Genomic DNA, 144,179 nt, shown 5'->3' on the forward strand with positions numbered 1-144,179 from the left:
CCTCTGCCTTCGGCTCGGGTCGTGATCCCAGGGTCCTGGGATCGAGCCCCGCATCGGGCTCTCTCCTCAGCGGGAAGCCTGCTTCTCTCTCTCTCTCTGCCTGCCTCTCTGCCTACTTGTGATTTCTGTCTGTCAAATAAATAAATAAAATCTTAAAAAAAAATGAACTTTTTGTGAAGAGGTGGGGCATGATACTAATAATAGTTTGCCAATTTTTCTACTGTACACTTTGGATTCCAGTGAATCTCTTAATTATTAATACATGTTGAATGCCAGAATTTTTAAAATATTAGACTTCTAGTTGTGATTCTTATGATACCAGAACTGAACTAGATCAGCTGTTACAATCACTTGACACACACTTTTTGAATCTTCATAACACTACCTTGATGTAGTACTCCATTTTATTGCAGAGGAAATAGAACCATAGAAATGTTTAAGTAACTTGCCCAAAGTCAAACATTTAGCATTTGCTTAAACCTAAGTACAAACCCAGGTAGTACACAAAAAACAAGTACATTTCTGGGCTTAAGAATAAAAGCATCATGTGAATGATGAAATTAACATCGACTATGAAAAGAATTGGGACTTTGGGGTTTTTTGTTTTGTGTGTGTGTTTTTTTTTATCTTGGAAGACAGAAAACAGAAAAGAGATCTAAATAGCACTCTGTATTTGTAAGTTTTTCCTTTGTATTGATTTGACATTTTGCATATTAGGCCATGTTATGTACCTTTTCCTTACAAGATGATAACAAATGATGATGATGATGATGATGATGATGATGATGATGATGAAGAAAACTGAGCCTAATTTCCACAAGGGATGATTTCTAAATGTAGATAAATCACATTGACCAAATCACCTGGGGTCCTGAGCTAGGTGATTTACATTCAATAGCTGATTTAACACTGACCTGTCACAAGCTACTTTCTCTTCCCAATTATGTTGATTTAACTTATTTCATTAGATCAATGTCATTTATTTTTATTTTAAATTATCGCAATAGTAATAATAAAAACATTTATTTGATATTTATTACTTGTCAAGACTTGGATCAAGACTGTTACATCTATTAGCTCATTAACTGCATAAATAGCACACAGGCACAGACAGAATTTTTTAAATGGTGTAGAGTATAACACAGCAAGTAGATGGTGGAACCAGAATTTGAACTAAGGAAATCTGACATTGGAATCTTCACTCTGAAATGCAAAGCTCAGCTGTCTTGTCAAATATTCAAATATTCAAATGGTTTTACATTATTTATACACAGTAAAGATAAATAAAATAGATTCACAGGACCATGGATCCTTTGGTGATATTAACTTAATCATACTTACTAAATACAGTTTTTACTCTGCCATTTAACAACCCTAAAACCCTGAGAAAATCAGTTTCCTCTTTGAGAAATGACAAAGATAATTTCTGGCATATCTATTTCAGAAGGGTATTGTGTAACTAGAATAAAGTATGAAAGTGTTTTATAAACTGCCAGGTAGGAGGATATAAGTTAGTATTATATTTGTCATTTTCTTTACCTCTAAATATAAATATATAAATAAAAATAAAAACTATGCCACTAGACCCAGACAACTGCAACTTACGCCCAAATTTCTCTTTTTCTTAAGTTTATTTATATTTAGTCATTTCTACACCCAATGTGGGAGTCAAACTCATGACCCCAAGATCAAGAGTTGCATGGTCTACTGACTGAGCCAGCCAGGTACCCCAATCCCAAATTTCTACTGGGGAAAAATGTTTCATTTTGGCTTTAAAAAATAAATAAGTGCATTTAAGCATATATTTAAACTAAACAATCTACTCTTGAATTCTTTAAAGTTTTCTTATTTCATGTCTTTAAACTCAATAAATATATTTATTTAGTTCATTAAATGTATTTGTGTATAAGCAAAGCATCTGATTTAGGCTATGTTTTGCTGCTTTAGCAAGGTAGTCTGTCCTACATAGACAAACATTTTACCAAACTAAAACAAGCTTCCTAAAAATCAAGTATATAACTGATTTTTAGAAATGCATGCTTTTAAATGTAAAAATATAAATTGCCAATAATTAAATTATAATTTTTCATTTGTCCACTTGACAATGAAGAAAAAGATTTTGTAATATCCCCTAATGGGAAACTATGCATAAATAGACAATCAATATTTGACGAGGTTATAATTTTTTTCCTGCTTTATTTCTATCAATGTTATTTTGACAGTTTCAAATGTAAAGAATAATTACAAGAAGAGTGCAAAGAACTATCATGTACCTTCACCCAGTTAGCCCAGTTTTCTTAGTAAAGTTCTTTGCAGTCAAAGATCCAATCAGGAATTACCATTGCACCCCAAGGTGTGTTACTGTCATTCAAATGGGAACAGTCTGTCAGTTTCTCTTTGATTTTTCCAAATTTGGCAAGTTCATGTATTTTGTGTTGGTCATTTTTTAGACTGCCTTATATTAGTTCTTTGCTACTGTTGTAAATGACCACCGGCTTAGTGGCTTAAAACAATACAAACTTTATATTTCTGAAGGTCAGAACCAAATGAGTCTCATTGGATTAAAATCAAAGTGCCAATCTGACTGTTTCCTCCTAGAGGCTCAAGGAGAAATCTGTTCCCTTTTGTTTTTGATCTAAGAGCTACTCTCATTCCTAGGCTTGTGTTTCCATTCCTCCATCTTTGAAATCAGCAAACTTGCATGAAGTCTTACACTGCCACCTCTCTGGTTCTCTCTTCTGGCTCATTTTTTTCACTTATAAGGACACATATGATTACACTGGTACCACTGAAATAATTCAAGGTAATCTCTCCCTCTCAGGGTCAGTTGATTAACAGACTTAATTCCATTTGTAAACTTAATTCTCCTTTGCCACAGGTCATCAAACATAGCAACAGATTCTGGGATTAGGATATGGACATCTTTGGGGAGGCCATTATTCTGATTACCACAGCCTCTCATTTGGGGTTTTTCCAATCTTTCTTCAGTTATTTTTAGCAGGAATATCACAGGTGCTCTTTCTTTTCATTATATACCACTGGGTAGCACACAATGTCTACTTATCTCTTTATTGGTGGTAACATTAATCATTTGATGATAATAGATCAGCCAGGTTTTCTACTGTAATGTTTCTTATTACCATTTTGCAATTAATAACGATTTTTGTGGTGACACTCTTAGAATTATGTACATATTCCATCTCCATCCGGCTTTCATTCCCTACTTTTAGGATCCACTTATGTACCTTGCTTGAATCAATGATCATTCAGATAATTGCAAATGCTGATCTTCAACACCATCATTTCCTCCATATTTACTATTTGGTTTGCTAAGTAGCACTTTCTCTTCTTACTTATAAATTTGTATCACTGAGTACTTGTACTTTCTTATTTTATTCAGTAGGTTACAATGTACCACTGTCACTATTTTGATACTCTGATGTGTCAATTCGGCCCATGGGAGCATTTTTAGGCTATCTTTTTAACAATATTCCTATCAATTCTTGATCATCTTTTTACTTTCTTATAAAACAAGCTTTTTCAGGCTCATTTTACTCTTTTCTCTACCTCAGCCCCAGAAGCAACAATTTCTTCAAGGACCTGTTTCCTTAGTTGGAGAGTGATACATGAAAAGCACTTGGAGACTAGATAAGTTCATTGCTACTGGAGTCTCACCTGTCCCCGGCCATTTCAGTAGAAACAGTGAGAAAATACATGTATGTGTGTACATGCATACACACATCTCCATGTATTTCTACATCTATGCATGTGTGTTGATAACCATGAATATATACCAATATTTCCAATTCCACTGTTAAGTTACAGGGTTCACACTACTCCTACCCGCTTCCAAATTTTTGCCTCCCTTGGTGGAGTGTGAAATACTGCTCCAATCACCTCAAGCCTCTTGAATATAGCCAATCTCCGACCACTGCCAGGTTGCAGCATCTAGGGGCCCCTAGATTGACTTATGCAGATGGATTTTTACATTGGAAGGAAGGAAAAAGGAGAGCAGAAGATAGAGGGAGGAAGGCTACAAATACTGTTGAAAGAAAAGGGAAGGGGAAAAGAGAGGAAGAAACAGTCTTGTTTCTGTAAGAGCAATTTGTGAATATCTACTGATTTTTTTTCCTTAGAAATAATTTCACACAACAAAAAAGTTGCAACTATAATGGTAGTACAAAGAACGCATATAAATCCTTTACTAGGTTTACCTTTAACACTTTACCACACTTGCTTTTTTGATCTCTCTCTCATCTTTTCTCTGTTCTCTCTACGGCATGTGTCTGCATACATATGCATCTATGTAAGCACATTTGCATATACATCAGATCTGTGTATACACACTTTTTTTTTCCCCAGAATCATTTGAGAGTAAGTTTCATATGCCATATTGTTATGTATATTTTCTTAAAATAAGGGTATTGCCTTGCATAACCCCAGTAGGGGTTGTTATGTTTAATTGTTATTAAAACATGTATTTCTTTTGACACAGCTAATTACTTTCTTATAAGTTAATTTCAGGTGAAAGATATTTCCATATATATATATATATATATATATATATATACACACAATATGCTAACAGTGTCAATTTCAACATTTTATAAATAAAACGTCAGAAGCAATCTATGTACATATTGAGAGGAAATTAGTTACACACATGATTATGTGTCTAACAATAAAATTCTACATATTTACTAAAAAACATAATGGTTTTGTATAGAAAGATGTGCTTGATTTATCACTACTGAGAACAAACTAACTTACATAAAGGTGTGATTAGTAATCTAATCACATATATACCCTACTCACTTGACATGTAGGTATTGGTGCTTTTATAAATACTATGACTGAACTACATCTTGAAAACATTATATTAATATTACTTGTACAAAAATTATTTGATATCAAACACAAATTTAGAATATATCTAAATTATATTTTAGTGCTAATCCAAATAATTAAAATCTCTCCTATTAAAAAATTTTAGAATTTTTACTTTTCATCATGTTTCTGACATTAGATATCTATAAGACTTTTTTTAAAATTTTTTATTTCTTTTCAGCGTAACAGTATTCATTATTTTTGCACCACACCCAGTGCTCCATGCAATCCGTGTCCTCCCTAATACCCACCACCTGCTTCCCCCAACCTCTCACCCTCCGCCCCTTCAAAACCCTCAGGTTGTTTTTCAGAGTCCATAGTCTCTCATGGTTCACCTCTATAAGACTTTTAATGACATCTAAAAATATTGTTATAACCTCAAATATTTTATTCAGTATGGGACTTTTGATAGCAAATTCTCTTTATATAGTCAGAAAAGCATTATCCACTAGTGCTTTGGAATATGTAAGATTATTAATTTAACTGATAATTTTTGAGAATATATCCAGTATAAAGTCAAATACACATCGAAGATAAATGTATATTGTTCAAATAACCATCTAAATAATGTGCAGAAGCTACCTTTTGAATCAACTTACAGACATTCAGCAGAAAAAGTCCCATGTAGAAATGCCCTCCATATAATCAACAAGCATATCAATCCCCACGTTCCCCCCACCCCGATCATGCAATACACAGAAGAATATTGCTGCTAATTGGTATATGTTTTTCTTCTGGAAGTGAAAATTCTAACCTTTTACTTGACAGATGTTTGGGTAAAATGCCATGTAACATTTTGAGAGCTTATCTGTGCTCTTTAGAGTTCTGTTTGTGCTGCCACACATTCAGGTGCAAACAAATGAAAAAGTAAACAAAAGTAAAAATATGACCTAGTTAGGTATTTTCAGATAAATATATAAATCAAAAGTAGGTTAATTTCAAATAGGTAAAATACGTAATAGATTAATCAAATAAAATATCAACCTAGAAAGCACATCTCTAAACGTCTGGAATATTTGAGAGCAAATAACATATAGGATGGTCAAAAGATTAGTAATTATAAATAAGTGCAATTATGTATTTTTTAAAACAAATTTATAATTCTTAAAATTTTGTTATACTCATTTTTATCACAATTTAGCTACAAAATGAACTAATACTATAATAATATGGCAACTATTTTTTTAGAGGCAGCAGAATCTTTCCCAAATGTCCGCTCGTCCCTACAAATTTGGGAGAGAAGAACACCAAATACTTTATTAGTATTTTTGAGATGATAAAATTTAGTTACTGGGAGGTTAACCTACTTGCCTACTGGACCAGATGAAACCAGAGTCTGCCAGTAACATTTTCAACATTATTAATGAGATATCCTACCTTGAACAGACCACCCCTACCCCACATCATGACTGACATAAAATTTTAGGTGTAATTAAGACTGTTAATGATCCTATGTACTCTATTTTGTACAAGAATTGTATTTAAGTATGCTCTGTTGAATAAATGTATTTAATGCTTTTGTTGAACATACTAAGTCCACATAAACCAATTAGCTTTGTTCTTAAGTCATAAATATCTTAAACCCATCAGAAGGAATGATCAATGTATTTAATTGGACAGACATGAAGACAACTATAAGTTTCAAAGAATTAATCCATACTTTTATAAGAAAAATAGTATTTTATTAATATGGAGCTAATCTAATTGAATCACTATCAGATACTGGACTTGACATATATAGCAATATTGAAACATAACAACTTTATATACCTTATCTAAAGAGTATAATCACATAAAGTGAGAAGTACTAATAAATCTTTTCCTTTTGAAACATTATGTTAAGGTGTATCAAGTCTGACTGGTCTTTATTTCATTTACCTATAAATTAATTTCTCCCATTAACATTGTTTGGTTTCCCAACAATACACTAAAATAAAAAAGAATATTAGTTATGGACGTATACCAAGGATGCTGTTATTCTACTTGGGGAATAAATTATTTACAATTAATATAACAATGAAAAACAAGAGAAAGTAGTTATAAGCAATCAATTGTTTCTTGTGGAACTCTAGCATTTTAGAAAACTGAGTGATCTCTATGATAAAAGGACTTGCCTGGTGGGTAGAAGGACAAAAGCAAACATGGAAATTAATATTGTTTATATGAGAGATAGTGAAGTGATTGAAATTAAAGTGGTAGTGAGAGGAAATGGTACTATTAGTTTATGTATTTTAACGTAGATTATTATGTTTATAATTTATATTATACATTTATATATTTTTATAAATGTATAATATAAATTATAATATAATATTATATTCAGATATAATGTTATATAACATTAATATAAATTTATAGAATTGAGAAGTCACCCACCACCCTACCACCCAGATATAAATGCTTACAACATAGCCTTATAAATGCCTGATGTTCATGTCCCAGCTTATTTTTTATGTACAAATGTGTATACATAAATTTTAAGAAAATTCCAATAATGTATACCTGCTTTTATTAAATGCTGTTTATGTAAAATTTTAAGTGTTGCTCCATTTTATTAATTTTTCTTATATTAACATTTGGATAGAATACTGACAGCTGTTGGGTAATGTATTTATCCACATCCTCTGTGGTAGACAAAATGCTCCCTCCGAAGATGTCCACATTCTAATCTCTGGAAATCTGCAAATATGTTACAGAACATGAGAAAAAGAGACTTCACAGATGTAAATAAGGTTACAGACTTTAATTTAGAGAGATTGTCGGAGGTAACTGAATGGACCCAATCTAATAACATGAGCTCTTGAACCAGGGAATTTTCTCCAGCTGGAGTCAAAATAGATGCAGCAGAAGGAGAAGTCAGAGATTCGAAATTTGAAAAGACGTCGACTTTGCTAGTTTGAAGATGGAGAGGGCAATGCAGGACTGCAGATAGCCTTGTGGAGCTGAGACTGACAACCAGCAAGGAAATGGGAACCTTATTCCTATAATCACACATAACTGAATCTGGCCAACAATTCTGGATCAGGGACAAAGGACTTCCTCCCTTGTCTGCCTTGTTCATTTTAATTCCAGTACCTAAAAATGTATACCTCATTTGCTAAATCAAGAACGAATGAATTATATTTCTGATTTTGTAGATTGCTAATATCACTTTAACAGGTTTTTGTTGTTGTCGTTACATGAGAGATGATTCAATTTTTCTTGATTCGTAGGAGCTAGAAATTTTGTATTACATTTGTAGTACTGTTAGGATGAGAAAGTTGGAAGAGAAATCTATTTTATAGGAGGAAAGAAATGCAACAAAATTAGTCACTTTGGTAGAAATGACTCAATAAAATAGAAATAATTCAAGAAATCAGGAAAATACTATATTGTTCAGCTGTCTTATAGAAAGAGAAACAAAATAAGGAGAAGAAACATGCAGAACAATGGAAATTGCTTATTTATTTTGGTATAGGAGTGGAAAGAAGCAAAAATGCAGAAGGACTTTGAGTATATGGAGGCAAGGTTTTGTAGAAGACTGAAGCACCACTCCTGGTTTCAGGTAGGAGTGTAGAATGAGTTTGTGCAATAGATGAAGTCGTGAAGGGAAAAATGTGTATTATTTATAAAATCTGAAATCAAGTTCAAGTATTAAGGACCCTCTGTGTTCCGCAGCACTGAGGTTTCTTCCATGGTTTAGTTACAGTGGAGTGCCTCCAAGGCACATTGTCTTGTCCATTTTCCCATCAGCTTGTTCCCTGAAAATGTCACTCATCCTGGAAGCTGCATTCTGTGTTGACCTATGGGTTTGGGGCATGAACAAATGTGCCCGACTGCTGTTCATCTTGCTCTTTCTGGTGAAGGAGGGCTGGCCACCAGAACTTAGAATTAACAATGAATGAACAATATTTTTTTTTTCATTATCCTTGAAGTTCAAAAATCAAGAGACTATTTCTGTGTTGGTTTGTACATTTTGCGTGGTAGTCAATGAGCTATTTTAATTAACAAATCTGGGCCTCTTTTTTTTTTTTTAACCCCAAAACCCCTTTCATATTTTTATGGTAAGAGATTTTCCTTATTTTCTCCATTCTCTCTTATTTTCTCTTTTCTAAGTTCTGTTATTTATTATTGTGTTCTGTTAATTAATATCTAACTCCTGTCATTGTGTTTATTTTTCTCTGATTTTGTTGATCTCCTCATTAGCCTCTTCCTCTGAGTTACAGGAAAATAGCTGAACCTTTTCATATAATTTTCCACAGCCTATGTTTTTGGCTTCTTCTCTTTAGAGTACATGATATTTACATTTTTCCAGGTCTTTTCCTCTTTTTCCCAGAAAAGTGGCTATGGGGAGCTATAACTTAAGAAGTTCCCTTCAATCAAGTCCAATCTCAACTGTATGTATAAAACACCTTCAGTTATTCAAATATGTCATTACTGCCCTTTCCACAATGATGAATGATTTTCTATATTTTTGCTTTATTTTTCTAAGATATTTTTAATGGCAGTTTAACAAAGTTTGAGGCAAGAGAGGAATTAGTGACATCTACATGTCACCAATTCACTTGGAAATTAGGACAAGGTTTTAGACCTTGATTAATTGTAAATATTTCTTTCTTTTAATACATATAGATATTTAAAACCAAGTATTTCGGTTTTCTTTCCTTAAATGTTTTTATTCTTAATAGAAACTACTTGGAGTGATACCCTAAGTTACTCACAGTGCTCGAGATTTCTATAATCAGGAATCCATGGGGCATAAGGAATTCCATGGGTTGCTTCTTCACAAATCCTCCCTTAAAAATATGTAATGTTTTAAATCTATGTTTATAAATACAAATATATTGAAAATAAATTCCAAAGCATTCAGCAGATTCTTGGAAGTGTCCATGACTCAAGAATCTAGCTACCACGAGGCACCTATGTGGCTCAGTTGATTGAGCACCCAGCTCTTGATTTCAGCTCAGGTCACAATCTCACGGTCAAGGGATAGAGCCCGGTGGCAGCTTCCTAACTCAGCACGGAGTCTGCTTGAGATTCTCTCTCCCTCAACCCCTGCCCTCACTCTCTCCGCTGCTCCAAATATATATACATATATATATATATATATGTATTTTTTTTAAAGAGTCTAGCTATGACTTTTAGAATATTGTTCATTTATACTTGTTGAAATGGATTGTCATAAAATAAAATTTTAAATCCTCACCATTTTTATGCTCCTCTATGATTATTTTTGACTGCTCATATCAGCTGTTCCCTCTACCTCTAACCAGGCAGAATTATATGTCCATTGTTCATTAGTGAGAGTGAGAAAGATCTGTAATCTCATTAGACCCGTTGCTACCAAACCCGAAGGGTAAAGTGGAAGTGCTCCCCCACTGAACAATCTTTTCCTTTCCTGCTGGTTTGTGAGGTTCACTTGTATCACAATAGTTACGGTCAATTAAGCTTCCACTGCAAATGAAGCATCTGATCATAGTAAAGGAAGCTTCCACTTTTAAAAAATGGATCTTTTAATTATTAAAATATATCTCATACAGTGCAGTGCATCACACAAACTCATCTCGCCTCTCTTAAAAATTTAGTGTCAGCAGAGCAAAGCTACTTATTGATAATTTTCCAAAACAGTTACTTCAGTGTTTGTACCTGAGTCTGCTAATCAAGTATATACAATTCCTAAGAGTGTTCATGCAAATATTTATACAGACTGAATTTATAGATCACCATCAAATTTATTGGATAATCATTCTGTAGCATTCAGCAGATTCTTGAAAGGATCCTTGTCACAAAATGTTTTAATTACCACTATTTGTTATTAATAGACCTTCAGAATATTATTAATTCATATCTATATAAATGGCTGAGCAGACTGCAAATTACAAAATCTTTCTATTTAGTCTTTTCTCTGATTCCTGTGCCCCACTCAAATCATACAGAAGGGGAAAATGGTCCATCCCAATTCATCTAATTATTACAGCCAATGTATTTTGGGATTTATTTGTGTTTTTCTAAGATGAGCTGGCTGATATCTATCTATCTATCTATCTATCTATCTATTTATTTATTTTTAAGATTTATTTATTTATTTATTTATTTGAGAGAGAGAGAGAGAACAGGAGCAGGAGGGGCAGAGGGAGAGTGAGAAAGAATCTCAAGCAGACTTGGTGCTGAGCAGGGCTCCATCCCAGGACCCTGAGATCATGACCTGAGCTAAAACCAAGAGTTGGATGCTTAACTGTGCCATCCCAAAGCTGGCCAACATTTAAGTAAGTACTCAAGAATCTACATTCTTTGCATTTTCATAGTATATTTGTTGTTGTCACATAACAAGTTGATACTCCAATAACTAGTTTTTTTGTTGAATAAAGCTATCTCACTCATTTACTACCAAAGTTGAACTTAAGTTCTTCAGTGTTTAAAATATTATAAATCATTCTATTTCTTTTAGTATTGGCAACTTGTAAATGACCATGGCCTTTTTCTGCATATCTGGTTCTCCTCTTTTTGAGAAACAGATGACACTGACTCGGAAACCTGTGGTCCCTCTAAGAATCCGAGGTTAGAAATGAGGTTTCATAGCTCCACGAATCAATCCAGCCATGGTAATTTTAAGGATGATTCAGTCCAGTGATTTACCATTTAACGTGACTTTTAAAACATCATGTGAGTAAGAACAGAAATAATTTTATCAGGTATGCACTTGTTTATGTATGTTGTGGGGTAGGGGAGACTAAACAAAGGTGCTTTACCTAAAACAAAAGCCTGCGGCTTCCAGGGTGACTGACGATAGCTGTTTAATAGTGCTTGGTTTTCAACTGAACTGCTCTAAATTTTTAAAGATAAGAGGAAATAATATGCTTAGCTCACTGAAAAGAGGAATTTACATAAGTAGAACATAATTATCCAAGTAAGACCTTGTCACTGAGACTTGGGAGGGTTAATGATTATGATGATAATTAAAATGCAGAGGATTTGTAGAGCACTTATTTGCTTTCTGAAGAGCCCAGTGTACTTCCTGTATATTCTTCTCATACTTCTCTATGTGATAGCTATATAACAGGACATTTAAATATCTCAGAATAATAGACAGAAATGTGTGACCTGTTATACCAATAAGTGATTATAAGCTTTTGGGTTTTGCCTCACCTGAAAGGCAGGACCTCCAGTGACAAAGCTTTTTGAAACATTTCAGGTCATCACAGTAAAACTGACTCTGAGGAAAGAGTGCCACCTACTGAATCAAGTTGCCCAGGTTCCCACCAAGGGCTGGCCTTTCAGCTTTAGAATTGTCCTAACTTGCTTCCCTGTAGGAAGCAATGGGATTGCTGCACCATACATGAAATACTAATTATCTATGCTTCTCGCTTAAGCCGTTTTATTTTAACCATCCAGCAGTCACATATATGAATTAACTATTTCATTCATAAACTTTTTATTTCTTTTAAAAGGTTGTATACGAGTATTGAACAAGTCTAACTTTCTTAATGAAGGAAAATTTCAAAACAAATGCCTCAATGTAGCTCTTTATGGTCGAAATGACCACAAGGGGGAGCCAGCATGTAACTTCTCATGGGGCAGGAGCATTGAGGTTTCATAATTAATTGAACCTTTTTATTTCTGGCTAAGTCAGGAGACATGAGTATGACATTTGAAATTTATGAAGCTCCGGATAGGTTTTCTCAAAATTACATCTTGCACAATGTAATCCAACTCCCAGTTTTAATTATGTGCTAACTAATACATTAGATGTAACATATTTTCTTATCTGACGATTCTTGTTTGCGGCCCCTCAAGTATTCGACACACAACTTCACACACAATTTATTTACACTACACCAAATAACCTTAAATTGTCAAATTTAAATATAAAAATTTTAAATTAACTTTGAAATTTCTCTCAGTACTTAAAAATAAACGTCCTGAAATATGTCACTGTTCAAAATTTGATCATTTGTGACTAACGTATGACTATGTCCTTTTGACTAACATATTTAGAAATATATGTAAAATAAAATACATGAACACCAGTTGGGAATTTAGTTCATTTCTTGTGTGAGTTTTAAATTAATAGAACTTGTATGTTTTTGTAGGGTTAACCCTGTAACTGTATTTTTGACTTTCTCTAGGAATGCACTTTGTTTGTGTGGGAAGAAGTCACAAGTATACATATAGTATTTCATAACAACATATACATATAATAAAAAATAAATAGTTTATTTCCTTCTAAATATTTTTCTAATAGCAAGATTTTGTAGTTTTACTAAAAACTAAAAAAAAAATTCAATTTAAAATACTGTTTATTTGTGAAGATATTTTATATTTGTTTCTTATTTTGTTGTATAGGAGAGATTGAGTTCTCAAAAATTTTTAAAATTACAAAACATTTCTCCTGAAGCTTAAAAATTATAGTTCACTTGCAGCTTTATTGTAATTCATATTTATCATAAGAGAGAGATGTTTTAGTGATTGTCCTATTAGTAGCATAGATTTGTCAATTGTTAAAAGAGACGGCTTTGGTTAAAAGTCAGCAAAAGGCCAAGAACTGTGTGTTATAGCTGAGCCACAAGTATCTCTAAAAGACAATGGAAACTCAGAGAACTAGCTGTGAATGAAATACTATTACTCATTTTAGGATTCATATGTGATAGGGACACTTTTCATACTTACATCTAAAATAGTTAACTGTTAAAATTACTTTTGAAGATTTTCTATTAACAAATTAAAATATATGAAAGCAGGTAGTGAAATAATGGTAAGAAGGATAGAAAAGTAAACAGTAGAGAGGGAATTTTTATTCCTCTAAACAGTGGTTATGTTGAAAATATCAGCATCAAAATTTCTTCTAAGTACTGTATTGAACTCAAGAATACAGCAAACAGGACAAGTTTTGAAGAATGTTATACGTGCCGCCTTTATGGCTGCAAGCATAAATTCTTGGAACTACAAATACAGCTAGTACATAGCAAAATACAGACAGTCTCTCAAAGACATAATTAAATAACTTAAATAACATGAGATTTCATTAAAAAGCATCTTTAAGATTATGTATGAATAATGTTAACTAAGTTATTGATTTAATGTAGAATTATTAGTCAATCTTTCTTAGTGTATAAAATGGCCATAATGCTTCTGTCAGTAGCTATTCTAACATAACAATCAATTTATTTTAAAACTTACTTGGACTATCATATCTTATCAATTAAATAATTTTATGTTATATTTATATTAAATAATTTTATAATTATTGATTACATGGTTTTATATTTACATTTCATAATTATATTAATTACATAAGTTCCTTTTCTCAATAAGTGTGCATACATATTGTATTTTGATTAAATCAATGATATCTTTGGATGTTCAATATATGTTTAATGAAGAAGTAATAATACAGTTTTGGTTTAAGGTTGAGACTACCATCTGTAATCATAAATCATGATTATCAACCAGTCTCCTCTAGAGAAATGTGAGACTGTAGGTACTATTAGTTACGCATAACACTGTATTTTTCTAGATTCCTCAACCAGATCTCATATGCCATAGCCTACTATGGTATAGAATATAATAAAATCTTTGAACTATTTAATCACATATATATCAATTTTTTAAATGAACTTAATATTTTAAGTATACTTAAAAAGAACTTACTTAATAACTGTATATCAAACAAAATATTTGGGAAGAAAAAATAGAACTTATGAGATGTTAAAAAATTAGTAGTGATTATAGTTTTAAAAAGTGTGTCTTGTTAAGAGGAAGCAAAATAATTGAAAATACCAGTTGATTCCATTTCCTTTAAAAATAAAATAGGGATGAGGCATAAGGATAAAAATTAGTTAGTTTGAGTACATGTCAGTCTTTAATAACAGAACTCAGCACTACAACTTAAATAAAATATAAGTAGATATCTGATATAGTTCCATTTTGCTGCCTTTTGCAGATGCCCTGTGGCATGGTATTCTCTTTCTATACACTAGGGGGAAGTGTAACATAATTACTCTGGAAAGGGTGGTGGGCAAATTCTCTATGAGGATGTATTATCACTGGTCTCTTCCCAGGCACTGTATTTTCCCCCTCATTTGTGTAACAGCACATTTATTCAGGGCTAATCAATAAGACATGCTCCCCTTTCCTTGAATTTTTTCCTTCTGTTATTGTAAACCAAATAAAGATATTTTATGACTTTCCCTAAATAAGTATATAATGCAAAAAAGCCATAGGTTTGTCATATTTAAAAAAGTAATGATTAATAAAGGAGTGTGTAATTACTACTCTTTATTTAAGTTAGCTGCTGCTTTTAAAGCATCAAAGCCTCAGCTTCCAAGATACACGTATGGGTACAGAGATACCAAGCCAAAGAATATACAAAGGTGAGGTTTCACAAAGCAGCATGTTTAGGCACTCACTCAGCAAAACAACCCAGGTTTCTACAAAGCTCTAGCTTCTGTGTTTATCAAAGATATGTGCACAAACTACCTATTTAGAAAATACAAAGACATTTTAGGATTTGAAGGTCTGGCTATAAAGAGCTCCTCTTAGAATTTTTAAATTGTTAAAGATATCTCTTAAGAGAGTGGTGAATTTTGGATTCCCATCAGACTATAAACTCAGACTACAAGTTATCTCATTGAATCCTCCAGGAAATAAATAGCTCCTTTACTTGAATCTTTAAGCAATTATCCCAACAACAATCATCAGAACTTTCTGTAATTGGTCTGGATTTGATTTTCTTTGAATCCTGAATGATTCATGTTACAGACTTGTACGTTAGTCATTCACAATTTATAAATGGCAACTTAACTTTAGTATTTATGAATTGCGATCAATACTCTAGCAATCAAAACACTCACCTTTTCTATTTCAATACTTCAATTTTCTTTTTCCTTCTTAACTCTTTCCTAGAACCGCAGGATCGGGAACAAACCAGTCTTCACTCGTGGATGTTTGTGATAATAGTTTGGGAAAAAGGAATCTCTGAGATTAGAAACTGAAGTTGACAATGTAAATGAAGCAGGAGCCTGTGTGTGTGTGTGTGTGTGTGTGTGTGTGTGCGTGTGTGTGTGTGTTGGGTGTGTGTGTGAGTGAGAGAGAGAGAGAGAAAGGTGGTAGTAGTAGTGGTGGTGGTGGTGTTACTTAGAAAACATGAATCTTAACAGATGTCCCACTGATCTGCCTTTCACTTTCCGCTCAGCTTTTATGCATAGGAGCTTTGGCAAATGTGATTATCTACACTTACTTGGTTGAGATAAAATGGTTCAGATAGCCATATAGAACTTTAATAACAAGAGCGAGTAACAAAACCGGAAAACGTGTGTGTGTGTGTGCGCGCGCGCACGCGCACGCGCGCACATACTTTGTGAGGTGTCTGCTTTACCTTAAATCTGGACTGAGCTGAGGGTGACTGAGAAGCGTAGAGTCCTAAGTATTACTTAGCCAGATTTTAGCTTTAACAAACTACAAAGATTGAATCGACAGTGAGCCTTTCTCCTTAAAGGAGAGGAGTTTTCCCCTGGGGAGACACGGCCTCTCTTTCACTGGGCTTCTGCTTTTCTTCTGAAACACTTTCATAATCAAGTGACTTTCCTTGCATGGGTGCCTGGGGACAGCTGATTTTTCTCCGAGGATAAAGAAAGTTACATATTGATTGCTGTTGCTCCGGGTACGTTTGCACCAGCTCCGGCTGAAGCGGGCGCACGAGCGCCCTCGCATTCACACACACTCGCTGAAATACACATTACATCCCCCCAGAAACACACACACACACTCTCTCTCTCTCCACGCGCGCGAGTACACACACACACACGCACACACACGCACACACATCCCTCTGCACCACATTCAGACATATCCACAAGCAGCCAGAATATCTGCTCTTCTCTTGTTTGGTGCCAGTGTGTGTGTGTGTGTGTGTGTGTGTGTGTGTGTGTGTGTGTGTGTACAGAACCCATCGGGAAGACCGCAGCTACCTTATTCTGCAAGCACGCTGCGATTCAGGTTCCTGTGTACATGGAGAAAAAAAATAAATCGCCATCAAACTTTTTTTTCCTTTTAATTCTCCTTTTTCTGGAGGAAGACGGTGGAGGAGCTTCTCCCATTAGTTAAAGACTCGGGAGACCCGGCGACGAGGCCGTAGGTGCCGCCGCCAAGGCGGAGCGCGGGCCTCCGGTAGCCGAGCTGGTCTCCCATCTAACTGATCTAATCAATGACTCTGAAGAGCTGGGGCTCCTGGCTCCGCCCCCGCCAGTCTCTTTGACGCCTCCTATTGGGTATGGGTCGAGGAGGCAGGGCCTTATTCCTCACGCGGATTGGCTGGCAGGGAATCAGTATCAATGTTTAAGCGGCGGCGTGAGGTGAATAGAGTCAGTCAGCAAGAGGCGCTGGGGAGAGAGCTGGGACTGTGAGCCCGGCGGATGCGGCAGCGGCAGAGGGTGGCTGGGGAGACGCTACTCCAACTGTTGAATTTTCACCTTTCATTTCCTCCGATTCTTTGCTTGCGGAGATGGATTTATTTGCTTTGAAATCCTCACGTCTTTCGTAGGTTATGAGCTGATCCTGACAGGCACCAGATTAAAAGCGACCACCCGTGACAGAAAAGGAGGAAAAAAAAAAAAAAAACCCTCCACAACGGACTGCACAATTAACTATGCACACCGGTGCTGGACTTTGTGAATAGAGAACATTGAGAGGAAAATCATGAACTATGATGCGGGGCTAAGCTGTGAACAGTCACTGGAATCCTGATTTTTTTTTTCTTTTTCTTTTATTTTTGTCAAGACTCTGAAAGATTTGGGGTTTCCTCACGCCTCGTCAAAAAGAAAGGTGGTTTTTTTTTTCTTAAATAAATAAAAAAATAAATACACCTAGCAAAACAGACGCCTTGTTTTCCAGACCCTCGGACCCCGGCAGAAAGAGGTAGAGTAAAAGTGCTGCTGAATTCAGCTACACCTTCCTCCTTCCCTCCCTCCCTTTTCTCTCGCTTTTTCTTTTCCTCCAAGACATGAATCTGGCTTTTCTTTCTATAGAGTGAGTCAGAGAGAAAGCGTTAGGAAGAAGCCGCAACTAATGTCTGTGAAGGGAGGACCATGAGGCGAGAGTGAATTCGATTCGTTCCACTGCTTCTGACTCATCGGGCAGATCGGAACACCTGCATTTCTGGATGTGTCATTCCCGTATGTCGAGGCGCCTCGAGAACCCGAAATAATGTGTAGACAGACCTGTGCCTAACATCCCCTCGGAGGTCGCTCTCTGGGGGGGGGCGCCCCTGACTAGACCGCCGCGGCCGCAGCTCCTCACCCCTGCCCTCCTCGAGTCGCCCAGAGAGACTGTGTGAGAGCGAGACTGCAGAATGCATCACGCCAAACCTTGATGTGTTTCTTTCATCCAGCCCACTCCTACTATTAAAAAAAAAAAAAAAAATTTGACGGGAAAAAAAGAAACAAAACCCGCACTTTATTCGCTTCAGATATTCACCACTTCAGATATTCACTGAATATCTGAATATTCAGATATTCCTCGCCAAGGTTTTCCTTTCTAGATGAAGAGGACTGGGAGGCAGGGCCATTGGAAGGAGATGCTGAATAGAAAGAAAAGAGAGGCACTTGACAGCCCAGCCCTGTGAATGCAGAGACTGTTTCCCTTCTAGCGAGAGACAGGGAGAGTGTGTGTGCGAGGACTGGGAGGGTGGCTCCCCCTTCCTTTTTATTCCGCCTCCCCCTCCCCCCTTCAAATCTGCACATCCAACCATGAGTTGCCTGTTGATTTCCTTTCGCCTGGGAAGAAAAGCAAACTGGAATTAAACTGCATCGAGAGAAGTCCTTGCTCTCGCGGAGAGAATGGGATGGTAGCGGCGGCTACTGGCTTGGCATAGAGAAATCACACAGAGTGTGTGTTCTACGAACAGAGGCGGAGAGAGCTACATACGCCCCCCCCCCCCCCCCCCCATAGACTCACGCCGCAAACGCTGATCTGGCTGTGGCTTTCCTGACTTCGGGGGAGAGCCTTTTCCGAGGAAGAGAGGGAGGAGCCTGGTGGAGGGAGGAAACTACAAATCGGGACACTAGTTCTTTGCGCTGCATTTCCTCCCCTCCCTTTGACTGCTCGGAAAGGAGAGAGAGGAAAAAAATACGCTTGGCTGGGAGATGCAGTCCGCTGCCGCCTCTGCCTCAGCCAGCAATGCAAGATTAGATCTCTAAATGCAGCAGAACACTGCCTGAAAACCGAACAGCCCGCGAAGCCAGCAGACATTTCACCGGGCTCCGGCGAAGATTCAAAATATATCAGATTCTCTCTCCGTTGCTCCTCGTCCCCATCAATTTCATCACAGGAGACGGGAAACAAGTAAGGATTTCACTTTCCCATCTGCCTCAAGACACACCTCCCCGCTCCCTCCCCCACCCGATGTGAAGAGTATTCTGGTGGCTACCGCGGGAGTGGATTTGCAGCGCCCTAGCGGGAGCCAGGAAAATCTACCGATTCTTCACCACCCCTCCTAGACGCGATTTCCATCTTATCGCTGGCCTCATCGCTCAACTTTGAGTCGTCCCTAGTCCCGGCGGAAGAGACAAAGCCCCGGGCTCGCCCCCAGCCGCAGGGAGCCGCCGCCTTGCTCCGTGCTCCTGCAGCTTCGCTGCGCCGCCGCTTCTCGCCCAGTGCGGATGCTGTAGATCAACAGGTTCGGGGAACTTGAGCGGAATAAGGAGACCGCCGGGTGCCGCAGCCCAGGAGCAGAGGGAAGGAAGGACCCACAGACTTGTGGCTCGTGTCGCGCGCGCACGCTGCGCTCGAGCCCCAGGCTGGCGCGCTCCCACTCGCTCGCCCCTCCAGTCCGGCTGCTCCTGCCCCCACCCCACCGGTCTGGCATGTACCTTTCCATCTGTTGCTGTTTCCTCCTATGGGCCCCTGCCCTGACGCTCAAAAACCTCAACTACTCGGTGCCGGAGGAACAAGGGGCCGGCACGGTGATCGGCAACATCGGCAAGGATGCTCGACTGCAGCCGGGGCTTCCGCCCGCAGAGCGCGGTGGCGGTGGCGGCGGCGGGCGAAGCAAGTCGGGTAGCTACCGGGTGCTGGAGAACTCAGCGCCGCACCTGCTGGACGTGGACGCGGACAGCGGGCTCCTCTACACCAAGCAGCGCATCGACCGTGAGTCCCTGTGCCGCCACAACGCCAAGTGCCAGCTGTCCCTCGAGGTGTTCGCCAACGACAAGGAAATCTGCATGATCAAGGTGGAGATCCAGGACATCAACGACAATGCCCCCTCCTTCCCCTCGGACCAGATTGAGATGGACATCTCGGAGAACGCAGCGCCTGGCACCCGCTTCCCTCTCACCAGTGCACATGACCCGGACGCCGGCGAGAATGGGCTCCGCACCTATCTGCTGACGCGCGACGACCACGGGCTCTTCGCGCTGGACGTCAAGTCCCGCGGCGACGGCACCAAGTTCCCAGAGCTGGTAATCCAGAAGGCGCTGGACCGCGAGCAGCAGAACCACCACACGCTTGTACTGACCGCCCTAGACGGCGGCGATCCGCCGCGATCCGCCACTGTGCAAATCAACGTGAAGGTGATAGACTCTAACGACAACAGCCCGGTCTTCGAGGCGCCCTCCTACCTGGTGGAGCTGCCAGAGAATGCCCCACTGGGCACCGTGGTCATTGATCTGAACGCCACCGACGCCGACGAGGGTCCCAATGGTGAAGTACTTTATTCCTTCAGCAGCTATGTGCCTGACCGCGTAAGGGAGCTCTTCTCCATCGACCCCAAGACCGGCCTGATTCGTGTCAAGGGCAACCTGGACTATGAGGAGAATGGGATGCTGGAGATCGACGTACAGGCCCGAGACTTGGGGCCCAACCCCATCCCGGCCCACTGCAAGGTCACTGTCAAGCTCATCGACCGCAACGACAACGCGCCGTCCATCGGTTTCGTCTCCGTGCGCCAGGGGGCGCTGAGCGAGGCCGCCCCGCCCGGCACCGTCATAGCCCTAGTGCGGGTCACTGACCGGGACTCAGGCAAGAACGGGCAGCTGCAGTGCAGGGTGCTGGGCGGAGGGGGGACCGGCGGCGGCGGCGGCCTGGGCGGGCCCGGAGGTTCTGTGCCCTTCAAGCTTGAGGAGAACTATGACAACTTCTACACGGTGGTGACTGACCGCCCGCTGGACCGCGAGACCCAGGACGAGTACAACGTGACAATTGTGGCTCGGGACGGGGGCTCGCCTCCTCTCAACTCCACCAAGTCGTTCGCTGTCAAGATTCTGGACGAGAACGACAACCCTCCTCGTTTCACCAAGGGACTCTATGTGCTGCAGGTGCACGAAAACAACATCCCAGGAGAGTATCTGGGCTCCGTGCTTGCCCAGGATCCCGACCTGGGCCAAAACGGCACAGTATCCTACTCCATCCTGCCCTCGCACATCGGCGACGTGTCCATCTACACCTATGTGTCTGTGAATCCCACCAATGGGGCCATCTACGCCCTGCGCTCCTTTAACTACGAGCAGACCAAGGCTTTCGAGTTCAAGGTGCTTGCTAAGGACTCGGGGGCGCCCGCGCACTTGGAGAGCAACGCGACTGTGAGGGTGACAGTGCTAGACGTGAATGACAACGCGCCGGTGATCGTGCTGCCCACGCTGCAGAACGACACGGCCGAGCTGCAAGTCCCGCGCAACGCTGGCCTGGGCTACCTGGTGAGCACTGTACGCGCCCTAGACAGTGACTTCGGCGAGAGTGGGCGCCTCACCTACGAGATCGTAGACGGAAACGACGACCACCTGTTTGAAATCGATCCCTCCAGCGGCGAGATCCGCACGCTGCACCCCTTCTGGGAGGACGTGACGCCAGTGGTGGAGCTGGTAGTGAAGGTGACTGACCACGGGAAACCCACCTTGTCGGCGGTGGCCAAGCTCATCATCCGCTCGGTGAGCGGCTCCTTGCCCGAAGGCGTTCCCCGGGTAAACGGCGAGCAGCACCACTGGGACATGTCGCTGCCGCTCATCGTGACACTAAGCACTATCTCCATCATTCTCCTAGCGGCCATGATCACCATTGCCGTCAAGTGCAAGCGCGAGAACAAGGAGATTCGCACTTACAACTGCCGCATCGCCGAGTACAGCCACCCGCAGCTGGGCGGGGGCAAGGGCAAGAAGAAAAAGATCAACAAAAACGATATTATGCTGGTGCAGAGCGAGGTGGAAGAGAGGAACGCCATGAACGTCATGAATGTGGTGAGCAGCCCCTCCCTGGCCACCTCCCCTATGTACTTCGACTACCAGACCCGCCTGCCCCTTAGCTCGCCCCGGTCAGAGGTGATGTATCTCAAACCGGCCTCCAACAACCTGACTGTTCCTCAGGGGCACGCGGGCTGCCACACGAGCTTCACCGGACAAGGGACTAATGCGAGCGAGACCCCTGCCACTCGGATGTCCATAATTCAGGTAAGAGACTTTTAGCCTAACTGGGACTTGACTTTATTGCTGGTTTTTGGAGCTGTCCTGAAACCTTTGGAGCAGGACAAAGCCACACTGCCAGCAGCAGTGAGAGGGAGACATTTTTAAGTGAAAATGGTTTACACTTTTGCCACCACGTGTACAACATATTCTATACATAACCCCTCCCATGTAAATAGTCTAAAATCTAAAAGGTGTGAATGTCTTACTTTTGTTGTATTTTAAAGTTTATTTTTGTAGGCTTAAAATGTTAGCAGTGTTCACTATTTAGAGTTTATTTTACTTTAGTTTTATTCATGGGTCTACATTTTCTCCATAACAAAAGATTCCCAGAGTAGGAAAGAAAACATTTTAGTTAAATTTGCTTTTTAATTCTGTTTAAAAAATCTGATGCCAAAAAGGAAAGAAATGTATACTCAAATACTCAGAAGTTAACTTTTTCAAGAACAAAAACAGCAACTAGTCAGAATTCCAGAGCCTGAATCTGAGCTAAGTTTTCAGTCCTCCACCAGAAAAGTAAGTTTTATATTTTAAAAAGCGTTTTAAAGAATTTGAATCTGATTTATTCTTTACAGCAGAAACTGCATCATGAGGTCTTAGCATAGTTTAAACTTCTAATATGTGAATTATGCTCTGAAGCTCTTTCAAAAGTTTGAATGAATGTAGGCTCTGGATAATGACCATTACCTGTCTATGAAAAGTTTATATTTATTTTGTCCTGATCTGTTTCTTAGAGTCATTGAGGAAAGAAAAGAGTGCACCAGAAGGTCACAGACTCACTTTATATGGTTGAAAACAGGAGGCAAAGTTGGCAGTAAAGGCACTTGATGCACCAAAAAGAATTTCAGGATGCATTTAGTTTGTGTACTGTCTATTTCCAGTATCTCTACGTGGTATTTAATATATTTTAGATAGTATAATGCAAAGTTATTGATATATTTTCAAAAAAAATCCTAGATGACTGACCCATCATGGACATAGATTCTAACAATAGCTGGTGACTGTACTTTCTCTAGTCACTCCCTAGCTTCTTTTATCCACTATTAAGTTGTGTCACAGAAAAACTTAATTCTTGCTTATTATAAATGCATGTTGCTACAAATTACTCTGGATGAGCACTACTTGAAATTCAAAATTGAGTTTAACTAAAAGTGACACTTTGGGAGGAAGATTAGTTTGGGGCAAATGAAGATAATTGGTTCATAATTTTATGCTTTGAAAAGCAAATACCTTTTAATGACACATGACTCAGTAATGTTTTTATTATTAAAATGAATAGTAAAATTTCATAACCTTATCCTTTCTAACATAAGGATAGCAAATGCTAAAAAGTTAGTAAAATGTATTTTCTTATAATAGTATAATGTCCTTGTAAAACAGAGTCTTCTACTTGATGCTACTGAATACTTAAGTATCGATTGTAATATTAAATCCCACTTTTAATGGTGTCTACTGTATACCAGTAATCATGATTTTTTTGGTTGTCTATAAAAGATTGAGCAAGAAATATATCCCTTGAAAAATACTGTGGTCTCTATGAAAGTCTTTCTGTGACTGCGTACTGGAATTTATGATAATCTCTTTAGGGAGGTATGTTGAAGTATGTATTTATAGATCTTTTGCAGTCATTTTATATATATACATACGTTAAATACCTTTTTTCTATTTTCACCATTGACAGTTACAGACATATCACAGAGTTAATGTTTAATCTTCCATTTCAAGTGCTTTCAGTTGAATTCTTATTTAGGTTCCAGTAAAAATGAAGTAGGTACAGTAGAATGTCAGCAAGCCTGGTTCCTCGGTCAGATTAGTGAGGAACAAATTTGAATGGAAGTATCCAGAAGGTTTCAAGGGACAGGGGTGCCTATATTGTATTTACACCATGCTGTTCTTTAAGCTCTTCATTGCTTGAGGAACGGATGATGGTGTTGGTGATGATGGTGATGATGATGATAATGATGATGATGATGATGATTCCTCTCAGCAGTAAAACCTAAGCCAAAGCGAATCTTACACGTGCAGGGAAAGAGACAGAAAATTTTAAAAGAAAACAAGACAAACTTCCTTGTCATTCCCTTTTTTCTAGAATCTTAATCCATGCCATAAAAACACAGAAAAACTTTCAGTTTTAAGTTCTTGAAATTTTTCCAAGGTGACTCAATGTTGCATATTGTTCCTGCTCTAGAAATATCCTCGATTTAAACTGTCAAAACAGGCACTCCTCTTCCTCTTCTTCCCCCCACCCTCACTGGGTTTTTGCAGTCTTATAAAGAATGCTTTGTAAATTCCTAATATGTTAATTTTCTCTTAAATATATATCACGTTCTTCTCAGTACCCATTGTTGAGAACAGAGTAAATTAACTATAGTGACCCTCCTTTCCTCTTTTTCTTTAAACTAGCGTGCTGCAAACACTTTGTGCTCAAGTGACATGCTTAAATTCAAGTGCCCAGGTATCCATAACCTTGTTTTGAAGTGCATTTATTAGTGTGTATATTTAACACAGCCTGCTAAGAAAACACACTACTAATCTCACTTGTACTTCTGAAAGTAGTATTTTAATCCATGGAGTGCACTTGGACTAGCACCTACTAAGTCTGCTTTAGCTTTATTTTCCAGCATGTTTGTGCTGTTTAGAAGGTGCACAGTGTATTTCTATTGATGGAGTGAAACGTATTTCATCATTGTTTTGATATACACTGGTATGAAATTTAAGAATTTCAGGATGTAGAAAACTCATATTGCAGCTTAAATTAAGATTTTTCTTAAAGTATCAAATGATATTGTGTGAGTCACAGGGTCTAAATTTTAAGGTTAAGATCTAGTTTCTTGAGCATAAGAGTATTTTTATTAAGTGAATGCAGAACAATCATGTAAGCTGGTTACACATGTAATCAGTATGTAGAAATAGTGGTATGTGAGAAGAGATTTTATTTCAGGGTTTCTTCAAGTTTCTCAGATGACGTAAAGTCAGTCTGTGATGTGTTTAAATAATAGACTAGTGATTAAAATATCTTCAATAATGTGAGTCATAATACATTGTTATAATTAAACGTTTTATTCACTTTAAAGCTATAACATTGAAATTGAAAAGTAGGATCACAGATTTTGTGGTAGGTAAGGGAAATAGATAATTATACAAGTTTATAACAGCACTTTTCATGGGAGTAATTTTCATGTGAATTATTTTGTCTGTTAACATGAGAATCTAAAATCAAGTAGAGATCATTACTAATTGTCATGAGTTACTGCATATCAAGGCTTATCAAGAATTATTTGTTCAGTCTCGGAGTAACTTCTCAACAGGTGTTTTCAACGAAGGCCTGGCTGAGAAGAGGCTGGGGACTTCTTCACTGTTGGGAGAATTTCCAGTTTTGTTTGAACATCTGTGTTTTCAGATTTTTTTGTAGCATTACTGCAAGTCATTTTAATATGAACTCATAGAAGAAAATATATTGAGCCAGCAGAATAAGATCTACTAAAATAAATTTAAAAAAAGAACACATTCTCATGTGGTGTTTTATAGTTCAATTTCAAAAGATTCACATTAGGATTGACTTTAGACTTTTTATACTAGGAAGAGAAAATCCTTTTGATATATGTGCATGGCCTTTTCAATAAAAAGGAATTAAATGCATGATAAATACAGTCAATCCAAATATATAAAAATGAGATTGCAGCATAGAGGACTAAAGTAGCATAGCATAGAAAATAAACTCAGTATTTTAGAATGAAAAGGTGAAAGAAAAAGTATATCTTAACTAGTAACATTATTCGTTGTCTGTCTTTAGTCCTACATCTCTAACACAAGAGATTCTTGACGATAGGGACTCTGATGAGCTCCCAAGATCGTGAACTTTAAAACTTCATATTCTAGCATGTTAGGACTTCAGTAACAAACATAAAATGTGTGAACATTTTCTTTCTTCATATATAATTTTGAGGTTAATTTTCTGCCATGTTGTTCTAAGAGAGCACATTTTGATTAGTTACATGCTCTCATTTTCATAAACACTATATACATCTCTACTTATAAGGGGAATGATGGGCTAACTAATGAAGGGGATGTCTCCTGTAGCAGGCCTCCAAGAGTGTCTTCTCCACTTGTCTTTTTTTTAATTTTTAAAAGATGGAAAGTTTAATTTCTGCTTTAACATGAGTACATAATCATAGCACATTTTTTCTCTTTTATCATATATTAAAAATAGTATAAATAAGATACAATAAAGCTGAATTAAAAGATAATCAGCCTCAAGGTGTTTTGAGTGTCTTTGAAGAAGAGTTTAAAATTCAAATTATTATCATCATTTTTAATACATTGTTACTTTTATTCTTAGTTTTGTGTGCACCTATGAAAATCTCAGCTCCAATGTGAATTTGGATGCATTTGTTTATTTTGCAATAAATGAAAACACAAAAGTGTATATTTTTTAATTATATGAATTAGAAACCTGAGAACCTTATTTTTACGATTAGTTGATATACCTACTCAGAGGTAATAACCTCTACATCCATTAGTTTTTAGTTTTCAACAAAATTTCCAAAATACCAGCCAGGTAAAATATTTCATCATCCTTTCACCAAGATGATAATTCATCAGTCTTTTAAAAATGTAAGAGTAGGATAATTTAAAAAAATTTTCTGAGCATATGAGTGAGTTTATAATTTTACATAAGTTCTAGGAGTGAATTTTATAATTTCAGTAAATATTATCATATCCAAGTCTACATGGAGGATTTTGGAATTTTAATCTCGGCATCTTCATTTTATTTAAGGCTGTATGTGATCATGAAAACTATCACATCATAGAAAAGCATGTCCTAAAATTCCAATCTTAATTGCTTGAACATATTTTTTAGTCAAGAAAAAAATTTCCATGTTCTAAAACATTATCAATCACCTGTGACATATTGTTCAAAACACATTCAAAAAATTTAAAACAAACAAACATAATTTCCAGAAACTTTTCTTAATGAAGTTGAAGCTATATATTATTCACTTTTTTACAGTGCATATAGATTTATATATGAGGTTAAAATAAATTGGTTCCCTTAAAATAATCTCAAATACCTCATTAAAGTATTAAGAAATGCACATATTTTAAAATTTAAAAAAAACTTAAAAATCTACAGATAAGTATTTAATACTATTTACAAATATAATATTTATATTTTCTAATGTTTCATTACCACTATCAGGCTTCAAAGTTTTTACTGTCATTGCTGCTTATGTAATACAATGTAATAGAAATATATCTATAAAAATAAAAGTTATAAATTAAGAAAATACCTTGTTAAAATTATTAAAGGATTATATGTACTTATTGCAGTGAAAGTTGGCTCTGCATATATTTATGAAAATGTGAATCATAAAACTTCTTGGCAAAGTTAAAGTATGTGTATTTGTGTATCTATCTCTATATTTCCCATATCATGTATATAAATACTCAAGCACAGATATTAGCCCATTTTATACTTGTTTAGTTCCAAGGCAGCTCTCCTCTTTTCAAAGATGAAGTCACACCTTCCTTTTTTTCTCTGAAAATATGGTAAAACTTGATGATTGCGCTGTTTTCAAACTTCACACATTTTCAAATTCCTTGAAGTAGAGCCAGTCATTCTAGTCAGAGAAGAAGTTGAGCAACGACTGGCCTTCAGTGGACAATTGGCTGGAGTTTATGTAGATGAAGAGAAAAAAATTTTCATGCAAGTTTCTGATTCTTTTGGAAGGATGGTGGGATGGTTGGAGATCTTGATCCTGGTGACAAAACAACCTCAGGGGAAAGATGAGGCCGCTAGAACCGTGCTCATGCCAGGTTAGGAAGTAAAACTTAACTCCCTTATGCTGAGAAGCCTTGCAATATACTCAATAGTGGGTAAATTCTTACAAATGCACCTGCTAATTATGATATTAGTCATTGCTCCAGAATGTATTCCCCTCAGTGATACTTCTGTTTAATAAATCCCACAGGGCATTATCTTAAAGTCATATTTTAGTAAAGTCATTAGGGAAGGTTTTTTTTTTTTTCCCTGTACTGAATTCCTTTAACCAATGACTGTATATTTGTTAGAGAATGGCATGAAGTTCATTTTGCCCATCAATTTGAAGATACTGTGACTTCTGCCACCCACCTACAATACACTTTTAAAGTTCATCAGGCCTACACTAATCTATTGTCGACCTATGTTAGCAAAGGAGACGTGACAAGAGTTTCCTTCAGTGGCACACAGTATTTTACGGTTAGTCATAGCTTTCACCACCAGCTTTGACAGTGATATATTGCTATCCTCTGGTCTCCTGAAATAAATTATCTATAATAAAGAAGTCCTTAATGACATCAATATTCCCAGCTGTGACTAAGCAGAAGTTTGCTTGTGCTTCCTTGCTACTGTAGAAATTCAATATTTTTAAGGTAAAGCCAAAAAAGAAAAAAAAAAAAAAGACAAAAATACAGATGCAAAATTGTGGCTATGTGGGTGGCATCTTTCCCTTGTATGCACAAAGTTCTTCCAGTGATAGACTGTAAAATTGGTTTCAGACAGTGTTTGAGAAAATCTATTGATATACATGTGACACACTTCTATCCGTTCTGGTCTTAGTGACATTCTGATTACTGGTATTTCTAGGCCTTGCCCTGGATCTATTCCAGGCAGTTTTATTGTAGTGAAATGGCTCTTACAGTTCATTGAGCATCTAGCATAACTGTGCTGAATATGATTGGCGCGTTTGCATATATTTATTCAAAAAATAAGGCAGTTAAACAGCATAATTATGGGAAAATGAATCATAACAATAAAAGACCATTTAAGTTAACAAGCTTTGTGATCAAAGGATAAATACAGGTTGGATAAATGAGACTTTAGATGTAACTAATCTACATAAATAGACTTTGGTTTGATTAGAGGAATGGAATATATTAAAATAATTTAATGGTATTAGAAATGCATTTTGTTTTAGTCATTTTGAAATATTTAGAGACATGTTATTTTCTTTATATTTCTACTCAATAATATATTCAAGAACCATATCTATATTGGAAGCAAAATGGGCAAGGTACAGATTCAATATAATCATGTAAGCTTTTTTGGCTCTGGAATGCACCCTGTCTGAACAATATTTATTATTTTTTAAACTTATGTTTTTGATTGATTTTTAATTAGTGGAACACATTAAAAGAACCACATAAAGGACAATTCTTGTTTACTTTCCTTATCAGCTTAAAGCAGCCTTTGTAGAATTTGAAAGTGAGAACATTAAAACTCTATTCCAAGTTTTTGAAGCTATACCTTTATAATTGTTTTTGTAGATACATATTGTTTTTAAGAGACACTGGTTACATGTTTGTAAATTATATTAATACATTATGTAGATAATGACTTTATATTCAGAAAAAATTCATTGTTATTTTAGTGGCATATATATTTTTTTAAATAACATATTTAACTTATAAGGTGACTAAATAATTTCTTTCTAACAAGTATGGTTCTTTAGAGATGTTTTCTTCAGTTTCTTTTGGTGGTAACTTTTAAAAAATGTAATTTAGGCATAAGTCAGCAATTGATATACCTCTTACAGTATTTCTCCCTGAATCATTAATAAACCCTCTGAACAGTGACTGGATTACAATTACACCTAGGATTTTCATGCCATGAAATTCAATAAAACTCAAGTTGAAATATACACATATTTCCTAAATTCCAATAACTTCCTTTTATAAAGTGACAATGCAACAGGTATTTTATTATAGGCAGAAATGACCACAGTGGCTTAAATAGCTTTCTTATTTCTATTGCCTAATTTTATACTATCTGTGTCTTAGACAAATTCCTCAATATTTATTTGCAGGATGAACACTTTTATCAGTTTTGAAACCTAAAATGATAGTTTTTACCTTCAAGATATATTTCTTTTCTTTTCAATTCACAGACCCTAGTATAAATGACTTTGCTTAAAGCTGTTTATTTTATTTTTCACACAGCATAATTTATCAGAGTAAACTGAGATTGTTTTATGACTGAATATTCAATAGATTTTTTGCTATTTCACCAGAGCAATTCCTATATGCAGAACTGATACCTATAAAAGAAATTCACCTATGATTACCATGAGAAGCATTTTCTTACCAGAGTGTACAGTGGACAATATGTGCTTTTTTGCCAAAATCTCCATTTCAGTAGATGATATGACAATAAGAAATTAGAATGTTTGAGATAAAATGTACTTAAAGTCTCAGCAAAAATTACTAAGGAAAAAATATTACCATTTAGTATTGGGGAGGGGATAAAGAGAGTTAGTTCCAAAAGGGGTTATTTTCTATCTCAGACCTGATAATTGGTTAATGACATATCTTTGTATAAAGATGTGTCATAAAAACTTTCCAAACAACCTTAAAAATAACTTGCTTTGATTTCCATGGTTCTCTCAGCAAAAAATGGAATATTTTCTAAATATTGGTGAATTTATTGTGGTGTCTTCTTGGAACACAAAAATCTTGCTTTCTATTTTGTTTTTGCAGTTTTGCATCTATTTCAAAATAGTTCATCCCAATTCAACTTACTACATTAAGAATGTAAATAAGGGGAGTTATAAGTCAAGAAAAATAAAAGAGAAATCAATCATTTATCTTTATTATTATTATCATTAAGATGGAATTAAAGACTACATACAAACTTACCCTCATGTAATTTCAAGGCAAAACACTTGATTGATATATTTTTATTATTATTTTAAGCTTTGTGTGACCTCCTGTTACATTAATGAATTTTGTTTTGTTTTGTTTTGTTTTAAGCCAGTGCCTAATGTCTAATTTTAATCTTGGTTGATTAAATCCAAATTTCCTACTTAAGAAAGTTTGGAGACACACTTGACAATTGGAATCTTACTTGGCATGGTATGCCCGGAATACGTTTGCAGTTTTAAAAAACAATGATAATATGTTGATGCTAATGCATGAATCTAACTGTAGAGAAAGATAAAGGGTAATTGAAAGTGTGTGTGTGTGTGTGTGTGTGTGTGTGTGTGTGTGAGAAAAATAACAAACGTTTTAACACAACACATAGATTGAAATAAAAAGTTTATAACTTTGCACTTTTAGCATTGGCAGATACATGGATAATAGTAATTATTAGCTACATTTCCAGATCCTGACCTTCTAGGGAAGCTACTATTTATCTCTAGATGATAGTAAAGCAAGAAATAAGTGAATTATCCTATTACACAAATCCCACTCAGAGCAATTTCTAAGGGTTATTGGCAAAAGCCTATTCTATGGTGTGGCCCTGATATCAGATGGGCCAATACCAACAAATGAAGCTATATGCCTAAGTGGAGAGAAACTAAAAACTAAAAGACAAGGAATACATTTAAGGAGAATTTCTTTTTTCTGATTTTGAGCAATAGACTTTCTGCATTTTTTTTTTTATAATCAAGACAATTACATAGTAATTTGGGTTAGAATGCATGCCCAGTTCCCCATCTCAAAACCCAATTTGTTACCACCTGTGGCTATTTCTATTAAAAAAAAAAGAAACATAATTACTATGAGTCTCAGCAGTCTTAGAGTAAATTTTTGCAATTACAATACCTCCCTCGGGCAGATGTGTGAAAATGGCAGATTAATTCCTGCCAGGATCTTTCTGTTCCTCGTACATTTTTAGGTTTGGTGTTGCCTGCTTATTAGAGTGGCTCTGTTTGCTCTGGTTAAAGGTTATGTCAGTGTTTCCACAATAAATCTCTAGAAATGAAGATCCACAAGTCAGCCATTAAATTTTGCCTTAGGCGAAAGTTGACATGTAACGTTTTAGCAAAGGGGTAGATAATATTTTCTATCACACTCCTCTGTTGCCTGGTTAAGTTTGAAGTACATGGTAGTAGGAACACTTGGCAGTGTCGAAGAAAGCAGAACAGACTGGAAGTAAAAAGAAAAGTGCAGTCTTTTGAACTATAAAATAATATTTAATCAGCAGAAGTCAGTGCAAGTATTTTTTCTTCTATGCTTGATCCTAAAGCTACTTAATGCATAGGAATTTTAAAAAGCCATAATATAGATATTGAGACTGGATGACAGGAGATTTAACACCCATTTCCATTCATTCTTTCTTTGGTTGTGGTACATAGACTTTGTTCCCTTAAAGAACTAATTGATCTACACACAAAATAATGAATATTATTAAATCTCAACAGTTTTAAAACTCTGGATTAATGTTATAACTATCTGCAAAGCTAATTTGTCAATTAGCAACTTAAATAGCTGAATATTGGAAGACAGAGACCATATCCATCTTGTTTGTCACTGTAGTTAGGAGAACCTAGCATGTTTTCTAATATATAGTAAGGACCTAAAAATATGGATTCTTTGTAATCCTATGATCACCGATCGGATATGAGCTGGAGTTTAGATTCAAACCTAGAAATTACAGAGGTTAAAGTCTAAGATATTATTTATATATAAACATGCTGGTAAACAGTTTATTTGAAGGTGGCATGTTTTGATAATTTTTATTTATAATTGTTACCTTCTTAATAACTACAATGAAAATTCTTATACAATTCTGTTGATACTATTACAAATTCATGGGAAAAAAGTGATCAAAGTTCACAATTATAAGTATCAAGCTTTCAGTGAATTCGTTTATATATATATGTACACATGTATATGTACATATACATGTATGTATATATGTGTGTGCATGTGTATATTATATATACACACAGTATATTAAGAGCAAATGGTGTTGGTAAGAGTATTTGTCTTTTGTCCTGTTCCTTAATATGCTTTATAAAGTATTAAAACCATACAATTCAAACGTTATGTCTCTTTGTTAAGGTTTTAAGAATCATACAGTTCAGTTCTAGTAAATTATTACCAAAAAATGTGATTATTTTATCTATGGGACTTTTTTAATGAAATGAAATTACAGATAAACCATAAATAGTAATTATGGGATTATTTTTATTTGTATTTGATAATATATAATTTTATGATTTAATCACTTTCGTATCAACAATTCACCATCTGATAATGGGAAAAAGATGTCTCTAAGGGTAATTATCAATGTGTATAATAATAATAATCCAACCTACAAAATTTTTCTCAAAATTTCAGAATTTATTTCATTTATTTCATGGTAGGTGGTATGACATTTTTATGCACATATTGAGGAAACATAAGCTAAGCATTTACATAAGCAGTGTGTTGCCCATTTCAGTATTGTTATTTAAAACACATCTACAACCTGCAGGGTTGTTCAGTCCATAATCAATTCAGTTAATAAATAACAAAATAATTTAAAAAGCTCTTAATTGAAATAATTTACTACCTTTAAGCTGTTCTAGGACTTAATTACTATTTATCTGAATTTTAAACTTTAACTGCAAAATCCATATCAAACAATAAGGAGGTTTGATAAAGTTTCCAAGCAGAATGAACTTTCAAACCATATTAAAAATTTCATTATCTCCACTGCCAGATAGTTGAGATACAACGTGAAAGAAAAAATAATAGGAAGGAGCATTGAAATGCAAATTTAAGTTTAGGATTCATTGTCAGTTAACATTCAAAAATAAGAGAAAGGCTTTCTGAAAGATTATAGTGTTAAATATTATATAAGATAAACCAATAAATGGCAAGTTCTCAGAGGGGACATTTATACCCACATTTATCCAAACATTATAGTTTGAGCCCACCCATAAATTTACTATGGAATACTTGGCATTTTGGGGAAAGAAGGCATAGCAGCAATGGGTGCTGCTGTCTCCAGATGGGTCCTGCTTTCCTGTCACTAAGAAAAGCCTGAGTACTGGGAGCAGATACCCTCTCAGTAGATCAGAAACTGGGCCTATAATCGTCCATAATCTGTCTGAATTTTACTTATTTCTCTGAATGTGCTTTCCTTGACCTATCATACATGCTTTCTTTTAAAAGGATACAGCTTAGAAATCTATTGGAAATGTGACTTCTAAACAATGTTGGAAAAACTGTGAATGTCCTACAAATATACCAGATTTTGTGCATTTCTATTAGTCTTCACATAAAACCATAGAATCTGAAAATGTATTATTTGGTTAGAAATTTCAAAAAGCTGTTTAGATATTTAAAAATTATCAAAATACATAGTTTGAAGCAAAAGGAAGGGAATTATTATTTGTGTCTTATACTGACTTGTTCTACTTGTTTTCTTCTTATTCTTTTCATCTGGTCTCTTTTCTGTGATATCCATTCAGAAAATATATTTTTACAGGGATACCTTAAGAACGTTGTACATTTACATCTAATGTAAATGTTTTTAAAGAATGTAGATATATATATATATATAGATAGATAGATAGATATAGATATAGATATAGATATAGATATAGATGAGTCCATGGTGTTGTTTATCACCTTAAGCTATTTAACATATTTAACTATATATATGTACATTCAGACCTCAGATGCCTACAGTTGATTCCTATAGTGGAGTTATAGAGGGGTGAGTTGAATTTGAGAAGGGTTGGATTAAATAATATTATCTTTAGCATTATTAAAATGCATTTAATACATGAGAAACTTTTGTTTATTAGTTAAAATAAAAAGCTTTTTGGATTTTCTTTCATCTAGACTTTAAGAGATAACATTAATTTCTTTTATATAAAAGCAATGAAATAAACATTTTCATAATTCCTTACTTTTGTTCTTGGGACAAGAATGTGCTCTACTGAGATATGGTAGAGATAAAATCCTCCATCTGCCATTCCTGTACATAAAACATTTATTTATTTATTTTAAGTAAACTCTATGCCCAGTTTGGGCCTTGAACTCACGACCCTGAGATCAAGAGTCTAACACTCTACTAACTGAGCCAGCCCAGAGCTCCTAGAACATACTGTTTTTTTTAACTACTTGATAAACCCTCCTTATATATTAAGCTTATGCAGGTCAGAGAAATAGACTAATGTATCAGTTTATAACATAAGGAAAGGAAATTTATAGTTAAACTTATTCAACAAATACCTTCGAACTAACAAGTTTCTCAGTGAGCCTCAGTAAAGTTGGGCTTCATTTTAAGCACTCATCATTTAACTAGATATGTCAAATCTCCCAGGACACATCTGTTATTTAATGATATTAGAGTTTGGGTTTTGTTTGGTGTTAAGTGTAGGATGGTGATGGAAAGGCACTAAGGGTGGGAAAGGAAAGGAGCGCTGATTCAATATCCCCAGGTAATATGATATAAATAATTGGAAAATGGAGATATCATTTCAGTTGGTTAATTGTAATAAACCTATTATCTTGTTAGAGCATTAAGGTAGAATCAACATGTTGGGAAACAGATAAAAGATGCATGAAAGCATTTAAAATTCAATCATTAGGTTTCATTGCACCCATCTGCTCCCAGGAAATATAATTGGAAATTTGATTCATTGACATTTAGCTGCCATTTTGGACCACAGTTTCAAAATCTATGTTTTCAAGTTGGACATTTGAAGTTAATTTGATAAGAGCCATATTCGGCACATTTTTAACCCAATTACCTCTTTGAACAAAATTTAAAAACATAAAATCAGCCCTAATGGGCTGGTGTATATTTGACAAAGAGTCAGCATAGTTATTTAATCCTGGATCTGGTTAAACCAACTGATGTTCAAATTCATTAAGGTTTCGATTAACTAGAGGGACTGCTGAACTTTTTTACTGTTATTTTATGCACGAACTCCTGCCTCTCATTAATTATTCTCTGGGTCCATATTATACTACTTTATGCTTACAACATCCAATTACTCTAGAACTATATACCATGACCCAAGGAAAAAAAGCAATATTTAGTACTTCAGGTGGTTATCCTGAATTTAAAAAATTGTTGCACCTCTCTCAATCTCTTTTGCCAATATAAATGTGATGCCACAGAACCTTCCCAAAATATTTCTTATGTCTTAACTCAGATGAGTGATACATAATAAAATCATATGCCTAACATGAGAAATACATCATGTAAATTGATCATTATTTCTTGTCAGCATTTGTGTACTGCTCTGCTCGCTGAAGTTCATGTAACTTGGAAAAGAGTCATGATTAGACAGGTGTTTCTTCAGCCTATGGGATCAAATTTCCGAAATATTTATATAGTGATGAGCCAGATGTACACAGCTTAACCTTATAATCCCATTTCACAGTTTTTCCAAATACTTGGAAACTTGTTAAGTAGGGAGCTGATTATTTTGGCAGCATATCTCCATTAATAGGATATTCAGATCTTCCTTGTTTACAAGCCAGGGCTGCTAATATAATCTAGTATATTAAATCAACAGGGAAACTGAAAAAGTAGAATCCATCCAAGGGCTAATTGACAGGGAAGTCTTTTCTAAAGCTTGTTAATGTGTTTTTTATTGACTTTCTAATATCAGAACACACATAGCACAGGTGAATGATGTAACTGTTTGGGATACTGTGCTACTATCAGTTTGGATTGAAGTAGTTATATCTCCAACTCTCTGTGCTTTTAGTGTAATCTTGATATAAGCCACATAAGACCATGCATCTGCCCTTTACAAATATTCCTTTCAATATCATCTCAATTGGAAGGCTTAGTGTCATTTGACATGTGAAATTATTTTAAATGCACTCATCTTTTTTTTAATGAATAGAGGCAATACAGAGTAATGTAATAATGTGTCATGATTTTCATTATGCTTATTTATTGGTTCTGCAATAATAGACGGAGAGCTTATTGTTATGCTTTCAGCCTGAGCTATTTATGTACCATGCTACTAGGTGCACCATTTCATATTGTGATGTTCTGTCCTCTTAAGAAAAGGGGTATCGGGAACCTTAAATCAAATTAGACTACAGGAAGAGTTTTATACCTTACCTTTTTTATATTAAGTATATGGCTTTTATAAACTACCTAACTCTGCTTGATAAACTCATACTCCTTCGCAGACAGGAAAAACCTATTTTTCAAACTATATGTGACAACCTGATTCGGTTTTCAAAAGAAGGGAGGAGGAGGCAAGCTATCAGAAAAAAGAAAAATTCTTCCTTTTTTTCACTTCTTTTTTGGGAAAAATTATCTACATTGTGTTTTATATTAATACAAAAATGTGCCTAATGTACATAAAAGCAGGGCACATAATACTTTTTTCAAAAAACATAGAATTAAGTAATGTATAAAGAAGAGTTTCTCAAGGACAATTGAAAGGTAAATATATGAGATTTTTGGACACTTGGTTTTGTGCTCCATGACAGATATCCTAAAGATGAAGCTACTCCACTGAGACCTGTGTAGTTGAGATTCCAGCTCTGCTAGTCTATTGCCTTTTGGATTTCAGCTCCTCTAACATTGAACTGGGAATTTGTAGTCAGCCTCTAGGGATGAATTGGCTACATTTGATTGCAAGGCCAGTTACTTCTTTCCTATTTGATTTTCACCAAGTCAATAGTTTCCCTAGAAGAGTTTTACTCTCAGGAATAACAGCCACTATTATAAAACTCTTATATGCAAAAAATCAAATTTTTGCATTAAAATAACTTCAGATTTTTTGGTCCAGTATGTGTGTCTTTGAGTTTCTTTCTTTTTTTAAATTTTATTTCCCAAAATTAAATGATTATGTTTTTATTTATTTATAGTCACTATAGTCATTTATTATATTTTTAGCCATATTTTGCATTTTAATAATTTTTACTGCAAAACCTCTGCTAAAAAAACATACCTAAAACAGCACCTGGTGCATTGTAAGAACTCATTACATATCTGTGGTCTGAAAATAGAGAAAGTTACATTTATTTTTTTTATTTTTAAATTTTTTATTTTTTATTAACATATAATGTATTATTAGCCCCAGGGGTACAGGTTTGTGAATTGCCAGGTTTACACACAGAAAGTTGTGTTTAAAAAGTTATAATTGCTGGGCACCTGGGTGGCTCAGTTGGTTAAGCAACTGCCTTCCACTCAGGTCATGATCCGGGTCTGGGATGGTGTCCCACATGCAGCTCCCAGCTCCATGGGGAGTCTGCTTCTCCCTTTGACCTTCTCCCCTCTCATGCTCTCTCTCGCTGTCACTCTCTCAAATAAATAAATAAAATCTTTAAAAAGTTATAATTGCTTATGATTAAGTACTCAGAGGTAGCTATTGCTAACCTTTTGTTGTTCAGATCCACAGTCCCTTCTCTAAATACAAATCCAAAAGACTCAGACCTGACCTGATTTAAGACTATTTTAACCTTTACTAGTTCCACTTAGTGTTAATATGAACATTTTTTATTGAAGAAATATTAAAATGTTTAAATTTGAGGTATTGTACCATTCTCCGCTGGGATAGGTAATACATGACATGTACAACAAAATGTCATTCTGAAATATGAGAGTTAGGGATTACAAAACATGTCTTCTAAGTGCCAGGGTTTTGAATAAGTGTTCATAAACTGCTCTGTCTTCCCATGCTGTTAAGTATACACATAAACATGACACACAACTAGATTTTTTTACAGGTATATATTAAACATAATATATTAAGCTGCTTTTTGCCTAAAATTATATAAATATATCACAGATAGACATCATCCCATGCCAATGATGTCGTTTCATACTACCTTAACAATGCTGGAATTCTGGGCCAGTTAATGGGTAATTCATTTAATCAGTTACTCCCTGATTGACAGTTTCATGCTTTACACTAAGATTCAATTCCCAAGGTTCTTGGTTTAAAAAAAAAAATCTATCTATCTGTAGATATCTATCTATCTATCTATATCTATTTATCTATTTATAGATAGATAGCTTTTCTATATACCTATATCTATATCTATATCTATATCTATATATATCTACATATATATAGCTTTTCAGTCCAGAGCAGGTTGCTTAACTTTTTTTTTCTCTTTTCTTATTAAGTGTAATAATATTTGCTATTCATAGAGCTGTCATAATCAAAATTCAAGATGCAATATGACTATGCATAAAAAGGATATAATCAATACTAAATGTTGAATAAATATTAACACATGGTTATTGTTGTTGTTAATAGCAAATGACATAAAGCACTGAGGCAGTTAGGGTACTGATATGCAGGCATATTTTCCATAAAAACAATATTTCAGTTGGCCCGAATGTTAGCAATTGTTTAAGAGTACAATTTTATTCCGTAATACTTATGATATTAAAAATTAATTTTACTGGGATGCTAATTTATTTTATCGTAAATTTCCACTTTGACCTCTCTAAACCAGGACTGGTCACCTTTGCTTTAAATGTTAAGTAGACATTTCAAAAAATGACCAATTTTTGGTAGACTGTCTTCTTCTTTTTTTTTTTTTTTTGGTAGACTGTCTTCTGAAGAAATAATTTCCAGATATTTTAAACTTCTTACACTACCAAAGTAAACTCTGAAGTGGAAAGATGTTATTAAGTCTTACTTAAGAACTGTGCTTTTTATGCAGGGAGACCTTATGGGAAGAAAACTCACACCAGGTAGAAACTGAAGAAAAGTTTGCACAAAAGAACTGTTGTAATGAATGCCAGGAATTTAGAGACATATGATAACATCTGATTTCATTTACACTTCTTTTCATGTGAGAAAACTGAAGCACGGAAATGTTACTCATATATATACAGCTAGCTAGGAATAGAGAATTAGTGTCATCTGACTCAGAGTTTAGGGTTTCTGTTCCTATACCAGTTGGGATATCATGTTTGACATACATTTCTACTGAGGTTTCTATGGAGTATGAAAACATTGTATAGCATGAATAATTGCTACTCCGAGTTACTGCAACTTACTTCCTAGAATGCAGGTCAATTTAGAAAAGAATTCTTTAGGCCTCCATATACTAAGCTTCAGAAACTGTGCTGGGACCTATGTATGTATGACACATTGCCTCAGGGTCTTTCAAAGTGACAATCGGCAGAAGCTTCAAGAAGTTCTATAAGTTGATCCTATAGAGTGAAAATATTTCCAAATTTTGGAGACTCCAGAAGCAGCTCAGGATCATCAGATTTGATCATAGAACTGACTTTGATTCTTTTATTTAAATCAAAGTTGACCAGTAGACCTCATTGCTTTTATCTTTGTTTAAAATGATTCAGAGCTGAACAATTATAGGAACAAAGCCATTCAAGGGGGTGTGACCTGGTATCAGAACTCAGTAGGGAGCATTGATTAACAAGCAGTATTAGAATGAAAGTAATAAATCTGTAAAATGCATCAGACAGTGATAAATAGGCTAGAAAGCAAAGCATAATACATACAAAAGGAAGATGGATCATTACAGTACTTGCAGGTTTTTTATTTGAAATAGTGCAAAATTTTGAGTCAAAAGAAACTTCTTCCTCTTACTTACTCATATTGGGACCTCCGTCTAACCTTTCATGAATTCCACAGGCCTCAGTTTCTCCATCTGTAAAATAGAAATTACAATGGTTCTAGCTGGTGAGGTTGAAAGGAAGGAATAGATTTGGAGAGGTTGAGAAACAATGACAAAAATCACCCTGTAAAATACATAAGGAAGCACAGGAGATAAAGGACCAAGAACAAAAATGTTCTTTTTTTCTGGGAAGGAACAGGTTACTTACTCTTATTCTAAGTACACTCTAGAGGAACTTGTAATACACTTCAGGAAACTTAATGTGTTTAAGTGCATTTTGTTTTCAGGTGTTCCCGTGATGGTACTGTTTCCATAGTTTTAAGTAGTTTGGAATTGAATATAAACATGCTACAAATCACCTACACTGAAATCCACTTAAGAAAAAGATATAAACAGTTTTTCAATCAGGCACCTTCAAAATGCAAACTCTGTGAGAGAAGTCTGTCCCACAGAGGATGAAAATGAATTTTGGGTTTTGTTTTTTCCCCCTAAACTATGACCTAATTAAACAGAGTGTATATGTGAAAATGCCTCATTAGTATTTTATCTGTAGGAGTGAATAGAGTGAAAATTATAATTAAAAGGTTAAGAACTGAGACTTAGTTTTTCTAAGCCAGGAGCCTACAACTTTTTCTGTTAAGAGTCATATAGTAAATATTTTGGTGTTTATGGACCATACAGTCTCTGTCACAACTACTCAACTCTGCCATTGAAGCATGAAAGTGGCCATAGACAACATATAAATGAAAGGGCATGGCTGAATTCCACTACAGCTTGATTTTCAAAAACAGATAGCGGGCCAGAGGCCAGGGTTCACCAACTATTTTTGTAAGGCATTACTAACTGTTAACATTTCTTAATTTCTTTCCATTTGTGTATCTTTAAAAAAAAACTATACCATGTAAATATAAATAGTCTCTAACAGGATCAAGGTATTTGTCCGTTATTTCAAAATTAGATATGAAAGAATGAAAGCCTATTATCTCTGAAATGGTTGTGTAGGTAAGACTGCTGCTTTTACTCAAGGAGAAAAAATTCTTAGAATTGAAGTCTCCAAGCAAAGAAAGCTGGGGATACTAGAATTAGGTATTAAGTGTCAGTCTGATAAAGAGTAGAGATAGTTCATTTCATTTTGTGCTAATGTTTAATTAAAAATCTGTTAACATTAGTAAAGACATTTGGCTTTATTTTAATTTCAAGTATGAATGCCAACCTAAAATAGACTCTTCCCATTGAATCATACATTTTGAATGTGCTACTTCTTCCTATATTTCAGTAGGAAAATGATAAATATTCTAGTATTCTAATACTCAAAATTTGATTAATAATTAATTTTTTCTTCAAATTTAGGAATGCCTTTTACTTTGTAATAGTCATTTCTAGGACAGGTCTTCCAGATTCCTTGTATATTATCTCCTAAATTTTCATAATTGTATTCTCACATTACTCTTGTTTTTCAAACCAGAAATTCAAATACAATGGATATTTTTTTTGAAAATTTATAATTGTATATGATTTTTGTAATTTTGGAAAACAGTAAATTATCTTTGAAACCCATAGAAAAGACCGGGGGCTTCAAAATTCCTCCAAAGTATTTACTAATTACTGTAAAATATATTGGTTGGTTAGCTGGTTGCCTGCATTATTGTCCCTAAAGAGTTAAAAATTCTCTATCAGACTTGGAAGAAGGAAAAAAATGAGAAAGGTGTTGCATCACTCAATTTCACCTTGAATTCCTTCTATTTTTTAAATCCTGTTAGGACCTGGAATATACTTATACAGGTGATTATTTGAAAGGTAGATGCAAAATCAGACAGAAACCTCATCTTATTTATAATTTTTTCATTAGCAAAATGAGTTACCTGAATAATTGACTTTATCTTATGATTAAAAATTTAATATTTGGGGGAGCAAGACTGGTGAACTCTGTGTATCAATATCAATTCATTCATAATGTTTTTAATTTGAGTATATTTTGAAAAAATAAGCTGATGAAGTGGATAACAGGCATACAGTTTGGTTCACCTTTTAAATTAGTTCTTGTTTTTTGGTATTTACATAATGATAGACTATAAGTAATACCTTGAATTTCTTTTGCACTTTAAAAGTTAAGTGCTGAGAAGTGCCTATTTTGGCAATTTATATATGTCTGTCATGATGGTAAGTAATCATACAGTTAAGCCCACTGCATGCATTAGAATATTTGGTAATAAATGGCCATAATTACCTTTTTATGTTATTGGCCAAAGGAAAAGAAATCTGGTTATTGGAGTTATATAAAATGTTCAGCTATTCAAATAATTTAACATGCAAGTCTAGAAAATAGAAGTGCTGACTTTTCCAATGAGTTGTCTTATTATTAGGGGTGTTAGTAGCATTTTTTTTTTCTTTGTAACAGTAATTTTTAAAAGCACTTCAAGGAAAGTTACATTAATTTCTCATTAACAATTCTGAAAATGTTGGGATGGAGCCTTATTTTTCTCTGTTTTTAAGAGAGGCAGTACAGCAACTGACTGGTCCTAGCAGTCACTGGCAAGGGTTATTGTTCTGCAATGAATTGGTTATATGCTGGGTAACTTTATGAAAGTTAGTTAGCTGTAGTTTCTCTGTTAAAGAAACCATGTAGACAGTAACACTATTATGTCTTCTAGGTCAGTTGGGAAGAATGAATAATAAATATCACTAATACTGTTTTGTAGATCCTAATATAAGACAGAATACTCCAAGCCTTGTATCACAGAAAGTGCACAATGACACGAATTACATAAATTTAGATTCAGTGCAGTATGGTTGTCCATATTAGCTAAATGAATTAGACTGAAAACTGGTTTGAATCTAAATAAATCAATTTATGAAAACTTCCTTTTACTTGTTAGCAAGTTCTTTAACCCTAATAAGATTTTAAGGAAATGTATCTTGCAGAAGACTCAGCATTCATGGGGATAATAAGTAAAATCATGAATCACCAATCTGTCTCCCTCCCTTTCCTCTCTTTCTCTTCATATGTCAGAGTTCTAGAAGTTCAGACTTCTAATGAATGTTCATTCATTGGCTACATAGATCTTTGACTGTTCAGAGAATCCAGTTGTAGGTATTCCCTCCAGTGGGATAATCCTTCCATATTCTTTTTTTTTTTTTTAAGATTTTATTTATTTATGACAGAGAGATAGCAAGAGAGGGAACAGGTGAACTGGAGAGGGAGAAGCAGGCTTCCTGTGGAGCAGGGAGCCCTATATGGGGCTAGATCCCAGGACACTGGGCTCATGAGCTAAGCCAAAGGCAGACGCTTAACGACTGAGCCACCCAGGCACCCTTCCTTCCATATTCTTAATAGAGATAGAAAAAAAGCACGATAGGAGGAAAGCAGAGGAGAGTCTTCTAAGACAACATATCTGGCTGGGGACTAGCAAAAACCAACCAAACAAATAAGAAGCAGAGAGGAATTGAACTCCCGACCTCCCTCCCCGCTCCACCATTATGACCACTACCATCACTGGAAGAAAAAGAAAAAGATTGAGTATTAGTTAGGGTTGAGATGGAGAGGCTGACTGTACTGAAGAGAATGTGTTAATTGGAAATGTTGAAGTTAGCAACTCAAATTTTGGATTTTTTTCTCCCTAAGATATCAACTCATGGCATAACTCTATGCCATTGCCAGGGAGAAAGCATATCTAACATTCAGTGGCAACTTGGTGGCCTATGGCCTCCAGGCTTTAGCAAATATGAAAAAGAATGTACAGTATTCTTTATTTTGTGTGCTTTTGTAGATAACAAATAGCAACTCCTCTTACCTTTTGATTATCTCAATTTTCTTCTTTCTTGTCAAAGATGATTTTCTTTAAAATTCAAAATTACATAATTAAATTCTGGCACACAAGTTATTATTAAAGTTATCAGTATCCTTTACAAAAGAGTTAACATTTGCAAGAGCTTTTAATATGTAGCCACATAACTTTAAAAAAATCATCTCAGTCATCCTAATTGAGCTGTAGACTTAAAATGTTCTCTTTACAGGATGTGGCTGTTCTTGTTCTCTCATTTTTAATTTAAAGTAATGCTAGTTTTTGCTAAATGTGGTAAGAATTTCTCATGTTTTTATTATGCCTTTGGTTGCAAAATACAAATGTCGATCATACTATACTTATATAAAATGTATTATTTTGAAAATCATTGATAAATACAGTTATTGCCATACCTCATGCTCTTTGAAAATTCCAAAGCCATAGGTGCTGTCAGATAACTTTATAAGTGGTGGCTTAAAATGCTGTTGCCTACTTCAGCAATGTAGAAAGAACCACACCATATATTCTGTTGAAGGCAAAGCTATCAGAAGCAATGTCGGTATGAAAAGGCTTAAAGTGAATTATTCACCTCTTAACTCTCAGTTGTGTTTAGTGTGCTGCAAAGAGAATGCACCCTATCAATGTGAAAAGCAGTGCCTTTGAAATAAGGGAAAAGTTCAACTTGTTTGACTTTGTTTTCAACCCAATGGCATCAATATATGCAGTGAACTTTATGTGCCCAATTCAAAAGAATTTTGAAATTTCCACTCCCCTGTACTTCTGAAGCAGGATAACACAGATCATCTTAGTATAGCTGAAGCTATAATGATAAGATTTAACACCATACTACACATCCAAACCCAAATTTGTTTGTGAGAAGTAAACTCTCTCTTAATGACGACTTCAAAGAGTTAAGGACATACTTTCGTTTTTCTTTAACAATTCCTATTCTAAATCAACATTTCTAGAATTAAAACTTTCTTCATTTTTGTATTGCAAACTTTGGGAGATCCTTCTTGTATTTGACATACCTGTCTCTGCTTTCTAGTATATTACAAATTTAAAAATATAATGTTGACACAAATATGTAAAACTTGTAAAAACACAAAGTATAAATATAACATCATATATATTTATACTTTGTGTTTGTGTTTTTTTTTAAGATTTTATTTATTTATTTGAGAGAGAGAGAGAGATCACAAGTAGGCAGAGAGGTAGACAGAGAGGGGGAAGCAGGCTCCCTGCTGAGCAGAGAGCTTCATGTGGGGCTTGATCCCAGGCCCCTGAGATCATGACCCGAGCCGAATGCAGAGGCTTAACCCACTGAGCCACCCAGTGCTCCATGTGTTTGTTAAATATATGTATACATACACTCTGTCAGTAGAGTATGCAACTCTTGATTTCAGAGTCACAAGTTCAAGTTGTACATTGGGCATGGGGCCTACTTGAAAGAAGGAAAAAAAAAACTGTTCCTTTGCAATAAATGCAGTATGCAAACTTCATTTGAAGTATTTATGTTATGGCTGGGAATTGTGTGTGTGTGTGTGTGTATGTGTGTGTGTGTGTATGTGTGTGTGTGTGTGTGTATCTACATACACACACTCAATTATTGAGGTAAATGCTTTTAGAACCCGGTACAAAATGCTGCATCTTTTCTTCTTCAAGTGTCTAATCTGCTGTCAGTCCTATTTAATGTATTTTTCATCTCAAATATTGTAGTTTTCACTTTTAGAATTTCCATTTGGGTCTTTTTTTGTACCATCTATTTCTCTGCTTCAGGCCTAAGATGAAGATGATATAAAGGAAGGTACTGAGGGCTCAAAATTTAAGGAGACACTTACTCTCAGGTTCATGCTTTCATGTTCTTGACCATATTTTTAATATTCAAACAGATTTTTAAGATTCCTTTTGGTTAATTTCATCATATTTTTCATGCCTGGATCTGTTTTTATTGATGTTCCCCTAGCCATGGATTATATTTTCCTAGTTTATTGCATACCTTATAATTCCTGATCAGATGTCAGATGTTGTGAACTTTACATTGTTGAACGCTGGATTTTTAAAATATTGCTTAGGGTCCAAGCTAAATGTACATTTGTGGAGTGAATTCACCCACTGAGTCTCTGTCTCAAAGGTCTCATCTTTGATAAACGGACACAGAAAGGTGAAAGGATATCAAGGATACCAGCGTTTCCACGCCAAGGATTCTGGAAATACCAGAGCTGTTTGGTTTGTCAAGAATTGTTTTCTCCATAGGAAATTTCCTGACTGCCCCATAACTCTGTAATGGGAAATATAAGAGAATACTGGAAATTAGCACCAAGGTATTTTGTATGTATCTATCACAGTGATTGCCCTAATCACAGATTGAATTCTAGAATTTACTGAAATAGCATCTAGGATGCTGAAAACTAACCATACGATCCATTTTCCTAATGCTTGAATTTTTTTCCTCTCTTCCTTTTGTGGGAATACTTTGGGAAATAGCATTCTGGTATTTTTTTCTTTTAATTAGAAATGAGACTCAGAGTGATGAGGTCTTTATTTTTCTCATCCCACAGTTTTGTCATTTTTTAGAAATCCAAATATTGTTTTAAATTGCTCAGACTTAACACCCACTTATCATTATTTCATGATTATTACAGTGCTGCATGTAGGATTTTTTTAATGTAAAAGTTATAATAAGAATTGTATTTGATAACTGAAAAATTTTCATATATTGTCTCATATGAAATATAAAACCACACATTTTAAGTATTATATCCTAATTTTGCCACCAAAGTTGCAAAACCACTTTGAAGATATTTTGCATATACTTTGGTACATCTTAGACACTAACCATTTCATATTAAATGTCTTTAGAGTCTTTACAAAGATACTCTTCACTTCCAAATGCAGAATCAATTTACAAGGCATTTTCTGAATTTAGAAATCACGGTTTCTGAGGATGGATCCCAGTTCTTCACAATGTAGCCATGTTTCTTTCCTGCATTGAAATTTAAAACAACAACAACAACAACAACAACAACAACAACAACAACAAACTGTTCCTTTGTTGGGGTGCTTGGCTGGTTCTGTCGGTAGAGCATGCAACTCTTGATTTCAGGGTCACAAATTCAAGTTGCACATTGGGCATGGGGCCTACTTAAAAGAAGGAAAAAAAAAGCTGCTCCTTTGCAATAAATGCAGTCTGCAAACTTCATTTGAAGTATTTATGCTATGGTTGGGAAAATGGGAACTGCACACAAGAAAAACATCTTCAAAATAAATGAAAATTTAGCTAAATAATTCATATTAAGGTGGATGTCTTAGAGAACTTTTGCTTGAGTTTGCTAGTGTGGCTCAATAGATCTTTATATCTTGAATCCATTTGTAGTCTGTCCAAATTTCTACATAGATTTTAAAAGTTGGCTTTATATCATTTTAAAAGACAAAGTTCAGAAACAGTGTTTATTGAAGATACTTAATAAAAGAGCTTGTAGTTTTATAATCTTCTTTGAGATGGAAGAATCTTCAGTATATATGACACTCAGATATCACTTTAGTGTAATTTGCCATTACCTTTTATTAGCATATAGTAATGAAACTTTTTTTGAGTGTAGAGTTCTGTGTATTTTTAATCATGTACATATAAAAGCTTCATGAAACCACCACCATAATCAGGATATTAAACAGTTCTATCACCCCAAAAAACTTCCTTATGCTATATCTATAGTCAACCTTATTTTTTTTTAAAGATTTTATTTATTTATTTGACAGACAGAGATCACAAGTAGGCAGAGGCAGGCAGAGAGAGGAGGAAGCAGGCTCCCTGCTGAGCAGAGAGCCTGATGTGGGGCTTGATCCCAGGACCCTGGGATCATGACCTGAGCTGAAGGCAGAGGCTTTAACCCACTGAGCCACTCAGGCACCCCTATAGTCAACTTTAAACCTTGGCATCCCCTAATCTTTCCTTCATCATCATTTTTGCTACTTTCTTTTTTGAAAATTTTATAAATGGAATCATCCTGTATGTGATTTTTCGAGGCTGGCTCCTTTCACTCACCAAAATGCTTTTGAGATTCATCCATTTTATTACATATGTGGTTTGTTTTTTTATTGCTCAATAGTTTTCCATTATGTGCATGTACCATAGTCTGTTTATCCATCTATTGAAAGACATCTGGACTGACTCCCGTTTTGATAAAGGGAGCTCCTGTAAATATTTATGTACAAATCTTTCATGTGAGTCTAGTTTACATTTCTTTAAAGTAAATACCAAATTGCTGTGTCAGTTTGGCTCTTTTTTTTTTTCTATGGATTATGCTTTTTTGGTATCATGTCTAAGAACTCTGCCAAATGTCAGGTCACAAAGATTTTCTGCTAAGATTTCTTCTACAGTTTTATAGTTTTACATTTACATTTAGACATATGATCCATTTTGACACACACATACACACACACACACACACATATGTTTATATATAAATGTGAGGTGTAGGTTAAGGTTCATTTCTACTGAATTATCTATTGAATTGCCTTTGCAACTTTGTCAAAAATCAATTGGCCGTATTTCTGTGGGCTACTTATGGGCAGTCTCTTCTCTTCTATTGATCTATGTGTCTTTTCTGTCTACAATACTACGCTGTCTTGATTAGTGTGGCTTCTTAGTAAGTCTCAAAATAGTGTGATTCCTTCAACTTTATTCTCCTTCAAAATTATTTTGCCTTTTATAGTCACGTTGCTTCTTGTTAAAAATTTTAGAATCTCAACTATATTTACATAAAATCATACTGTAAATATGAATATTATTATGTTAGGTGTATAGATTGTTTGAGGACCATTAACATCTTTACCATGTTGAGTCTTTCACTCCACTGACACAATATATCTCTACATCTATTTAGGTCTCCTTTGATTCATTTCATAATTTTTGTCATGTTCAGGGTATAGATTCTGTACTTATCATTTGAAAATATTTATTTGCTAAGCATTTGAATCTTAGGGAACTATGATAAATGTATTGCTTTTGAAATTTTGATTTTCTATAGTTCATTGCTAGAATATAGAAATATTGATTTTTGTGTGATGACCTTGAATATGGCAACCTTAGCTTATTTATTGGTTCTAAGAAATTTTGTTTGTGATTTGTTTTGATTCCTTTTTATTTTCTGCCTAAACAAAATTATTTGTGAATACAATAACTGAAAATTTTCCCCTTCCTTTTTAATTTATCTTTCATTTCTTTTTCTTGCCTTATTGAACTTACTGGGTCTTTTCATACAATGGTGAATAAAAGTGGTGAAAGCAAAGGTGAAAACTTCTAGTCTTTCACTAGTAAGTTTGGTGTTAGTTATACTTTTTTTTTTTTTTTTTTTTGGTAGATGCTCTTTATACAGTTGAGGAAGTTTCCTTCTCGGATTTTGCTGAGAATTTTTATCATTAATAGGTGTTGACTTTGGTCAAATGCTTCATGTATTTTTAAAATTTCTATTTTTACTATTTTAATAATACAAAAATCTATTTTGTCTTCTTTTACTACCCATTTTCAACTCAACTTTCTTAGCCACTTGTAAGTGGTCATATCAAATTAATCTACTTCCACAAATAAAGAACTTACCCAATTTCAGCCAATATGGTTCAGTTTCAGTAGGTGCTTCCTTTTGGTCTTCCTCATGGATGTATATTTTTAGATCATGATTTGTTTTCTAGAGTTATAATAGGATGAGCAAATTTTAGAATATATAAATATATATTCTGATGTACTTTAGGAATAGTTTATTATTGATTACTGCTGACAAAAAATTCTGATTTTGAATATCACTTATAAATTGACTATAATCTGCTGAGTACTTTTGGAGAAATACACGGAGGCAAATAATCAAAGAAACCCTTCATATCATGCAGGACTTACCCACTTTGTGTGTCTCTTTAAGTGCTTACTTGCTTATTTCTTCATGTTTTCAGTACAAAGGAAAGTAAGGAGCATCTAAGTTTTCCTGTTCAGCAAACAAAATAACAATAAAACAAAAAGTCAAACTAGGAAGGTGGACTCAGTTTGATAAGATACTTTGGATCTGTTTTGTTATGAGTGAATAGTCACTAAAAATTCCCGCAGCCTTTGTCTTTTATCTTGACTGAAATATTAAGATTAAGAAGAATCTATTCTTCTAAAAAGAATCACCTAAGTTTTTAACGTGTTTATTTTGGAACTTTTCTGTAATGCCTACCAACTCCAGGTACTTTGAAAAAAAAAATAAACAAATTATATGTTTTCAAAGTAAAAGTTACTGCATTCAAATTGAGTTTGAAGGGAAAACATCAGTTTGTATGATTAGTTTGTATGGAAGAGGATAGTTTTCAAGAATTACAAATATTCATATTTAATTACTCTGCTGAAACCTAAAATGCCACAAGTGTCTGACCTCAAATTTTACTTTCTTCCTAGACTTAAAAGTTAAGATGTAGATGTGTGCAAGCTAGAAATAAATTTTTAGAGTACATTATTGGAAAATATCTTAAAACCCATCTATTTCTAAATTAAATGATGCTGTGGTACATATGGCTTTTGTTTTGGGTCTATTTTCATTTTTCTATGCAAATACATTTATTTTATATTCAGATTAGTTTAAATGAATTTTCTGACACCCTTGGAGCCTGGATAATGAAAATGTTATTTTCTATATTAAAACCAGTGTGGTTTTTATAGTGAGTTAGTTATATGTTTGTTAAAGGCCAAATGGCTATTTCATTATAATTATAAACACACAGAACCTCTCACATTTCTACCTATTTTACTGGATAAATTCAGGCATTATTAGTAAACTTCTGCTATTCTGCTACTGATTAAGGTGCAAATTTTTAAAAGTTGTACTTTGTGAAATTCTACAATAATAAACCAACCTTTCTTTTTTTTTTCAATTCCTTTTTACCTCTCTTCACTCTTATTCTTCCACAGTATGTATATATATATATATATATATATATATATACCTTTTTCTCTCTTTCTCCTTTCTATTTTTCTTTTGCCTTTCTCCCTGCTTTATTTTTCTCATCTTTCTTTTCATCTAAAATCCCTTTTTTAACGACTTCCTCTTGTGTTTCTATTTTCATCAAAATAACATTTGATGGCAATACTCTTGCTCAGTGTTCATCAAGCACCCGGATGCATTCATGCAAACACACATACACACGTGCACATGCACACACACACACATAATTTAAAAACAGCTCTTCATTCAGTGGGGAAATGTATTGTATTTCTCAGTTTAAGTCCTCTATTTCATCAGAGCTGTTTAGAACTTTAGCAATAAGCAAACACCTTCAGATACTGTCTCTGTTAGAACAGAGGAAGGAAAATTTCCCAGTCTGTCTTCATATGTCTAACTGAATAGGGATCCATAGCCTGTGATGCTCCACCTAATTAAAGCCATTAAAGTCACAAGGTTACTTACAATAGCACTTATAAAAACTAGAGTTTCCACTTTCACTTTACATTTTACTCTCTCCTTAATACCCAGGATTCTGTTTTTCTGAAGTATTCTAAGATATTCATGGCTTAGTCTTCAACTGACAACAATGATCGGTTACTAAATGCATGTTTTTGACCAATTCAGCAGATCTTATTAAGTTAAAATGTGGAGTTTTTAAGTAATTGTAGTTTTAAAAATTGGAAAAATTCTTTTGCAAACATTTTGCCCCAGTATTTTTTTTGCCACTATTATTTAATTTAGTTTAATTCAATTTAATTTTTTTTTTTAAGTAGGCTCCGCGCCCAGCGTGGAGCCCAACATGTGGCTTGAACTCATGACCCTGAGATCAAGACCTGAGCTGATATCAAGTGGCACTTAACTGACTGAGCCACCCAGGTGTTCTCCCAAGCCCCCGCCGCCGCTACTGTATTTACTAGAATATCGTTATCCTTAAGAATTGGTAGTTTGCCATTATGAAAAGAAAAATGAAGGTGCTTCACAGAATCTAAAAACTAGTAAAACATGTTAATGAAAGATGTCTGCTACCAACTACTAGTTAAAGTGGATTAGAAGTGAGACATGTATTGACCTTATTTATCTTCATCTTTGCACTTTGATAAAGGTCAGTTGAACAACAACAGACAAAGAATATAGATTAAGAAATTTATGAGGGTACTTCCTGTCCCCAAACTTCTAACAGTGAAACTTAGATAGTATTTTAAGCTATTACTCTTTTTTTTTTTAAGATTTTATTTATTTATTTGACAGAGAGATCACAAGCAGGCAAAGAGAGAGGAGGAAGCAGATTCCCTGCCGAGCAGAGAGCCCGACGCGGGGCTCGATCCCAGGACCCCGAGATCATGACCCGAGCCGAAGGCAGCGGCTTAACCCACTGAGCCACCCAGGCGCCCCTAAGCTATTACTCTTAACATATCTTTTTTTTTTCCTTCCAGTAATATTTCAAGAAAGCCACAAAATCAAATTATTACATGGGAAGAAAAAAGGGTCCTGTTAGTTTAAATGAGCTTTATTTATAAGGAAAATACATATTGTACTACATTAAGCCTTACCTTGGGCCCTCTTCTTCATGAATTGCATGCTCCCGTGTCACTGATACTTGCAGGGTAGGTGATGTTGTATGAATCCGTGGCTGCTTCAGAGCACAATGGTGTGATATGAAGTGATGCAGAAAACAGGAGAACCTTTGTCGCTGAGTCAGCTGCAAGAAGAAGTGATGTGTATGAATGTACAGTATAGGGAGATCTATGAAAGATCTAGTATCTTTCTCCCAAAAGACTCTGTTCCGTGATACAAGGAGAATTCAGTTCTTTTTGGCAGACCTCCACATCAGTTTGGAAGCAGTAAAACAACCACAAAAACAAGCCTGGTTTCTCAATGTCTTTACTCTCAATATTTTAAGTAACATTTTATTTCTTGTTTTCATTTTACTTTGTTTTTAATAACCAGAAGTAATACCCATTTCCACTGCCTGCTTTGAGTTCAATGCCGTAGTAAGAATGTAGATGAGAATGAATTATAGAGATGAGTCCAGCCATATGTGCCGTGCTTTTAATTGTTATTGGCAAAATTTGAAGTAAATGCCCTGTATCTCTTAATTGAGGAGTGGATGACTTTAAGTGATATTACTTCAAGGAGGGCATAGAATCCCAGCAGATGATGTAATTGTGTTAAAAATGAGTATTATTAAATAATTCACACTTTTAATGTGGAGAAATTAGGTCATTTTTCCACTCCTCCCACAAATGTTTGATTTTAATATTTAAGTAATGAAACAACACAGACTGTGTTATCCATCCTCGTGGTAACAGAGAATGCCAGTTATGACAGGCTCATTGTTTACTTTAACAGGTAATTTGTGGACCGGAATCATTTAATTGTTCTGAGGACATAATTACATGTCAGCAATTTCCAATTTAATTAAAATGTACCAATCTGAAGATTAAGGGAATTTTTGAATTATTAATCATTTTTCCACTAGGAAATCTTGTTGCTCTGCAGGAGATTTGTCCAGTGTACGACTACACGTATTTCTTTCCTTCTCTTTCGCAGACAGACAATTTTCCCGCAGAGCCCAATTACATGGGCAGCAGGCAGCAGTTTGTTCAAAGGTAAGGCCCATTAAATAACTTTCTCGGCTTCCCCATTTGCATTCGTGTCAAAATTGCTTTGCAAGAGACTACATTTCAGATTCAGACTCCTAGAGACAACACTTTCTCTTCTTTTTCTTTATATGTATTTCAGTAGCTCCACGTTTAAGGACCCAGAAAGAGCCAGCCTGAGAGACAGTGGGCACGGGGACAGTGATCAGGCTGACAGTGACCAAGACACTAACAAAGGCTCCTGCTGTGACATGTCTGTTAGGGAGGCACTCAAGATGAAAACTACTTCAACTAAAAGCCAACCACTTGAACAAGGTGAGTGAAGCCTTCCAATGCTTACAAAGTGTAAAGCTTAAGCAATCATTATAAACCTATTAGTACCGGAGTTGCAGTTTATCACGGTGGAATGGACCATTGATAATAAATCCAAAGAAACAGCAAATCCAGATCTTGTCCCAGAGAGAAAGCAGCTATTCAATTCCTCAGTAACAACAGAAAAAGGAAGGCCATGGATATTAGTCTGTAACCTTCTTAAAATGAGAACTTGACCAAAGTCGCTAGATTATTCTTTTCTTTATGGGCATTTCCTAACCTTTCCCATTTTGTGTTTATCAACAAGGAAAATAGGGCATATATTAGTTGGTTATGCGCATCTTAATATACTAGTTTACAAGATTAAATTTAGTAAGTTCACCACATTTAGGTAAAATGAAAACCTGATTGGAAATTTATAGCTCTTAGCAAGGTTTGTTTATTTTTAGCTTGAATTTTAGCCTCAAAGTCGTTATTCAAGAGTCAAATTACAGCAAAGCCAAAGTTTTGGCTCCTTTTTTGGATTTACATCTAAATCTGCAGGGATGTCAAATAAACACGTACTTGTGGGCCCTGATAGAGATATAATAAAGAAACACTTCTTAATAAATACATATATTTTTTCCTAAAAGTCTATCTTCAATTTTTTTGTTTTATTAGTTTTGATGTTTTTATCATTTCAAACACAAAGAAATATTTGCTAATGATTCACCCAAAGAAAAGTGAGCAACTCTTTTGTGTAAGACTTAGACCCTGTGATTGTGAATAGGTTTTTATGTCTTATCATTATAAAAAAGGAAAAGAATGACTGGATAAATCAATTTCAGAATTACAAATGCATTTATATTTGTTAATACTAGTTCTCAAAATACTAATAGTATTTAAATATTCTAATGTTTATTATTTCAGTTTTTTAATGAGAAACTACTTTTAAACTGTGTTGACGTAGTCATTTATTCTTCTAAGATATTTATTGGTTGACAATTCAGAGAAAATACATTTTGCCTCTAGTGCAGTCTGTCATATCATACATCAACACATATCATGTCTATTAATTTCTCAGATCATATTGAAATTTTAATACACACATTCACACATATATAAATTCAATGCAGACATAAATGCATATGTTCAGTTTAATATATATTTAAATTTCTGTACTACAATTATGCTGTTTTTTTAAAAGTTGGCCTCCCAAAGGCCTTCTTTTGATAAGTTTTAACTGCCAAATATACCATAGCAACTTTTTGTCTAATAATGCAACATTATGTTTTAAATTATTTTCAATAAAAGGTATTTGAATGCTTATGGAATATTTATAATTCCTATAAATTTGAATATTTACTTGAAGTGACTTAAGTGATCATGATGGGTTTTAATTATGTCATATTTAATATGTTAATTTTTTAGACAAAGGTTAAATAATGGGTTGTTGGATCTTAATATGTGAATACAGACCCTAACATAGATTCATCTATGTGTGTAATAAAGTGACTGACGGATAATGCATTGGCTACTTTTTGTAAAGCCGCATAGAGTAAGTAAAGAGTTTTACATTTATTATATTTTCGTGAGAAACTTTGTTAACCAAAAAAAGTTTATATGCTGTTCACATTAACTCTTTAAATTTTTTTAACCACGTGAGTGATGTATTTGATGGGAAGGGGTAAGGATCCTTATAGAAAAAGGAAGGGGTTTTATTCATGTCTGAAGATGTACTTTATACTGAAAGTCTGTTTTTTTCAATTTCGGTATCAGAAAATAATACCTTAGGAAGGTGGCTGTTGTTCTTAGAAGAAAGTACATTTGGCATATATTTTAGTTAATGTTGCACATGAAACAATTGCTAGTGTAAGAGTGGGAATGCTAATGCAAATGTCTCCTCTAAAACGAGTAGTTTCCACACATCCTTATTAATAAATATGGGAAAGATACTAGGAATCTGAAAGCCACACTTAAATAATCTGTAATAATGAATTACAGGAGAGATATTAACTTCTACTTTAAAACATGATTTTGGAGGATTAACTAAAGTAGTATTTCATTGATTTGTTGACTGTTTATTAATTCATTTATTTAATAAATATCTATAAATCCTTGTAATACATGAGGAGAATAGATTCTTTAGGAATATCAAAAATAAATTTGACTTGGAGTGTGCCTTCAAGAAACTGTATGTAACTAGTAGAGATGAGAAATCTCTCTTTCTTTCTCCTCTTTCTCTCTCTGTCTCTTGTCTCTCTCCCTCGCCCCCTCTCTCATCCCTCTTCTCTCTCATTTACCTGTCTGTCATCTTATCTATCTCGATGTCCATCATCTATAACAACTTTTTTCCCTTCCTTCCTTTCTCCCTTCCTTCTTTCCTTCCTCTCTTTCTTTCTTCCTCCTCTTTTTTCCTCTTTTCTTTCTTTCTTATCTATGTTTATATCAATATCCATTTACCTATCTAGATTGGAGGAGGACATTAGCATTTACTGAGTTTTTACTATTTCCTATAAACAGTGCTAGCTGCATTTCAATGTTAGCTTATTTAACCTCCAAACTCTAAAATTTTTATCTTGCATTTAAGAAAACTGAGCTTATGGGAAATTTATTAATCTGTTCAGCAGGTTGGAATATTATCCTTGCTCTAGATATAGCCAAACCTTGTGTCTTTTCTACACAACTTTGTCTCCAAATGGTAAAATTTGTTCAAATAGACAATCTGATCCACTTCTATGACTAGATACCAAATAAATATTGAAGAGTAAGTTAAAACCCGAGTTCATGTATGCAAACCTTAGGGGAGAACATCAAAATAGCTCATATGCATTGAATGAATTATTCAGCACTTAAAACTCATTATCCTATTTATTTTTCATTGCATTTATAAATAGATAAGTAATGTTACTCTCACATTTAGTAGATATTAAGAAATTTTCTCAAATTTCTATAGTGAAGTAGTGAAGTCAGCATTAGAAATAAAATGGCATGCCTTCAGAGTCCCCCCACCTTACCCAGTGCTTTATACTATTCACATAATGAACAGTTTACTCAGAAATAATTTTAAAATGTTTGAAGAAGCAATCAGACATTGTCTTGGTCAATATACCATGTTAATTTATTTGAAAAGCATCATGAGAAGCAATGCCAAATTAATTCAATGCACACTTATAAAAAATAATTTTCTTTACAGATGACGGATGATGACAACCGTCTTTAAGCAATTATCTCATGTCAGATTGCAAATATTAAACCCATTTTTAATACCTTTAAAATCTCCTAAGAAACAAAAGTAAATTTCCTCTTAGCAGAAAGAAACCAAAAACTAAACAAAAAGAAATCTGCTTATGAGTCTTTTTCTCTTCTAAAAATTTGTAGTAGTACCTTAACACATTTCAATTAAAAAAAATCAGTAACATATTATAGTTTACATTTTTATATTAATATAGTTGACTTCTTTCTTTGTTTAATTTTTTTCTATTAAGAAAGATAATGTTCTATTTCTAAATCAAAATATTTCTTTAACTTAGAAATTAGAATCAATTGCAAGAATACTCTTCACATTTTCAATGGAAATTTCTGTGCTAATAATGGTTTTCCTTTACAAAAGTCTTAGACCTTTGAGATTTCATATTATTAGTTTAAATATTACTTTTTTCTTCTCTTTTGCCCAGATTTTTCCCATTAGTTCTGTTCCTGATTACTGTGTTTTTTGCTTCCATCAACTTAATCATCCCAAATATACAACATTAGTATATGTTACTCATTATTTTAGCAAAAATATTTGAAAGGGTTCAGTAGTTAATTGAAAGAGTGATATAGGGCACTACAGCTGGGGATAGATTTAAGGATTTTATATTAATAAATCCTCTAATAGAAAGAGGTTATTTTAGTTTCTCTTAGTGGAATTTAAAAGATTCTTAAAGAATGTTCTTAGTTTCTTTCTATTTGATTGCATTTTTGTGCCCTTCTTCTCTATTTGCCAATTAGATTTTCTTCATGCTCCCTTTGTCAAATATTAATTATAGGTAGGTAGGTAGGTAAAACAATCCACTCTGACTTCTTTAAAGAAGTGCCTGTATCTCTGAATTTCTGTCCACTACAGAAGTCTGGTAAAGTATTTTGCTTGTCAGCAATAACGTTTTCTTCTTTAAAAAGATTTAGTAAGCCTTCCCTAAAATTCAGTAGTCTGTACCGTAGTCTGTACCATTTCCCAAATAATACATGCACAGTGTTCAAAATGCTGTCTGATGATTTCTCTGAACTCTCTATTGCTGGCTTAGGACTGTTCTCAATTTTTTTCAAGGATAATCAGTCTTCTGCTATCTTTATAGTTGACTGAAACCAAGTTCTTGAATTGAAGCCAGACACTAGTGGAATAGCATCGCACATTTTAAGTGTTGACAGCCTTTGCTGCCATGGCAGCGGAAGCATCACCATCCGGGAATCTGACCAACCAGCTGTTGGTCCCTTCCTCTGTAACTGGATTCCAGGACTTTCTGATCCTCAGGAGTTGCTTCCTTCAAATTCTTTCTCATTTCTCCTTTTATTTAATTGCCTTATAATTTCTTTCTTTCCTTTTTATATTTTTTGTTCCTATTCAGTTCTGTGCCTCTGCAGTCCTTTCTCTTCCACTAGAAAATCTGACTTCTTAAATTACATGCTGGATTAAAAATGTTTCACAATGGAATCCCTGATTAAAATCTAATAAAAATAAAATCAATGGAAAGTTGAGAATAATAGAAATACCAAATAAGCCAGGTTTGCTCCAGTGAATTCAGTTTTAAAACTAAATTACATTCTTAAGGATTGCCTTCCCTCTTCCTAGAGGACATTCTGCAAAACTACAAAAACTAAAGCTAATGGATTTTTGTTGTTGTTGTTGCTCTTTTTTCTTTCTTTCTTTTTTTTTTTTTCAAGTCAGTGCTTGCATTTTGCTTGTGGACCCCATATTCAAACAGGATTAGGCTAGTTTAAAGGACTGCAGTATTTGTTATGTGATTTCAGTTTGGCGAGGCTCTGAGCCCCACTCTTTCACATCTCCCTCCCTAATTTACTGCATAGTGACTGCAATTTCACCATATTTCTAATTATGCCTGGAAAGGAAACAGTTTAAAGTTTCTACAACCTATACTTTGCTGTGAAGGAATGACTTAAAAAAGAAGTAGTAGGGAAATGGGGGACTAAAAGGTGAAGCTCTTGTCCACCAAAATGGGGGTGAAACCATGCATACAGGATTTGGGAAGGGCTTATTGAGGCAGGATTAGGACGCTGAACACAAGCTTGACCTACTTTGCAATTTCCCCTAGAACTGACCAGAAGTAGGAAAGTAACAGGATGGTACTTTTATATTCATTCTCAAGCTTCCATTCTGTTTTCTGTGCTGCACTACGGTTACTGCAGCTCTGACCCTTCCAATCCATCAGTGTCTTTCCCCAGACCTTCCCATAACAGGCAATAGCAAATTGCTTCTACAAAAGTATGGACATGGACGTGATGGCGACATCCATCCTCTCAGCAGCCATCTCGCAATCTCTGAAAATAATTTTTAAAAGAAATGCTGCTGTAAACTTATTAATAGTCAATTTGTCTTAGGAAGGAAATGGAAAATTACTTCCATATACAAGGGGCGAAAAGGAACTGTTGAATATTTAATGCCAGGAAGAAATCATTTACAAATTTTTAAAGACACTGCTGCTTTATGATTCAAATATATGGCATTTAAGAAATCGTATTATTTGCCAAGAATTATTCTTTTCAAGCCCAATAAGTTTTTATTGGGCTGCATTTATTTGAGAGCACCTTAATACCAACTTTTTACCCTCTTGTGCTGTGTTTTAGGACTTGCAGAATTCATCTGGCTTTACATTTGACTGGATAAAATACTCCCCAAACTCTGAACAGCTTCAGTTTATTTTTGATTACCAAACTTTGCAAATGTCCCATAGTTCACCTAACTTTAAAAGTTTCAATGACATCTCTTTTTCTCGTATGCAAACATCTGCTTCTAGAATCCAGCAGCTGGTATCATGAAAATAGAGAGATTTTATCACCCTCACATTTGTTCTCATCGTAAAGCCTCCCTAACAAGTGTTGCATGATTTACTATAGACTCAATGTGATTTTGAGATTCTCTTGCTTTTAGTAAGCACAGCAATGACTTTTGCTAAAACACTCCAATTTGGGAATGTTGGGGCAGTATTTCCCAATCTTTTAAAAACTCATTTTGCCTTGGGGACAGGGACACCCTTCCCAGCCTTAGAATTACTGTGTCTTTCAAACACTTGGATACAGCCAGAGGCTTTTCCTTTAATGGTTTTTCAGAAGGACAGTATTTTTTTTTCACTTTTACAAGTAAAACTCTGTAGTAATATTATGAACACTTCTATGAAAATTAGAGTATGCCTGTAACCTATGATAATCTAGATTGGTTATCAGTTCATCTGTTAATTAAGAACTATGAGAAAATATTGTTAATAGGTCTTAAGCTTCTTCCAAATATTTTCCATTATTTCACTTGAAACTCATGTTCTACTATTGTAGGTTCTCTGTTCTTTTGAAAGCTATATTCAAAAACTAGCGTAGAAAGATTCCTGAAGTATAATTCCCATTTTGTAAGAAAACAGACAGATTCAATGACTTTTTAATAAAGTCTTCAATTAGAGGCCGAGGTAGTACTAATTCTAGGTTTATAATCTGCTGGACTGGAGCTCTTTGCATTTTTTCATACCATTCCTATAACACATAGTAGAGAGACCTTCGTGTCTCCAAAAAGCTGTTTCAGATTTTTCATCACACTTCGTTGTCTTATGAATCTAAAGATGTAAGAACTTAATGCTTGATTCTTTCTTATATATTGAATAGATAATATGTTTATATGTTATATATATTGAATAAATATATTGAATAGAGGCTCCAAAAGGTAAAAAAAACAAAAAAAAAATGTTTCATACCAAATATAGGCATTGACACTACTGTGTTATTTGTCACCAAGTCCAAGGATGCATATATTTCTTGTCTGGGGACAAGATCTACACTAACTGTGTGTCTCATAGCTCTGGAAGAGATTTTCATTCACTCATTTATTTAATCACTTATTTTTCCTTTTAATGAACAACTGTGCCAGGGATAGAAGATGAGTTAATGCACAGGCTGGGTTCTCAAGGAGCTCATACTGTAGTAAGAGAACCTGACATATAAACCATGAGGTTGGTGCAGTGAGAGATATACCCTGAGTATTCATAGAGTCATGAGAAGGAAAATCCAGCCAGGATTTGGGGAACAAAGAAAATTCTTGGAGAAGGAGATATTGGAGCTGATTTTTCCTTCAGAAAATGTGTATCTCACCTGGCCCAATTACCTTTGGGGATGGAGGATGACAAGGCTCTCTCAGAAACACAGACAAAGTGAAGCAACATGTTGGATGCATGGGAGTAGGAAGGTGTGAGACTCAGAATGGGGCATGTAAGACTGAGAATCTGAGAAGCTCAGTGATGGGACAATGGACTAGCCTGGAGCCATTGGAGGTTCAGGAGGTGACAGTTCAAAGTCTCATTTAAAGAGATTATTGTTATGTCAATGACTGGGGAGACAGGGATATGCTTAGGAAGCTGGGGAAGTAGTCCAAGGCAAGGCAAAATGAGGCCCAGAGTAATAAAGAAGTAGCAGGAATGGAACTAAATGAAAGATTAGAAACTCCTTTTAGTATATGACACACTTTTATGATTATAGTTAATTGCTCAGCATTCATTTAAAATTGATTTTGGGATAAAAGTTTCTAAAGAAAAAAATAATTTGATACTCAAATAAATGGAGTAGAACTTGAATTATTTAAGTATGTTTCTGTGTAATTTATACCACATATATTCGATTGACACATAAATATTTGAAACTTTCAGCATTTTCTCTAAACGAACAATGCTTATTTGCATGCTGGAATTGACTTGCTAAAGAAACTTCACCATCAAAGATGATAGGTAAAAACAAAAACAAAAACAAACTTCAGTTAACCAGATCTTTGGGAGAAAGTTTAGAAAACAGTGACAAAGTATAGGGCGTGGTGTCATAATTAATCTTAGTATCATAACTTGGGTGACTGAGTTCAGTTTACTAAAGTGGCAAAGATAGGGTGAGGGCACCACTGGGAAAATACTTGGGAAGTAAAAAGAGTTTCCATGAATATCAGAAGAGGCTACTAGAAATTATAGTTTGGCAGTCAAAGTAGAAGTGAGGAAGTGTAAATTTGGAAGCCATTGACATAGGATGATACTTAAAGTATGTAAATCAATGAGAAAGATCATTGCAAAAAAAAAATCCAAGAGATTGGATTCTGGGATTATTGTAAGGAAAGGGTCCAGGACTAAATCCTAAAGAATTTAGAAGTTGGGAAGGGAGAAATTTCAATAATTGTTCAACCTGACAAGAAACATTTCTGAATACTTTGTGACAACCCAAAATCCAGAGACCTTGTAGATGAGTTATGTGACTAAAACCTCGAGTTTTTAGATTTCATCTCCAGCCACATATAATTGAGAGCCAAATTAAAACAATACATTAAATAAAGTTGGATAATACTGCTTTTGTTAAAAACAGTATCTCAGATACTGAGATAGTTATAATTTATGATTCAAAAAACTAGTTTAGTGTAAAGTCCCATATATGTGACCTGGCACCATGGGCATAAATAAATAACTTCCAGAGCTCACTCACTTTGAAGGAAGAACATTCACTTGGAACCAAATGTTTTGAATTTTTAATGTAATTCAATAACACTTTGTATAGTATCATTATGTATCATCATATATCTTAGGTGCTATGTTGTATATTTATTCAGCAAATATTCTTTGGGTTTCTGTTATATACCAAGTACTCCTCCAAGTGTTGAGGATTAAATAGTAAGCAAAACGTACATTCCCATTTACAGTGAGCTTACATTCAAATGAAATTCTCAAGTGAACCCTTTTGAAACTCACAAAACCCATTTTCACAGAACTAGTAATCTAGTAATGGAAGTAAAACATACACCAAAAATATAGTAAGATGTAGAAAATAATGTGCTATTGATTAGGTATATACAAAAGGGTCTGAGAGTTTCAAAAGGAGGAGTAGAATACTGAGAATTATTTAATGAAGACTTCATACAAGAGATGAAATTTGAGCTAAGATTTAAGGGATGAAGAAGCTTTTTACTTTCAGAGGTAGAAGAAACACCCAAGTACATAAACACATACATGGGATATGGGAAGTGTATATAATAATTTAGGGGATAATGAATGGTCCAATGTGTCCGGAAGAGAAGGGACAAAAGGAAGAAATGCCAGTGAAAACAGGAAAGAGGTGGTCAGTAAGGGAGGGAGGAAGTAGGAAAGCCATATCACCACGGTAGCCAGAGATAGATAAGAACAAATATTTTGATTCTTTAGAGAAATCCAAGAAAATGAGGCTCAAGGAATAGTTATGGAATCTGATAACTGACAGATCACTCTTGATTTCCATGAGAGAAGTTATAATGGAGTAATAAAAAAAAAGAAAAAGGATTTCAAGATAGACCATGAAGTAAGGTCAGAAATTGGAGACAGCAATTTCTCTGTTATTTCAAAACCAGCAAATAATGGAATAAGGGAAAGAAAGGGGAAATAGTAGGTAAGAAAGATGGTATTATGAATGGAAATGTTTTAATTATTTAGGGTAACTAATTCTTAATATACTGGCGCAGAGGATCCAATTAAAAGGAAGTACTGGAGGGTTGGGCTAGATACAGACTATTCATTGGAGTGTAATGGAGATGCTAGCTTTAAAGTAAAGATCAACTCTTTTTCTGTAAAAGAAAGAAAAGAGAATTAAATGAAAAAGATAAACAGCAATGTAAAGGTAAAGGGGAATTCATAATAGGTGGATCCAATCTTCTCTATGAAGTATAAGGCAAGTTCATCAATCTCATTATTTCATATAAGCATTTATATTATATAAATGACCTCAACTTTGTGAAAAGCCAGAGGAGATCAGGAAATACCAAAATACTCTACTCCAAGGTACACATCTGTCAAAACAGATATAACTGTTATTTTATATTTATAATTATTAAAAAAAAACAAGAAATAGGAATGTCATATCACAGAATAAATGTATATATTTGTATTTGATAACTGTATAGCCAAATATATTAACATATTCAAATTTGCTTCTCCTATATTTTCTAGTCTCATTGCTTGAGTAAATTTTTGAAAGCAGATGTTTTGTTATGTATGCTTAAAATTCTTAGAACAAGATGCTTTCCAGAATTAAGAATTTTTCAGATTTTGGAAAGGTGATGTAATGCATAAATTATATATCATGTAATCTCCCCACTGGAATCTATGGCAGTAATCACAAACAAACACATTACATTTTGTAGTAAAGAAGGCTGAATATTTACACAAAACGGACAAAAAGAAATAGTTCATGCCAGTTCAAGTCAGTTTTTACCACCATATGAGTAACCACCATTTCCAGATCTGAAATATTTTTGGATTTCTAAATTATGGACAAGGAATTGTAGACTTGTACTTAATTTGCATGTTGGGGCTTTTGCTTCCTTACATTCTTGACAACCAGTTATACTGCTGATGACTCGAGTAGTAACAATGAAAAAAATTATTGTCGGGACGCCTGGGTGGCTCAGTGGGTTAAAGCCTCTGCCTTCGGCTCAGGTCATGATCTCAGGGTCCTGGGATCAAGCCCCACATAGGGCTCTTTGCTGAGCAGGGGGCCTGTTTCCTCCTCTTCTCTCTCTCTCTGCCTGCCTCTCTGCCTGCTTGTGATTTCTCTCTCTGTGTGTCAAATAAATAAAATCTTTAAAAAAAAATTATTGTCTACTACCTGGAGAAATTATTTAATCCAGTTTCCTATTAAATCATAAGAGAAATGTACAGTTGGGGTCTTGCTTCAGACCAAATATAGAATAAAAAAGTCTATCACCCCTGTAACAGTTTTAATGTGATAAATATTTACTTTGGGAAGCTAAAAAATAATCTGGAACATGAAAATATTACTGCTTCATAAGCTCCTTTCAAGTAGTATTTTCAGAATTTGCAGACTGATAACAAATGCACCCACTTCTGATACAGGATATATTTTTGAAACAAAATACATATTTTATGGAGATTGATTTGTCTGCCGTGGTTTTTATTTTCTTTGAAGTTTTGAAAATTCATATTGAGGAATGAAATTATTTTATTTTGGTTTTCTCCTAGTCATTTCCTTCCTAAAATTAATTACTGTGTTTATTACATAATTTCCTTTATAGAGACATATGATCTTTTGTCCCTACAAAGTAACATTATTTAAGTATTTAAGAGAATGTTGGCAAGAAAACTTTAGAAAATTTTAATACATGCAGAATGACTTTGTGATATACATAAGCATTGTTCCACACTGTTGGAAAACAATAGAATCTTAAGCAAATCTATCTGATAATTTTTTTTTAACTCATGGAGTTCTGTTGTGATTGTTTCTCAGGAGCGGATTTCATAACCATTAATTAAAACATGAGTACATTAATTCAACAAATATTATTTTATCACTCATGTATTTGACACTCTGCCTTCAAGATATTTAGACTTTGGAGATGTCAATCTTCCATCCATCTAGCTGTAATTCCATTAGTTAAAAACAATGATACAGGGGTGCCTGGGTGGCTCAGTAGGTTAAGCCTCTGCCTTAGACTCAGGTCATGATCTCAGGGTCCTGGGTCCGAGTCCCGCATCGGGCTCTCTGCTCAGCAGCAAGCCTGCTTCCCCACCCCTCTCTGCCTGTCTCTCTGCCTGCTTGTGATCTCTGTCTGTCAAATAAATAAATAATTTTTTAAAAGATTTTATTTATTTGACAGACAGAGATCACAAGTAGGCAGAGAGGCAGGCAGAGAGAGAGGGGGAAGCAGGCTCCCTGCTGAGCAGAAAGCCGGATGCCGATGCCTGGGCTCGATCCTAGGACCTTGGGACCATGACCTGAGCCAAAGGCAGAGGCTTTAACCCACTGAGCCACCCAGGTGCCCCGAAGGAGAGGATTTTAAGCAGATTCCACAGCCCAGCACAGAGCCCCATGCAGGCTAGATCTCACAACCCTGATGTGCTGACATGAGCTGAAATCAAAGTCCAATGCTTAACCAACTGCCCCACCCAGGTGTTCCTGTACCAAGCACTTCTAAACAAATTTCTCCTAATGGCAAGCTGATGAGATGCTTTCTTATCTTCTGCAGTAAATGAAAAGCCTATGTGTCAGACAACCAAAGGAACTTGCCCACGGTTGAGGCCCTTAGTAGTGTAGCAGTTGTCTGTCTGATGTCATGTCTTTCCACTCCAGTCCCTCCTGCTTATTTAATCTTCAGTAATTATGTGCAAAGACTTCCCAAGGCAGTTATGTTGCATGTATTAAGCTCTAGGATCCGTGTTACTTTTAGAATTATGACAGACGACTCAGAGATATTGACGTTACATTCACAATTTTAATTCCACTTTATTAATGATCTACAATTTGTAAGACACTGTAGTTGCTATATAGTAAGACAGTTCACAGTTCCCTAGGAATTTTATCAAAGGTTTTGCTCCATTAAAACGGAGCAAATAGGGGCACCTGGGTGGCTCAGTGGGTTAAGCCGCTGCCTTCGGCTCAGGTCATGATCTCAGGGTCCTGGGATCGAGTCCCGCATCGGGTTCTCTGCTCGGCGGAGATCCTGCTTCCCTCTCTCTCTCTCTCTCTGCCTGCCTCTCCATCTACTTGTGATCTCTCTCTGTCAAATAAATAAATAAAAAATCTTAAAAAAAAAAAACGGAGCAAATAAAGCTCGAATAAATTCCATTCACTTCATTTTTTTCCCTCCATCCCAAACCTGCCAATATTTTCTTTCTACTTTCATAATCTCTTCCCAACCAGCTCCCTTCTAGTCCCCATAAGGGCTATCACCATCTACTTACTCACCCTAGTCAGAAACAGGTAGAGACTCCTTTCCTTTCTCTCCAGCATCCCACTAGGTGTCACTAAGTCCTGTTGTTACACCTCCCAACCCTACTTCCAGGGTGTTTCCCCCTGTCCAGCCTGCCTCCCTTTTTCAGATCACCCTCCCAGGCACAGGCTCATGGGCTTCTTTTGTGGTCCTGGAGTAAACTACCAGTCATTAGCAAGACAGTGATCTCCTTGAGATGTAAATTTAATCATTGCATTCCTCCTGCAGTGATTAAGATCCTGCAGTGATTTCTGTAGACTACTTAGGGAAACAACAACAACAAAAGAAACAAAACCAAAAAAATGCCCAAGTTACACTTTTAACCTTGGCCTATAAACCTTAACCTGGTGTCACTCTCTCCTGCTAGTTTACTATACACCAGCCAGCGAAGTCTTTCAGTTTCTTCTTTCATTTCTCAATAAAGCGACCTCTGGTGCTGAGACCTTTTTTGCGCTAATTTGTCTTCCCCAGGAGTCTGCAAATTCTGTGTTGCTAAGGACACACTTCACTTATTCTTGATGTATTCACAATATATTCCCAATGTTTATTTAAACACACACACACACACACACACACACAGAGTTTATGGAGGATTAAAACAAGATCAGGGAGAAGATTTTAAAGAACTTGAAGTCACAGGGTAAATATTAAAGGATCTTGATCTGGTAAATGACATGATAGTGAATTAATCTTTAGGGAAGCCAGTTCTGTTGCAGATAGAAACAAACCCAACAAACATTTAATGACTTCAAAGAATTGAATTATGCACATTTACTCAAATTATCTCATTTACCATACATAATTTTGAATAATTTTATAAGATAGTTATAGGATGACTTTAGAGTATATAATTGCCTTTTCCATTTCGAATAGAGAAATAACCAGCCTAAGGTCATCAAGCTTTTATGTGGCTCTCTGATTACAGTTTCATGGGTCTGTTCATTATCTCACAGTGGCAATTGCCTATGTGAGAAGTAATGAAGTTCTCACTACTCTAGGTGATATTGAAAATGAGAGGGAGTTGTGGGGGTTGCCAATATTTGGAGACTAAAAGCCTCAACATCTTGGTAGGGAGTAAGAGAGGGTCATGAAGTTTTTTCAAAATTAAAAACTTCCACCAGGTCATAACGATATTGTTAGGCGATTGTATAATATTGGCTGGCTAAAACGATGTGCAAAGAAAGCAAATGATGCAATAGGAATGAGTACAAGAGAAATGGGACAATGCGAAAAGAAAGCACAATCTATTTGAAATATATGATGCTCTACTTGAAATATCTGACTGCAGTCTGAAAGATTAGTCTGTAATGTTGAAGGAAAGGTGGATAAATTTGGGTTATCTTTTGAGTGTCTGTTACTGATATTGGACTCTAAAGTATATACAAAAATTAAGGCATGTAGATAAACTGACACGTTCAGGAATATAGTAAAGTGAATTGTCACTGGGAAACACAGGAGACAAATTAGTAAAATGAAGACTTGTCTTGAACTTTAGATGAGTCAGGTAAAGATTCCTCAGAGCTCAGTAGTAGTTCTTCCTGTATTACTAGATGCAGAAGCCATATTTGCAATAAAATTATTAGATTTGAATACCCGGGAAAGTGGTATTCATTTATTTGTGAGCAATACTGATACAGTCGGCCATATCCATATACTGATTTTTTAAAAATCAATAATTAGATAAGTCTATTTAGAGGAAAGAGGAGTGGGGAAAAGTGGTTAAAATGCAAGATTTGTCAAAAGGAAAAATAGACAACACTAAGAAAAGGAAGAGCAGGAAAGTACTCCTAAATGGAAGAGTTTCCAAAGAGAGGTGTAAGTGCATCTCTTCAGAACATGATGTGAAATCCTCTTGAGTTTACACTTTAATAAGAACATATATTTAAAATAGTAAGGATTAAAGAAACAACCTTCTAGAAGCCAGAGTTTTCCAGATTTCTTCCTTGCATTTTACTGAGGATACCAATACTATTTCTGCTTCTCTTTACTTCAATAAAATGTCGAGATTTTTAAAAACTAGGCTACATAGAACTTCATAGTTTAGAAAATAAATCTCCTAGATTTGTTTTAATTAGGTATTTTGCTTTTCTATATGTTTGATTGCTAAACTTATTTTCTGTTTTATACCCACACATATATGTATGGAAACATATATGAGTTTACATATATATATTACTTATCCTCAAAATTTGAATGGTAAAGCTTTAAATTTTTTTTAATTACACTTATCCTACATCCATCAGAATATCATTAACTTGGGATATGCGTTGTAACTGTGTCTGGAAATTCTGCCAGGTTACTAGATACTTTCCCTTGAAGTTACAAAATGTTTAAACAATATATAATAATATATTTCCACATAGATTTATTAGCATAAGAATATTCAAAACCCATTAACAGTCTAATAATTTTCATGTTCACATGACAATATTTTATTAAAGATCATTTACAAATTTTTTGAATGTTGGAAAGAGTGAAAGAAACAGCATTGTAAAAGCTATAAGGAAACTTACTTGTTTTAGATTATGAGCAACATGTTTTATAAACAGAGGTTACACATTTAGTCTAATTTGTTTTTTGGAACTATGGTGTTAATGAATATAAATATGTACATTCATTTCCGTCTCTGTATTACTTACATGTCATCAGTTCATTTAAACACTGGATACATTTATTAATACTATCAATGTTTGAGTGATATGCTATCATTTTCTTCAGATGTAACCTGTCTTTCTCTGATACCAGTTCAATAACGTTAAACTGTTTAAATTCACTTTAATAATGCAGCACAGTCATTAATTCTATCCTGGGGGACCTATCTATGTCATAAATTACTTTAAAAAGAAGTCAGGTTTCTATTTTGGTTTGATTCAAAGACAACGGAAATTCAAATTGAGCCAATAGTATGTTGCCGTATAAATCCTTTTTGAAATCTTCACTGATGAATGGGTAATACAGATAGTTATTAGTATGTTAACTATAATTTGCTTCTAATTTATTTGACGAAGACTAAAAGTAGTTTATTCCCTTGGTGTTGTAAGTATCCCCTTGTAATTACGCTTGTGCTCCTACTGTGCAGTATCTGTTAAAAATATTGGAAAAGGTAAAAAATCTAACTAGTAATAATTACACTGACGTATAAAGCATTAGTGATATTTCAAAGTGGCATAAATTCTTTTTGATCTTCTCAAATACAGTTTGAAATAGGTGATTCAACGTTTATTTGTCCTAGACACTGTATTAGGCACTAAGGAATAAAATTATATACAAAACAAATCTAAGTCCTGATCTCTGATAGTTTACCCCAGTAAATGTTTATGCCAGTCAGTCGAAGCTCTTGGAATAACATCTAGTTTGACTTTTTGTTCTTGAAGCGTACAAGTCTGAAAAACACACCTTAGCTCTACCATGTGAAATCAACAAATATATGAGAGTTGACTTTAAAAATTGGGAGGAGTAAAAGTTTATCTTATCTGCAGCTGTGAAAGCTGTAGATTGGAATTTTTATCTCTTTCCTGTAGATTTGAGGAACAATATCCTGCATGGAATTCCTGAATAGAATAAGTTCATACAGTGAAAACTAAGGAAATTTTAATATAATATGGACTTCAATCAACAATAATGCGTCAATATTAGTTCATTAACTGTGACAAATGTACTTTATGGATAGAAGATGTTAATAATAGGGTCAGTTGGATGTGAGGTTCAGGGAACTCTGTATTAGCAATTTTTCTGTAAATTTAAAATGATTCTAAAATTGAAAAGTTTATTTAAAATATTAATTTTGCTAGAAAAAATTGAGGAGACAAAATCGTGCGTTTAGATGTTAAATAAAGAATGTGGGCATTTTTTGTATTGTTTTGTTTTGTTTAAGATTTATTTATTTATTTATTTGACAGACAGAGATCACAAGTAGGGAGAGAGAGGGAGAGAGAGGAGGAGGAAGCAGGCCCCCTGCTGAGCAGAGAGCCCGGGGCTAGATTCCAGGACTGTGGGATCCTGACCCAAGCCGAAGGCAGAGGCCTCAACCCACTGAGCCACCCAGGAGCCCTGAATTTGGGCATTTTTAATGATCTGTAGGAGCCCTTAAAAATACTTGGGTGGGAGCATAACAAAAGTAATGCAGCTATGTAGGGAAACTTTCTCTGTGACCGCACAAACAAACTCTAGAAAGGGAAAGGCGGCATCCAGGAGACCAATCAGGTTCAGTACTTTCAAAGTGATAAAGACCAGAACTCATATGGTGGTCAGTGTGAAGAAAAAGATAAAATTTTGACACAGTCTAGATAAAATAATTAACAGTATTTGGCAATTTATTGAGTATGAAGTCTATCAGAGAAACACAATCTGGGTGATTTTGAAAAGAGATTTATAACATAATAAACTGGATATAGAATAGGAAAGTAACATAAAATTTTAAACTTAGAAACTACATAACATAAAATTTTAAACTTAGAAACTACCCTAGGTAAGGTAAAAGGAGATATATTTGAGTTCCCAAGGCTAAATAAAAGTTTAATCATTTCCTCCAGGAATGTCCTATGTTTAAATAATTTGAAACCTCTTAAACAGTGAACAAGGAATGTTTGGCATTTTTGAGCCTAGAATGTCACTGTGGTCTGTTTCCTAATCTTTGTAATGGTAATTGTATTCTTATTTGAAATATTAATATTTTCTCATAAGTGCACAGTGAATCATACTCTCAATGCATAAACCAAGAATTGGGAGTAAAATAGGAAAATTTCTAGCTGCCAGGCTATCACTTAATCAGTAATCTCTAATATGTATTCAGAATATTAATTAATAGTTCTAATAGAAGTCTAAAAATGGCACATGGCTACAATTCCAAATTCACTTGATAAAATGAAATTTTAGGTAGTTAACTTTTATTTTATTCTCATTACATTTCTACTTTTGATTATTAAAAGTAATTTTCTGTTCCATATCTCACATGTGCAAAATAAATTACTTCTGAAACTTTTAAAAGGTAAATGGTTGAAATTATCAAATTTGAAAGTGACCCACAAAACAGCAGTAATGAGAGAGAGAGAGCTGAATTTATTCCCATTGTGTGGAACAGTCCCCTTGATGTCAATGGATTTTCCAAAGAACATTTTTGTAGTCAATTTGAAGTGTTCAAATTAGAAGTAACTATTAGATTAAACACAATCTCAATTGGAGTTAAATTTTCATTTTATAGATGTGACCAGCTCTTTAGGGTCATTCTTATTAAAGAAACTACCTTTCATTAAAAAAAAAAAAAATCTAACATTGCATCATCAACTGAATAGCTATGAAATAGTTTCTGGGTGGGGAGAGGGAACTCACACTGTTGATTTGTACAATGCTTTTCATTGGGTTCAGTAAAGTGTGACTTATAATTTTGTGATTAAAATAGATAAAGATGTATATATTTGACCACCAATTTGCCATGGGTACCAGAAAATGATAATGGAGTTTTTGTCACACAAGGGAACAGATACCACAAACTCTCCTTTGATGAACTCTTCTCTCAAGTCCCACTGCCTTGCTGTCTAAGGCTGACACGGAGGAGGGAGCTCCCTCAGGGGTATAAAGTCCTGAGACTTGATAGATTTATTTTTCCCCATCAGGTACAATATTTTCAGGATGGTTGGAATCCTGTGAGAGTATTTTGGTCAGGATAAACTATGTAGAGGTTGACTGGTCATTGAAATTACCCATACTGCAATGAAGTACAAATATCTTTGGAAATATTTTCTCTGCTGAGAAAAGCTTAATACAATCATCCCCCATTTCCAATCCATTTTCTCTGAAATTTTCAGAAGTCATGAGCTTTTCTCTTTGGATCATTAAATAGTGCATTTAAAATTCTTTAGGAAAAATTGTGTTTACATATAGCAAGTATAATAAAACTTTATACTAATCAACACATTTTTTTTTATTTTTGCTTTGCATTTTTTATTTTGTTTTATTTTTTGGTGAGAAAAAAAAACAAGGCTAGTGACTATTATATATAGGCTGATCTGTCTTTAATACAAGATTTCTTTTTGTTTTTGTTGTTTCACAAATACCTACTGACATTTAAGTATCAGAGGTGTTTGCATGAGTATTTATAGAAATGCTGTACATTATAAGGTTATTTTCATGTATCATCAAATACACGGAAGAAGACTTGAAACTTTTTCAATCATTGTAATGCATATCATATCTGGAATTAGTAGATTCATTTCTGGTATTGGCTCAGTAATACCAGTTGCTTATCTCTGTCTTTCACCAGGACCTTAACTTGCTAGGTCTTTAGTACCTTACCTGTAAATGAAAGGACCCAATTAGGTTTTCTCTATTGTGCCTTACCCTTTACAATGCTATATGTATACAGAAATATGGACTCTGAAAAGTTTTGCCGCTGTAAGATTGATTTTTCAGCCTCTACTCAAATTTTACCAATCATTTCCTCAGTATAGAAATATGATTAATTCTACACGTGTAATATCAATAACTAAAAATTCATCAAGAGGGAACTCATTTGCAGTGTCCCAAATTTTCAGCAGTCTTGTTGTTGCTCATAATAAGGATGGATGATGATGTATTAAAAATTAAAAATATTTCTGGGCAATAACATTCATTCACTTAGTACTTTTTCACTATCTACACTAAGCCAGATATATTGTAGAAGGTGGAGACAGGAGTCCTGGTGGAGAAATATACATTCTCGTCAACATGCAAGTCATGAGTAGGGGGAGCTATGAAGGTAGTGAGAGAGTACAGCCAGATTGCTCTCTGGGGAAGAGTTCAAAGCAATATATGACCAGTTCTACTTGCTTATCTGACATATTGAATGAAAAGCACAAAGACTCTGGACTCTGGGAACCAAACTGAGGGTTACAGAAGTGAGGGAGAAGGGGGCGATGGGGTAAACAGATGATGGGTATTAAGGAGAGCACGTGTGGTGATGAGCACTGGGTGTTATACATAACTAGTGAATTGTTGAACCCTACCTCGAAAACTAATGATGTGTACTATATGCTGTCTAATTGAACACAATAAAAACAAACAAATGAATGAATGAATGGCGTGGAAATATAGTTGGGGGGAGCACAATGTCCAGCATGGCTGGGGCAGAGGAGGTGAGTTTGAGGTAGAAGGAGGCATTAGGGAAGAGAAAAGGGGTAGATAGATAGTATAGCATCATGTAGTCATGGAAAGTGGAAAGGACACAATTTCTGGTTATTTATCTTACTGATGATGTTTGTGATCTATTAAGGAGAGCACGCATTGCATGGAGCACTGGGTGTGGTGCATAAACAATGAATTTGGAACACTGAAAAAAAGACAAATAAAATTGAGTGACCTAAAACAAAAAAAAGAAAGAAAGAAAGAAAGAAAGAAAGAAAGAAAGAATCATCTAAATTGGGTTCTTTTACATTAAAATATCCAACTCTGTAGGAATTCTAAATTGTAATTCCCTGGAGACAACCTTTGTAAAACATGTTTGTATGTTTCTTTAGTGTCTCTGGATGTACTGTGTGTGTGTGTGTTGTGTGTGTGTGCGTGTATGGGTGTATACACACACATATATATATTGCAATTGGAGTAATCCCAAATATATAATCTGTGTATTTCCCTTGATACATGGCATTATATCTTGAGCAAATCCCCAGCCTATAAGTCTTCAAAAGCCTTAGATGCATTCAACTCAGTATTCAAACTCAGTGTTTAAAAATGTGGTTGAATAAGTCTTTATTGATGCATGCCTCTATTTGGGGAAAATTATGTATCATAAACATATACATATACTTGATAATTACTTTTATAAATAATGGGCTATTTTACTTTACTCATAAATAATGTACTGTTGAATTTACAATAATATCTCTTATTTCTTTAAGAATTGATCCTAGAAGCAAATTACTGTTTCAAGGAACATGAATTTTTTTCAGGTACCTAATAAAAACTAAAACTCCATAAGAATTTTTTTAAGTTTTTATTTAAATTCCAGTTAGTTAACATTAGTTAGTGTGTTATTAGTTTTAGGTGTGCATATAGTGATTCAACATTTCATACAACACTCAGTGCTCCTCACATGTGCCCTCTAATCCCCATCACCTATTTAACCCATTCCCCCCTCCTACCTCCCCTTTGGTAACCAGTAGTTTGTTCTCTACAGTTAGAAGTCAGTTTCTTGGTTTTTCTCTCTCTCTCTTTTACTTTTTGCTCATTTGTTTTCTTTCTTAAATTCCACTTAAGAGTGAAATCATATGGTATTTTTCTTTCTGTACTGACTTATTTCATGTAGCGTATTACTCTCTAGCTTTATCCACATCATTGCAAATAGACATTTTTCCAAAGAAGACATACAGATCTCCATAGGAATTTTACAAAATTAACAGACTATAGATTCCTCAAAATTTTCACATGGATAACTAATCCCATATCCACAAAGGGGATATTCTTAAGAAGGAAATATAATTGGTTTTTCATATTCCATACTTAGGTTTCAGAAATCATACATGAAAAAATAATTATTTTAATTTTTAGACCAACATCCTAACCATATTCATACTAGGTTTTCCTTATACTGTTGGCATTAGTTGGGCAAAAATGTTTTCACAGTTTTAAGAATTACTGTAATGTCAGTTTAATGCAATAAAGAGTTTAGGGGATTGTGCTCAAAGGTTCTTTATCCAATTAGAATGTAAGGAGATCTTTTAACGAAGTAAGAGAGTTCAGGTTCTAGATACAGCAATTTAGAAAACCTAAAATTATTACCATAATATTCACACAGGAATATACCTTGTTTTATCAAATTATGAGACTGAAACTGAGTGGGAAAAACAAAAATGAGTAAAATCATGAATTTTTAGTAGGTGAAATAATATATTTAGTAAGTAGCTACAATCAGAGAATATGACTTCTGAATAAAAGTGAAAATTCTCATGGGTTAAAAAAAATGATTCAGTGCATGAGCCACATTACAAATTCTTTATAGTATCATTTATGTTTGATGATATGTGATCTGTAAATTGTGTATTCTTTACTTTGTGCCAGATACAATTTTCAAAAAAATCTTAACCACAGCATGTTCACTAATTGCATTACTCTAACTAGTTATATTGTATGCCCTTCATTTGACAATATAACGATAAAACCTTTGAAAATGGTATCCCTTGTGATTTTTAAATGCAGCATCAACATTTTGGCAGAATCATTTTGCAAGTTATGTATTTGAGTTAAAAATTATATCTTCTGAAAAATGTCTGCATTATACTGTTCTTTCATTTGCTCTTGCTCACTGGAAGTATAAGGTGTTAATTCTTTGGTGATTATTTACCAATTCATTAGTCAAGTGTTTCCCAAAATTGGATATGAAGAAATTATAGATATTTAATTATTTTAACCAGGATTCTATTAAAAATATACAGAGAGTAATGCAATAAATTTTTTGTTCATTTTAAATTAACTTCATTCAGAAACTAAATTAACTTCATTCACTCATTAACTCATAACCATCTTAATACCACTTAGTGACAATTTATTCTAATAACCATATGATTTATTATCCAAGTGGCTCATTTTTTTAGGGTAAAAGTAGTACCTTTAGTACTTTCTCTGAGACTGGTGCTTGAGGACAAATCAAAGCTTACTATAAAGGGGTTTTTAATGTAATAAGATAAACAGTGATTGTGCAGGAAAACTGAAATATAAAAACAATGGAGAGATAAGTGAAACAAAGAAAAACAAAACATAAAAATTAATATTGTTCTAGTCGGCTCCTCTGTGATTATTTTTTAATGTTAAAGCTTTTAACATTTGCATTTTAATTTTTAAAAAGAATACAAGCTATTTTTATTACTCATAGATGGAGTGTGTACACATCAATTAAAAGTTTAATAGCTTTACAAATAGCTTTACTCACTCCCTTGTGTATTTGAAGTAGAAATGCTTAGTTTGAAGGAGAATCCATGAGAAAGAAAATTATTTAAAATTTAATTCATAGATAAGACAGCCAATCTAGAATAATTTTAGTTCCTCCAAAGTGAAATATATCACCCTTATATATTTTACTTTTTCCTAAGTCAACAAACATGTTAATATTATGCCAACTAACAAAGGTGTTTATTTTTAAATTAAAGGCAAATCTATATTGGAATACATATGAGACTATGACTTTCTATTTTGAATGTATACTAGAGCTTATTAAATTTTAATACAAGTAAACCAATTTAAGGTGACTTATGGTTTAATAAATGCCAGTGAGAACAGGAAGTTAAAAGGCTTATAAAATTCAGGAAGATAATTTCAACTTGATAATATTTCATGGTGCAGACTGATAAAAATTTCTGTTACTGTTTCTTTTCATCCTCTATTTTCTGGTATCCAGACATTGATATTTAGCATTTTCATGCTTTGAATAACAGTTCTATGCTCATTATTAAATTGTCTGCAATTTTATGGATAAATAAATGAGAAATTCTCCTTTTCTCAGCCATGCCCAGGGAGCACACTGACAGCTTTCATTTCTGTACAAAGACTGAATGTTAGTTTGACTAGCTGCTCTCTTCATTTATCAACAGTTAATTTTATCTGTATTAGTTTACTTTTACTTTTCACTTTTGTAATATTGTTAATATGTTTTGAAGTTAACTAGGCTGATTATTTGGCAATCTTATTTACGATGAAATAAAACTTTCAAGGCCTTTTATTAAAATGAGTTAAGATGTACCATAAATTAGTCCTGCTAGTTTCTTCCATGATAATTTAAATATTTTATTTAATGTAAAATAGTTACATCTACATTCTACAATGCTGTATGTATTTCATCTCCGTTTATTAGATTGCATCTCTAAAAGTGACAATGCTCAATGAATTAATATAATCTAAAACAGAAGGGAAGAACAAAAATCAATTTGTATTTCATACTCATTCTACATTAGTACTTCGTTTCTCTTTTCTCTTTTCTTTTTTTTTTTTTTTAAGTCTTCTGTTCATGCTGTTCCTTTCAAAGGGGAGGGAAAATAATGCTTATTTAATCTTTCTAGCTCATTTTGTAAAAGCTCATTTTCCAAATTACCATTCCAATTAAAAAGCAAACATTATGTATATATAAACATGCATATTCATCAGGAAGATAATCTATATGATACAATATCTGATTTTGTATTTATTTGAACTTGTTTTACAATCAAACCATTTCATGTCCATTTCTCTAATAAATAAACTTTTAAGAGGTTTAAGGATTTTTTCAATTAAAGAAGCAGAGACAGTGGAATTTCCTAGCTTTCCCATAGCCAAAAGAAAACCATGACAGAGTTTAGATTAGAGGATACGGTTCCTGATTCTTCATTTCAAGGGATATAACTATTGTCAGTACTTCCACTTTAAGATATGTCCACAATTTTCAAATACCAAGGAAACTACAGCTGTTTTAAGGAAAAGAGAGCACTTGAATACAGATCAACATTTTTTCTGTTTCAGTGTTATAAATTCATTGTGAATTAAAATAGTATTTGAAGAAAAAAATTTTTTAAGGAAGCTGGTATGTTCACTTACTTTGATAAGTATATCAAGGAGTTAGGACACAAAATATATTTTCTCAAATAATACTCAAATTTTCAAATTCAGGTATACTAAAAAATTTTGCATTGCACTTTCATATTTTATCTTTTTAAAGTTTAAGCATGTTATTAGAGGAATTACAGATTGATCAAAGTAGGGATGGATCCTATATACTTTGTATGGTAATGATAAATTAATTGCTTAAAATATTCTATATCTTACTATTTCAAATATTACTGTGGTGATGCAATAATTTAACACTGATTATTTTTTTAAATTTTTATTTATAAATATGCTTTATATAAACATGCTTTATATAAATAAGCTAAATATGCTTTATTTTTTAAATTTTCAACTACTTAGAAATATCTGTTATAAGATGGATTGAATTATTACACAGCCCTTCACTTCAAATAATTGTTTTGTTAATTATGTACATCTTTTTATGCTACTTTCTCACACTTTATGATCTTTTATTATGTTTGGAGAATATACATATTGCAAAAAAAAAAAGGCCACAGTTTTATAAATCCCTGATTTAAGAAGAAAATCTAAAAACCTATTATGTTTTTACGGTTTCATATTCTATATTCTCTTACAATAATTTAAGCCATGTCTTCAGAGATCAACTAAAGTCAAAAGAGTTTGTAAAAATACTTCCAATTTATAAACTGTGGATACATAAATTTTAGAGACCATATTGCAGCACTCAATGAAATATATTTTTTAGCCGATCTACGCAAAGAATTGGCCTATCAGGAAGGTGCAGATAATTGATGGCAACATGTCCTGGATATTTCGTAGCCAAGTTCTATATATTTTTTCTGGGTCAAGTTAGATGCAAATGGGATCAGTCCTACTTTGATGTTTCAAAAGTTAGATCTTGACTCAGTTATTAAGATGTAAAGGCTAGAAGTAGGCAAACCAGTCCAAATATATGACTCTACATGCTGTTTTCTCAGCCAAAGGTGTTTATTGCTCAAAATGCCTGTTGGAGAAGGGTTCTTTCTGCAATATTTTTGGAGCACAGTGTAATTCCTGCATTATAATAGCTACTTTTTTATGTGTAAAATTATGTTCAGCAAGGCCTTGCATACTTACCATCATAGAAAGCATTTGTTAAAATTCAAAAAGTAATGAATATGAAGAGGTTTCAATGAGAATGAAGGACTATCCTGGTTTCAGTCTTCCTCTCTAGGCAGTGATTCCTTGTGGAACTGAATGTTCTGTATTATTAAGAAAAGTGTCATGAGACATTAGCTAATTCAGATGTTAAAAACAAATTTATAATCTTCAAAATGAAGTCTGTGTGAATTTATTTATTGTTGAATAAACACACTAAGTAGTAGTTTTAGTCTCTATGATAAACAACATAAAGGTAAATTTTATTTTGTTTTATATTATCCTGAAGTCTCTTGAAATCCACATGTGATTGTTTTAAGGTTTTTAGCCTTTTCTTTTTTCATTTTGTTTTGCTGCAAACCAAAATACAGTCATAGTATTTGGTAGTATAATTGTTCCAATTTAATAGGGTCTATTTTTTCCCTAGTCCTGAGAGAGAACCTATGTAGGCCATTGCCAGATGTATCATTCTAGAGTATATTAATCAAGGATCTGAATCAGGATGGCAACTCCTGTGTGTCCAGAGAGCTGGGTCAGGATGTTTCTATAATTCCCTGATGAAGAGTAGAAACATATTGGCCTTTGTGCCATATAGACTTTAGTGTTTTGTATGTTATTAACCCGTTAATTGCTGCTTAGCATACCTGCTAAGTAGGACACACTCTTATTCTTGTAAGTGAAGGCCTCAATTATCCAGTTGACTATAATTTTTAGAAGAGGTTCTTACTGCCTGCAAGAAATGAAATAAACTGTTTTTCTTTTCCAAATAAGTTAAAATTGAGTGTATGCAGAAGAGAAAATTGAATTGCCTTTTCTCTGTTGTGAGGTACCCAGTATAAAACAATGCCTCTGGGGCGCCTGGGTGGCAAAGTGGGTTAAGCAGTGGACTCCTGGTCTCAGCTCAGGTCATGATCTCAGGGTCCTGAGACTGAGCCCTGTATCCCGCTCTGGGCTCAGCCCAGAGTTTGCTTAAAACTCTCCCTTTGCCCCTTCCCTCTCTCTCATATGTGCCCTCTCTCTCTCTCAAAATAAATAAATAAATCTTAGGGAAAAAATGGCTCCAAATATATTGATAATGTACACCTTAAAAAATTCAGTAGTTCTCAAAAAGGAGGGGCATGATCACGTTCGGTTTGCAAATTGTCACCTCATAATATCAATACTAGCTTAGCTCCTTGGTTTTGAGATCTGTCAGAAGCTGTTTGTCATATAAAAGCATACAAGATAAAAGGAAGATCGCATATGAGAAAGAAAAAAAAAGGAAAGAAGGAAAGAGGGAAGGAAGGAAGGAAGGAAAGAAAAAGGAAAGAAGGGAAAATACAGGTTTCTGAAGATAAATTATGTCTTCAGGGGAAATTGTATTTACTCTGATCATTTCAGTAAAAATCAATCCATTTTTAAGATATAGCCTGTGGATTATCAGTCCCCTCCCCCAACTAAGCTTTTCTGAAGTAAAGTTAATTTTGGATAGGAAAACTGGGCCAAATTTAAGAATTATGGACCAATGCAGTAGAATACCTCTTTGCCATATATCAGTAACTCTACATATATCATCACTGTCCTCACAGACAGTAATTTAGTAATTTAGATGTCATTCCCACATTACTAAAAAAGGGATTATGACTTTGCAATTATTCTTGTACTTTAAGTCTGATCAGGATATCTTGGTTCATGTAGAAGTAAACAGCGAAGAAGAAAACCTGGATTCTGGTTTATTTTTGCCATTTGTCCCTTTAATGCCAGATTTCAGAATCCTGTTGAAGGAATAGGAATGCCCCATCTTCTTTAGAGATGAAGTTCAAGTGTATTGATAAATGTGAATACAGCTTGTAAACTCTGTACTTATGTGATATTATAATAGTTGTTCTTACCAAGAAATAATAGATGGTTGATCTTTATATTTTATTTGTAACTATTACCTTGGTTGTCTAAACCAGTTACTTTTAACTTTCAATAGACCACATCTTAGGAGAATACTATTTCATTCCAGAACACAAAAAGAAAACTGCGGGTGGCATAAAATTATTTAAATCCTCTGTTTTCGAGGAACGAATTCTTCTTATTTTGTAAATTTTCAGTAATTTCATATAAACTAATTTATTTAGCTCTAACACCGTAAGGAAGAAAATCATATTAATTGAATAGAAGAACCGAAAATAGAATAGCATTAGAAAATGTCAGTGTTACTTCAAATAGATTATTTGAACAGAAGAAAATACAGGTTTGTACTTTTATGCAAACAAAAAAATAAGGGAAATAATTTGACTGTTTTTAAATTTAGAATTAATTCTTGCACTCAGTCTTAAACAGTATCATGCAAAATATACTACATATTTCAAAGCACTCATTGTGAGACTTAAATGTACTGTTATCATTTACATTAGATGAAGGAAGTTAATGGTTCTCTTTTTTAAGCAAGATATACGATTTTATGCATTTTGAGTATTAACAATAGAGATTAGAAAAGAATTATAAATTGAAATTCACAGTGAGAAAAAAAAAATGTTTTCCTTCTAAATGACAGTGAAACTACCCAAGTTTTTAACTGTGTTACTAGAAGAAAGGAGTCAAGTATGAAGGTTGGCAGTGCTCTCATCTATTTAAATTCCTCCCACGTCCATAGTTGATTGACACTCTCAACAAACTGATAATTGCCCACTTGATTTGTTTTAAACAATTCTCAATTTTTCTGGATTTTTAAGTAGACTTAAATATTAGGAAATACTTGTATCAGGCGGGATCATTGGTGTGGCTTTTTTCTTTTTTATCCTTTATTTATTTACTCATTATTAATACTTTACTTTTTAGAGCAATCACTTGCTTTTTTTACGGTAGAAGATCCATTTTTTCTGGAGACAATCTTCCATTCATTTTGACACCTGCTCCCATTTTTAGAGCCACTCCCCCCTTGAGGGGCATGCACTTGTTTTCATTAAGTTGAAAACCCCTGTATTCAGGTTGGTTTTCTGCTTTTCCTAGACCTTCCTGGCTAGGCAGAGTAGTTCTTATTTATTCATAAAATAAAATTATTTTTATGCATATTAGCCATGTTGCAGAACAGCAATTTAGCAAATTTTTGCATGAGTGTTTCATGCTAGAAATCTAAGATGACTTTTTTTATTCCTGATGGAATATTAGTTTTTATAAGCTATCTTTACAGATTTATGTTAATGTAACATGTACATATACAACTCATACAGGAAAAAAAGAAATGCAAAGATTTTGCCAAATAAGCAGAATAGAGAAAATGTTGTTAAGAAGCCAACCTTTTCTTATATCCAACGTGAATAGCTCTGTTACCATGTTATTTGCTATTTAGGTTTATTATGAACACATTTCTACCAAAAGTGAGCTATGAACCACTTGTTACCAAATCGCAGTACTTGGATATGAATGACCACCTTTATATGTTCTCTATGTAGAATCAAAAGTCAAGGGGTGCCTGGGTGGCTCAGTGGGTTGAGCCTCTCCCTTCGGTCCAGGTCATGATCTCAGGGTCCCGGGATCGAGCCCCGCTTTGGGCTCTCTGCCGGGTGGGGAGCCTGCTTCCCCCTCTTTCTCTGCCTGCCTCTCTGCCTACTTGTGGTCTCTCTCTCTTTCGAATGAATGAATAAAATTAAAAAAAAAAGAATCAAAAGTCAAATATCCTAGAATGTTTTTTAAGACCATAGAATACTGATAATGAAATAAAACAGAGTCTATATGTTTAGCATCCTCATCCTATAGCTCAAAACAAAAGTGAATTTTTTTAAGGTTGCCAAGAAAGTTGGAAAGGGGGTCAGAAACAAAATGGAACCAAGACTACAAGTCTGACGCACTTCACATTAAATGAATTAAGTTGTCTTCGTTATATGAAATCAAATAGATCATAATCCATCATTCTTTCAAATGTATTAAAACATACTTTAGTATTCCAGATATTCTTCAGTTTCTTTCATGAATAATCAAGTCATAACAGTGGGGCATCTAAATTCCAAGACAGTGAACATCCATAACCTTGAGAAAACAATAAAATATATATTTTGGTGTTAACACTGTGCACAGGAATTTCATCAAGTGGATTTTTACTTTAACCTGATGTATTTTGTGGCATCATTGGTCTATAAAATGTTCTGAATTGATTGAATTGGTTATATTTTATATATATGCATAACTACGGAAAGTATATAAAAATACATATAAGAAGAGAGGGTTTTGGGGTTTTTTTTGTTTGTTTTGCTTATTCTTTTTAATAACATGGGATCATTCATATACTTATTTTAATTACCATTATGGGGAGATTCTCATGGGAACTAATTTTTCTTGTTGACCTTATAGAGAAATTGAGGTTACAGAACATTTACCTGTGCAGAGGCACAGTTGTGAAGGAAAATCAGGTTCCAACATTGGTCTTTTGTGTTTTGTAAAGATCATATTGGTTTGTCTTCATCTTCCAGGGAAACAGCAGGCAATTATTTCTGCTTATGTTACTGAAAACACCAAAGAGCACCATATTGTGTTTTGAACAGTTTACAATACTAATTTTGAGTACTATCTAGTGAAATGAATTCACCTGATTTACAGAAATCATTAATATGACCCCCTCAAAAAATATGCTAACATATTGTCTCTCACTCTGAAGCTGATTCATTCATGTCATAGAGATATAATAATCAGAGATGTTGCCTTGTAAAATGGCCTTGAATACTGCCAAAGCCAGTTTTCAGAGCTGAAGGACTCAAATGAGCAGTCACCTTCACGTTATGTAGCATATATTTATGAGGGGGAAAAAAAAGTGATCTTTGGCACCATGTGGAAAGTCAGAATACAATGTACCAGCTGATCATTTCGTGTCAACCGCTGAAAGGAAAAAAAGTAGAAAAGCCTTGACATCTTTATTTCCTCACTCTGATTTGGTTCTATGTAAACAGAGCTCCATTTTGACAACTGTTTAGCTCAAGGCGCAGATTTGAAGTATTAAAGATAATGGCAGATTTATTAGATTAACTTTTGCCAGGATCTTTTAGTGTCCTAGATAATTACTAGCCATGGTACATTTGAATGGTTTCGGCGTGTATTATTGTAATGTGTGCATTCCCTTGTAGGCATTGATGTTGTGTCAAAAGAGATATTAGAGAGTCTTTATTTAGTTATGTTTCATTGATTTGTGTTTTTAAAGTTTATATGTGTGTGAAGTAATTCATATCCCTGGTTTATTTCTTCCCCAAATTAAAGAAAGAGGTGAGGTTTCCTTTCTATTAATTTCCTGAATTTTAAAGAAACTATTCTTTCAGTTATCTTTCTAATTTTAATTATTGATCTGTCATTCTTTGATTACTCAAGTGAGCGCCACCAGAATTGCTTCATCAAATTTGCACATTATATTTCTCCCTTCTGTTTTGTATGATTAATTCATACAGTCTCTTTGCATACTTGGATTTTCATTCCAGATCTAATGCCCTTTCATCCTTCTTTTATTTTTATATTTGTTTTTACAACAAATATATATTTAAATTTGTTTTATATTTTTATTTTTATATTTGTTTTTTACTGTTCTACTTATTAGATTTTTTTACAAAGCATGTTTTTATCACTACATTTTATAACTTTTAATTTGCTTTAAAGGTTTTTGATTTAAAAAAATAAAGATTTTTGATTAGCTTAATATTTTGTATGGATTTTCCTAATGGTCCCTTATTTTTGTTTGTGGATGTGTGGATTTTTCTCACAAAAGCAATTAAGATTTTCTTTCTTTCATTTTTTTTTCCTCTTCTTTTCTTTCTTTCTTTCTTCTTCTTTTTTTTTTTTTTTTTGAAAAAGGGAGTGGGGCAGAAGGAGAGGGAGAGAGGGAGAATCTTAAGCAGGTGCCATACCCAACACGGAGCCCAACATAGGGCCCCATCTCATGACCCTGAGATCGTGAGCTGAGCTAAAATCAAGAGTCAGACCCCCAACCAAATGATCCACCCAGGTCCTCCAAGCAGTAAAGATTTTCTACTGCATTTTTCTATGTATGTAGATGGAACAACTTTTAATTCAGTCAATAAATATATGGTTGTTTTCCAATTTTAAAGAATAAAAATTCATATTAGTTTCTAGAAAAAACATTAACATTACTGATCCCAAATAAGATTTTTATATGTTTTATTTTTTTAAATCACTTTTTCAGAGACAAATCACAGGATGTTAACCTTGATCCTTCTTTACTTTCTGGGTAGATTATCATTTGTCATGATTTACCTAGAAAAATCTCTGTCAGCACCTGTTGTCCAGGCATAGTCATTAATAGTGGTCTCTATCACTTTCAAAAATACCTTGCTTAGACAGTATGTCATATGGTCACCTGTTATTTACAGGTGACTACTACAAAAATGCAACATAAAAAGAAAAATATAGAGATACACAGAGTGAGGAAAAATAACTCACAGGAGAGTAATTTTTATTTTGCTACTAACTATTCTGAATTCCAATTTTCTCACCTGGAAAATAAAGACATTTTATTGCATGATCTCTAAACCTCTCATCCTTAAAGTATAAATTATGACACATAATTACATTTCCCTTGAGATTGAAATTACACAAAGACTGTGGATGTATATAAACAATAGTTGCAAAGAAAGAAGTTTAGAGCTTGGTTTAAGAGATGGCCTGATTGCGGGAGGGAATACTTGCTTTCTTTTGTTTGGGGTTATACTAAAGTTGTCCAAATATCTTTGGAAAAATATAAACGAAGTGTGTCAATGTGATTATTATTCTGTATGTGAGCAGTAAGTCATATACATGGAGACCTGAAATAGGCTCTAAGAAAAGTTCAGGCAAACAGTTCTGAAAACAAGGTTCTTTCCACAATGTTCAATAAAGAGCTAAATAAGATGTAATTTTTCGAGGGGTGCCTGGGTGGCTCAGTGAGTTAAAGCCTCTACCTTCAGCTCAGGTCATGATCCTAGGGTCCTGGGATTGAGCCCCTTATCCAGCTCTCTGCTCAGCGGGGGAGCCTGCTTCCTCCTCTCTCTTTCTGCCTGCCTCTCTGAAAAAAATCTAAAAAAGATGTACTTTTTTGAGTCATCATTTCTTTGAATGGTAATAAAGCATAGGTAAATAATGAATAGAAGGCCAAACAGGGGCGCCTGGCTGATTCAGTTGGTGGGGTAGGTGACTTTTTATCTCAGTTGGGGTTGTGAGTTTAAGTAGAAATTACTAAAAAAAAAGACTCTTAAAAAAAAAAAGAAGGCCAAACAAAAAATAAACCTTCTTCATTATTTTCTCCCCATATTTAGATATGGCAGAAAGAATTGTTAAAAATGGAACTTAATTGATTAAAAAAATCAAAGAAAAACAAAAACTAACTTCACTTTTCATAGTTTATCCAATTAGTTTGTGATGGTAGTACTTTGAATCCCTGATTTGTTTGTTTGTTTGTTTGTTTATTTATGTACATAATTGAAAAGAAGTAGAACATGGGAATAAACCTGTATGGTAGCCATGGAACATCATTCTAACCTTCAATCTGCTTCTAACCTTCAATCTGCTTCAGGTTTGTGTGGCCCAGGTCAAATCCTTTGCCTTTCTGGTATTTCTCAGGTTTTTCCACTAAAGAATCCCTAAAGGCAAAGGATAGGAAATGCATACGTACCTCTCACAACTGCTAGAGGTATTGGATTCTCATGTTCTAGTTTTAAAATACCCAGAATTTTGCTTTCTGCTTTAAAATGTTTGTTTTAACAGGGAATTCGTGATTTAAATTGCTTTCCATCTAGTCATCTTATTCTTCAGGAAAATGGATCTTCTCTATTTTTGTGTATCTTGAATACATTTTCCTCTTAGAGAAGCAAAGAGACAGAACATCCGTGTTTCTGGAATTCTGACTCCATTCATTCTAAAAGTGCCCTAGAGGGAAAGAATCATATATTTATGGCTTTTTTACCACCACTGTGTAAATTAATACCACCCCCAAAAGATTATGTGTATTACTCCTTATATGCTTGAATTTGGGCTGAGAAGTATTATATTGAGCATATTAAAAGCAAAAGTGACAACAGGAATGGTATGTTTTGCTCTGTAACGCTCAAACATTGAGTCCCAAGACGAGTGGCTTTCACTTCAGCAGACTCCACATTCACACTGAGTTTATGTGCAAATTTTACTGTACTTTCTTTGACTTGCCAGCACTACCCTGCCATTATAACTTAATGGCAGCCTTCACTGAGTGGTTTTTGTGAACTCTTCTAAGTGCTTGGCATGCATGTGCGTGTTTCTTCCTCACAAGGGCCCAATGAGGATATCCCCATTTTGCAGATGAGGAAGGGAAAGAATGTAGAAGTTCAGAACAAAGGCGGTAAGACGTTAGATCCCAGCTATGGGATCTGCCAAATTTGATCTCAGCCCTTCCTCCTTATTCTAACTGCCAAGTATTATTTATAGCTGAGAATGCAGTTTTAAAGATCGACATTTTCAACTCCCCACCCCGAGCAGAGAGCTAGAGTCGGAGCTGGTAGGACTCTCATAGCCTGCATTGTGCTCTCCGGGTAGTGAAAGCTCAGCGGTATCACATGCAGCTGCATGTAGCAAGTCAGGCAGTGCCTGATTTATAAATGACCCACATACACAGAAGCACACTCTCCCTTCCTCATTGTCTTTGCCACATTCTGAACCCCTGCTGTTGACTGTGCCTTCAAAAAGTGGAAAAAGGAAATAGCTATTAGAGGCAGGCACAGCCAGGGATGCTGGCAGGCTCCCATGCGACACTGGCCTTTCTGTCTCTCTGTGAAAGTGTGTCTGCATCCGTGTGAATGCAAGTGTGTATGCGCATTGGTGTGCCCCTCCCTGGCCGTGTTTTTAGGCCCCCAGTTTACTTTGATCAATTTCCACATATGAGACAGTTAACTAGTTTTGGAAATGTTACTATTTTTGTAAAGACATGGACTCCTTGGCCAAGAAATTCATTAAAAAGGTCATAAAAGATGCTTTATTTTTTCTCTAAATTTTGAGATTTGGGGGTTTATTAAGTCACATGAATTTGGAAAAATTTAATCAGGTCGCTTTCATGTTTGTATGTTCAACCTGTACCAGATATGCACTGTGTGGCAGGAAAGAGAATTTTCTTGAGGGAGGAAAAATCTTTAGGTAATTTGGGAGCATAGCAAACTTACTGAGGGAGTAAATAAACCTGGTGGGATATTTCTCGATTGGGAAAACAAGGGAAGTCTAATAAATTGAAGGGTGGAAGAAAGTGTGTCCAATGGAGGGAAAATATAGAAGAGAGAACAAAGGAGATTGGAAGAAAACAAACTCTTACTCATATATCCTCCTAGAATCACTCCAGTGTCTGGGATGGAGGGAATGAGTTCTGTTCCTCCTCCACTTCCTATTATGTTTTATTGTTCCTTGTTGCTAGGACTTCAAATTAAAGCCAGAATTAGTATTCTTAGTACTATAGTCAGCCACCCTACAAGTTAAGCAGGTTTTTGTAAACTAAACTAAGAATCTATTTCACTATTGCTTTTTTATGTAATAAAATAATTTTGAATTCCAAAGTCAGAAAACTCTCAGAATAGAACTCATTTGTACCTGTGGCATATATCTAAGCTCAGTAATTTTGCTTGCACTGTCTTCTAGTAATGTTTGCTTTCTGTCATAAGAAGAATGTTGACTTGCCTTTTTTTTTTTTTTTTTTTACTGTCTTTGTTGTTGTTGAAGTAAGGAAATTCACAGAGAATTTTCTGGTAAGATTTTCTTCTGACTTAGTTGGATGTTTTAATATTCTTAGATACCTATCCTCTGACTTCAAGACTAAAATGACTGAGAAGTCAGCTACATAGGTTTGAAATCCCTGAAATTTGATCATAATCCAGCCTGTACCTCTTAGTGTACCATTTTGTTTTGACATCAAAGTAACATGGATTAAATGATTTCCTCTTCTCTGTAGCCATTGTCAAAGATAATGATGATTACATGGCCCATTATGCCTTCATGGCTTTTGGTAACCATTACAGATTATAAAATCTGCTCACTAAAGCAGTCTAATAGTCAGCTGAACTTTTGTAGAAAACCCAAAGTGTATCAAGTATTGTTTCCTTTTGATTATAGTTCTGATAGTATAAATCAGTTTTTAAAATTTAATTTTGCATTCTTTTTCTAGGTCGTCATAATGATTGAGATCCAAATAGCAAGGAAAAATTAATTTAATAGCTCTTTGCTATTGTAAAGCCCAGCTCAATGACTCAAATCCCTACCAAGAATCCACAGAAAGCTAAGATACAGGCACAGTACTTAGAAGACATTATTTGAAAAAAAGTAGCAGTGTGTAATTTGCTATGCTGCAACAAAGCATGCATCGATTTTTCATTTAAAGAAACTGAAATAACATGGCAGAAATATTCTACTGTGAACAGTATAACAAAACAATATGAGATAAATTTCTTGCATTTCTGTATAAGATACTAATGTCAGTTTTTATATACCATTAGATTCAATCACTTTGAGAGATATATAACCTGGGTCGATGCTTAGGCTTTGCATTTGCAAAGGGCACATGAATACTCAGTAACTGATACATACAAAAATATAACATATTTTATATAATACATATATATAATATATATATATTCCGTTATTATATATAATATATAATAACTTCTGTTATTATATATAATAACATATATAATACATTATATCTTTGTATATATACTTGAATATATATACACACACACATTTTTTTCATTTTTGGGTAGTTCCAAATAGACCAGTTATGAGATTTGGTTCCATTTCTTTGTAGAGCTATTTGATATTTAGTTATTTAGTCTTTTCCCCTCCCACAGCATTTGTTTCCTTTCGTGAAGTAGAGTGCTGCTATAGACTGAAGGTATGTGTCCTTCCAAATTTCATATGCTGAAACCTAATCTTCAGTATGATGCTTTGGGGAGAAGATTAGGTCATGAGGACGAAGCCCTCAAGAATGGGATTCATAACCTATAAAAGAGGCCCCCTTCCGCCATGAGGACAGAGAGAAAAAGACAGCTTTCCACTAACCGAGAGCTTTCCACTAAGCCCTCCAAACACTGAGTCTGTAGGTAGCTGGGTTTTGGACTTTTTCTTAGCCTCCAGAATTGTGAAAAATCAAATTTCTGTTGTTTATAATCACCCAGTCTATGGTAGTTTGTTATAATAGCCCAAAAGGACTACGGTAAGTGTTTACAGAAAAAAAGATGACTTAATATTAATATGCTGGGACATAAAACCCTAAAGAAACACAATGATTGTATGTGTATATACTAAACTAACTTAAAAAGAAATGCTTTTGCTAATAATGCATATAACTTTTGTTAATGTACAGTATATTTTGGTGAAATTTAGTATCATATATTTTTTTAAGATTTTATTTATTTATTTGGCAAAGAGAGAATATAAGCAGGGGCGAGAGGCAGAGGGAGAAGCAGACTCCTCACAGAGCAGGGAGCCCAATGTGGGGCTTTATCCCAGCACCCTGAGATGATGACCTGAGCAGAAGGCAGATGCTTAACTGAGCCAACCAGGCTCATATTTCTTAAGGGAAATATATTTCTGCCTTATTTTTTCCACTTAAGTGAAAAACCAAATCAAATGCTGTCCATACAAGCATAAAAAGTGACTATTTTAATGTTTATTCACTCATTTCCAAAAATTGGAAAAATTTATTAATATATGCCTTCAGATAATGGCTAAATCAGTTTCTGACTAAAAGTATACATGTATTTGAAGCCATATTTAATATATGAAAATGTGTTTTTCTCCTTATAAGATACTTTTTTATTTGTTAATCCAAATTCCCACACACGTATGTGTACATACCTACAGTCACATTTTGTTTAAGAGCCTACTAGGATGCGTGGAAATTTTAAGTGAAGTTTCCATACACATGGTGCTGAAAATGTGATTAGTACACAGAAAAATCAAAAGTAATAGAAACTAAAGAGAGAAGTCTTAGCAATCTTAGAAAAGAAGCACAGAGAGCTATTAATTTGCAGGCATTTAAAGAAAATACTCTATTTCGAAACTTCATGGGATTTGGATAATCTTACGCACACACGCACACAAATATATTTTTCCTGGGTGATTTCAGTTAAGCCTTATACTCAGCAGCATCAATTTTACTAGCACATGGACCCGTCTCTTATGCCAAATTTAATTTATTTATGAATCATAATATAGAAGACAATATTTTAATTCATTCATATCAATCTTGTTTTACTTTTCTGGAATCTACTTTTTAATTTGCCCCATTGTCATTCTCCATAACAATTTTTTGCCATCTGGGCATTTTATATTTTGGAGGTTGTTTGTTTTTATTTTTGTTTTGTTTTGTTTTTTGATAATCTGTATTAGTTTCCTAGGAATGCTGTAACAAAATACTGCTAATTGGATGGCTTAAAAAACCAGAAATTTATTTTCTCACAGTTCTAGAGACTAGAAGTTCAAAATTAAAGTATTAGCAGAGCTATACTCTCTCACAGCTCTAGACAAGGATTCTTCTCTGCCTATTCCTGACTTTTGGTGGTTGCCAGCACTTGTAGACACATCACTCCCATGACTGCTTCCATGGTCCTATGGTGTTCTCCTTGTATGACTATCTCAATGTCTCTTGTTTCTCTTCTTAAAAGGAGGGCAGTCATAGGATTTAGACCCACCCTAATATTAACTGAACTGATTTAATCTTACGTAATTATGTCTGCAAAAACCCTATTTCTAAATGAGGTCACATTCTGATTTTCTAGGTGGACATGGATTTTGGAGGAGCAGTATTTTACCCAGTCTACCTTCTTGACCCTGATATTCACATCTGCCCCATTTACAAAATCCATCAACTCCCTCCCCAAATCATTCAAACATCGTAACTCTTTCTAGCATAATTCTAAGTCCCATATCTTATCTAAATATCAACTAAAAGAGTCTAACATCTCAGCATCTGAACCAGGTGTAAGTGAGACTCCGGTGCAGTCCCTCATGAACAACATTCCTCTTCTTCCACAGACCTATCAAACTGGAAAGGAAATTACTTGTTTCCAAAACACAATGGTGGAACAAGCATTGAGTAGACATTTTCTTTCTAAATAGGAGAAAATGGAAGGAATAAAGGGGTTACTAATCTAAAAGAAGTTGGCAATGTAGAAAGGCAAATTCTATTAGATTTCAAGGCCTGGGAGTAATTCTCTGTGTTCTGGTGCTCGATGCCATAAGTCCTCTTGACCCTCTGGGACAGTAACCCACCCTTCCTAGTCCTAGTATCTGTGGCTGTACTTTAGCATAATTTTTCCTTCATTTTGTCTCATCTCTGTCCTCTTCAGTCCACATTAGCAGTGTTACATAAAATTCTCAGTGACTATTTGTCTTCTGTGGAGGTTGAAGGGATCCACACCATTAGACAAGCATGTTCTCCACAGATCTTTCCTCAGTGACCTTATCTCTAATCCTGACTTCTCTTATGATGATGGTTGATTGGATCCATAAATCACACCTTAATCTCTATAGCAAACGGCTGTCTAGCCACACCTTGCCCTTGTTTCCTGAGCACATTATCTGGATAGGCAGAGAATTTTCCAAATCAGGTGTTGGTTCCTTTTTGCTTGGAAGTTCGTTCCTTAATTGATCTCTCTGTTCTCACATTTACTATAGCCAGAAAGGAGAAATCAGGCTGCATCTACACACTTTGCTCAGAAAGCTCTTTAGCTAAACACACAAATTCATGAGTTATAATTTCTCCTTTTCAACTAGCATTTTGTCCAGGTTTCCTGCCACTTTATAGCAAGGATTGCTTTCTACTGTCCAATAACATTTCCATCTGAGACCTTATGAGAAACACCTTTAGCATTCATATTTCTATGTACTTTCTGTTCTTGATGGTAAAGCCACATGTTATCCTTAAAGATGATAGAAACTTTCTCTCTAGCTCTTCTCACTTCTGACTGAGCTCTGAGCAGAATCATTAAGAATTTCCCAATAAGTCGATATTTTTTCCAATAGTCTCCTCAAGGCAAGCTAGGCTTCTAAAAATCATACATCTCAAAACTCTTCTAGCTTATTACCATTACCCACTTCCACATTTTTAGGTATTTGTTCCAACAACACATCACTTCCAGATACCAGAATCAGTACTGGAGGGCTGCCATAACAAAGTAATATACTGGGTGCCTTAAAATAACAGAAATTTATTCTCTCCCCGTTCTGGAGGTCAGAAGTCCAAAATTGGGGTATCATCAGGGGTCTCTAATGACTCTAGAGGAGGGTCCTCCCTTGCCTCTAGCTACTTCTGGTGGTTGCGGCAATGCCAGGCTTAATACACTAATCTCTCCTATCTTCACATGACATTTTCTCTGTATGACTGTCTCTGTGTCTTGGTTTTCTTTTAAGAACATCATACTTTGGATTAGGGCCCACTCTAATCCAGTATGACTTCATCTTAAGTAATTACATTTGCAAGGACCCTCTTTCCAAATAAGGTCATATTCTAATGTTCCTGGTGGACATGACTGCTGGGGGACAATATCCAACCCTATACTCTCTAATTTCAATGAAACATATTTTTCTGAACAAAAGAGTTCTATACTTATATGATTCTTGTTATATTATTTTAAAAATAAATGCTATACCTTGAACATATCTAAAATATGTTAGGTATTGATTACTGAGTTTGAATTATTATCAAGTGAATGTAAAGTGCCTTTTGCATAGTAAAATGGTCAGTGGATAGAAAAAAAAGTCCAATTTATGGTAGCATTGAAAACTTAAGAGAATTGTGTCAAATGCAAAAAAGGCAAATGAATCTGGTAACAAAATAAGAATAAATGAGGGTTGTAGACTATAAACTTTTCCTCATATGTCTTTGGTAAAAACTTAGGTTATCGTTTCAGAATTTTAAATTGAACATAGTAAGAAGGTGGCTTACAGATTAATTATATTTTTCTGTAAACCAATATTCTATATATTCTGTATTTTCTTTTCTGTGTTAAATAGCTCAATAGGCATCGTTTAAACATGTGCATTAGGGAAATTTATTTTCAGGTATTTCCATCTGTTGTGGGAATATACTTTAAGAATAGAAGAGAAACATACACAAATTAAACACAAAGCCAGGGGAGAAAAGAAAAAAAAATGAAAGAAAACATCTGCAGGGCAACAGTGTGGAAAAATGTTTGAGCTGCGTGTTATTAACTACTCAACCTGTTTTACATTGGAATCCTGCATAATTACATTCCAGGGGAGGGGCAAACAACAGATGTTGAATAAAGGTTGAAAATAAGAAAATGAGACTATTTTAAAAATAAAGCTACTTTGCTCACCACCAGGCTTTTTTTTTTTTTTCCCCCCTTGGCAGGACTTTTAGATGGCAATCGATTTCATATAGTCACTGTGCATTTAGATGCAAACAGAGTGTTCTCTTTTTTTGCCTAAGAAACTGATAAATTATACATCCATATATGCCTAAGTTAGAGGTTCTTAAAAAGCAAAACAAAAGCAAAATGCAGCATTTCTTTGAATTTTATAAAAATAACATTTATATGTTGGTAAAAAAAGAAAAGAGTTGAGATTGTTACAGAAATAAATGAATTTCTCATTACTGAAGTCAATATGCTTTTAAAAATTGAGGGTTTCTAAGTGCCTGAATAAAGAGCTAAGTTTCAAAAAGGCTGTCGTTTCAAGTTCCAGACAATACACATCGAAATTTCACTAGCACTGAACATTTTTATTAAAGCCTTATTCTGTAGAGATATTAAAGAACAGACAGTCTGCAACTGATTTGGTGGCCTGCTTCTTTACATCTTCTAGCCAGTATTATAGAGAAATTTTCATTTTGTGTAGGATAAATAAGTCCATCATCACAAGCATATTTTTCCCATTGACCTACGCGTTCATATAGTTACTTTGCATTGTTTCTCTCTCATCGAAACTGAAATACTCTCCTGAAGTAATTTTCTTCCAATAACACTAAGTTTTACATATCTGGGGAAATACCAATGACCATATCTTTTAGGGATTGATCAGTTGAACAGATTTTAATATAAAAATTGCAATCAATAAGAGAAGGATTCGTGATTCAATTGGCCCTTTTTTCCCACTTGGTTTTTCTATTTGTTAACTAAAAATATTTTATTTTTCAAGCATTCCCGACTTTGCTTTCCTTTGCTATCCTCACCCTACACACCATCACAACTAGACTTCAGTCTGTTGATCTGCTTCCTCCAGGTGAGCAATTTCTTCATCTGCTAGCTTTCTGCTCTGTGATCCGAATTTTACTTGTTAGATGATGGCACTCGTAAGACTATACACACATAAATGCAGAACTTGTAGACTTTATTTCTTTAAAGAAAAGTAGCATAGTGAATAAATAAGTTATTCTATTATCTCTGCATCAGTACTATTAGTATTTCAGGAAAAGCTGTGTAACATTAAGGATTGAAAAGAGAATCTAACTGTTCATCTATATCAAGGTTTTTCACCTTTCACGTTTATTATTGTTCTTCAGTGAGTTTAAGTGCTCCAGTTCTTAATTACTTAATGTAAAAAAAAAAAAAATCACCGCTTATACAAATTTCAAATTGGAGTGAGTGTAGGAAATGCTAGGGAAGAAATTGGTGGACTGGAGAGAGAGCTGGTATAGAAAAGAGATTTGGTTATTTCCCCTGGATGTTGGTTGTGGATATAGAACAAGCCACGTGACTGTTGTAGCCTGAAGAAGAATCTGTGTTTCACCTGAGAAACTGGGTCCACAAATTCTTCTTTCACTTTGGACAAGCAATTACACTCCGTATTAGAAGTGTTATTTTATGGAAATATATCTAAGGCTTCTTTACACATTACTTTGTAAAATCTGTACACATCACTCTGATATAGAAAACACATTGAAATTTGAAATAACTAGATGGATTAAGTGAAAGACAGAAAGAAGTATCTATCTCAGGTGAAATTTTAGTTCATCACATTATATTTTTCTACGTCTGAAGTGTATATTGTCCAAGTCTGACTTATTTGAATGCTTTTGAGAGATTTGATTGGTTTCTACGCAGTTTAATTTCTACACAAGGGGCACAAGCCAGTGGAGAAAATTATTTTATTAGGATTTTGTGGTGCTTGAAAAATATATATGTATGTTATAGCAATCTAACAATTACTGTCATATTTATTTGTGTTGCTTTACTTCATGCCAGAAAAAGAGAACAGGTTGCATTATTTCTGTATGGAAATGAATGGAAATGGAGAGAAAATACAAGTAAAGTCCTTAAACAGATGGTGTTACAGTGAGGGGAGTTTTACTTATTTCTGATTTGGGGGAGTGAGGGGGAAAGTTTGACAACGTGAGTGCATGTGCATTTACGTATACTGACACATCTATATAAAGTCATCCCTGTTAGTTATTTCACATTCGTTAAATTAAAATCAGTTGGGAAAAAGTTTTATTTCTCAATTCTGTAAAAATTAAAATTAAATTTAAGGATAACATTTATACCAAAGAAACATTTTGGCTTTTAGAATGTAAATTTCCTCACATTATTTTATGTGTTCTTAAAAATCTCTTTCTCTTAATCTGACATTGACTCTCTGCTCACGTGCACATACATGCTTCTGGTGCATGTATAGGTGTGTGCACGTAAACACCTGGGCACACACTTGGACTTCACCATGACTGTCTACTAATGGGAAACACAGGGTCATCTGGGAGCTAGGGCTGAATATCAGGAAACCCAAAGATTGTTGTAAAGTGGATTAGGCCTTTATTTTTACATCCACTAAATAATTCCAGAAGATTTTTGTCCTTAGGTAAGGCTCTTTCCATTCATTTCCATTTGGTATGGCAATGTGTTTTTTCATCATGGGTACAAAGGGTGCATATATAAGGATATGTATGCTTGCCTTTTTAGTTATATTTCTTTATTGATAAAGTTATCTGACATATTACAATTTATCTTATCATTTCAAGAATTTTTTTCACTTAAAGTATTAAGGTAGTGAAGCTCGTGAATATTTTCCATCCACATATCTACTACAATAAAACTCTTCAGTTTAAAACTCAGTTACTGGAGTCCACTGATTATAATCTTTTCCTACTTTTGCACATATATATTTCTTTGATTTTTAACATACTAGAATGATTATATGTAATATAATCATTTTGTGTGTGTTATAAAATAATCATACTTTTTTTGTTTAAATCACTATTATCTCTTAAATATATGGTTCAGAGGATACCACCTTTATGTTTATGGATAATAAATAGATCAATGAGTTATATGCTAGACTGTGAAATTTTAAAATAAGTGATTAATCTTAAATGAATCATTTATATTTGGAATTTTATGTAAAATTATGTGTAGATATATATGTTTTTAATTGTAAAAGCATCATTCCCAATAGATAAGAAGTTTTTATTTGCCAAGTACTTCTCTCTTAATAGTTTTTCTATTTTGCTATACTTATTACAATGACCTTATTTACCATAATAATTAACTAGGTAATTTTCTTTTGTGATCATGTATGTTTTTATCAATTCAGTGAATGAACACTAAAATACCTCTTTTATTAGGAATTTGCCAATTCAAATAGTTAAATTTTATTCGATTTTTTATTGGACCTTGGATTTTTTATTTTTTATTTTTTATAAACATATATTTTTATCCCCAGGGGTACAGGTCTGCGAATCGCCAGGTTTACACACTTCACAGCACTCACCATAGCACATACCCTCCCCAATATCCATAACCCCAACCCCCCTCTCCCAACCCCCCTCCCCCCATCAACCCTCAGTTTGTTTTGTGAGATTAAGAGTCACTTATGGTTTGTCTCCCTCCCAATCCCATCTTGTTTCATTTACTCTTCTCCTACCCCCTCAACCCCCCATGTTGCATCTCCTCTCCCTCATATCAGGGAGATCATATGATAGTTGTCTTTCTCCGATTGACTTATTTCGCTAAGCATGATACCCTCTAGTTCCATCCACGTCGTCGCAAATGGCAAGATTTCGTTTCTTTTGATGGCTGCATAGTATTCCATTGTGTATATATACCACATCTTCTTTATCCATTCGTCTGTAGATGGACATCTAGGTTCTTTCCATAGTTTGGCTATTGTAGACATTGCTGCTATAAACATTCGGGTGCACGTGCCCCTTCGGATCACTACGTTTGTATCTTTAGGGTAAATACCCAGCAGTGCAATTGCTGGGTCATAGGGTAGTTCTATTTTCAACATTTTGAGGAACCTCCATGCTGTTTTCCAGAGTGGTTGCACCAGCTTGCATTCCCACCAACAGTGTAGGAGTGTTCCCCTTTCTCCGCATCCTCGCCAGCATCTGTCATTTCCTGACTTGTTCATTTTAGCCATTCTGACTGGTGTGAGGTGATATCTCATGGTGGTTTTGATTTGTATTTCCCTGATGCCGAGTGATATGGAGCACTTTTTCATGTGTCTGTTGGCCATCTGGATGTCTTCTTTGCAGAAATGTCTGTTCATGTCCTCTGCCCATTTCTTGATTGGATTATTTGTTCTTTGGGTGTTGAGTTTGCTAAGTTCTTTATAGATTTTGGACACTAGCCCTTTATCTGATATGTCATTTGCAAATATCTTCTCCCATTCTGTCAGTTGTCTTTTGGTTTTGTTCACTGTTTCCTTTGCTGTGCAAAAGCTTTTGATCTTGATAAAATCCCAATAGTTCATTTTTGCCCTTGCTTCCCTTGCCTTTGGTGATGTACCTAGGAAGATATTGCTGCGGCTGAGGTCGAAGAGGTTGCTGCCTGCATTCTCCTCAAGGATTTTGATGGATTCCTTTCTCACATTGACATCCTTCATCCATTTTGAGTCTATTTTCGTGTGTGGTGTAAGGAAATGATCCAATTTCATTTTTCTGCATGTGGCTTGGACCTTGGATTTTAATACTAATTATTTTAGATGAGGGAACATACTCATCTGAACCAGTAAAATTAAAATAAATCACTTAAAAATTTAAGCTTAGGGTGACACTCTCTCAAATTCAAGTTGTTCTCTCTTTTTTGTGATCCCAACTCTGTGGTCACTAGCAGGTTTCACATTCTCCAATTGACTCAAGTAATTACACCATTCTAAAGGAATTTTAGGGTCCAGTTAGAAGGTTGCTGTCATTTTCCTAAAGATTGCTGTGAAAGAAAGTGTACAAATATGACTTGTTCAAATTGAAGTTCATTAATTTTTTTATGCCAGAACTGCCTAAAAAATTTATTTGGACCAGATTATGGAGGGTTTTGAACACCAAATTGAGTAGTTCTGATTACAACAGTGCCCCTTATCCACAGTTTTATTTTCCATGGTTTTGGTTACCTGAAGTCAACAACATGATCTGGAAGCAGATGATTTCCCTCTGACTTATCACCAGGTGGTCAATAGTAACCTTACATTACATCATAGTGTCTACGTCCCTCACTTCACTTCTCATCACGTAGGTATTTTATCATCTCACATTATTGCAAGAAGGGTGCATAAAACACAAAATGTTTTGGGAGACCTCATTTCATATAATTTTTATTACAATATATTGTTATAATTGCATTATATTGTTATCAAATATTGTTGTCAACCTCTTAATGTACCTAATTTACAAAATAATTTTTAAAAAAAATAAATTTTATTGAAGGTATGTACGTATGTATAGGAAAAAAACAGTGTATAATATATAGGGTTGGTATTATCCATGGTTTCCGACATCCACCGGGGGTCTTTGAATGTATCCCGGTAGAAAAGGGAGGACTTCTGTATAACCTTTTCCAGTAATGACCATGGAAATTGTTAGGCAGCTACTCAAAAATAGCTTTGGCAGCACAAAGGATCACTTCTTCTAAGATTGAGCATACATATTTTTAGGGGGAAAAATTCAAATATAGCATGCCTGAAATTAAAAAAGACTGTCTCAACGAATTCTCCTTGTGATGTCAATATGAATTTCCTCTTAGATTGGATTTAGACTACAAGTCTGAAAATAAGCTTTCATATATTTATTTCCCTCTTAATATTATCATGGGGAACACACTTCATTTTTATCATCGGTTCTTTGCTCCAGGTATGGTTGATTATCAATTAAATCACAGAAAGTACTCTCCCAAGATAAAGCATTTAAAACATCACTGTAGACACCTTTTGATGTTTATACTGTATTATGTATGGATAAGCTTTCATATCCTTTAGAAACACATTTTTATCTTTGCTCTGATTCAAGGGTTGCATTCTCCAATAGCTTTTTGACTCCGGTTTGATTACATAGCAGGGTGATACAGAGGGACATATCTCCTCTCTTTCTATATATGAATTTCCTGACCTCTTTTCCCAATTTCCCCGTTGCTTCAGTGAGCTTTAATGATTACAAAATATTAAAGCTGTTACATAAAAAATGGCTTGTCATTGCCAGTAAAATCCATTACAAGAAACACTTCTGTATATTTACTCTAGAACATGGTATTGAGTGTATTGATTTTGCTTAAATTTTCATTCTTAGGATGACCCAATCATACGGGATAAAAAACATCAGCTTCCAATAAACTTATAGCGCACTAAAGGTAATACGAATAGAATGGTTTTAGAGAAGTAATTCCAAGAACAGGCTTTCTTTAAAATGTCAGTTATCTTTCTTTTCCTGCTCCTTGTGTGTTTTAGAACCATCAATAATAATAGCAGCAATAATTGTGACGGTATTAGCACCTTGACGGTGGGAATTATTTTAGTAAGATCAAGGTCAAATTGTATAGGTTCAAACTATCTGTATTTCATTCTAAAGTTACCTTTGGGACACTATCAATTTTAATAACTCTTTAAGACAAACCATCTCACAGAGGCATTTTTGGTAAAAGTGTATGTTTATTGTCATCCGTGTGTGTGCATATAATACATTTCCATAAATTTATTTTGTATTGCTTCTTTCTTTAAAAACATGATGTTTTTAAAAATACTGATCAGAGCGAGGTACCCCTCTGTTCTTTCGGAACCATGTCCATATAATTTAAGGTAACTGAATTGAAACTTTAGATCTATCTGTAGAGTAGGGTTCTTTGAATTTAACAAAAGGCTTTTGGAGAGTAGAATGTCACTGAAAATATAAAAATATAAAAATCTTTCTGGAAAATCTGTCTTTTGGGACTCCCAAATCCTATTGGCAGGTGTTGATTACTAAATAATAAGCAAGAGAGGATTAGTTGCATCTGAATTAACGCTATTTTCTGAGAATGTTAAAAATGACACCCGATTCTGTGTACTTGTATCTAGCAATGGAAAACAAACCAGAGCAGGAAATAAGATGAACAATGGGATTTAAACCGGTAAATAGTAATACATCCCAATAGAAATCAGATAGCAAGTCTGAGAGAAAAACGCTAATAGGACTATCTTGCTCGATTCTTGCAAAGAGTTCGACTTAATAGGCTGTTTTCATTGACCTTCCTTACAGGATTACCACTTTGCTGGGAGGATGACTTGAATTTTAGATGTATTCATCCATGTCATCAAAAATGGTGTCATTATCTGAGATGGGGTTAGCTAACACAGGCAATAAAAGCATAAGAAAACATCCTCTTTAAAGATGAAGAGTAGTAGCATATTTAAATAGTCTTGGGCCTGAAATTCAGAGTATTTTTTTAAGTTGCTATAATTTTAAATGTGTCCTTATAAACCAAACAGCTTTCTCTATGCATACCAGAGCATAAGTTTATCGCTGCATATAAATCAGGTTCTTTTGGAAGCTGAATTAACCCTTTCAAGACTCAAACATTATAAGGACTGATTAATTAATTCATATGTGATGATAGCTATCAGATAAAGAATGAGAGAGAGACACAGCTGACTTAAACAATAAGAGAGAAACTGACACATTTGACACAATGCAGTAGAATCAAAAAAAGACAAAAGGAGAAACGTAGGAGTGAAGTAGATGCTGAGTAGACTTAGGTTTTTAGGGTACTCACTGTTTTCCATAATTTAAAAGTATAAAGAGGTGATTATTTAAATATAGACTTTAATTTCAATAAAGGTGTCGCTGATTTTAAAAAGTCCCCAAGGGGAAAATATTCTGACCTCTGTACTTCAGTGGATGTATTCCAGGCAGATGCTTATCTTATTAAAAATTATAATAAATAAATAATAAATATAGAACTTTATAAGTTCTCAAGAGTAAGTAGAGAACTTTGGATTTTTATGTAAGTGTGGTACTTAACAGACAAATGAGATGTGAGTTTATTATTATTATTTTTTTTAAGTAAGCTCTAGGCCCAATTGGAACTTGAACTCATGACCCTGTGATCAAGAGTCACATGCTCTACCAACTGAGACAGCCAGGTGCCCCAGAGCTGATGTGACTTTAAATCCTATATATCTCATAGCAAAAGAGAGCCACTATGTATAACTTTGTTTACATCCTGGGATCCTTGTGAAAGTCGGCATCACAGCTTCATAAATGAAAAGTTTTTTTATTGCTTGGTTTGGTTTTTGGAGTTTGGTTTCAAGTTTTTATTTACAAGTCTAGTTTAAGTGGTTTTGAAATATGTAGTTTGTAAGGAGTGGACTTGCTTATTATAGATTATCAATAGTATTTGGTATCTTTTTAATGTAGTCTTCCTTTACATCAATGACAGCATTAGGGTGTGAATAATGAGTGTATTCTGTGTGCTCAAGGAATGGAGCATGAAAGAAAATACCATGGTATCAGTATCTTGATCCTCAAGGGGTATAAGGATCTCATTGAGGCAGACAGATTAAAAAAGAAAAAGAAAAAGAATTAGGGAGCTAATGCTAGAATACATAACTTTGTGAGGAAATGGTGGCATTATCGTCATCCAAAATAGAAATACTTATTTTGGACAACGTTTTCAGGAATTTCCTGTAGTAATTTATTCTTCATGATATCCAGAATCAACTTTGAAAAGTTTCTGAGATTTAACATCTACCTTATTTGTGGCTCTTCTCCTTGTAGGAGTATTTATTACTTCTTTCCTAGTTACCAAAAGGATCTTCTTTCTTCCAAATCTTTCCTCTTCTGGCCTTCTCAAAGAATCATTTAATCTTTCAGATATGTGATAATATGCAATTTTATGGTTTGTTAATAATAATAGCAAATTAGAGGAAGAATGAAGAGAGATAAATAGATGTAGGAAGAAGAAATATTTTTCTAATGCAGAATTATAAGATACAAGATTTATATAGTTAATAGAAAATAACAGTTGAATCAACATACATTAAGACTTTCTTTAGTTTAGGAGGCGTAGGATGAAATGTGAGCACAATGGGGTCACAATGAGGTCAGAATGACTATGCCAGTGATTAATGTCATATCCTATTGTGCTCCACCGGAGATATCCTGGTTGGGGCCCAAACTCTAGCTGTCTGTTTACAGAAATAATGCTGATTTGAATGCTGCTTGCCCTGTGGCTCATCTCAGTTTTGTATGTTAATAAATGTTGTCTAATATCTTTTCAATCAAGCACCTAAATATTTCAAGAATCTTCTGAGACATACCATACATTGCTCAGATATCTGTAACAGTGGTCCGTGGCCTGCTTCATTACATTTGTTTTTATTCAGAGAGTTTTCATTGTCTTTTAAATCCCAGTGAATTTTCTGTAAATTATTTTTTTATGTTTTGGCATTGCAACATATGTCCTTTGACTTATAAAGCTGGTCTTTTACTACCCTGTGAAATGCACAATCCTGTGTGGGTATTATTTCACTTTCTAATCCCTTCACTTGGATCATCCTGTTCCTGCTCTCCACTATTTATTGAAACCCTGATCATCCTTTGAATTGCCATCAAGCACCACTTCTTGTACAAAGCCTTTCACAATATTATAGTCTACATTTTCCCTATATTTCTGTTGCTTGACACTTGTATGACATAATTCAAAATGTAATTGATCATGAAGTATTTCCCCTAGATGGTTTTAAACCTATTTTCTAATTTCTAGTCAAAATGCAAATGCCTTAGTGGGGAGATAAAATCTTAGAGGCTGGAGAATTTTAGAAGTGGATAGACATAGGTTTACTTACTACAAACCTTTACTTGACACAACCTTATTATTCTACAACATTCCATTCAAGATGCGTTTGCTCAAAAACTTCCAATGCCTGAAGCACAAAGTTGGTGTTTTATTCATTCTTACCTTCTGAATGCTTGAGCATAACTTCTTTAAACTAACTACTAAGCTGTACATCTAATATTGTCACTGAGTTTGAGCTGTCTTTCCTCTGGTGGCTCATTTGAGTTGGACTGTTTTTCCTTGAGACGCCCTGTCAGAGTCCTTTTCTCAAAACAAAAACGAAAACAAAAACAAACAACAACAACAACAAAAACCCAAAGTTTGTTTCATTACTATGGTAAGCTTCAGAGCCAGTCCTCCTCAGCATACCAGGTAAGAAAGTGATGGCACCATTTATCTGTGTCTTCACTTCCAAGCATCTGATCCTGCCCCGGATGATGGCTGCACCTACAGTATGGGATTGGGGGAAAGGGGCAGCTAAAAATTGAATGTTAACCCCAGAGCAGTATACCGGGGTACATAATTATATTTTTGCTATAGATTCCCAATGCATGGTTTGGATTCTCATTTTTTAAATATTCTTGTGTGCACATCAAATCTCCTTATATTCTTTTGCTTTCATTCCTTAACATTAGCTTCCATTTAATTTAAGTTTTCTTCATCTCAGAGCATTATCTAGGGGTTGTTAATATATATGCCAGAAATTTCACTCTGGTAGACATGTTATTATGTCCAAAGGGTCACAAACATTTAAAACAGTCCCTGAAGGCGTGCAGGTGCACTGAATAGTAAGTGCAAATGCTCCAAGTGCTCCAAATACCCAGCTGCAATTGGATGCAGTTGAATATGATATAGGCCCGTGGTCTCTGTGTCTGAATGCAGCCGTGGCAGTACATTGGAAAGCATTGTGCAATGCAGGTGCACGCTAGAGGATTGCTACTTCAAAGCTACCATGGTTTGACTATTTGATAGTATTATAATAACTTCCTCTTCCAAATGTGCTTTCCACCTATCAAAAGCGGACAGAATGGTATTTCACAACTGAGGTAAAATCTGAAAGCCTGATTGGCAGTGGATCAACCTAAAAATACATACACATTTCTCTCAGAGTTTTTTTTTTTTTAAAGATTTTATTTATTTACTTGACAGAGAGAAATCACAAGTAGGCAGAGAGGCAGGCAGAGAGTGAGGAGGAAGCAGGCTCCCTGCTGAGCAGAAAACCCGATGTGGGGCTTGAACCCAGGACCTGGGATCATGACCTGAGCCGAAGGCAGCGGCTTAACCCACTGAGCCACCCAGGCGCCCCAACTCTCTCAGAGTTTTTTACTACGGGAACTGTGTTTCCAAATTCTGATTCCTTATGGCCAATTATTAAGAAGTAATTTTAAGTTTCTGGAGTTGTATATGGAGTGTTTAATCGTTGTATTGCTGCCCATGTAAACAGGCATCCTCATAAGATGAGCACATCAACATATTATAACAAGAGACATGGTCCCCCTTATGTTAAAAGAATAAAAGAAACAAAAACATCCTATATGTGTGTGTGTATTGGCGTATCAGTTATTCGATTAGTAAAACAAGAGGTTCCTGTGCACAAGCAGCATGGGAAATACAATGCAACAGACAAAAGATCACTTAGCTGAAGTAAAGTGGTTGGTTCTCTGATGCCGCATTTTCCCCAACCCTTTCCTTTTTCTTCTCTGCACGAGGGATGCACCAAGCTTATTAAAAAACGTGCTAAAATTAAGCCTGGCAGTCATGTGAACACTAGCACGAAAAAAAAAAAAAAGCATGTCATAAAATTGTAATGTGCTCCTTTCTTTCTTATTCTGACACAGGGAAAAAAAAAGTTTTGAGACAACTTTCCAACACTGTCTCTAGAAGTAATATTGAAAGTGAAATTTTTACTCCTCTCCTAGTCAGAGCGAAATCAGAAGGTTTATTTTTAACTAATGGGCTAGTAAATGGGACATAGAGACCATAAATGGAAATAATTTGAATGAGTATAGATTAAGTGCAGTTTATATGGAATGATTCACCTTCTCATCATAAAAAGTATAAGGAGTTTATAAAATGGTAAAGTAAAGCAAGTGAATAATAATCAACCACCAAAAAAAGAAAGAATTGTTTATGTTAGAAAAGTGTCAGCTCACAGGATCGTGTGAATTATGTCAACTCACTGCAAGGGAAATTTTATTAGTGATCTGTTGGACTGTATTCTGATGAGATTTCTCTTTTAGCATCGATACTTTTTATCTGATAGGTTCAAATATATTTGGATTAAATTGTAATTTGTCGCCATCATGAGGGAGAGTATGTACACGCGTGAAACTGAGAGTGTGTGCTCAAGAACAGAAAAAGACAGCAAAAACAAGCTGTTCTTATACCAGTAAAATCTTTCAGTAGAAAACGGGTACCCAGAAACTTCCAGTTGAAGGTCTTGGCTTGTTATTATTTTCTGGTGGGTAATCTGTGATGGGTCCCTAGTTTAGCTTCTGTAGAGTTTATCTGCAGAATACCAGTGCCAGCCATAAATAGAGATGGGTGCCTGCTCTTTGCTTTTCCAGACAGCTAATTAGGTGTTATGAAAGCTTATGCTGGTGAAAGGAGGTAAATTAGAAATAAAAAAGAAAAATGAGAACAAATAAAAAATGGACTTCCATTTATAGAGTTGTCTACTTGGAAACAATTCTAATTTTAAGATGCTGTTAGAAACAGTAGCAACCACCACACTAAAAGAACAAAACTATTCCTATTTAAAGCTGTTTACAAAGCATAAATAAAACCATTTTGTTGACAGTCAAAAAGCAGAGCAAATTCTCTCTCTCTCAAATGCCCTTACCCCACAGCCACAGCATTTCAGAACCTCCTCATTGATGCCCCGACTTGTGGATTTTGGTTTTCGGATTTTATGACACAGATGTTTATTTCTTCATTATAAAAAATGAAATCAGATGCATATGTGAAGCTCTTAAGCTAGAAACTATATGCATGTTTTTGTACAAATATGTGGGCTCCGGAGGCAGCAAGCAAGTGAAACTAAGGGGAGGAAATCCTTTTATGTTTTCTAATAGCTCCCTAAGTAGTAACAAATTAGTTGCCAAGTATCTTTCTTTGGGTAGTGTGGTAAAGCACTTTGAAGACAGGGAAAATAAGCTTAAATTCTGATTTGTGACAAATTCCTGCCTGACAGTGAGAGAGACTAGAATAAATAGGTAGTTTTACTCTGGACTAAGAAATTTTACGGAGACTGGCTCCTTGACACATTCCCTTTGTAGTGAACACCACTGAGTCACAACGCACAAGGATTGTTTCCCCTGACTTTTCCCAAAATAAACATGTTTAGCTAAGGCTCCCTTAATCTTTAGTAGTCCTTGCTGATTTAAACAGTGCTTTGGCTTCAAATTTTAATCTTATGCATAGTACTCTTTGGCACTTCTTATCCATTGTTGAGATGGCTGTGCACCCCTAATGATACAGTGACATTACAATGTGAAAATCACATGGTAAACATTGAGTTATGGACACCTTTGTGAAAGCTTGCTAAAACCCAATAATGTAAGGGCAGGTAGTTTGATGTCTTGCCTAAATATTTTCTTTCCTCACAGAAATGTAACTTCCACAATGACAGTTCCTTTGAAGGAGTATTTTGGCACCAAATGATTGCTTGCCTCATATCGCTAAGATTAAGTTATTAAACTGCTTAGTCTAGGTTAAAAAGACAGAGCTTCCCTATATGTCAGCAAATATGCATATGTAGATTTCAGACATCTTTATGTCTAAATCAATTTGAATTACATAGAATTCTAAAATCAGGGGTAGTCAAGTTGTTGATTCAGTCATGGATTTCATACCTACAGTAGGGCAAAGGGAAAGATGAAAGTGTCCTTGGAGATTTGAAATAAAAAGATTTGTACCTGTATATGTACATTATATGTAATGTTTTATATATAAAATGTGTGTAGATATATGTGTGCGTTTTATATGTATTTATGTTATCTCCTAAACTGTGAATGTAGAACTTTCTTGTGCATTTGATTTATCTGTATTTCTCTTATGACAATTACTGATAGTTAGTTTTCAGGAATTCATTGGTTATACATTTGAATTTTAAAATTTCGTTTGGACTATATCCTGTAGAAAGCTCAATTTTTAAAAAAGATTTTATTTATCTGGCAGAGAGAGAGAGAGAGCATAAATAAGGGGGAGCAGCAGAGGGAGAGGGAAAGCAGGCTTCCTGCTGAGCAGGGAGCCAGATGCTGGGCTCCCATCTTGGGACCCTGGGATCATGACCTGAGCTGAAGGCAGAAGCCAGACACTCAATCGACTGGCCACCCAGGTGCCTGAAAGCTCATTTTTTACACAAATACACACACATATAAAGGTTTATATACGTATGTGTGTGTGTTTGTGTTTGTGTGGTTTATTGTACAGCTGAATTGCAAGTACTAGAGTCATTTGAGTGACCTTATGTCTTTTGCAAAAATATAATATAAATTAGGATGAAAATTAAAATAATTAAGATGAGTGTGTTTAGATCTCTCTCTTTGAGAGCTTGTGTAATAGATGTGACTATAGGTATATAGAAAATTCTTAATACTAAACAAGTATTTAAATTTATCAGATTGTCACATGATCCTTCAAGGAATCATACCTTTTAAAACTGAGACAGTGTAAACTTTCCCTGTAGGCAGAACTGCCCAGAATCCCAGCTGTTGGCCTTCAGAATAGTTTTCTCTGTGCTGTCTAAGTATGCTTATCTCTCAGTTTCTCATCCGCATACCGTTTGGATTATGCTCTCTTTTTTTGGCAAAGGGTGCATTCTATGAAAAGGGTCATCATGTTATATTGAGGAAAGGGTGAAAATGGGGATAAATAATCTCTTTATAACCTCAGGTTGGTCCAGAAGAAAAAAAGTGAATCTTGGATCCATTATGTTTGCCTTGATTTGTTCTATCCAGGGTCTCTGAATTTGTTTGTTTTCTGATACAAATATCCAATCTATGCTAATAGCTGCTGTCTACATAATTTGCTTCTTTTTCATTTCTGTGGCATATAATTCAACATACCTATTCTGAGATCTGTTGTCCCTAAGGCACAGGAAAGAGTTTGACCTTGTAGCTCCAGGTCTGGAGAAAATACTCTGCACTATTATTTTTATGATACATATTTAGTTTATTGAGGGGATCTTAAAAATATATAACAGAAGATATACATGATAGAAATCCTCCTGCACAACTGTCCCTCCCTCCGTTGTCCCTCCCTTCACTTAGCTTTCCTTCTCCCCTCTTTTTTCTTCTACATTTCTCATTTTGTTAATGTTTATGTCTGGATAGTCATTCATTATATACTACCTCTTTTTTGTACCTACCTATTCCCTTTTTTGTACCTACCTATTCATCTATTTATTTATGTTCCTTCAGAAATAATTTTACTTTCTCATAAATTCTTATTTGACCCTTGACAGTAATAGTTCACTTTTTGGTCACAGTTTCTGCTGCTTGTGCAAAAGTATCCATTAGCTTATCTTCACTATCTGGGAACCGCTACCGTCGAAATTACAGTCTAATCAGAAGGTGAACAGCTTATAATGTGTCATGATCAATACTTAGAATTTGCTCCCTAGGTTGTGACATAAAGGAGTCAAGTAAAAAGCTGTAGATTTTCAGCTGTTAAATGCAAACAATCATTTCATGTTGATGTTTCAAATTCAAGGTCGATTTATACTTTCATACATCTGCATTATTTTGTCTCTTTCACTCTCTTCTTAAATTCGTACTGAATTCTTGCTGTGCCAGGCTACACAATTGCTGAAATTGAAGGCTAGTCAATATTGGAATATAAAACTATGTTAGCATATTTCAAAAAGAATATGTGGATTATAAATAATTTTTTTAAAAGTTGTGACTCTAAAAGACACAGAAGTATCAAATGAAACAGATAGTGAAATTTTCTACTGTGTTTTTGGAGGATAAAATTGGTTGAATGAAATGACATACATTTCTTTTCTAACACAGACTGACACAGTTGTAGAGGTTATATTTATGATCCCCATTCAGAATAGGTAAAGAAAACAAATACCTGATGTTAAAATTTTCTGATATGTTTGTTTTTTAAATGTCTCCTTGACTTTAAATCCATACAGGAAGTCTTCCAAGAAAATTTCTATGTCTAGATTTTTCTGCTGCTCTTTATGTCCATCTGCCTAACAATCTTCCAAGGCACAGATCGTATTTGAGTCTCTGGGGTATGAGTTTTTGAGTTCAGTTTGAGACTGCCTTTCACCATTCTTACCTGTAGTGCATAATAAACTGAACATATTTCATTCATTCATCTGTAAATATATTTTTTGAAAACATGACAAAATTAAAAAAGAGGCAAGCTACTTGAAATCATTTTTAACATTTCACAGGTATGAATGACACATGGGATGAAATACCACAGTATTTTTGTTCTGTCAAGACACTATTCTGACTCCTTTCTAAAAAAATTTAATTTCATAAGAAATGATTTTATTCTAAAACCTTTTGAAATAAATCAAGTTGTGATTTATTTTTTTCCTTTTTTGGATAAGGAATTATTTACGTGTTTTAAGTATGAACTCAGATTTTATATATGACTTTACAAAGTAACTGTATAAATTTGCCAGTGCTGTTAAATTCAGTGCCTTTTATTTTAAATACCTCTCACGTATTTGTGGGCAGTGGCGGGGGGGGGGGGGGTGGTTGTGCCCTGCACAGGACACTATGAATTTGTAGAATCCTCTCACATCAATTAAATGGCTATCCCAAGTGTTCCTAAATGTGTAGGGAATTCTATTCCCATCACACAGAGGTGAATTGTAAATATCCTCTCCTGGAAAAAAAAAAAAAAGTCCCTGATTTAAAAAGAACCATTAAACATAAAGGGAAACAATCATTTGTAGATGAAAGGGACAAGTGGAAGATGCAGTTCAAAGTTATAGTTTAAAATATTGGGATGGTGGAATTACGCAGCTGTTGTCATAATGAAGGAATTTTCTTTCATATTTTCTGTTCAGCATCTTTGAAATAGGGATCATTAAAGAATGCTTTATTTAGATTTTCTCTATGCCTATTGGCAAAAGAGAGAAGCAAACATTCTCACAGAAAACATTATCCTTTAAGTAGGAAATCATGAGCTGTCATTCATCTGAACTTTATCTGTTGACTATATCCATCTTCACCTACTTACACCAAAAACAAAAAGCTGGAGTGAAGAAAACTGATTATATGATCTATACCCATATCTAATAAAATAGGAATGTGTACTTTTTTGACAAGTTTATTCATAACACATTTTGATAGAAAATTCCATTTTCTCCTCTCAGTAGGAAAAGTAGGCTTTTAAAGGAAACCTTTTATTTCATGACTGTCACCAAAATAACAATTACAAGCAAAATAGGGATAAAACATGGGGGAAAAAAAAAAAGCAGCAGCTTAGGACTTGGAAGTATGCGATCTAGTTTTCACCCCATTATTTGACTTGAAAAATTAATCCTGGTAATCCTTTTTGAAGATCACTGTTTCCAGGATGGGTTATACAGAACAAAGACTAACTGATATCCCCAGGAGATTAGTTTACAGTGATGTTCTATTCTACTGAGAATGATTCTCCAATGGCCACTTTTTACTTCTTCCCAGGCTATGGGAATTCATTAATATCTAGAGAAAAGACTTAAATAAAACCATTGTCTCAACCAGCAGGTTTATGCAACCATCCTGAAATGTTTTAATTATTGTTTTCTTTCCCTTTTTAATTAAGAGACCAGAGGTCAAACAAGCCCACTGAGAGCTGATCACAGCCTCAGTAGAAATTTAAAAGCAACCCTAATGATTGGATTTGCTGTTTTCTTTTTTTGTTTTGCAGAACCAGAAGAGTGTGTTAATTGCACAGATGAATGCCGAGTGCTTGGTCATTCTGACAGGTGTTGGATGCCACAGTTCCCTGCAGCCAATCAGGCTGAAAATGCAGATTACCGCACAAATCTCTTTGTACCCACAGTTGAAGCTAATGTTGAGACTGAGACTTACGAAACTGTGAATCCCACTGGGAAAAAGACTTTTTGTACATTTGGAAAAGACAAGCGAGAGCACACTATTCTCATTGCCAATGTTAAACCTTATTTAAAAGCCAAACGTGCCCTGAGCCCTCTCCTCCAAGAGGTCCCCTCAGCATCAAGCAGCCCAACCAAGGCATGCATTGAGCCTTGCACCTCAACAAAAGGCTCTCTGGATGGTTGTGAAGCAAAACCAGGAGCCCTGGCCGAAGCAAGCGGCCAATACTTGCCCACTGACAGTCAGTATCTGTCACCCAGTAAGCAACCAAGAGACCCTCCATTCATGGCTTCCGATCAGATGGCAAGGGTCTTTGCAGATGTGCATTCTAGAGCCAGCCGGGATTCCAGCGAGATGGGTGCTGTTCTTGAGCAGCTCGACCACCCGACCAGGGATCTGGGCAGAGAATCGGTGGATGCGGAGGAAGTCGTGAGAGAAATCGATAAGCTTTTGCAGGACTGCCGGGGAAATGACCCTGTGGCTGTGAGAAAGTGAAAAAAAAAAAAAGCATTGGCATTTTCTTGTCTCTCCTGTTGATTTAAAAATGATCCCTCCTGGTGACAACCCGTTTTACAGGGATGAAGAAAGACCAATGCTGCTTTAAGGCTTTTAGTGAACATCTGAAGTGCCCACAAGTATGTTCTTTTCACTGCTGTTTCTTTTTCAGAGATAACAATGGTTTTGTTTTGACCAAACTTATATTAGGACAGAATTAACGATGCTGAAAGAGAAAAGAAAAAAGAGAGAAGAGAAAAGAAAGAAGAAAAAGGAGGATGAGGAAGCGAGTTACCTTTTGACAATCTGTTAGGAAGGTATGCAGTGTGAGAATTGAAGTATTTCTGATCACTCTTAAGACTGTCCTCCGTGATTTATGCTGACTTAACTGTTTACCTATAAACCCCATACAAAGCAGGGTCATAATTTGTGATCTGTGGTGGATTTCTAGCAGTCACCTCAGGCTTCTACTTAAAGTCCCGAAAAGACCTTGCAGTAGTCCAAGCTACACCAAACATTAACTCATATTTGTGGTAAACATTTCTGTATAAAGTTACCTGCCACACATACAAACACAAAGAACATTCCATATCATTAGTCGAAAAAAAAAACCACAAAAACAACAAAAAAAAAAACCTTGCTCATTTGTAAGACACTTCATGTCGTATAAAAGTTAAATGTAAAAAGATATAGTCCATTTGTCCTGCACACACATAGACTAATTCACTTCATTAATGGAGAAGAAATTTTAAAAGGTTTAAAATGCCTCTTCAGCGTTTTAGTGTCCAACAAACATATAAATAATGATGGATATGTTTTAAATTTGACCTGAAAAATAGTTACCATTGAATGATAATATGCAGAAGAAATTAACATGATTAATACATTTTTTACATTTGTGGACACTAAAATAGCTCAGGAAAGTGAAACTGTCTTAGGCATACACCAATCATATGACCATTTAAATGTGCAAATGTAAGAAGATTCAATGTGTTTACATCAAATGACATATTTTTATTGATTTATTGCAGATTCAGTGCATATGAGCCAAATTGTTGAGTGTATAAGAGCTATATTGTGTATTTTATTAAATTAATATATAGTTGTGTTGCAAAAATATTTGGGCTTATATTGTAAATGGCAAGTGTTGCCTCAGTAGCTGTCGAACTCTATGAGTTTTGTTTTTTCCTGCTTCCTTTTCCCCATGGAGTGTGGGAAGCAGTGCCTCAGAGCAGAGTCTCTTGTTTAATGTATAGTCTACCAAGTACTACAGTACATAATCTGTTCAAAATGTGTTTGAGTGAGCCAATGGAGCTAACTGAAAGGTCAAAAAAGACATCCGTCAGTCATGGTTATGTGCAAGTCCTTGTAGAAGCTTTTATTAAAGTCACGCTAAATCACAAGAGTTACATTTGTACCAATACCTGAAACTTGTTCACGTTTTTTCAATAACATCCAGCTTCTGCCTATGTAGATATCATAACGTTGATTGGTTTCTCAAAAGTATCTTAAGTGGTTCAAGATGTGTGTTCCCATTATATTTCAAAACCATGAGAAATGCTTTAATGCATGTGTGGTACCAGCACTGGTTCCTTGCATTGTGTAGTGTGTTTCAAGAGGTCTGGGTCTTAACAAAATGTTTTTCCTTTTTCTCAATACTCTTCTGCCTCTTTTTATTGGTGTCCTTTGAGAACAATACACCTTCTCTTCCTTCATCTGGTTACACCTTTTCTTGTGACATTTAGCAAGTTTCAAACTTACTTCCATACGAGGCTAGGAAACCTCAAATTTCAGGAATTGGGAAAAACAAAATTAGCACTTGCAGAAGTAGCAGCAGATGGGAAAATGCCTTGATTGACATTTTCCTTCAGTGTTTAAAATTTTTGGCATTTTACAGCTTCATGACAAACAGTTTCCAGCCCATACCTTAGAAAATGTGGTGCTGAGTTAAATAAAGGCTGTTTGTGCACTGGAGCAGAAAAATGCATTATTTGCAAACTGGTGGAGAATTCTGTGCCTTCTTTTCTGGCCACCAAGCCAGTGTAGAAACAGCAAAAATGTCATAAAATCATTATATTAAAAACAAAACAAAAGCAAAAACAAACATTGAACTGAATTAAGTTTTGTAATTTTAAACCTCAAAAAATTCAACTGAAAATATTTCTGTCAAATGTCGTCAAGATTTTAGACTGTACCTCGTTTGCAAAACAGCTCTGAAAGGGAAGAGTGGACAACTCCCATCAGCCTTATTCTCTCGAGAACTGTATTTGGTTCCTAGTAACAGCCTTTCCAAAGCTCTACTCTTGGTTTTTATTACTCATAAATGTTTAAATTAGAAAAGAAGGGATCTTGTACACGTGAAACCTAATTGACTCTCTATATTTTGGACAATTTATGTATCTGAAATGTGTTGTCTCTGTTATATGATGTTACTTTTTTTGCCAGGAGACTACAGGTTGATTTAGCTTGATAGCTGAAATTTGATGGAAAACTAATTTCCATTTAGTCTTACCAAGTGTTTCCTCTCTCTGACTAGACAGATAGCCACGTAGTACAATCTAAGGCAGTGTGTAAATGAAATCAACAAAGAGAGTAGACTTTATTTTTCAAACATTCTTAACGCTGAGTAACCAATTGTTCAATTTATTATATGTGTCTGAAGACATTAAAACACTATAAGATTTTAAGAATTGGTTGTGCCAATGTGTGAGGGATTTACCTTTAGGCTCTCTGTCACTGGTGATTTACTAGCATTAGCTGTTTAACACATTACCTGTATTTAGTAGTGATTATTTATTTACAAGTTGGTGGTAATTCAGCAGTCAGGACTCTGAGCTTTTATAGTTGAGTTGAGGGAATCTTGCCTTTGTTCATTTGGCTGACGACTGCCTTTATCACAGACCTCTGGTGCTTGGCTTCCGTGGAAGTCTATGAGATGCCAAAATCACCCCTGTAGAGAGCAACTTGCTCTGAGGGGTGATGCATGATCAAACAGTGATATTTCAAGCAGTTTTGGCATAATTCAGAATATGGAAAAAATTGTCTTAATTCACATCCTTCAAATACTAACCCCTCAAAAAATCCCACGCATTCAAAAAAATAATGATTTGATAATACTTTGTCTTTTAGGTCCTTCAGTAACTGAAGTCAAGCACAGAATAAGAATTTATAGAAATTTTTGTAAGAAAGTCAAAAAGTTCTAAAAACTGTTCACTGGTGAACTAAAAACAATCAATAACACAACAATCTTTTCATTAAATGTTAATGAAAGATCTTTTCATCAAAGTTAAAAGTAGTGAGAATCAGTGTTAGTTATACCTATACCAAAGTAAACATTAAAGAGACATATCATACAATTTTAAAGAATGCTTTCATATTATTTCTTAACCTTACATACTTATCCTTATTGCAGACAATATATAAGGATTGGCTCAGCACCCCCATGAATTAATTGAATTCCTGGTTAGGAAATCGACTTTGTTTCATTTTCCCAAGATCTTGTAAAACATGACTTCCCTTTAAAGTATATAGGCAGTGCTCGATATAAAAAATGACACCATAAAAAAAAAGTCATGAAGTAATAGAGCAGTATGCTTTATTTGAACTAGGTTAAAAGCTGTTTGTTGCCTAATGGAGTAGAAGTTGCTGAGGTCAACAAGTAGACTGAGGTCTGGCATAATATATGCCCACTCATTATTGTCTAATTATATTCTTTTGACAACAGACAGCATTTATCACAGCATTAATTCAAATGAGAGTTTTGGCTATCAAGATGTGTTGATTTGAAACATAATTGAATGAGACCTGATTAAAGTCTGACTTTCCTGGCCCCAGTGTTTTGCAGGTTGGCTATTCCCATGTATCAACCCCATCACTCCATAAGGTTCTTAGCTGCACCAAGCAATTGGTGAACAAGGACAACAACGACAAAAGCAGCATACATTGTATGGATTTATCTCAACGCTATTGTTTAATGGCTGTGTTTAATGTGACCTATCTGGAAAATGAGGACTCCGAATAAAAAGCTATTACTAATAGTGGCGTTTCCTTCCCTTGAATTCGTTAACACAGAAGTGGTGTGTTATACACTATGTAGCACAGGGATGCTCCATCACAACTGTTCTGCTAGTTATTTGTTTACCAGTAAAATAAGATTTCTTAAAAATTTATTTAACAATAACATCACTACGTCTCAACAAGTTAACAGTCTTTCAGATAGCTTCGATAAGGTGACTGGTCAAATAATTACTATGGAGTCATGATCTAGACATTTGTGGCTTTTAATAGCTACAGTTTGTTTGAGAATAATTTAGTACAAGAATCGAAAGGACTTCAGAAAAGTCTTTTTTAAAATCTTTCTCATACATGATTGATGAAAACACATATTTATAAATTAACATTTTAAAGTCAATACATATTTGTCACGGTATCTTAAAATAATAAGACTCTCCTTCTACTCATTCAACAAACATCTACTGAATTGCTAGTGTGTGTTTGCCCTTGGTACTATGCCCCAGAAGTAGAGAGTAAACAGAGGAGTGGTCCCTGGGTCACAGTCTTGTGGGAGAAACAAATAGGTAAGGTCTAATACACCTTGCTCTTTATATAAATTGGATTGGGTTGTTTGCATCTTTCCTTAGTTTCTCCACATACCCCTTATTTCTACTTTCTCATTCTCAGTGAATGGCATTTCCTAAATATAAAAAATTAAAAAAAAAAGAAAAGAAAAAAAAAACAGAACAATTTGCCCATTTGGATTTTTCTTTATCTTAATTTTCTTCTAACAGCATGTTACATATCAAAGAAGTGTGCACGGCTTTTCCACAAACAGAAGATCTTTATGGTTTAGGTTTTTGGGATAGACTAACTGGCTTATATATTCATTCTTTTACTCATTTATTTGCTGAATTCTGTTTCTTTTTTATTGAACACGACTTAGTGCTATACAAGGATCCTAAGTTCAAAGAACTAAGTAGATGACAATGATTTTGCCCTCGGAGTACCTGTAGTTTGTGATATACACTAACATAGGAATGTAACTTATGTTGCCTTGACACTACTTATTTTTCAAAATGAAAATAAGTTCTTGTTTAAGAATAACAAAAACCATATGTCTACCATGTCATTCATCACTTTCAAAGGTGAGGGTAGAGCAAGCTGTTAACTGGTTCTCCTGAACCATCTGACCAGGGTTGAGGGAACTCTGACTCACCCAAATGAGGAACCCTAATGGCAATGCTGCAATTAGAAGGAAGTCATGAATGGAACACATATTACAGGTTTACATCATGTCAATAAGCTATTAAGTCCCTCAGATTACATCTTTTTAAGTAAATATGCCCACAAAATATAATTATTTGACAAGGGTACACAACAATTCTTTGTAGGATATGATGAGAATGAATTCTTAAAGGTCACTATAGCATCAATATAGCACACAGAAATTGATCAGCAGGTTAATGGGCCATCCTCAAACTCTTTATTACGTGCTTTTGGAGAAGGTTGCACATGGTTCACTAAGGAAATATGTCATTTTCTGTTCGTTTTAGATACTAATGGTACTGAACAACCCATTGTACACTAGGACTTAAATTATCAGTATTCTTAAAAGAGGGTGCAGCCTCTGTTATTGTATCAGAAAGAATTACCAAATATTTCAGAAAGAGTTGTCAAAAAATAACTTTATTTTTTCAAACTACTTTAAATCATAATGAGTATCTTACAAGCACTGATTGAAAGAGGGAAGATTTTAGTGAGATTTTACAAATTTTGTATCACAGAGGTTGACTTATCACCCATTAGGTCAAGAGAGGTATTCTGGTTTTGTCTTACAAGTAAAACATTTCACTTTGAGAGGACCAAGTTATTACTTGTTCCACTTCCTTTTTTTTGATATATATTACATTATTGATTACATTTTATAAACTACATTTTGATTATGATTTATATTTTTAAAATCTACTTTCATAATATTTTTCAAAGATCACTAATAACAAACAAAACCAAATTTGGAAGTCTTTGTTTACCTTATACAGATAATCATTATATATATATTTTTAAATATTGGTATTCACTAATTGTATGAAAACTGTGCTTGTTTCCCTAAGGGTTTTTCAGGATAAGGCCAACCAAATAAAAGAACAATTACACAAACCTAAATTAATGCTGATAAGTTCTGTTTGTCAAGAACTTTCCAATTCACAGCACTTTCACAAATTTACAAGATATTAAAGAATTAAGGATTCCGAAACTCAAAATGGTGAAAGGACTTATCCAAGGGCAATTAGCTAGGAAGCCCTAAAACCACACTTAAACTCTAAAGTTCAGAGCTTCTTCTTGTTCCAGATTTTGTGAATTCTGCAGTCTTGCCCTATTTAATATCTTTTGTCTTTAGTATCTTAAATTCATTATCTGAAAAAAATAAACTATTTCAGTGATATACATTTCCCTTTAAGTTGACAGGAATATAATTTAGATAGTCTTTATGTTAATAGCTCATAACAGTATTAAATGGTTAGTAGAGAATAGGGATTCTAGTCTCCAAGAAAATGAAAAGACATCAGAAGAATCATGCCTTTCTTAAGATTGCTCTCAAGTTTTTGTTGCTATCTATAAAACTGGTTCACAACATTGGTGGTAAGTTCTCCAAACTATTCTAAATGCATATTATGGGATATTAGTTTTTCTGTGAACTTGGTATATAGAAAGAATGATAAGACTGCATTGAATCCCTTTAATCATGAATTTTGGCATATAGTAAACTAATAAATAATTGCTTTCTTTTAAATAGTCACATAAACTCTAGTAATACTAAGGAAACATTTAAAATATTACATTTATATATGTATATATATATGTATATATATATATATGGGATTAATATGCACATAGAAAAGCATGAGAGTTGACTACTTTCAAAAGCTAGTGTCACAAAATAAAGGTGAGAAGGAATTTAAGCAGCAGTAATATGGCTAAGTGATGAACACCACAATTTTTTTTTTAATCTATGACTTGCCACATCCACAATGGATAAAATGTTCTATCATTGGCTCCTTCAATGATCAGATGAAAAGAGACACTGCAAGTGTTATCTAAGTCATTTTCAGTTAATTGAAAGTGAAGTTCATTTTCAGTTAATCAAAAGTGAAGTTCTATTCTGCCTGAATTTAACTTACTAAAAGGGTTACTATTTCTCTACAATTTGCAGAAAACCAACTTTATTTTCAAGATGTCCAGAAATAAATTTTAGCCCTTTAACACTAATCAACTAGTTTATATCTTGAAAACCTAAATTCAAATAGGTGGGATATAATATTCATTCATTTTATTGATCTGCTGAATATCTCAGTATATCTCTTTAGCAATATTAAATCATATTTTGATATTATTCTTTCTTACACTGCAGTTGAGAGACTGTCTTCAATATAATAATTTGTTTTGAGATAAGATTTTTAAACTGTTATCCTTTCCCTTTTAAAATTAGATTTTTGTCTCTACTTGTAGTATCAAAAATTATAGTATCAAATAGCTGACTTGCATGTAGCTATTCTCTTATTTTCATTCTTATTTCATAATTTTATCTCAAAATCATCTATTATTTTCCCATTTAAAAAGTACATATGTATATATATCTTCATGGTTATGGATCAATAATGGAGATAGTGATGTGTTTCCTAATAATTACATCAATGTGGAAAATGTCCAAGTTGCTTTTATTAACCTATAAGAAAACTGGTAATATTTTTAGATGGAATGTTAAAATGGACAAAATGCATAATAAAATATAATAGAAATATATAAAGCAGTAAATAGGTTAGGATGCAGGATCTTAGCTAAAAATCTTTATGTGAGACTGCCTAGCTATTTCATTGAAAGGTTGAAAAAGAGAAAAGTGAATCATCTTACTCTATTATTACTAATTCCTATATGCTAAGAAATCCTCATTTTAATATCTCATGTGAAATGGTTGGCTTTGACTGAAGATAAGAAAAGACCCTTACCTCTGAGATTGTGTGCTTATGATTTCTCAATCTGCGTTTATACTCCAAACTCCTCTGAAATTCAACTACTATACATATTTCATAATTTCTTTCACTTTGGATAACTATTAAATTTACTTTGTGTTCATAGTCCAGAGGAGGAAAAAAAAATAAATGAATGGGTCAAATGTGGCCTCTCTGGCGATTTTCCTCCTTAGAATGTGACATCCCGATTCAACACTAATTTGTGGAACATATATATAGTGTTTTTGAATACAATGGAGCATACAGATTTTAATAAATATGGTCTCTGTCTCTATAGAATTTAAAATACACTGGGAAATGAAGGTATTTTCCCGAATACAGATTATAGTTGGTACTATGAGAGAAGTGCAAGTTGCAGTAGACAAAAAAGGAGAGAGAGAGAGAGAGAGAAAACAAGCACTTTCAGCTGAGGAAAAGAGAGATGGGAGAGGGAATCGTTGCAGATTCTTGGAGAAAGCAGTGTTTGGATTGAGCATGTAAGGTGGGACAGGATTTTGGCAGTGGGGATGTACAGGAAATGCATTCTGGAAGAAGACGGGCAGTGTGTGCAAAAACATTTAAATGGAGTCGGAATATTTTCTGATTAGAAAGTTAGAAAGTGTTAGAAAGCTGGGTTAGGTCAAGCCAGGAATTGTAGTGAATGCTGAGCTTAGGCGATATCACTCGAATGCCTAGTCCAAGGAAGAGGAGGCTCGAGGACACCTGAATTAGGTTCACAAGCTGGGAGAGCTCTGTGAAAGTTTTGCCAAGTGGAATGCGAATTTAGGAAAATAACACTGGGACAGCTTGCTGCGGCCTGGTGACCCATTCTTTATAAGATGCTGCCTAATAGCACCTTGTTCTTGGAGCAGATCCAACTATCTAGAGGCAATGCCAACTTTGCTGAATCTTGCAATTCTCAGCTTCAAGCCCTTAGCAGATTATTTATGTGTATATTTCCAACTTCCCAGAAATAATTCTTCCTTTGAAATCTGCAATCATGTTGGAAATTTTGGGAGACAAAGAGAGACAGGAGAGAAAGACAAAGATCAAGAACATGGATGAATTTCATCCCCAGAAAAGTGTTTTTTTTTTTTTTTTTTTTTTTTTTTTTTTTTTTTTTTACATTTCCAGATTCTCCAAGCATCCCCCCATTATCTGCAGTGTGAATTCTGCCAAGCAGAATCATTCTATTCCTAAGAACTTTTTTCTATGTCTGCTGTCCCAAGAACCCTCAGGCTGATAGAGGTATCCTGTCTTATTGCTTCCATGATGTTCTATGCATATCAGTAGAGGAGCTTATAATTATTGATTATTTAGACACCAAATAAGGAATAATGACTTCGATTAGTGATTTCCAACTGGGGGGGCAGTTTTGCCTCCCAGAGTTATTTGGCAGTATCTAGAGACAATTTTAGTTGTCAAGAGGTAAGGGAGTTGGTTTGCTACTGGCACCTAGCAAGCCACTAAACGTCCTGTAATGCACAGCTCAGACCCCTACAACAAAGATTCACCCCATCAAAAATGTCCAAAATGCCCAGGTTGAGAAATCCTGCCTTGGAGAGAGAGGATGGAGTTAAGAAAAGAAGAGTGAACAACATTGGGTTTTGAATAATGGGCATTAAGTGGATTGACATGTCTTCTTCCATAGTTTTGAGGAAAATCTTGTTCAACTTCTTGCAGGTATAGTCTGCTTGGGAGGTAGTCAGGGCCAGTGTCTTTCTGCAGCTGCAAATATTATCTTAGACTGTAATCAGTACCAGTAATACAGATAATTGGAGGAATCTCCGTCGAATGAAAAGAAAAGGTGTTGCTTGGGATGGCCATTTGCTTTACTCCTCCCGAAGTAGTCTGAAACTAATTTCCTAAGACGGGCAGGTAAAACAAAATCCCCCAGCTGTAAAGGGAGGGAAAAGAGTCTGCCTCCGGGGCCATCTTGAGTCTACTGTGCCTTATAGGCAATTGGTATGATCAACTTATCCTCCAACCTCAAGTTATCTGTCCTCAGTGTGTATGTAGAATCTGTCTCTGCAATGACACTGGGAATTTGGGGAAGTCAAATACTAGAAAAGGTGATGATGGTGGAGGCAGATCAAGGAATGGCAATGTTTACGCAGAAGCTAGGTGACCATAAATGTGCCCAGATGCTGTAGAATGAATGCCTCCATCAATCTCTTAGGCATCTTCTTACCATAAATACTGATTTTAATTCTTTCAAAGTAATATGTGGAATGCCAAAAAATGTCAGATTGACTTTCTAAATGAGGTGAGGGGAAGGTTAGTGCAAATGGTTCCTTAAAAGTTTTATTTCTCTTGACACATTCTGTTTTACCCATCTGTAATGCAAGGTGGGCGGTTCCAATGCACATTTTATGAATTTGAACTTGAAATGACTCTGGTTTAAAAATAATAATGATAATGTGTTAAAAGGGTGACAGGAACTCCAGTGGCAAAGTTGAAAGTCTGCACACTGACAGGCCAATTAATATAAATAGTAATTACCATAGCCAATCCACATTTGAGATTTTATTTGGTCTAGATGTTCATTAAGCATGTTAAAAATGGTTATTATACACTGTAGTGAGTGCTGGTGTTACCAACAGACCAGGAAGATGTTGAAAATCACAGCAGCCTCCCACCTCAGCGAGCCTCCTTCCAGTGGAGACTCAGTCACCAACCCAGCTCACATACAAACCTGCTGGGTTTTATTTATGCTGGAATTTCTCCATATTAAAAAGCAATATAATTGCTGAAATACCACTACTGTTCAAGCTAATTTAGTTCCTAATGGTCTATTTGCATAGTGGAATTTGCATTTTATTTCACAGCAAATGTTATAACTCCACCTGCCCTATTTTAGATAAAACACCAAAACTAAGAGAGGAAACCGAAACACTTAAAGAAGAGAATGAATATAAGAACCATCCTGCTCCTCTGTCTTTACTTGAAGACACTGAACCCAGCAGCTGGGAGAGGACAGGAAGAATCCTGGTATTTTCTACCCTCACAACCAGTGTTCTGACTTCTTATTTCAGTCTTCTCTGAGTCTCTGCTGTTGCAGTTCAATAAAGGTAATTTCCACAGGTGACGCTGAGCCACACAAAGTTCATTGTGAGGGTATATTCATTTTGAGAAATGTTAAAGACAAGTGAGGAGTTACAAGCAGACATCGAATGTCTTACCGAACTTCGACATCACTCCTTCTTGCGTGACTTTTATTGGCCTCAGACAGACGGGGGATGGAAACTGTACATCACAGATGAATACAACAAAGCCCTGCTTTCTGACCTCCTTCTGTGATCAAGAGCATGAAATTTGGGGATATATTTTCCTTTTTCGTTAAAGCACATGCATCTTTATATATAAGTACATTATTTTTTTTTCTTGCTTCAAGGTTCACATCTTAGGGTGACAACTGCCATTTTTAAGGTGACTCATTACAGTCATTTAGAGAGTCCCCTAACAGATGGATAGGACTTTGTTTCCCAGGGAACACTGACAGGTTACAATTCTCCACAGCTTTTAATCATTTCTACAAACTATACACATCTGTCAATTACCCTATTTGGTAATGTTAATAATACGGCAATCTGAGGGTGACAAAGTGCTGGATTCAAAAAAGAAATTATTCCATAACGTTTTTGCATAAAGAAAAGAAAATGTAGGTCAAAATACATTTGATAGCTTATTTTCTTAATCTGTAGGAAAGGACTACTTTTATTTTCTGTAATACATTTCATGTGTAGGTTATTATTCAAAAGCATTCTTAAGTGCTTCATAAATAAAAGCATTAGGGAGAAAACAATGAACATATAGAGAATAAAACAAAAAAAACTTTTAAAGTACATAATTTAGCAAAGTCATTTTTTTCTCTTTGAAAACTTTAATCATTGCATAATAAAGGGTCCTGCATGAATGGAATTGGAAATATTTCCAGTTACAAAGGTACAGACAGAAATAGGGGATGTTAGTATAAAGTCATAGGGTGAGCAGCTGAACTGCCTCAATTAGAGCTATAATTGTCTCCTACCACTCTAGCTTTGTGACCTTATATCAGGAGTGGGCCAACTATAGCCTTTTGGCCAAATCCATCCCTCCAGCTTATTTTCATAAATAAAGATTTATTGGAAGCCAGGCATACCAATTCATTTCTGTATTGTCTGTGGCTGTTTTTCAGGATAGCAGCAGAGCTGAGTAGTTCGGGCAAAACCATATGCCCCGCAAAGCAGAAAAAGCCTTTACTATTTGGTCTTAAAGAGGATGCCAGCCCATGAATTATGTAACTACCGTATATTTCATCTCTCCATCTGTAAAATGGGAATAAATGAGGCAATTGTAAAGAAATTGTAAGAAATAAGTGAGATATTCCATAGCAAGTTTAGAAACACTCTGGACACATAGTAAACTCTCCATGAACACCATCCATTGTTGCAATCAACTCCTCTGGGTAATATAAGTCTATCCACAGGTAACCACAATACACAGTTTGAAAATCTTGTTGACGGTCTTTGTCAGACAAATTATTCTAAAACAAAACACAACAAAACAACAATAATGACAAAAAGGTTCAAGGGGTTACTTGGTTTATTGTAGTTTCTCAGCTGTTACCAGCAACTATATTTCTTGCACTTTAATAGCAAATAAGTCACATAACCACTTACCACTATTTCACCAGAACCCTGGACTCCTTTACCTTGTTTGCTACTAGCTTTTAGAAGTATGTAGTCCATGGTCAAATGCTTCTCAGTAAAGTTAAACAAGTGGCAGCTGGCACCATACAGCTCTGTTATAATGAAAACATGAGGTGGCTGCCATTACACAGTCCTGCACTAATGAGAACAGTGGGAGGCTAGCATTACAATGGTCTAATGAAAACAGGAAATGGCTGGCATTAAATTGGTATAATAAAAACAGGAGGTGGCTAGCATTACACTGGTAGAATAAATAAATTAAGAGATGTCAGGCCTCCCCAATCTCATCTCTGTTATATATGACCATGGTACCCACAATTTAGACCAGATCCACTCAAAGTCAAGCCAGTGTTGGATGAAAATAAGATTTCTTTTCATACTGTGCTTCAGAAGTTTCTTCTGTTTCAATTTGTGTTTCCCTTAGGCCAATGCAAGCATGTTGTAAAATAACGATATAATTTACATTGAAACCTTTTTTTTTCCTCTTAATTCAAAAAAAAAAGTAACATTTCTGACTCAGAAGAAGATGGCTAGAATAAAAGGCAACAAATTCAAAAGGAGTTTCTAATTTAGTCCTTGCCTTTTCTTCTCCTTTCCCTTTTAAGTATCCAATGGTGACTAAAGACTCAGAGTTGCATAAAATACACTAAAAAGAAACACAGAAACAAAATAAAATGCTGAGGAGAAAAAAAAATTAAGCACAAAATCAATCATTTAACTAGTGGACTTTTTCCCCTGAACAAAAGTCAGGATTTCTCATCCACTGGGTGATTTAAAAAAAATTATTAGTATAGACAGAAGACTTGTGTATAGTTCTCACACAATAGATTTACAAGAATCTTATGTTTTATTAAAGTAACTCACAGAGCCAGCTGTATCTGATTCATCCTGGTCTTTTTAATCTGGATTGAAAACAGAGCAAGTTGGCACAGTTCAAGGTCAGCACATTAAGACAACACATCTATCCTATCTATCACTCCCTGGCTCCAACTCGCTTAAAAATATCTACGTTAGGAACTTTAAAAAAAATGTTTACATGTAAAAATACATTCGTGTATATATACTTACAAATTATTCAGACAAGAACAATGCCAGACGTACTCCTAAGCAAAAAAGGGTGATATATTTCTGCAGGTCCACATACACTGAAAGTTTTCGATTGCCAGTGTAGAAAACAAACAAACAAACAAACAAACAAACAAACAAAAATATGCTGGTAAGATAGCCAGGTGATAAAATAGCAGGGTGATTCAAAGAAGGTGGAAATATATAATAAAATAAAGCCTCTTCATCCAGTTTTATCATTGACATTTAGTTTTTTTGCTTCATAATTTTTATTAGACTTCTCTAAGACTTCTGCATTAGCTTAATGAAAAAATCCAAATTCATGATCTAACATATACTAAAGAAGCAAGTGAGTGGAAGGGGAAAATAATCTTCTGTTATTCTTACCATATTTTTGCATTTATGTAAGATGAGTTCTTTCTTCTTGAATACACCTTTATGAGAAATGAACAAAATTGATATTAATCAGTTTTAAATAATCATGGACAAAAAAAGTCAATTAACATCCCTTGCTTTTTTTCCCCCAAAGGGGTGGAATTTATAATGTAAAAGAAGTAATTTCTGTCGCATGTTTGAAGAAGCCAGAATGAAATCTATGATGCGCTGAACACTAATACATAGGTTGCATAAAATCTGTTGCTGGGCTTGCATGGGATTCACAGACATGGCTTAATCGAGACACAAAGTGATGTGTGCCATGCATTCAAAATTAGCATCTGGCCCAGGGCCACTAAATTTGGCATCCCAAGAACTGATTCTATCCTCTGCCAAGTTTCTGCAGAGACTAGACTCACTGAATTCTGAATCACAGCCTCTAATTTCCCCTTCAACAGACTCTCTTTGAATTGTGGGACCAGAGAAACTTGCAAGTGAACATAAAAATTGAATATGAAATATAGAACTCTCCAAAGAAGAACATTCTAGATAAAAGATGGATACAGAGCATGAAATATTCCCAATTAATCAATCGTAGTGTGGACTGCTTACTAGCCAGCTCACCCTCCATTCAATTTGTTTGTTTCTCACACAAACAGAGCATCCTGCAGGCTGTCCAGACTGCCAAACTCCAAAGAAATACTTGAGAGCTTATGAATTTTGCATACCATAAATTTACTTGACAGGTCTCATCACATTGTAAGCAATATTTTTTATTAGCCAACTTTGTGGAAGAAATGGCATTTTGCCCTAATATCAAACTAACCAATTCTGTCATGGTTGGCATCTTTATTACATTATTAAATACATCAGTCAATACCACCTGGTGTAATTGAGTCTTGTTATGTAACTCAGATGGTTGTAAAAACTGTGGGATTTTTTTTTTTAAGTCAAATCAACAGGCAGACAAAAATATTGTTTTATTGAAATTTCAGAAAAATATGTATCACCACTGCAGCTATTTCTGTCTTAAAGTAATGAATAGACTTTTTCTCAGATAATACTCAAAATCATTTATAGTTGTGTTCCAGTGAAAGTACTATGTTAAGCAATTGATTATACCTGATTTCAGCTTTGTGCAACATATGCAAACCATGGAACTGAGCACCAGGAAATTACAAGGGGATCACAAATGAATGAGGTGACAAATGTGAGAAGAACTTGAAAAGACTTGCTTTGAATTGAAAAGGAGGAAGGGTAAAAACCCTTAAGAGACAATAGAAGAAAAAGAAATCGTCTTTTACTTTTTATTAAAAAAAATTCCAAAGAAAGAGCTTTGTGTAACTTTTCTCAGAAGTCAGGAAAATTATTTTTAAATAAGTAGAAATAATGTGAAGGGTGGAAAAATTCAAGGAAAAAGAATTCCAAGTGTTTAGTTTCCTTTTCTCTCAAAGCTCATGAAAACAGCTTTAATGCCTATGTAAAACAATGGCATAGGATTAAGTTAAATTTCCCTAGGCAAAGTCAGCATTATTTAAAAAAAATCAGTATCTAATCTGGAAAAAGCAATTTAATTTCTGATTTCCCCCAAATCATGAAACCTAACACCTATTCCATTGTGTTTTTCGAAGGGAAGTAAAATATTCTTATATTCTCATCCAGAAAGAGCAAAATTCCCATGAGAAATTTCTTGTATTTTTAGTACACCTGAACTTTTAGGATTTCACAAGAAGAAATCTTGGTAATAGCCCACACTGGAGCAATTTATATGTGACTCCCTTTAAATAAAAATGAAAAGTTAATGAAAGATTCTTTAATCCAGACATAATGCATAATATAACCATGCACTTTTGATAGTATTTTATAAAAGTATATCAAGTATAAAATGCAATCTTCTGAAAATATAAAATATAATTTAGGTTTAAGCGATACACATTTTAACAATACTTCTACTCAATAAAAATGGTCTTTTTAATTTCTTTTAAGATCAAATTATCCTTTAAAAAAAGTCTCAATGTATATGCACTTGCAAGACCAACCCTAAAGTCAAAAATTTTTTAAAATGACTATTTGAGAAATGAATATTCCTGGAAATATTCCCCTTTAGTTCGTACAATGCTCTCATCTCTGCCAACAGAAAAACACCACTGAACATCGGGGGAGGGGAAGAGAGGGTTATGTCACAAAGTAAAATCAGAGCTCCCACACTTTAACAAACAAAAACAGACCCTGCATGTTATGTACTTTTAAATATCCACTGATGGACTCTACTGAATCCTCTGACAACATGAGTCATTTATTGGAAAGCCCATATACTAGACCTCATTGGACGTTAGATTTTTGTTGTTTTCCTTTATCCCATTTCAGTTTCTTGGCTTGGGCTGTTCTTAGGAAACTATGCCTGTTCAGTGGTCATTACTGTTTCATTTCAGAGATCTCAAGAAATAATAACTAAATCTGACATACAGTTCACAACTTAATATTCAGCACTTGAGAACTTATTAAATCTAACTTTGGGAGATCAGTTGAAGGTGTGAACATACATTTAATGCTGGACCTCCCATTAATTAGATTATATGTATGTTAAGAACACAGTAAAACGAGGGTCTAGAAATAAAGAAAAGGTTTTAAAGTGGTTTTTATGTTTTTATTTTTGATATTTGTTAAAGGATCAAATTAGAGGCACCTGGGTGGCTCAAATGGTTAAGCATCTGCCTTTGGCTTGGGTCATGACCCCAGGACCCTGGGATCATGACCCAAGCCTTAGGAGCCCTGAGCCTGGCTCCCTGCTCAGTGAGGAGACTGCTTCTCTCTCTCTTTCTGACCCCTTACTCATGTTCTTTCTCTCTCTCTCAAATTAATAAAGTCTTTAAGAAAAAATAAAGGATCAAATTGATTATGAGGACAAGAAGATAATTATTGGATCTTCTCACAAATATGTTCCTCACAAATATGTTTTGTGTTCATAATATTTTTATTTTGAATTATATATGAAGGAGTGCAATGTTTAATTTCATGTGTCAATTCCATGTAATATCTATCTATCATCTATCTATCATCTGTCTATCTATATCTTATTGGTCCTATTTCTCTAGAGAACCCTAACTAATTCAAGTGCTGTACCATAGTATCAGTCCTTAGGACAATTTGTTTAATGGTAGTTTTGGTTTAGGACAATTGAAGAACACATTGGGAAATGTTACATGAATTAATTTTGTGTCCAAGGCGTGTATGAGTTGATTTTCCCAAACATCTTCATTGAAAGAGTTACCACAGAAAGTAACTGCCTAGCTGTTCTAAAGTTTAAGTAAAAGTCTGTAAGTTTAAGTAAAAGTCTGTAAGTGAATGGAGGGATAGAGAAATTGGTGGAAAGAAGGGAATTCTAGAAAAAGGAAGCAGTACATACAAAACCATGGTGTGAAAGATCATGACTTGTTTACAAAATTACATTAGTAGGAAACTATGCTACGATGACTGACAGCTGCAAAATATAAAAGCCCATTAAATGATTTCTTGGCAAGTAGAGGAAGATTTTTTTCAATATTTCCTTGGAATATCTCTACTTCCTTAAAGTAGAGCATATCTAAAAGTCTTCAGCTATTAATAAATCGTTTTGCATTATTATGCTAGTTAATTGTGTATAAGAACAAATGCAAAACTAAATATGACTTTCATACACTGATAGTTCTTGACTGAAAAAAATAAGAAATCTACAAATCATTTACAAACAGGAATACAAATCTAATAAAATTCAAATTACCCACAATTAATTTAAGATGGTAAATGACTGATTTGTTGAAACTAAATTGCTATTTGAAACATGAACACGAGTATGGCACAATGTTCTGTTTAGGGACTGATAACAGGTGGTTTTCAGTTAGGCATTGCTAAACTAGTGTGCATCTTATAATGACACAAATCTCCTACCACTTTCCTCTTTTAGACCTATTGTAAAACATTCATTAGTACATATACCCTGATGTCTTTTTAATGAATGCTTTATTTACATATTAATTGTCTCTATTCTTTTCTCTTTAGCCTACTGCCATATAGTGTTATATATGTCTTAATTTTATAACTAAAACTTTCTATGATTTAAAAAATGAGAACCTATATTTTGAAAGCCCTAATAGAAAATATTCTGATACTCAAGGATATGTCTGTATATCAGAGAACATCTGGGCCCCAATTAAGGAAAACTACAACAGAAAGATTTTTTATGTTGATTATATTATTCTAAGACCTTTCTAGTCCAAATTCTTTTTGTTCTCCTTATCCCACTCCTCCTTATTTTTCACACTAGAATATAAGCTTTAAATTTGAGATGACAATAGGGTATGCCACGGAAACATAATGATATATGTGCTCCACATTAGTAGTTGTATTTGATTTTATGAATATAAGTAGAGTTTATGTCCTTATTTACAACTCAGTTGTGAAAGCTAATCATTGCCATCCAGGGAAACTCCATAACATGGCAACCAGTTTAGGTGACATGATAATCTTCCAAATGAAGAAAGGTCAATGAGATAAAGCACCATTTAACAAATCTTTAAATTTCTCTCTTTTGGCAAAGTTCCTAACAAGGAAGCAAGAAATGGCATTGAAATGTCTCATTCTCACCTTGATGAGCCCTTAAAATGTAATTTACTGTTGCTCTCAATTACTATATATTCCACAAGTGTTGACTACTTTTGGCTTATAGCAGCCTCACAGTCAAATGATGATGAATGAATGTAATGATCTGTTATGTTTTAACAGAAATCTAGTGTTAAAGCAAAATAAGATATTTAGACGAATCTGTATGACTCCCACTTGGAGTTTTAATAAACTGCCAAAACAACGTGCTAAAACCAGAGAGAAAAAGTTACTCCAAGAAGACAGACATTTTCCCAAGGAAAACAAGTGATTTCCTTCAAAAAGGAGTGATAATTTGGTATGTTTCCAAATGTGTTATTTGTATTAATTATCTAGATTCTAGGTCTTCCTTCACATTGTTAAGAAACTTTGTGACTAGTGAAGAATTCAAATGTCCTGATTATGGCAAGCATTCCCTAATATGCTTTGATTGAAACCATGTTTTTCTGAAGTTATATCATATGTGTCATATATATTTCATAATATATATGTGTGTGTGTATACACATATTGGTTGTTTAAGGTCTACATGGTGTCCAAAAGTAAAACAACAAAACAAAGCAAAAACTAACTAAAAAACATTGGCAGGGAAGATGATACATATGGATGTGGGTGGCAGTGTTTGAACAACAGATCTGGTCGTCCCTAAGGGAATATTTTAGGGGAAAAAAAATATTTATACCAAACTAGTGCATTGTGTTACATTGAGTGAGGGTTTCTACCAAATATTTGTATGCTATCAAAATTATAACCCTTGCCATTTTGGGCTAGGCGCCCTTGGATCTTATTTGTGAATTTGAATTTGAGAATTTGAGATGTTGCCTTGTTCTCTCTCTGCCCTACACATTTAAAATTTTGTTTCTCTGGTACAGAATTAGTTTAAAAATATTGAGCTTGTACTATTTTTGTATATGGAACAACCTGAATAACTCTCTGAATGTATTTCACCAGGCCCAGTCACTTGAGCTAGAAGCAAGCAAGCAGAACAAGTGTATTTAAGACTCATTATGTAGTGATAGTATTTTTCTTAATTTTTAAAACTAAAAAAAGACAACTCAGAGAGAGAAATATGATATAACTCATAAATATCTAGTCTCAGTGTTTGCTTGCCTATAGTTATAACTTTTTTAGGCAGAAATTCTCAGGAATTACCATGCTCTACTTTTGTTTTTTGTAGGCCCCTGTTTTGACCCTTCCTCGTTTCGGTTTTTCAAGTCTTTGTACAGTTGTATGGATTTCTTCATTCAGAGGGTCATGCATTTATTCAATCACTGTTTACATTAGGCCCACTAATTGTCAGATACTTCTCTAGGTCTTGGGGATAAAATTGTGAACAACACAGGCAAATCCCTTCTTCATGGAGCTTAGATTTTAATATGCCCAGATAATAATCAAGTAAACAGTGTACATACTTTCCGATGGTGATATAGGCCATGAAGATAATAAAATGGGTAATGTAAATGGAGAATAATCTGGGGTATGGAAATTAGATAGCTGATTAAGTCAGCATCTCAGAGAAGGCAGTATTTATTTGAGCTATCATTAGAAAGAAGAGGGAAAAAAAAAAAACAAACCTGAAAAATAATCCGCGACAAGAATGTTTCTTTCAAAGTGAGAACAAGTTGGCAAATTTAGAAAAAAAACATAATATGTCAATGAATTGGTAATTAGTGAGCAAGGAGGCAACTGATAAAATGTATCATTGAAGAAGCAAAATCGTAAGTAACCAGGGGTCAAACCTTAAAAATGATTGGACTTTAATTTAATTTAAATTATAGAAAGATAGGGGTGCCAGGGTGACGCAACTGGCTAAGCCATCAATTCTTGGTTTAGGCTCAAGTTGGGACCTCACTGTCTTGAGATGGAGCCCCGCTTTGGGTTCTGAGCACAGCTCGGATTCTGCTTGAGATTCTCTTCCCTCCCTCCTCTCACTCTCTCTCTGTCTCAAATAAATAAATCTTAAAAAAAAAATATATATATATATAAAGGTCATTCGGCTATTAGATGAATGATTTGTTTGGCATTGAGAATATAAACAGGGACGTTACTCTGTTAAGCTTCTGGGGATCCATGGGAGAATGATCATGGCCCAGGTTAGAGGAGTGTGGGATAGACTGAGAGACTAGACAGATCCGGAATCTGTTTTGAACATATAACTGATTGACAGAGTGGATGAAAGGAAGAGAAAATCATGAGACAAAGAAAATAAAAAGATTCAAAGATAATTTTCAGGTTTTCAGTTGAATAACTGAGTATATTGTGGTATTTTCTGCAGGGGAAGATAAGGACAGATAGGATTGAGTCAAGGATAGTAAGAGTTTTCAACATGTTCCTTTTGAATTCCACTTTGAATTATTAAAGTTAGCCCAGTAGTGACAGATACCAATTTAAACACACCAATTTCTAAATAATGAAGTAGAGAATGCTACCCCCCCTAAAAGCAGCTGATTTAGGTGGAACAAAACTTCAAATTTCTCATTGCTATTTAATTGTACAAAACTTTACAATTCTGAATATTATTTAATCTATCCTGAAACATTGAGAAAGTATCTAATTTAAACTGATACCTAAATTACCCAGCCCCCAAAAGGCTGTATAATTTATTTATATTTATCTGTATATTTATCTTACTCATAAATATACATGTAAAGAATTTACAAAGAAAGTTTTGGAAAATAATAAAATAAAAAGTAATGTCATGTTTAAGTGGTTTTTATTCAAGGACTGCAAAGATGGTTCAATATTAGAAGATTCTTTAACATAATCTACTATCATAACAGATATGAGAGAAGAAATAGTACCATCTCCTTAAAAACTGAAAATATATTTTCAATAAAATTCAGTATGCATTCCTAATTTTTAAAATGTCAATGCTGATATGATGGATAATTCTTAATATTACAAAATGTTGAGCCATGAAACTTTGCTCCTACAATCAAGAACAAACAAAATCCCAGTATGTCCATTCCTATTTAAAATTCTGTTTGATGTAAAATCAAATGAAATTAGAAAAATAATAATTTAGACATATAAGAATTGAAAGAGAAATGTATGTTAATTGTGTTTGCAGAGGGCATAATACCTAGAGAAGCTAAGAGAAGGAAAAAACCTCAAAAACAATAACAAAATTAATATACAAAGTAAAATTATTTAGTAAATATGCGTAATATAAAATAAATGAAAATTAGGAGACATAGTGGAAGAACTCATTTGTAAATGTGGAAAAAAAAAAGGCTAGAATATGTACCTGGTTGGCTCAGTCACTTAAGCATCTGACCATCTCTGTTCAGGATATCAAGGTCCTGGGATCCATGGAGAGCTCTCAGCATGGCAGGCTCTGCACTCAGTGGGGAGTCTGCTTGTCCTTCTCCCTTTCCCACTGCCCCTTTCCCTGCTTGTGCTCTCTCTCTCTCTCAAATAAATAAATTAAACCTAAAAAAAAAAAAAAGAATAGAATACTTTGGAAATGTAGGAAAAGTCTAAGAGGGAAAGATAATTGGACTACTTGTAATATTTCCAAATGGACATACTAAGCTCTTTCATGGGACAACTCAGCTTCATAAAAATGTTCACTTTACCAAGTTAATATTAAATGTAATTCAATACCAATACTTTTATTTTTTTCACATGTAAGCCATTAATTCGGTAGGCCAAATGGAAAAAAGATATGTTTCTTAACTCTGAGAATTCTAAGAGTCTAGAAGCAATTATACTATACTGGGTGCACTGAGATCTCTAGATCTTTAATCTTGGTTTCAAAACACCACTCCTAACTGAAGGAATCAGGGCTTCTTGATGAAGGTTTTAGACCCACCTAATGTGGTTCCTGTTGGCTACTTTCAGGACAGTTTGCCTTTCCAAACAAATCATGGATTCTAGTAATTAGTGTCACATATTGAATAAACAAAGTCCATGAGACCATGGTGATATGCAAAAAACTAAAGAAATAAGAGAAAAAGAATAGCTACCATTGGAGGTGTTCCTGTCAAACCAACTTTAAAAATAGTAATTATGTTAAAAGAATTAAGCATTTACCCAGACCAGTATTTTTTATTTTTTTATGAGTAACTTTACTTTATCCCCAAAGTATCAGGGAGGCATTTATCTACATGAACAGATAGAAAAGAAATGATAAAATTGATTAAAATAATTTTAAAATCTGCAATGAAATGATTTATTCAAGCAAGAATCATTGAAAGATATTTCTACAATGAAAATGCCATCTCACAGATTAGTTGCTACTTGCAAAGGGGGAAAATATCTTTTCAATAGAGGTCTTGTGGTCACAACATTAACTGAGTTATCAAACTTGGCATTACTTAGTGAGACAGCATGAAGTCATGGGCCTCCCAATTAAAAAAATATATAAACTGTCCAGAATTATGCATGATATAGTCTTATCCCAATATTTTATTTGGATTTGAATAGGATCTCAGGACTAACATTCACTTTACAAAAAATGGCAGGGACAGAGAAACAGATTCAATGAAGCCATAAGAAAAATCAGATAAATTCAGCATGTGGGATATTTAAAGGTAACTAGCTTGATTTCTTTAAAATTCAATATCCTGCTTAAAAAAATTTAGTGAGATTTTCTGTCAAAGAGAGGCCAAAGAGACAAAATAATCAAATGCAGTGTGATTATGTTTGGGATTTAATTTATATTTAGAATTAAATGTTAAGATGTCTGCAATTTATTTTTAAAAAATTCAAGATAGATGCTAGATGGTAGATAGATATTAAGGAAATAATGTCAAATGCTTATTACTAAATCTAAAGATATGGTGTGTAATACATTATTCTTTGAAATTTTTTCTGTTTCAAAAAATGTAAGATTTGAAGTGGGAGGAAAAAGGACAGTGAGCAAGTTGGAGATGAGAAATGAGTGGTCAAACAAAAAGCAAGCCGTGACGGAGTTACCAGTTTAGTGCCTGAATTCCCATGCACTATGAGAGCTCCCCTAGTACTTATTTCATGAATAAAAAAATGTTTATTTCCCCTTTCTTTTATAGTAACCAGTAACCTTGGGAACTTCACACCAAGTCAAAAAGGGCTGTAATTTCTGCATCATAAATGGATTTTAGAGAAACAGTGCATTGAGTAAGACAACCTGGTAAATAAAAACAAGTAATTATTTAACAAAATACCTATATTATTCACTTTACCTAAAAAAAAACCCAAAAAACAACAAATCTTTTGAAGGATATGGAACAATATAAAGGAAGTTTATTTATACCACTAAAGTGGTGACTTAAAAATGTATATTAACAGAAAGTGTTAATGCTTTCCAGGGTCTTGACAATAACTGGTATTTTTGAATAAACTTTTATAGCATTTAAAGTTTGATAAAATGATTTTGCACAAACATATTTGTTGGAATAGAAAGAGCAGACATGATGGTGTATATACTTAAAGCCTAATAATAAAATAAGAAATATTTGTTCTCATAACCCTCCAGCTGTCCATCATCTCTTTCCTAAACCTTCTATTTCTCTAGTGTTATGACATAAAATGGCAAATGCTAAGTAAAGGTCTACTATGTACTGGGCACTGTTATAAGTCCTTTATCATTTTCAGTTATTTATTCCTTGCAATGTTCCTATGTAGCTATGTATTATTATTACGTTAACTGTATCAATGATTAAAATGGAAGTTTAGATATTCTATAACTTGCTCAAGGATATGTGAATAGTAAGGGTAAAACCACAAGTTGAATCTAACCAGTGATACTGAGGAGGCCAGACTCTGCACCACTCTGTTTATGGGAAGAGAGGCAATGTAGGATTCGCTTTATGATAACCAGTTTCAACTAAGAGGCCGATATAATGAGAAATGATAAATAGGACGGCAGGTTTGGGTTTTGGGTCTGGAACAGATTCTGATCAGATTCTCTGCTTGAAGGGACAAAACCAGAGAATTACGGAGAAGAACCCAAGGGCAGCATAACTCAGCGCTCTGAGCTCAAGTTGGAGAGCTGCAATGCCCAGTGCCATTTTGTTACTTTCTAATGTGATGGACCATAGTGTCATGTACACAAAAAAGGGGATTGTTGTCACTCTTCATCAGAAGACTAAATCTGTCTGATCTTGGAGGCCTGAAAACCTCAAGGGCAGTCTTGAAAGGAAGTAGAGGAGGCGGTAGCCATCTTGCATAATGCGGATTTTAGAAAACAGGATTTTACAGTTTGAGGAGCCTTCCAAAAACTTTTATTCCTTCCAGCCACTGTATTTTGCATTTGAAGTTGAGATTTAGAGTTGTGGTGGTACTTTAAGATTAGTTGTAAAGTAGGGTTGGACATATTCTTCACTTTACCCTCCCTTTTTTTTTGGCCAAGTTAAGTATAACACATAATAAAGTTTGTAAAAGGTCAATTAACATTTCTCTGCCTTTAAATATTATGTCTCGAATGTAAAAAAGCAAATCTGAATAGTTCAGGATTATCAGGCTACCTTTCTTCAATAACAGAATGTGTGCTTACTACTCACAATTTTGCAATAATCACTTCATCTCAAGTTTGCCTGTGTAGACACAGCCAGCATTAACTTTTATGGGGTGTGAAATCAAGCAAACTGGAACTAATTGAAGCGTTAGTCAACACTGTACTCAAATTGAATAAAGCAAGATTAATATGGCTCAGGTAATAATTGAAATACACATCTCATTCCAGATAATCTCATCTTCAAAGTAATCAGTGTATTCCATGTCATAAGACATCGTGAGCAAATATGTTTATGTATACATATATGAATGTAAGTGATCTCCATCTCTCTATGGAATATGTATACTTATGTGTATAAATATATCATCTAAATATCTGACTATACCATAAGCATATAGGACAGTGGAAGAATAGTTTGGCATAATGTTGAATATGACTTTTGAGTCAGATAGCTTTGGGTTCGAATCTTAAAGCTGTGACTTCTGGCAATTCATTTTCTGTAAAATAAAATTGTGATATCTATTTCAGAGCTTACATAATTATTATAAGGCACTTAATACAATGTTCAGAGAGACAATGAACTCTAGAAATGGTGCCACATTAAGAAAATAAGGCAGTGACTCAGTCAAATAAAACATGTAAACCTGTATCTATTAAAATATATTCCGTTATTCTACCTGTCATAGGTAGAGGCCGGCGTAGTCCGGCCAATCTAGTACTTCTCAGTGGGGGACAATTTTGCCTCCCAGGGGACATTTGGCAATGACATTTTGGATTGTCATGATGTGAGGAAAGAAGGTGCTATTTGAATCTAGTGGCCCAAGATAACACTAGGCTACAATACAGAGGACAGCTGCACACAACAAATAATTATCTGGTCCGAAATGTCCATGGAGCAGACATTGGGAAACTGTGGGTCAATCCCATTGTATTTGGAATTGATAATGACCATAGTTATCATCAATCAATAATTCAACATCTATTGAGTGTCTACCACATGTCAGTTGAGTTGTGAGTTGAGTACTGACGATACAGCGTTTACTAGAAGGCGAGGCTCTTTTCCTAATGGTGATTACAGTTAAGTTTCTCTGTTTTTTGTTTGTTGTTGTTATTGCTTTTCCTCTCCCTCTTCCATCCTCAAATGCTCTTTCAATTTAGATCCATCTTTTCAGAACTTCCAGAAAGCCATTAGTGACCTCTCTAATCCTCACATTCTCTCCTCCAGATGTCCACAGTACTACTGGTTTGTTTCACTTACTTCAGTAGCTACTTATATACCACCGTGGGTTGTCTCACTGAGTGTCTGAGGTACACAAATTTTATCTCCACAAAAAAAAAAAAAATCTTAATTAGGAATCATAGCTATTTTCCAAAATCCTCATTTGCTGATTAATTTACACAGTAACTATAAATTCTCCATTCATGCACTTAGGTGTGCAAAAATCTTTTTTTTTCCTCTGACTGAAGTCAATTTTTATAATTTGCCATTTTATCTGATAATGAAAAAAACTAATGTCACCAATTTAGGATAATTTCAATTGCTTGAGATTTTCCCTACTTATTTCAGGATAAATTTGATCAATGGCAGCTCCACACCTCAGCCTGTCCCTAAGAAGTGGTCTAGATTCTGGGATATATATGTGACCTGGGGGGTGGGGGGGTAGATGTCTGAATGCCTCATGGATTCCTTATCTCAGATGAAAGGACATAGTCTGCTTATTCAGGCCACATTCAGACAGAAGAAAGAGAGGGCTCTCCTTGTTCCCCATCGAGGAGCAGAGAGATTCCATGAGGCTACCCTATGCCCACCTTTTTGTAAACTCTACTCCCCTATGCCATGGTTGCCCTTCTCCACGGGTGGGTGGGCACATGATCTCTTCTCAGCACCTACCCGTGTTATTTTACTTTCTTCTCCAATTTTGCTTCTATTTCACATGATTTTCAAATGGCTTACTTGTGTCTTATGTGTCTGCGGTGGGGTGGAGAGCGGGGGTGTAGAGGATTGGTAGCAAATATTTGTCCTGCCTATTTCCTAGTCTTTTTCTACATCTGAAGTGCCACTTTTGAAGTGGCAAAAAGCCCCAAAATGTATACATTCATTTTGGGGTCAGCTTTGACAGCCTGCCTCTGAGCAATGGATAGAGCCCAGAATAATCAGAAGGACGGGAAAATCTGATCTTCAAATACTCTGCAACGCCTCCTGCATCCTATGCAGCACAATAGAATGACTCAATAGAAGCTACTCCCACTACGATTCCTCCTCCCTGATTATTCATGCAATTGGTTTCTGTGTTTTACTTCTAGAATCTTCTCTACATCTGGAGTTATCAGTTTGTCTTTCTCCCTTCAAAACTGACTCTAATATCCATTCTGATACACAAGAATTTGCACATAAATTATTTCATATCTAATGAAACAACTGATAATTTTCCATTTAAAGTGAAAGCCTCATTTAGTTTCTCTATTTTTCCAAACAGTAAATTTCTAAAATCAGAGCTCTTTATCTAACTACACAGGAGCAGTTAGCAAATTGTGGGAATACAGTAATCAAGGGCCTTTATGGTTATATGTGTAACAGATACAAGCATTTATACTTCTAATAGCCTCTATTCTGTGAAATAAGAAAACACTTGAATTAATTTAATATGCAAATGTAATACAGCTTAGGCAATGTAGTAGTTACTTTGTAAATGTCCAGTACAAATCTGAAGCTGAATGTGGAGGAAGAGACACGATGGTAACAGTTCTCTTATTTGAATATGTACTTGATGGGCGTTCCATTTCTGCATTCTCACTACACCCATTGAGGGTGTCATAAATATTTGAGTACTACTCTAAATATGTCCATCCCTTTGTACAACCAATTTCATTTTCCTTTGCCTCCTGGGATAGTACCAATTGCCCATCTTTGCACCTCCAAACAAACCAATCCAATCTCCCACAATTTTTCACTTGATGCTAGTCATAAGCAGAAAAATGAAATCTTCCTGTTAATGTCATTGTTTGCATAGCTATTAGTATTCCAGTGCATCATGGCATCACAGAATGAGAGAAAAAGTAACATCATATTTTATTCAATCAAGAAACAATCAGTGTCAAAAGCCTGATGTCCAAACCTAACCTTTTAATTATAGCTTTCTTCCAGATGGGATTGTACTGTGAGGTACAAAGGCCTATCCTTCAATAAAAACAAAGGGGCCTTGCACGATACAAGAGAAATCCACAACAGAACCACCTTGGAATACAAGAACAGAAATTATGTGAGTGTTTCTCCAGGGAAGCTTTGGTCCTGCACACTCCGGAAATCAAATATTTCTATGAGTGTTCACTGAGGATGTGATTGCCTGTTTTACTGCTAGATTAGGTCAATGCTGCCATTGCAATCTGCTATCACTTTACCAGCAAGGCAATTTCACACAATTAATTTCTTTCTTTAAAGGAAGCAATAAAGGACAGGCAATTGGAAACCTTACAACTTATAACTAACATCTTTTCCTAACTAGTGCACACATCTGCAAATGCAAATATCATTCTTTCTGTATGCTTACACACGTCCATTCAATTTTTAAATGATGATGGGGTTTTCAGTGATTCATTGTGAACTTCCTATAAAACAAACAAATAAACAATAACAATAATAAAATAGTGTTTGAAAAGCAGAAAGTCCAGATTGACTCACAGATTTCAAACTCCTCTGAAGGTACTTGTGTATTTTCGGGGGATTTAAGAGTAGATTGTAATATATGAAGGTAGAAAAAAAAAAAAAAAGCACCCGAAAGTAACATAGTGTGAAGACAGAATCTCATATCTAATTCATGGGTTGGCAAACATTATGTGAATTGATTTCATAATTATTTTTAGTCCTTTTTTTAAGTTAAAAGGCCACTTACAGTTTTTCTAAACTAAAGTTTAAAGTGCTATAGAGTATAACATAAGCTCTCTTTTTTTCTTATGTGGACATACTTTGCTTTTTGGACATCCTTTTACTGTCAATACTTACATCTGTTGTTTAAAAAGCTATTCGTGGTGCAATTGCTTTTTAAATGCAAACCCATATGTGTGATCTCTAGAGGAACTGGTAAATTTCACCAAATGGGCATTCCTAAATTACACGCCATCTGTAGCTAGTGAAGAGAGGACTAAACCTGCTCAGCTGTGATTTTGCACCAATGTTTCCATCATTTTGATTGGCTCTAGGGAAATCATCCGTTTTTGGCATGAACTTTACTAACCCCAACAGGTTATTATGGTCTGCTTGAGTTGCATTGGCTCGAAGAATATTATATTTTTGGCACATGTTAGAACTCATTTGGCTTTTAGCTTTGGTTCCTTTACCACATTTTACCATTATGGCTCAAAATTCCTTTTTTTTTTTTTTTAAAGGTTTCAAACTAGTAGGGAGATGGTGGTAAATATAATTCTATTGCCTACATAGGGTTATTTAAACCATTGAAAGAAAAACAAACAAGCCCCCAGATTGCACATTCTAACAGTTGAATTACCTTAGTAAAAATCACCACATTATACAATAGGCTAAGAGAGCATGTTAGAAAAAATATAAAGCAGAAGGTAAGCTGTAGTACACATTTTTACCAGGGTTTCCCTGCAAGTAAAGAAGAATACTTCTTTTTTTTTTTTTTTTCAGTTTACAAATATAATTTTTCACACTTAATTTCTTTTCTAGCTAAAGGCTATTGTGGGTTCATATCTATTAAATGGTATAAAGTCCCCAAACATCAATGTACAGTAAAACATTCAACTGACATTCTAGGTATTCCTTTGATGATTATTGTTGAATTTTTACCTACAAAAAAATTCAAAGTTAAAGATTTCTGTCACATAGGATTCATCCTAACAGTTTCACTTCTTCCCTCTTGCTTTTAATCAATCCTAGTGTTTTTGTAAAGATGTTGAAAATGAACAAAGTCAAAACATGAGCAAAATGTGTATTGTGACTGTGTATCACAACAATATGTAGGATATTTTCCTGCTCCTTTTTGTAGCCATTCCTGATTAGGCCTTCTTAGCTCCTCTCACATCAGAACAGATGACTGGTGTGTGTATAGAGGAGAGAAGGGTCCTGTGGTAGAAGATCTGGCAGAAGATTGGGCAGTGGGAAACTTAACATGGATCCCAGTGAGAGATGTCAACACCAGAAAAGTGGGAAAGAAACAGATTGAAACATACACATGTAATTAATATGGCCTGATAGCAGGAAAGAGACAAATAGAGAAGAAAGAAAGAAGACTGTATCAAAAGCCAAGGAATAAAAAACTAGTATAAAGGATCAGGAGAAATGCAAGCATGAGATTCAACACTACTTAGAAGCATGTCATTTATCTGACGTCTTTTTGAAATTCTAGTCTTTGACCTCTCTTTGAATTGCTCAGTTTTCAAAGTATATCTATCCAGGATCAGTGCTGAAAACTGACCAGGATTACAATAGAGTAATAGAGTATGAAGAAAAATTCTAGATTA

At 34.7% G+C, this 144,179-nt stretch overlaps 1 protein-coding gene across 4 annotated transcripts; it reads left to right on the forward strand.

Moving 5' to 3' along the window:
* Positions 1 to 18,375: 18,375 nt before the first annotated feature.
* Positions 18,376 to 117,528, forward strand: PCDH17 (protocadherin 17). 4 transcript variants are annotated; one of them, XM_047720084.1, is made up of 5 exons: positions 18,376 to 22,088; positions 22,215 to 22,298; positions 53,953 to 54,011; positions 54,145 to 54,317; positions 112,809 to 117,528. In XM_047720084.1, the coding sequence occupies exons 1-5, from the start codon at positions 19,725 to 19,727 to the stop codon at positions 113,489 to 113,491; spliced, it is 3,363 nt and encodes a 1,120-aa protein (XP_047576040.1). In that variant the 5' UTR covers positions 18,376 to 19,724; the 3' UTR covers positions 113,492 to 117,528. The 4 variants fall into 4 exon arrangements, with proteins under 4 accessions (XP_047576040.1, XP_047576038.1, XP_047576039.1 ...); XM_047720082.1 differs by having other exon boundaries at positions 18,376 to 22,298; XM_047720083.1 differs by having other exon boundaries at positions 18,376 to 22,298; positions 54,148 to 54,317.
* The last annotated feature ends 26,651 nt before the right edge of the window (positions 117,529 to 144,179 follow it).

The sequence above is a fragment of the Lutra lutra genome, chromosome 3 (genome assembly GCF_902655055.1).
Source record: "Lutra lutra chromosome 3, mLutLut1.2, whole genome shotgun sequence".
Lineage (NCBI taxonomy): Eukaryota > Metazoa > Chordata > Mammalia > Carnivora > Mustelidae > Lutra > Lutra lutra.

Coding starts and splice junctions, on each gene's coding strand:
- PCDH17 (XM_047720082.1), top strand. CDS start 19,725: ATGTACCTTTCCATCTGTTGCTGTTTCCTCCTATGGGCCCCTGCCCTG. Junction 54,012..54,144: donor AGGCAGCAGTTTGTTCAAAG/GTAAGGCCCATT, acceptor TATGTATTTCAG/TAGCTCCACGTTTAAGGACC. Junction 54,318..112,808: donor AAGCCAACCACTTGAACAAG/GTGAGTGAAGCC, acceptor TTTGTTTTGCAG/AACCAGAAGAGTGTGTTAAT.